Source organism: Vanellus vanellus, assembly GCF_965231255.1.
Source record: "Vanellus vanellus genome assembly, chromosome: 1".
NCBI classification, from domain to species: domain Eukaryota; kingdom Metazoa; phylum Chordata; class Aves; order Charadriiformes; family Charadriidae; genus Vanellus; species Vanellus vanellus.
Window position 1 is genome coordinate 8,573,410 of NC_138905.1, and position 144,179 is coordinate 8,717,588.

Here is a 144,179-nt window from a genome sequence, read left to right on the forward strand (position 1 = left end):
TCCTACCTCACAAAAGCAGTAGGTACTGCATAATATAGATATAAATCTTACTGCATTCCAATCAAATGTCTGCATTGTTCTGTTGGGGCAGTGGAGCCTCACAGACCTTATAAATATGAGTAAAGAAATGTTTAAACACTAACAAGTAGCCAAACACCTCTAAGGGATGTTTTGTGTAATAGAATCGTAGAATGGTTTAGGTTGGAAGGGACCTTGAAGATCATCTAGTTCCAACCCCCTGCCATGGGCAGGGACACCTCCCACCAGACCAGGTTGCTCCAAGCCCCATCCAGCCTGGCCTTGAACACCTCCAGGGATGGGGCAGCCAAAGCTTCTCTGGGCAACCTGTGCCAGTGCCTCACCACCCTCAGAGTAAAGAATTTCTTCCTAATATCTAATCTAAATCTCCCCTCTTTCCGTTTAAAACCATTATCCCTCATCTTATCACTACACTCCCTGATAAAGAGTCCCTCCCTGTCTTTCCTGTAGCCCCTTAGGTACTGGAAGGGGCTCTAAGGTCTCCCCGGAGCCCCATCTTTCTCAGCCTGTCCTCATAGCAGAGGTGCTGCAGACCCCACCTGCAGTACTGGGCAGGATCCCCTCCCTCGCCCTGCTGGCCACGCTGCTGGGGACGCAGCCCAGGATGCGGTTGGCTTTCTGGGCTGTGAGCGCACATCGCCGGTTCCCGATGAGATTCTCCTCAACCACCACCCCCAGGTCCCTCTCAGGGCTGCTCTCAGTCCACCTCGGGGGGGTTTTATGGGGCGTGGGGATAACTTGATAGCTATATTCATAGGAAACACCTCTTCTGAGAAGCGTGCTGTGATGAGAGTATAACATTTTTTTTTTTTTTTAAAAAAAAAAAAGCCCTTTCATTGTAATTGTTCCTTTCAGCAGCGTGCACTGAAGGGCCGGGGTGGACGTCTGACGGGTGCCTTGCGCCTCCCCCGCCCCCGGCACTGCCACCTTCCCGGCAACAGAACAAGGAGAAACGCCTGTCAGCTCTCCCTCCCTCACGGCCCCGCTCCCCTCACCGACCCTCCGCCCGCCAAAACTCGCCGCCGGCGCGCGCACGCCGCCGCCGCTCGCCCCGCCTCTCCGCTCCCCGCCCCCTTCCGGAGGGGGGCGGAGCCACGCGCGGGCCTCGACCCGACACCGGCGCCTCCGGCCCCGCGAGCGGCCGCCCCCACCCTCCTCCCGCCTACCCCCCCCCCCCTCTTCAAGATGGAGGGCTGGCGAGGAGGTGAGGGAGCGGCGGTGACCGGGGACGGGGCGGCCGGAGGGACCTCGCTCGGGCTTTCTCTCCCTTCTCTCTTGCGCTGGGTGGGCCGAAAAGGAAGGGAGGGGGGGCGGGAGGGCGCGGGGGCACGGGGAGGCCTCCCCTCCGCTCCCGGGGCTGCGGGAGCCGCTGCCGCTCGCTCAACTCCGCTCGGACCGGTCATCACCCCCCCCCGCCTTGTCTCTCAGCCGCCCGGCGGCAGGCGCGGAGGGCTGGGGACCCTGCCCGCTTCCTTGGGGGTGCTCCGCCGGCGGCCCGGGGGGAGGGTGGGCGCCTGAGGTAAATATGGAGGTGGGGGGTCGGTAGAGGCGCCGGGGGGGGGGGGAGCGGGTAAGGCGTCCGCCGCCCCCTCCCCGAACTTCCTGGAGGAGGTGGACTCCTCCGGGGGCGGCCCTTTCCCGCCGGGGCCCGGGAACCGGAGGGTACGCGCGGTGGGTGCTGAGGCGGGAGAGCCTAAGGGGTCCCCCGGACGGGCGGAGGGGAGGGGGACGCGGCCCTCGGCGCATCCCGACGGGCGGCTCCTCCTCCAAACTTCACCCCCCGACACACGCACTCACACACCCCCGTACCCCCCCGGCGGTGCGTCCCGGGCTCGCGGGGAGCCGGGGCTCCTGCCATGCCGCTCTGCGTCCCTTTAAACCCGCCTGGCTGACGAGGCACCCGCGATCCTTCTGGAAGAGCGCAGTGGAGCTTCCCTTTCCCCGTCCAGTCACCATGGTTGCATTGCAAGTGCTTGATTCCACTTGACTAACTGCAGATATTTGGCGGTCTTCTTAAAGAAGGGAGGTTTTCTCGTTGCCAGAGTTTGGTCATGGGATGCTGTAATCACAGGGAAGCCATTCAGTTCTTAGCGCAGCTTTCACCCGTGGAAGTTTCTGCCCTGCAAAATGTTTGTTGTTCTCTGTAAACGTACGTACTGTACAGAACAGAGGTGCAGGAAGGGGTCGTTGATGTGTTTTGCTTTACCTGTTAGAGAAGGGTTAAGTTTGACTTTGTGAGCTGTACAAGAGATTCGTGGACCGCTATCACCAATGTTAATGTGGGGACTCTGGGATAAGGCGTAATGTTTTCATTAGCTGAGACATTAAATAGGATTCTTTACCAATTTTCTTATTGTAGCTTGGTATGTGCCATGTCTAGCTTCACTTGAGACCCTCCAAGAATTATGTAGGAAGGAAAATCTCAGATGTAAATCCATTGGAATCACCAACAGGAATCTAAAGAGTTATGAGGTGGAGTATTTGTGTGACTACAAGGTAGAAGAGGTAAGAGAAACACAGACCAATTTGATCGCTCTTTCAGCTGAAATTTGGAAGCGAGCCAAAGGTAGTTTTGCTTATAATATAAAGTAGCAGGCTGGGAGGACGAAGCTCTTGCTGACGTAGAATGAAATATCTTTTAAACTTTGAACAGTAAACAGAAAGCGGTATAACTACTGCTTTCGGTATGTTGAAGGAAGGTCTTTTTCTGAAATTATGGAGATGCTAGAATATGAAATGTTCTCACCTGTGTGTATCTAGAAGCAAAGCAAAATGCTGATGCTTTTAGGTTGTAGCTTGGTATGCATTATGATGCTTCTCCTTTATTTGCAGGTAACAGTCTATATTTCTCTCGACTGTTGCAGTCCCTTTGATGAAGAGTTAGGGCCATGTACTGCAACTGGATTCCTACGGCTTAATCGGGCCAGTGAAATTCAGTCTCAGGATTTGGCCTTGTTACAGTTATTTGACCTTTTTAAAATTAAGTAAAAAATGTATGCTTCTTGATTATAAATAAAATTTTATGTGTTTTGAATGGATTACTCTTTTATGAGGGTGGTTGATATGACAAATAGTGGGTTTTGGAGATTTTTTTTGGTAAGTTTAGAATTATTTATTTGTTCTGTATGTGATACAACTAGTTAGTATAACTTACTTTAACAGCCTTAACAAACTAGCCTCATCCAGGTATAACGTTAGTGATCAGAGTTCATCCCAGCTATTTATTTCTTTGCCCCTAGAGATGATATGTAAAGTATATGAAGTTGTGCTATACGTTAATTTGCAAGCAGAAAACTAATTTTTCTCTTTCTCCCCAATTCTAATTGTTGTGGGGACATCAAGACCTTCTGCTCTATATGCCGTTGCTTAACTCCAGAGCTCTTTTATGTTTGTCTGTGTACTCTGCAATGCTGGATTTCTGCAAAATGAAATGTGGCTAAATCTGTATCTGTTTCTGTATTTCAAGGGCACAGAATACTATCTGGTGAAATGGAAAGGATGGCCAGAATCTTCAAATACCTGGGAACCTCAGAAAAATCTGAATTGCCCATTGATTCTTCAAAACTTTATTACTGACAAGAATGAGTACTTGTCTCGGGTGAGAGAAGGCAAAGCACTGAAAGTGAGAAACCATGTTAAAGCTTTGCAACCTGCAGTTGCAGATTACATTGTGAAGAAAGCTAAGCAAAGAATAGCTCTACAGAGATGGAAAGAAGAACTCAACAGGAAAAAGAATCATAAAGCAATGATTCTGGTAGAAAACACTGTGGATCTGGAAGGCCCTCCTTTAGACTTCTACTACATTAATGAGTATAAACCTGCTCCGGGAATAAATGTAATAAATGGAATAACGACAGGCTGTGAATGCGCTGACTGCCCTGCTGAGAAGTGCTGTCCAAAGGAGGCTGGATTTATTTTGGCTTACAATAAACGAAAGAAGTTGAAAATCCAGCCCGGCTTGCCCATCTATGAATGCAATTCGTTTTGTAGGTGTGGGCCTGACTGCCTTAACAGGATAGTGCAGAAAGGGACACCATATACTCTTTGCATCTTCCGAACTAACAACGGCCGTGGTTGGGGAGTAAAAACCCTCCAGAAAATTAAAACCAACAGTTTCGTGATGGAGTACGTTGGAGAGGTATGTATTTATCTCATCTATATGAATTCTTTACAAAAAAGGAAATGTTGGAGATAAATCTTGATGAGCTTTCTCTTAGTTTTAACACTTCTTGACTTTTACTATATAATAGATAAATCTACTTTTGAGTGGAAAAGTATGCTAAATAGACATTCAATATGACAGCAAATTTATATTGTCTAGAATGTTCCTCCATTCCAATGCAGTTGTAAAAGGTTGAATGTATAGAGAAAATTTATCCCATATGTTGCATCAAATTATTTTAGATATGTGCCCTAGTAGTATTTCTAAAGGCAAGTCTTTCTTTTCTTTCATGGCAGTCCTATTCTTCACTCTTCCCTGATCATCTTTATTACTTGTTATTACTGTAGTTTTTGCTGTTCCCCAAGCACAGTTGTTACCAAACTCCCTACCCAGTCTGTCAGTCTCTCTTCTGTTTTATCTGAACTTCTAAGGTAGGATTTCTAAATGTATTGATTATTTTTGATTAACGTCAAGAATAAGACTTGGAGTATGGATGTTATCTGTTTACTCAATCTCATACTATTTCAGACAGAACTTTCATGTTACAAAATAGAGAACTTTAGTTACTCTTGAGATTTTGTCCTGCCTTGTGTTTATGTGGTTCAGCCTCTGCTCTGCTTCAGGGCCCGTTACATCAGTAGCTCCTGGCAGCCTCTCTGATCAAGTATTTCTGCCACAAATCTGCCTTGCTATGAAGTTGACTCAAAAGAATTCCTTCTGTCCTTTCATACAGATATTTATGTTTTGTTGTGTTCCCTCCATCCTTCTTTCCCCAAATCTTCTAACTTCTCAGGTTCATACCTTTTTTGTCGGTCATTCAGAATCCCTCTATTGAGCGGTTAATGCGGAGCGATGATGATGCAATTTTGTTGCTTGAAGGAAAGAGTGTGTATTTACCCTTTCACCTGAATCTACTTATTCCCTATTGCTGAATAAGTTCTCAATCTGATGTGTCAGAAAAAATTTAGAGGTTTTCTTTTTGTCCAATTCCACCACATTTCATCTCCTTCTTGCTGCCGAATTGTGATTTCTTTGCTGAGTCTGCACAGCAGAATACACTTAACGTAACAGGCTGCAGATGAAGTTAAGCTGTTGCTTCTGTTAAAAGTGACTAGTTATTCTACCTTGGGCTAACCTAATTGCATAGATTCACCTTTGTGAAGTGATGTGTCTAAGTTGTCATGAATAGGATCTTTCATTGCAGTCAAAAATAGCAGGAAGAGATGCTTCTAGGGAGGGAGGAGATGAATACTGGACTGTAAATACGACTGGGTTGTAAAGATTGGTACCTGTTGATCTTCATCTGTGCAAAGGGAAAAAGTTGAAACTTTATGTGAAATAAACAAAGCTTTCCTGGTCTAATGAAAAAATTGTGTGTATAGAAACTTCAACCAGAAGCAGTTGATTGTATCTGTCATTATCAAAACTCTTAATAGAAGGTGCTGATTTTTTTTATTTTTTTTTTTTTTTTTACCTGAGATAAGGTAGGGCTATGCATCAGCTATAGAAAAATTATATCCAGAGAAGCCTCAGTCACTAACAAATTAGTTTAGCTGTATGTATGTATTCTTTATTTGCTTTGCTAGATGGAATGCTATTTCAACATCAAAAAGTGAATGTGGTATTTTTTACTAAGTAAAGTTTTTTCTCTAAATGGATTGTGATTTTTGTTTTAATTTAGTAATAGTGAATAACATGATGCAGGTTGCTTTTTTTTTTTTTTTTTCTCTTTTTTTTAGGTGATTACAAGTGAGGAAGCAGAGAGACGAGGCCAGCTCTATGACAACCAGGGAAATACATACTTGTTTGATTTGGACTATGACTCAGATGAATTTACAGTAGATGCAGCTCGATATGGAAATGTGTCCCACTTTGTGAATCACAGTGTAAGACCTTGTTTTGTATACTAAGAATTTGGACAATTATCTTAATTGTGACAGAAGCATCTTCTCCTGCTGTAAATATTTTACCATATTTACATTTTTTTTTTGGAGTATGTTTCATGTCAGCACAGTCCAGTCAGTTAGATGACATAATACATAGAACAGAATACTTAGCCTTACTCGGAGCAGGACTTATTACAAAAATCTGGGAATGAGGTGCTGCCTGAAGTGGGCATCTGGTAGGACTGGGGTTGTCGCTGAATCTGCTGGTTCTAGACAACCAAAATAGGGTTGGTTTGGGTGTGTTTTTTTCCAAGTAACTAAAAGACCTAACACGTGAGAAGTACTTAATATAATTAGTGAAGAGTCAAAGATTATAGGAATTGATGCATTATTTTGTAGCAGGGCAGGATGGGGGGTTATGCCAAATTTCATTCTTCAAACATTGGTAGAGGAAAAAATGAAAATTCCTATGCTTTCTTTTGGTATTTCCCCCTGCAGATACCTTTTCATACCAAATCTCAACTTGCCAGACAACTCAAAAGTAAATTCTAAACAAGAAATTTTTGTAGTGTTTTCTTTCCTGTTTGACTGAAGTACCTAAAGCGAGAAGGCTGAACTGCATCTGTAAAGAAATTGTGTATCGTTCCTGAACTAAAAATGATTATTTCTTACTGATGTAGTGTTTGTGAGATATGCAGTCAGTGTTCTACAAATATAGTAAATTCATGTCTTTGGATTTGTGAGCTGATGAGTTTTCTATTTTGTGCAGGCTTGCTAGGGAGAAGGGTGAAGCAGAGTTTTAGATACAACCAATTGCTCTTCACTTTCAGAAACGGGGGTGAAGTATTCTCACTCTTCAGCGTAGAGTTAAATGTCTGACTTAACTTCTCATTCTTTAACGTGGGATATATGTTACTGTTAAAGAGCAAAAAAGCATGCAGAGTTTAACAGACTGCCTCAGTGACAGCTGATTTCTGACAATCCAGAAAAAACAAAGTGATTTCTAGTTCCTACTTAGTGTCCTTGACCCTCCCCCTGCCACCCAGCCCATAGCAGATAATTCAGAAGCCAAGCAGGTTAGCAACTGAAAATAGAAATTTATTCATAAAACAAAAACACTGTTTCTGGCCTGGAAGCAACGCTTAAACCTAATTACAGAATAGTGAGTGTGTGTGGCTTGAAATGCCAGGTTGTTTTTTCTTTTCTTTCAACTTCAATTCTTATTGTGGGTTTTGTAGGTAAATAACTAACCTTAAAATGTAACTTTAATTGCTTTGTTTGCCATCTTTTTTGTTGTCATCTTTTGAAGGTACCATTATTTTTTTTTAATAAGCTGCTGCATAGACGTGTAGTCTACGTACTTTGTAAAGGTTGCCTTCTTGAAAGGACTCTAAGCTATGAGGGTTCTCCTTTAACACTATTTCAAGAACGTAATTTGTTGATTTCAGAAGATAACTTGATTTCAGACTTCTGTCACTGAGAGAAGAACCAGTTCTTTTCCTGTGACCTTGCTTTACTTAAACACTTCAGTGAAACTTACTGTGTGTTTTTCTTAACAGAAACTACATTAATTTTTGCCTTACAGTGTGATCCAAATCTTCAAGTCTTCAATGTGTTTATTGATAACCTCGACTTGCGTCTTCCTCGAATAGCGCTGTTTTCTACACGAACCATCAAGGCTGGAGAAGAGCTGACCTTTGACTATCAGATGAAAGGTCTGCAGATTTTAACGCTGTTCTTGCAGGAGGCTTGGGGCACTGGCAGGTTTTGTTGCAACTTGACTGATAATAGCATTTCAGGTCAGGCACTGCATCCCCCTAGCACAGCTCTCGAACACCCCCTAGTTCTAGAACAGACATAACTTTTTGACGTGTAGTGCAAATAGAGTGCACCCAGAAGCTTTTGTGTGCACCTCTGGTTCATTACCTCCTTCAGCGCTCCTAATTTGCAGCAAGGGCTTGTAGTTGGAATGTCTGACAAAGCAAATTATTCTGAATATTTGTTACAAGAATTCTCAAAGGAATGGTCAGGCTACCATTAAAAAAAAGCTTTCCTGTATTCAAATTTGTATTTCAGGTAAACTACCTTCTAAGTAATCTACCAGTGATAAAGACAGCTGTAACAGCTGAGTGGTCTAAGGCAGCATAGGTTTGTCTTTGGATTCCGCTGTCTGTAGGTTTCAGTTGTGGATGTGGGTCCTATGGTACAGGTGTTTAGGATGGAAGGACAGTCTGAAGTTTTTTACTTGGAGAACCATCACTCACTGTAACAACCTCTCCAGGAACATGGTGGAGTCCCCACCACTGGAGATTTTCGAGATGCGATTGGACAAGGTGCTAGATAATCTCATCTAAACTCCCTTTCTCACGAAACATTTTACCAGATGATCCTTTGATAATTTATCTTCCATTGAGTGTTCAAGTTCAGGTTGGACAGGACTTTGAGCAACCTAATCTAGTGCGAAATATCCCTGCTCACTGAAGGGGGTTGGATGAGAAGGTCTTTAAATGTCCCTTCCAACCTGAACCATGACTTAATTTTTTTTCCAATACAACAAAAAATTATTGAGGCTTGCTGGCAGGGCTGTTGTGTTTGTCAGACTTTGCGTGCAAACTGTTTATGCACAACAGCAAGGTATTGTTGGCCCTGCTATTTAATTTTCAAAGAAGTGTCTTTATACTCCAGCTGCTCTCTCAGCTGACCAGTATGGATACAGATCTGAGGATACAAGGCTCGAGATTGTTGAGCTTTGGATTCTGATACATATGCTAGGTGTTGTGTAAGTAGCTGTAATGCATGTCAGTAGACTTTGATTGTAGCTTCACACACAATTCTCCTAAGAAGTGGGGTGGTAGAAGGCTTTTGAAGCCATTTAAATACCTACCACAGTTTCAGTCTGTCTCTTAAAACTTCCGTATTTGTGTTTGTCTGTGTCACAGGTTCAATAGATCTGACTTCAGACTCTGCTGATGGTCTTAGCCCATCCAGAAAGAGGATCAGAACTGTCTGTAAATGTGGAGCTGTGTGTTGCAGAGGTTATCTCAACTGAGTTTGGGTATCCAAAGTCATATACTTTGTTCTCTTTTAAATGTGTTTTAAGAAGACTCTTTTTTCACACGTACATTCAAGTATGCGTCTAACGTAAATAAGTACAAGGAAAACAAGGCATTACATTTGTAATTGAAATGGCATTGGCCAAAGAAAGAGATGTAGTGTTTCAGGCAAATAACAGGGATTAAAAATTGATTTTTCTAGAACTGTTATTTAGGAAGCAGTAAAATGTATGATAAGAGAAATCCTTAAAATGTACGTTGATTTGAACATTTGATTGTGACCTTACACCGTAGGCCTCATAGGAGCTGATGTCAGTGGGATGAAGTGATGTTACATATTTTCTATACCATGAAAAGTGAAGGCATTTCATTTGAATCCTGAATCATAGCTGACAGTTCTTTTGCCTTTTCTGTTGTATAAGTAAAAGCTTCAAGAGATTAGCAATAACGTTTATGGCACAAGGGTGAAGTGTTAAGGCCAGCCATCAGACTGTCTAAATAAAGGTTCACAGGAACACAAGTTGTTACATGTGCATTGAAGCCCATGCAAGTAAAGCAATTGGCTTTAGCAGATTCTAGGTGTAAGATCAAGGTCTTTAACGTTTTTAGCTGATGTTATTTAGAAGTTTTACAAACTTTTTTTTTTTTTTTTCAGTTGTTACATTCTGCTTTTAGTTAGGATCCTGTAGGCGGTCTGCAGTTCTACAGAGAATTTGTAAATATCAGATTATCTGTAGTAAGGTACGCTGTTTGTTTTCATTGCAGAAATTTGGCAGTCATTGCTGAAACAAATGACTGTCTGCGGTTTGGAAATAGATAACAAACAGAGTCTAACAGAGCTGATGCATTACGGAGATACACTCAGTTATCTGTTAGGTGCAAAGATACCCCGGGAATTGATTTGTAGTCACAACTGGTTTTGATTTAATTTTTTACATACTGTGACTTCTTTTATCTAGTGACAGACTTGTAAGATACTAGGGCCGTTTTTTCTTGTTGCGAAAATGTTTTTAGAGAAGTTAGATTAGGGGGGAGAATTTACCCATTTGCTGTAAACATTTGTAAGATGTTCTTGAATGTAAAGGCTGAGAAATGTACTGTTCTTCAGCTGCTTGAGTTGTTTTTTTTTTTCCTGATCATCTTAAAGTTGTCTTGATCTATTCGTAATCTATGCTAAGTTTTGCTTGGCTTCAAAAACACTGAAGAGCAGTTAAGGTAGGTTATGAGTGGAGTGCTCCAGGGATTATTCAAGTGCTTTATTCTCATGGATTAAAAGCCTGTAAAACTTGCATATTGCTTACAAATCATGTAAATGTTGATAGGGTCAGGCAGAATAATGTTGCTCCATAAATGGATGCCAGCTATGTATCATAGGTCAGCTAGTTACCTTTATAAGGTGCACCGCTCTTGGCTCAGGTGAATGAAGTTGCATACCCAGCATATAACCGTTTACTTAATTTGTTAGAAAATGCCTTAAATTTCATGTTAATTACAGGCACTCCAAGAAGAGTGCTTCAAAGGATGATACAGGTTGGTTGTTCATTAAGAAGCACAGTTGTGTTTGCACTGAAGATCCAGTTCTTTGGCAGAAAGTGAAATTTTATACGCTACTAGCCAAAATCAGTTTCACGGTTGGGGTGATGAGTGTGGGCCACTGAAACTGCTGTGTAAGTTTTGTAATCTACAATACAGAGAGATACACATTGAAATAGATATTTTATATTGTTTAATGAATAGGAGAAAGTTTGCTTGGATTTAAAAGTATTTGACATTACCAGGCTCACCTGTATCCACACACTTGGATAAATGCTGAATCTAGTTCATTTTTATCCTGCCATCTCTCTGATGATTTTATTTTTTTTATATAAAGTTGAAGTGAAATGGGGAGCTTTAATGTTATCAAACTCTGGGTGATCTTGCATCATTTGGAGTCATTAGTACTTTCTCTTGCATGTAGCCCGATTCGGCGATGCATTCCACGTGGATGGAATCTGCAATCTCCAGCTCCTTAATCCGCTGCAGCCACAGCCTTCCCTGTGGGTACAGGATGGCAAGAATGGCTGCCGCAAGAAGTGGATTCCTTACCAAATAAGTTTTTCTGGCCTCTCCTGTTCAAGATGACACAGGGCTGGTTTTACATGCTTTTTGTCTATGTCCATGCCCAGTTTGGTTTAAAAATTGCAAGTAAATGCATTTTAAAACATAAAAGTCTTTGAAGTTTTACTTGAGTTCAGTGTCTGCCTTTTTCCCAAGGCAGTATATGTTACCACCAGCATTGGAATAACACTGCTGTTCTTTAAGGATATGTGTGTTACCTCTTGTGCGATAAATAAAGGGCCGTTAATTTATGTTCTGGGAGGTAACAGTATTTTGTATTTATTGGAAGTAAACCCATGTATCTAGTTTCCAATTTAGAGCCTTGAACAGTATTTTATATTTACATATTCACAGTCCATTTGGATTGCAGTCAGTGAATTAATTTAATGGGACACTGTGTCACTTTTAAAACTACTTTTGCTGTTTTTATGACTTTGGGGGGAAAACTGCCTAATTGGAAAAGGAGAAAAAGCTATTTTCACTTTCTTAAGGACCCTAAACCAGCCTAGCTTCTGCCTTTGTTTTGCTTTGTGGTCTGTTACCACCATTGTGGCCACCAGGTCAGTTGTGTGTATGCACTTCTTAGAGACTGGTAACCTGTGATCTGTCCTCTAGCTGTTCTTTTCCGTGGGGGTTAATTTTTTTTTTTTTTTGGTAGCAAAACTAAAGCTGCAAGATCACCTGTAAGAAAAGCTATTGTCTATTTACTTATCTCAAAGTTAAGTCAACCTTTTGGTTATTTCTACTGCATGTTTTAGGACTGTGTACATTAAGATATGCATTTTGTAAGCTCAGGAACACTTTCTTTTCATAATGTGTGATCTCTAGTATTGCTACCTTCCTATAGTTTTTGATAAAATAAATTAAATTTAGTTTTTTTCTTCTTGTTGTCATTCTTAACAAAAAAAAAATCTTAGCCTGTCAAAATTAATTGTAGCAGTAGAATTTGCTTTAAGACTGCAACCTCTGAATTCCTGTTCCCAAATTTTCCCTGTTCTGTACCCAAACTTTCAAGCACTATATGGACTGTAGCAGCATGATCGTGAGGAAGTCATGTGTTTCCTATTCAGTTTATGGCTGGTAAGAAATGGTATAAATTTACACTGTTGACTTGTCTGAAGTAGACTGGGTTCCTGTATATTTAAGCACACTGTAAACTCAGCCCTGAATTTAAATGTATTTTACAGTTAAGGAAATAAGCCAACAGAAGAAATTTTGCTCTGTATGACTTTATTCACAGAGGTAGTTACAGTGGGAGTTGCATTCACTGAAGATTGTTTAAAGATGTCGATAGACCACGTTTGGAAAGTATGTTAACAAATCCCAGGAAAGAAGTGGGCAAGGTAACAATGGAGAAATAAATGGACTTGAATATCCCTAAAACCATATACAGATTACAGCAATTTTATTTTTTTTCTTCCCTTCCTGCCCCTGTTCCCAATAGCAGAACGCTGGCTGGTTTGTCACTCACACAGTGCTAAAGGTAGCAGGAAAACTGAAGAGGTACATGGAGGGGAGAGCTGTCATACTAAAAGTCTAGGACTAAAAGTTTAGGACTTAAGACCACATGGATTTTTAGATGACTTCTGCTGTTTAGGCATTTTGTAGGGACTGCAATTTAACAAAAACCTGAATCACATTTCCATTTTAGAAGCTAAGAATTTTGGCAACACTGACGTGAAAACTGAGGATTAAAGTCAAAGTGAAACTATTGTGTTGTCAGTGCATCATTTCAATGCCTTTTATTGCATTGAAGAGATGTGTTCCTCTCCACAGTTAAAAATGTGGTAATTTTATTAAAACCTGAGATCACATACATATTGAAGGCAAACTCTTAGAGCTCATAATAAAGAGAATCACTAAATTTAATTTAGTGTTCTACCCTTAGTTTTGTCTGGTCCATTTTTTTTGTCTACTTAAAGACAACTGAACCTGGGGAGGCAGAAGGCTTTTAGAGACCCTCCTAGGAATACTTCCTTTTGGTATCTCATGGAAGGAACAATAAAGTTACACAGGCTGCAAACGTCTGTTTATGACAGATACTTCTGAAAACGTGTGTCGACTAGCATAGGTGCAGCTAGTAATCAGCACTAAAGAGAAAAGTCATTTGGGGTTTGATAAAAAAAATCTTGGTATTTATTATGAGGTATTCAGTTACACCTATCTTCAGGAGACTTTTTTCTCATTGAGTATGTTTTCACCTGCTGCTAGCTTCTTATATAAATAGTGCAGTTTATCTGGCTGAGGCACTTCAGCATCAGGAGTCAAGGGAATTTCAAAGTCAGAGGAGCTCTGGGAGTCCCTCCTCAGGTCTAGATCAGGAGTCCTGGAGTCGTCACTGGTTTCCACCAGCACATCTTGAACATGAGCAGCGCCAGCTTCTTCAGCTTTCTCAGTGTCTCTGCTTTCCAAGTCACAGGCAACATCATAGGCACAAGAACTATTTTGACCCAGCAGCTTCCACCTACTGCTGTCAGGTTGACTGTCTTTGGCAGTCTCCTGCGATGCAGAAACAACTGCTCTGCTCCCACCTCTGCCGAAGCAGCTGAAGTCCAACGCATTTCTCTCCTGGGAGGTAATGAGTACTGTGTCTGTTTGGCTATCCCAGCCCTGGCTCCCCTGCTCTGATATGTGTGTCGACTGAGAAGAATTTTGGGAGGAGATGTGTGTTGAGTCACTTACTCCATCTGAATCACTGAAGAGTGACTGGGACCCCCCAGCATCTGCTGAAGATGGGAAGTTGTCCTCATTTTCAGAGCTTTCTTCTAGTTTGTGGCACTTAAAAAATGCATCCCAGTGAGGGACATCAGCATTAGACTCCTGTTGGTCACAAGTTACTCGATTGAAATTTGATGTGGAAGTGCCATCTGGCTCACGGGAAAGAACTTGAACTATATTTTTTTCAGATTCTTCTTCTTCATCATCTTCATCATCATCATTTGATTCCTCACAGTCCATGAAGTCTACCCTGAGGGAGGTGTAAGTTGTGGTCGCTTTGTAACTTTCTGTGCCCTCATTAATGTTCCCTTCACCATTTTCAGATTGTCCTGTGCTGGAGGGCCTGCTCTCTTCTCTCTGATGTTTTGGAATCTTAGGCCTTGCAGGAGTTAATTCTTTATCAAAGAGATCATCTTCATCTGTCAAGAAAAGAACAGGAAAAAAAAAAATGAGAAGAGTTCAGTTCTCTGATAAAATTCTGTTGAGAACACGGTTTTAATAAAAATTCCTTTAGTATGAAGAGAGGAAAAAGTTCTTTAACCGAGATGGAGACATAGCAGGACTTTAGTGACAGAGTTTGCCTTGTCTAGCACAGTGAAAGGAACAAGGATGCTGGTTGCCATCCTCCGTATAAGCTACAGCAGATCAGATGTAGCCCTGGCAGACAAGTTTATTCAGACCTCTGACATGTTTTGCCAGGACTACATCACCCTCATGTGCTTGGCACTTCAGAAACAGCCAAAGAGAATGCAGCAGGCCCAAAGCTGTCTTCTAGTTCCCAAGTGGCTTTCCAGAGGCTATGTACAGAGAAAATGAAGAGGCAATTCCACTGATACAGTGCTCTGTCCCCCACAACACAAGAGGTGATACAAGCAAAGTTCCATTAGAAACAGCTTTAGGTGGGATAGTCTAGCACCGTAGAATGGATTTTTTCCAGAAACTTAAAGGGCTTTTAAGCAATAAGTGCGATTTTACACAGTTAGTGTGCTCTTGCCCTCCTAAAACATGTTGATTTTATTTATATTTCTTCTTTCTAATGCTGCTTTGAACACAGACAGACGGTGGTGAACACCATGGCTTTGGTACCTCTGCTTAGTACCAGACCTTCATTAAGGCACAGTAGCACCAGCACAACCTTTACCTGTATCAGATAAGTCTCTCTTGTGGACTCTCTTCAGTGTTCCTAAGGGCTTGTACCTGGGTTCCATGTTTCTCCTGTATGACCTGCATAATGGCTTTAATCTGAGGTGAATGAGGAAAGCGATTAATATTTACAACTCAGCAGATGATACTTACAGGAGCAAAAGCCAATCTTTTAACTTGATCTAAGTATACTGCTTCATGCCTTTCAGAGGCACTGCAGCAAAAGTGTTAAAGCAAAGGACAGCAAAAGCTACGGAAAAGTTCTTAATTCACTGGTGATCTTAGGCAGCTTAAAGGTAGAAATCTGTAATTTCTTTTTATTTACCTTAAAACATGTACACCATTTGGAAACTTTTAGAGAGGATGAGATGACAGGTTCAAAATCTGACTGCAGTTGTATTCAATAATTGTAAAGTATCTCCTTTCTTACTAAGGAGGAAAAGAAAAAGGAACAAAGAAACAAGTGCTCATCTTGTTCAGACTGTGTGACACCACGACCCTCCTGGTCCGTAAGAGCGCTTTCTAAGCTGCCAGCATCTGAGCAGTGCAGGAGCACAGGCCTCTGCGATGCTCCACACAGGTTAGGAGTCCAAGTCCCCAGAGAAACCCTCTTTAAAAGGTACTTCCAAGAAGTAGCAATGACAAATAGAAATGGGTCACAGAATAAAGTGAGATGAATATGTATTCAAATTCCACCCAGACAGAGTTTAACAGTAGAAAAGCCTCTATAGATGTAAGTAGTCTGTATAATATAAACTCTCAGGGTTAGCACAACATAAAAGTGTTCTTCAGAAAGCTCAAGTTTGCAGGACTGAATATAGAAAAAGAAAGTATCTGAATTATCAGACAAGTAAAGCAAAAGGCAGTGGCCTGCTCGAGAGGCTGGGATTCAGGAGAGGACTTGTCTTTACAAGAACAGAGATAAGATCACCTCCACTTGGCAGCCACTTGACACTTACATTTCCATAACTTTGTCTTCTGTCCCACCCACTGGCAGTACATTGGGATACACATTCACAGGACTGATATAGCTCAGGAAATCCTTAATCTGAATTGAAGAAAAGAAGAAGCAGTTTAACAAGTTACATCAACAGTCAATAATTTCACTTAATGGCAGCACACCCACAACAAATACTTCCAGTTGTCTCATGTAAAGACCAATATGACCCATGAGCCAAGACTATCAAAGCGGATAGCTCCCCAACAAGAAACAGGTCTGAAAGGATGCTGAGAACGGAGCCTCACGTAACCACCTCACAGCAATCATCAACTACTGTGCAGGCCATCAGTGTCTCTGAAGGAAAAGGCTACACAGATCTGTTCCTGTCCTTGCTGCTTTTCAGACCTGCATTTTTCTTACTGGAGTTCAAGTCCCTAGTTGTGCAGATCGGGTATTCCCTTCCTCAAAGACTTCTCCTAAAGTCTCCCTTTAGTCCGCTACAAAAACCCATTATGACAACACGCATCACTTTTTCCAAGCATTACTCTGTTGTCTTCCAGACAGTAAATTTCTTGAAGAACTGTGTTCAGTTTGGGGCACTCCATTCCAGCTGAGGCTTTGTCAGTGCCGAGCACTGAAAACGCTTGCAAGTTTGCAGATCACACTTGTATCTATACAAACCAGTAGGGCGCATCTATTTCTGCATGTGGAGGTATGAGTCTGTTACAACACGCTACACCCCATATTCTGCCAGCAAAGCTGCCATGCTGTATGTGCTACGCCAGTACCGCCATTTAAAATTCTGCATGGCAGAGCAGGATCTTAAAACCCGGACTGTCTTCCTAGGGCTCTGAATAATCTCCATTTTGTATGCGCAAGGCTTTGTGACAGGTTAATTGTTAGCACCGATCCAGTTTCAGTTCAGTTTCTTAGTGAAGTATTTTAAGAACTGGATTGAGTCACATTAAGTGACAGTCTGTGATTCCAGAGAGGACAGTGCCATAACCAATTTCCTTTTAGTCTTTAACACTGAAAGAGGAGTAACAGTGGCAGCTACAATGTGAGAAAATTCTATTTAAATGTGTGGGCAGGGAAAAGGAGGCAAACCCACCCAAAACAGTCACAGCTGATAAACAACATATTGAAAACAAAAATTCCAAGCTTAAAGCATTGCATAGTTACACAATAATCTAAAATAGAAAGGCCGTAAAAACAATTGTAGCAGTGACCTATACTTCGATGAGAATAAAAAAGCAGGCTTGTAATCCTGCCCTACCTTAACATGCTCTTCTGCAGCTACACTAAATGAAACTCGTCTTCAGCATCCAGAATTTCCCACCCCCTTATGTCTTATTACTGACAAGACTTATTTTATTGAGACAAGTCATGTCATCCTCTCCAGGATAATCAAAAATTCCTTTAGTTAATTTTTTAATCAATGTGTACTCAGTACTACAAGTATACAAACCTCACTGTATGAAGAGTGGAAAGAGAAACAAGCTCTGTATGTACTCTCCCCAGTCCTAAAAAAAAAAGACGAGGCACAAAAATTAGGTAACTGCTCTTCATCCTCAGTCAACAGGCACACATAACCTACTCTTAAAAAGTCCCTTTTGAGATTCAGTTATATCAGTGTCAGGCAAGATACGCACCTGAAACAACAGGTTTCTGTATGGCCCAAATGCTCACCTCACTATTACATTGGTTTTCTTGATCCTTTCTCCAAACCACATAGTGGAGGGCTTGATGCTGATTATACGCAAGGGAATTCCATTTTGGCAAGTCATCCCACAGGGCAGTCTGTTCCCTCGAAAGCAGTCATCATCCTGTCAAATGCAATATAAAATTAAGTGTAATCCTGACCTTTTCCCCCCAGAAATTGAGCAACATCGTATCTAGCCAGACCAAGTTTTCCTCTCCCTTCCAACTTCTTTGAAACACTCTTTGCTGTCGCATCGTACTTCCACAGTGCAGCTGACAAAGTATATCTATCACAGAGACCAATGCCCCAATGTGCGATCTCCAGTTCTACCTGTGCCGCCTCCAAGTTGGAGCCTTCAGCATGATAGACATCCTGGAAAGGGAAGGCCATACACTGCACATACACAGCGCATGGCTGCAGGAGACACCAGACAAACTGCTTTTGATATATTTAAATGGATAATACTTGACTGATCTAATCCACAGTTTGTCTTACTTCATTTAACAACACAATTTTCAAGTTTCAAATACAATTAAACTATTTCCAGGATCAGCTATTACTTTTTTTTTTCAGTTTTAAAAAACAAACGTGAATCCACTAACCGAAGTTCTCGCTCTCCTTTGCATTAAGCCACCATTTGGCCCCAGTCTTCATTAGCACAACAGGACCAAAAAAACATCAACAGCTATAACCAGCCTTTCACAGTGAACTTAGCAGAAGCTTTTCAAAATGCTACGCACCCGAGGATGTCGACAGGCATGAATCTGAGTGTGCCGATCTGTAGTAACATGGTAGAGGATTTCTGGCATGTTTCTGAACATATCAAGTTTGTTCACGTGCACCTAGAGAAAGGCAGAGTTTACTCTTCATTAGCTCAAGGTGTTTGCAGCTGAAGCAACTATACAGATGTGGTTCTGCTCACAATAAATGCTGTAGGCATTTAAACAATTACTACCCACTAATAATGGCCAAGCAGAGAAGTGTTAGCCAAAAGTAACTTGGACATCTAGAACAAGCAGAACATACCTCCTGTGCTGAAGAGGGATGAATATTCACTAAAGAAAGTCAGAATATATCCGCTAACTATTAATGTCATAAATGAGAAGGCTTTTATCATTCACGAGATAAAAGGGAGAAAGGCAAACACAACTTGAAAACTGGGGATTAACTTCTCCCTGGAGAGCCCAGATTTTCCAGACTGAAATCAACTAGTTAACTCATTTTGAGCACAACTGTAGCTTTTTACTTGAGGCTAATGCACATCATTCACACACAGCAGTCCTCTGAACAACCATTTCCAGCTCGTTGACTGCCCACAGTGATTCCCGAAGACCTATTCTAAAGCGACAATTACAGAAACATTACCTTGATTCCAAGTTCCTCACTGAGGTTTATGAATAAATATTCATATCCGTAAGCAGCTTTGCAATTCAGCCACACAACATGATAGCGAGTCAGTGAGGTCCAGCTTCGCACTAACTCTAAGATCCCATTTAAACATTCCTCCTGAAAAGTTTAGAAAATGTTGTGAATCATCTTTGAAGATACTTCCAAAGTGCTGTAATTTGGTAATGCAAACTGGCATTGCCTTGCAAGAGTTACCTAGCAAAGGGGTGGTTAATTAATTAATGGCTTTAGGACTTTTCCTCTCATGGCTTATTTAGACTTACCCGGCTTGGTATATGATAAAATTTGGGATCACAAAAAGTAGTGTCCAAATACACACTCTGGATGTCTTTTACTCTGAAAGAGAAATGTGATACCAGAGTGAGCAGTGCGTCACAGTACTGAGACACACCACTTCCTCTCTCTCCAAAAGAAAGTAATTCTTCCTCTTTATTACAAAAAGCAAGTCAAAAGGGGCTTGTAATTGCAGCATTGGCTTACTGCAAATATATTTAATCCACAATAAAAAAAGAAGAAGAAAAGCTTACATTATTCCTGAATTGTCCATGCCTACATGATCTTTTATCCCTTCTAAATCCCATGAATAGCTGAAGCCTTACCTGGTCCCTGAATGCAAAAGCTCCATTCTGGCTGCTTCTCCTTTTGCAAGCCTGAAATCCCCTGTGTACAGCACAGTGCCATTTGCACCTTCAAACAAAAACCTACAAACGGAAACACTTCGGTCAAACTCAACAACACAAAGCATTAGATACCAGGGGTCAATTTGTTACCTTGATTAGAGCAGTTTACATGACTAATGTATGATTTAATAAAAATACTGGGCTCCATTTGGTCCTAGAATAATTTCAGATAAACCAAATAATTCAGACTCAGTATGTCTGGAAAATAACCTGTGCCCGGGCTGGTCAGAGTTGAAGACAGAAATCTTGACAGATTCTGTGAGGGTAGCCCAGCTGTCTGTTGCAGCCAAAGGAATCTATTAGGCATCTGTACCAGGAAGCTGGGCACCCTCTTTTTAATGTCATATTTAAGAAACGGAGGATTTCTTTTTAATCATAGCTTTCTATGTCATTTTTAGGTACAGTTGAAATCAAGAAAGTTGTTATTCAATATTCATATTAAAGGCTGAAAGAGCTGGGACTCTTTAGCCTGGAGAAGAGAAGGCTGAGGGGAGACCTTATTAATACTTACAAGTACCTAAAGGGTGGGTTGAAGGAGGATGGAGCCAGGCTCTTTTCAATGGTTCCCAGTGACAGGATGAGGGGCAATGGGCACAAGTTGGAACATAGGAAGTTCCATTCAAATACATGGAAAAACTTCTTTACAGTGAGGGTGACAGAGCACTGGCACAGGCTGCCCAGGGAGGTGGTGGAGTCCCCTTCTCTGGAGATTTTCAAGACCCGCCTGGATGCAGTCCTGAGTAATGTGCTCTGGGCAATCCTGCTTTGGCAGGGGAGTTGGACTAGATGATCTCTAGAGGTCCCTTCCAACTCTGAAACTCCGTGATTCCGTGATAGGCATGAGGAAAAGTAATCTGCCCCACCAATGTAACAACTTCTGTCTGGACAGATCCCAGATAGCACAGTGGTTTTCCAACCTTCACCAAAGCTCATGGGCCTCAACAGTGTTATCTCTAAGTAAGAATTTTAATTTTACTAGCTATTTCTAGTTAAAAAAAAGCCCAGTACTTAGTGAGAACTCTATAGGATAAATTTCTCAGCAGAGACATTTGGAGTATTGAAAGGACGTACATGACTGATCCTGGACAGTGACCAGCTGGTAGAAGTGTCACCTCTATATCTTCTTTCTGGAAGAGAAAATTAGCATTATTTTCACACCGTAGTAAGTACTACCAGTACTTTCACCGACACAGTGAAAGCAATACATTACTCCCCACAGCCTCTTGCAGCATTTAGTATTTCTTTTGAATGAAGAGAGAGTCTCTTCACATTCCAAAAAGCCCAGAAGAGCAACAAACACCCTGTCGCACCAGAAGAGAGGACTGAATATTGTGTGGTGCTCATGAAAGCCACTCAGCCACAAGACAGTCCTACATGGAGATGCTCTACCAGACCTTTAAGTCCTGCACTTAAAGCTTGTTAAAATAAGCCAGGCAGGAGATCACCAATATTGTGGAAGACATTACCAAAGAAATGCTATGATAATAACAACAAAGCAGGGACGAGGAAATCATGTGGCTGCATATCTTGGAGACAAAGGAATATACATTTTAAAAATAGCTTGTCCACTTGGAATGTTACAGGTAAGAAAGAGTATTACTGCCCGTTACAATCATATGATTTTTTTTTTTGGTGACTTACCTCACCAGATGTTTCATCTACTAAAGAAATCTGAGTTGGAGTTTCAACTTCCAATGCAACCTGCAACAAAATTAATAAATGCGTTACAGGATTTACTGAACATTTTGTAAATACTTATTTATAAGTAAATACTTAGCTTACACCTAAGCATTCTTTGTAGACATCTTTAGCACCTACTGCAGCTAATGCCAAGCCTGTAAAATTAAGCTCATTTTTTGTCTGAAAATGAAATGGAGATACCTCAATCAAGGTGTGCATGTCTAAAAAAGTTAGGACTTCGAACAGCAACAGCTCTGGTGTCTCTGGCTGGAATTATATGCCTTATTTCTGGATGAGTGCAAAGCTCAAGACATCCCAGTCCCAGAACACGTGAGTGGATCTTGCTAGGACAGATCTCTGTGCTGCAGCACTTCTTCTCGCTGTTCCCTATTACCAGAAGCAGAGCCCACAAATCACATGCAACATGTATTTCTGTTTGTGTAGAGGCAATTAATCTATAGACTGCAATTAGTCACCTGTTTTGCCATATCTACTAAAAGAGTCCTGCAACATGGTCCTGTGGCCACCTGCAAGGTTAGCACTGCTATGCAGGCTCCTCTCCCTCCCATCCTCCTGGGCTTTTTCCTTTGTTTTAGACAATATTTGTTTATAATTCTCCTGCCTAAAAAAGCAAAAGTAAAAGGAAAGTCTCCTGTCATTACCCTCCTCAGGTATAACCACCAGCTTCTCAGCTGAGAGGTCTCCTCAGCGCCTTGGGTTTCACTGCACCAGATGGATTCAAGAAACACCGCATCACAAATATCTGGGCAGCTCCACAAGATCCACTCCGCTGGTACTCACACAAAGGTGGTAACATCTGGCTTCTCTGCCAGAAATCAGAACACCAATCAAACTCAGAGCTTGCTCCAAAACACAGATACGTGTGTCAAAAAGTATTTTATACTAAGAATTCAAGCCACTAGCAAGAGCTGATTTTCTAAACATCAATACTAATTTTATCATCTACAATTTCCGAAGCTGAATAAACTCAAGAGTCTGAGCTAAATTCTGCATGCTCAATATTTCTCAGTAATTCTCAAATTTCCTACTGCAGTGAAACAATTGTCAAGTTTTAGATATAAACTGCCTGAAGAATTCTGCACTGACAGCCACAGTTTAGCTTCATAACCATAAATGATATCTCCAGCAGAGTTCTCCCCTCTTTGATAGTTTACATGTTAAAGCCAACAGCAGATTCAGAGTCTCTCCTGCCGTACATACAAATAAAGGTCAGACTGGAAATCATAAAAACATTTGTCTGGAAGCTGACATCACAATTGCTTCTTACAGTCTGGTGAACATCAAATCAGCTGTTAATTCATTTCCCAGTCACACTACAAGTAGAAAGCTTATTTATTGTAAGACAAAGCTTTTGAGTGTCCAACAGCTACTGTCTGATTTAGGGCCTGTGCAGTTCACACCGCTACCAGCGGTCACTCCTGGGAGCAGCAGCTATGTACTTTTTTTAATTCTGTTGATTTGTGTTAATTGTGCTTCATCTTAGACTGTACCATGGGTATCTCTGGCATCTCTTCCCAGACTAAGGTTTTCTCAAACAGGGATGTCGAGACCAGCACTGCCTACTTTCCTTTTACTGCTCATACAAACTCCTAATAGCTTACAGGTATCTCTCCTCAAGGGACCTTTTCTTATAGGTTAAACTCAAGGGATACTAGAAGCAAACAGACACAACCTTAAAAATAAAAATAAAAAAACCCGAACCAACACCAATAAAAAACCCACCACAAACCCACTCCATTTTATTTTCACTAGTCCAAGAAGATTATAGGCTTAAAAAAATTGTCACCTATGCACACTGTGCTCCTTCACACATCAAACAGGCCTAAGGGATGTTCAGAGTCCTTTCCACAGAGCCCTGAATCATATTCACACTCCAAATCATTAAATCTTTCTGTTTCTCGTGGCTTCATATAAAGCTAGTTAACTTCTCCCTTAGCTTCACAATTAAACTAGGACCTTGACCAGAAAAGTCCCACTCTTCTCTTTTTCCTCTTACCCAGAATTACCTCCTAGGTGCCACTCATGGGTTTCTCTGAATATGGAGCTGAAGACTCACACTTACAACCTATTTAAGGAAACTCTGAGCCGTAACTCCCCCAAGGAAAGAAATTTCAGCTTGCCTGAAGTCCTTCTTGACCTTTCACTTGACTAGAAAGCTCTCCTGTCCTTTCTTGGAGGATACAGCAAAATCCTTACACTATGTGATGACGTATGTACATACAATAAGATGTGAAAAGAAACATGTTCAATTTCAAAGCCCGCATCTGCAAAGGGAAGGAAATAAGTAACAAGAAGTCATACCCATACATGACCACTGATCACTTGAGTTTTGGCTCAAAATAGTGGAAATCAAGTGAACTAATTAAGTTATTTGGTGATTTTACATCACTAAAACATATTCTTGTTAAAGATAGTCCATTTGCCAAAAAGCAAAAGGGAAATAACATAACTACATTATACATACTCCAAGCAGTACAAGACTTTATTGAAAGCAAAAGGGAAATGAAATAAGGACAGGAGCAAAGAGACATGAGTAAGGTAAGGAAATGAAGAAGGGATACAAATGATCAATGTACAGATGGAGGACATTTAAAGCTGAAGTTGAGAGAGAAGGATAAATTTTGCGGAGGGAAAAATAAGATTAAACAGTAAACAACAATAAACCAATCCCCCACAGCAAGCAGTGAGGACAGGCATACTGATGTAGGCACTTGAGCCCCGAAACACTGTATCAACACCAACATTTAGACATTTCTGAGGAGACAAAGCTGCTTCTTCCCTGGAATCACTGTTTGGAAAGTGATAATTTAAAAATAAGCAAAAACTTACAATGTGATTCTCCCAAAACTTGTATTTCCAGCTAGTCAGCAGCAGTTCCTTAGTTACCGGTGAGCAGTACAATTTAACTTTCAAACTGTGAGGAGACAAAAACACAGATGAGTGTTTTTTTAAAGTAGAGGCAGGGAACAATCTAACAACGCATCAGCACCTGGCACATAGTACATCAAAATGTGTGCTCAAACCTCTCTCATCTGAGGAGACCTGCAGAGCAGTAAGCCTGCAGGAGCAGTTTTGCCCCAACGAGAAGTGAGATCAAGGTGAGTTACTCCACCTTGTCGAGTAAGATTTTGTTCAACACAGCAAACCCAAAGACTTACCTATGTGCGCCCGTGCATGCGTATTTTTGTGCAGAAATAAATAGTGTGGCACACGGTCACATGTACACATATCCACAGACGTACACATACCCAAGAAGGTCTGTTTCAGACATGCATGCTTTCCTTGGAACAGGCATTTGGGACAGTTAGGATTCAGCAGAACACAGAATACTTCCTATCAAGCTCTAGCATGTGCACAGAAAGCTGACAGGCAAAGAGAGACTCTCTGCTCACATCTGAGAAGATGCCACATCGACTCCAATAAATTGAACAGTGCCGAGGAACTGCCCCACAACCCCTCTGGGCCCATTTCCATGTTTGACCATCCTCCTGGTGAAAAAGAAAAGGTGTCCCTTGCCCTTTTGTTATGCACCTCTGAGAAGAGTGTGGTTTCATCTTCTCTACCCCTACCTGCAAACAGCAATACACAGTTGTCGCCTACTCTTAAGACTGAAGACACCCAGTTCACAGCCTCTCCTCACGCATCACATGCTCCAGCCCCAGACCAGTTTGGTGGTCCTGCTCCAAAACACTGATGTTTTTTGTCCTGGGGAGCCCAGAACTGAACTCAGTACTCCAGACAAAATCTCACAAGTGCTGAACAGAGGTGAATAACTGTCTCCCTCAACCTGCTGGCTACTTGCTTGCTCATACACCTCTGAGCACAGCAGGCCTTCTTCACACCACAGGCACAGCGCTGCCTTCACACACCAACAAACTTCCAGGGAGTAACAGCAGCAAAAATCCTCATGAAGTTCATAAACCTCATGAAGGTCAACAAGGCCAAGCGCACCTCAGCTGGGGCAAGCCCCAGTATCAATACAGGCTGGGAGATGAAGGGACTGAGAGCAGCCCTGAGGAAGAGGACTTGGAGTGTTGGTTGATGAGAAGCTCAACACAAGTCAGCAACGTGCGATCGCAGCCCAGAAAGCCAACCATATCCTGGGCTGCATCAGAAGCAGCGTGGCCAGCAGAGCGAAGGAGGGGATTCTGCTCCTCTACTCTGCTCTGGTGAGACCTCACCTGGATTACACATCCAGCTCTGGGGTCCCCAACATAAGAAGGACATGGACCTGTTGGAGCGGGTTCAGAGGAGAGCCAAGAAGATGATCAGAGGGCTGGAACACCTCTCCTATGAAGGCAGGCTGAGAGAGTTGGGGTTGTCCAGCCTGGAGAAGAGAAGGCTCTGGGTAGACCTTATTGTGCCTTTCTGTACTCAAAGGGGGCTTAAAGAAAGATGGAGAGAAACTTTTTACCAGGGCCTGGAGTGACAGGACAAAAGGCAATGGTTTTAAACTGAAAGAGGGTAGGTTCATATAGGACATAAGGAAGAAATTATTTCCTGTGAGGGTGGTGAGGCACTGGCCCAGGTTGCCCAGAGAAGCTGTGGCTGCCCCATCCCTGGAGGTGTTCAAGACCAGGTTGGACAGGGCTTTGAGCAACCTGGTCTGGTGGGAGGTGTCCCTGCCCATGGCAGGGGGACTGGAATTAGATGATCTTTAAGGTCCTTTCCAACCCAAACTACTCTGATTCTGCGACTCCGTGGCCCACTGCAGTTTCTTCACGCTTTGCCCTGAACCAGCCGCCGCCTCCCCAGGGCTTCCGGGCCGGCAGCCGCTGAGGCCGGGCCGCCGTAGGGCGGTGCAGCCCCTTCCGCCCCCTCAGGCAGCCCCGCCGCCAGCCCCTACCTGCCCTCCAGCCTCCGCTTCAGGGCGGGCGCCCGCAGCCCCTTCATGTGATCTGTGGAGAGAGGCACGGCCGTCATGGGGGGGGAGGTACGCACGGGGACACTGGAGGGGTCGGACGGACGGACGGACGGACGGGAGGGGGGTGGCGGTTGCCATGGGTGGACGGGCGGGGCTCACCCTTGTGGCAGTGCGAGAGGAAGTAGGCGCGCGCGCGCAGATTGTCGTGGTCGAAGCGGTCGATGGACACGGCAGGGTACTCGCGCACGCGACCCCCGAACCGGCTCATGGCGGCGAACGCCGCGCCGCTTCCGCCGCGCTCGCCCCACCCCCCTGAGGCCCCGCCTCGCCAGTCCATCAGCCAATCGTAAGGCGCCCCCGCCTCCTGCCGGCCTATCAGACGCTCGGCGGGAGAGGCGAGAACGGCTGCTTAAAGGGGCAGTGGGAGGGGCGGTTGCTTAGCAACGGTGGTCGGCGGCGACCGTTAGTGCTGCGAGGAGCGCTAAGAGGAGCGTCGCTATCGCGTTTCGGCGGCTGCTCCCCGCCTTGGAAGAGACCCTGTTTTTTGGCCCTCGCACCGAGGTGGGTCATCTGAGGGCTGAGCAACTCTTTTGTGGCTATGGCAGTGGGAGCAGGGTGGGTGTATAGTCACAGTAGTGACTTTGGGCCGGCGCCTAGACCTCTGCCTGAACACCTTGGCAAATATGAGAAGCTCTTACGTAAAATCTGTGGAAGTTATTGGAAGTCTCTTACTGCCTCTTCCAGGCTCCCAAATAGGTCTTGTGAATGCTGACTTGTGTTAAGTGATCTAAGAAGCGCACCCATCTCTTCCAGTTGCTCTGGCCCAGGACCTCTCCTGCTTGGCCACTGGAGCCCAGCCTGGGGGTCTCTGCCTGGGCTGAGGGACGCAGCTGCTGCTTTCCCGTTTGTAGGCTCAATGAGTAACAAAGGTGAGCATGTGTCACAGACATGCCTGGTCGCACAGACTGCCACAGATGAGGCGTTGCCTTCAACAGCACCTACATGCAGGACTTGAGTAAAACAAACACAGACAAGTCCCTTTCCTCCTTTTCATCTGGTAGCAATAAAAGTTCACTAGTGCAGGCACGTACATACCACTCTCCAGGCTCACAAGCACATGAACATTTGTGGCTCTCTTGAGCACCAGCACAACTCCTCTGTCTGCCCAGCACACCTGCACAGATCCCAGCCCCCCTTACCTGCTTAATGGATCCCCTATTTGCCCACCAGTCCAGCTTCATGCTTGCTATCAAATATGTATTCACACACTCATCTCTTGATGCACTTCATGTTCACAAGTCCCCTTGGGACTCGTACAGCCAAGCACCCCTATCTGCTTGATACCCTGGCCTGGACCCAAATTCCCCTCCTTGCTCACCAGCTAGTCCACATTAAAGTTTGCTAATGAATATGGATATGCACTGCATGTATACCTGGATTGGGGAAGATACACTCACCCCTCCTCCCCAGCAGCTGGCACCAGGTAAGCAGACTGTGACCCACAATCCTGTTCCAACTGCTGGCATGGAGCCCCTCACACCAGCCCTTCCCCAGTAGCTGATTTTTCAGGACACACCCCATTCCTGCTCCAGTAGCTGGAAGTCAAAGACCCCACTCGCTTCAGTAGCTGACCCCATGGGCCAGGGGCATTCATACCCCCTGTCTGACTCCAGAAGCTGGCACCAGTTTTCACTCACACACACACACAGATCTCACCAGCAGCTGGCACTTAGTCCTTGCAGCACACACATGCATGGGATAGAGAGTGAGATTACGCAGATAGTTAAGAAAAGATTTAATAAGATATAAGAAGGTAGGACAGACTGTGATGATCACGCACAGAGCTCAGCCAGGCAAGCGTACCAACTGGCACTGTTTTACACACGACCAGCCTCTTCTATATTCCTTTCTGTCTATTCCCACCTTTGTTTCTGCCTGCTCCCCCTGCTCTGCACATCCCTCGCGGGTTTGTACAGCTCTAACAATTCCTGTACCTCGCTGGGATCTCCCTGGTTTACAGTCTTATCAGTTGCAAAGTCATGGTTGATCTTCCTGGAAGTGGTGCCTGTAGTTTCTTGATAGCCCATCAATTAGTGTGAGTGGTGAGGTTTGTTTCTTGTCATGGCCTCTATGTTTGTTTTGTCAGGTATGTGTCTGTATATTTTGTTTCTGGTTTCCGCTTTTTCCCTTAGTTTCCCAACTGACAAGGTCCTGGATCAGATAACCTTGCTGGAATAAACATTTTCAAATTCCCACATGCCCCCATCAATTAGTGTGACTGAACAGGCTTGGTTCTCATTGCTGCCTCTCTCATAATTCACTGGTCAGGTTTGTGTGCCCATATGTTCTTGTTTTATGGCTTCCTCCCTTTCTCATTACCCCTTGTTGCATTGAAGAAGGTCCTTGACCAGATGCTCTTAAAGGAGCAGACACTCTCCTCCCACATACCCTTACAACTTGTATAAGCATTAAGGAAACTACCATATGCAAACCCAGGCTAGTTAGGATTCCACAGAAATTGTGCTATGTTTGACATTAAAAAAATGTTTTCCCAAAGCCAAAACAGAGGTATATGAAATCTCACTATTTGCCCTAAATTAAGAGTAGCTAAACATTGTCATCTTAGCAAAATCCACTTCACTGCTCAAAAATTCCCTTTAAATAAAAAATGTTAATATTATGCTGGATATTTTATTACCATTCTTTTGCATTCTCTCATTTGCCTATATCCATCTGCTGTCTTTTGTCTGTTCCCTGAATTGCAGGCTGTCTGGAGTACAGCTCGTCTCCTGTTCTTATGCAGTGAAACCAGCTCTAAGCCTGGAACTCGGAGGCACTACAATAGACAAAGAGTACAATTTTTAAAGGGCTTAAATATAGCAGCCTAAAAATATTAGGATGGGGCTTTTGTTATTTGAAGTCATCAAGTTGGCACTTCAAATGTGTGACCTTTATGCATATTTTTTTTCGCAGGAACACCTGTGGACAGGCCATCTAAATTAATGGTGCCTCAGGAACTGTCAGGCATATCTAGATGTCTTGAAGAAGCACATTCATTAGATGAATTCAATACATCCTGTAAAGAAGTACTTAACACTAGTAACATGTAAATTATCATAAGACACTTAAATTCATTATAGTTTAGCAATTGTTAAGATCTAACGTTATTGCTAATAATATTGACTGCCTGAAGTTCCAGGTTGACAGCAGTTCTCATCAAACATCAGTGAGCTTTTACAGGGCATGAAAAATTCCATAATTGCTAGAAAAGAGCCCTTTGCAGCATGGGAGAAAAAAAAAAAAAAGTTGTTGAGATAAATATCTCAAAGACTACACTAAAGATTTAGAATTAGGATATATGCTTATCATGTTAATTTGTATGTGACACCTCATAACTGGGTGGGAAAATTACTTTTTTTTCTTCTTTTTTTTAGTAAATGTTTGCCTTCAATTAGAAAATGCTGTGGAGCCTGGTAAAAGAATGTTTGGAGGGCTGACCTGCAAGAAATAGTTTAGCGTTGCCAGAAAAGAGCCCTTGTGCATATTTTTATTGATCTTTAATAACGTGTGTGCAGTAAGAGGTGAGAGGCCCCTCCTTTGTGTGCTAATGGCTCTCATACAGTCAGACAACAGAGATGCAGATTTTGCTGTTTCTGCGTTATGATAGCAATAACTCTTGATATCATTTTCCCAAAGATTTGTATACTGTGGTGCGATATTTTTTTCCTCCTTCTCTGCCTTTCTAACAGACTAAGGGCATTTGTGCATTTGACAAGACATCAGCATTCAGCTTTTCAACTCTCAGTTGATACAGGAACTTGCTCAGTAAGGAAATTTTACTTTGTGCACAGGATTTGGAGACAGCATACTACCCACAGGGGGTGAGACTGTTCATGCTCTCGCTACAAAATCCAGAAACTTTTACTCCTTCCTTGAAGATACCTCCCTAATTATGAACCTGAAGCTTGGTGACATTACAAAACTAGGAAAGGACTCATTTCTGATCATATCTGCTAGGCACGATAGTTCTGCGTGTTTTGCTTGCAGAGGCAACATAAAGTTCTATTTTAGTAGCAGAATAAGATACACTCAAGAAAGTAAATGCAATGAAATTAAGATAAAAGGTAGAAGTCAAATGATTCTTTTTTTTTTTAAATATAGTTTGAATGCATTACTAGTGAGTTTCTACTGACTCAGCATTTTTTATTGCTTATTTTATTCTTTTTTTTTTTTTTTTTTTTACAGTTTGAGTTTCATCTTTTCCCAGTTCTGCTCTGTTTAGGTTTAGCAGTTAATTAACCTGTTTACTATTTCTCATCAGATTGAACAAATGGGTTTTGTGTGAGCTGGAATTTGGTGGCCGTCAGTGCAGATTTCGATTGGGCAAGGGTAGAATAGGATGAATTTTGGTAGGTTCTGTGCCTTTCCTCCTTATCCCATCCAATTTATTTCTTAAGACCTCTTCTTCGTCATCTCCACTGTGACCATGTGACTGGCAGTGCATTTCTCCTTTCTCTTCCTCTCCCATCCTGAGGCTTTGCTGTTCTTCAGTAACAGCCCAGTTCTTCATTTTGTCGTTCCCAGTTTGGTGTCCCTTCAGTAGGAAGAAAGAAAAACCTGAAAAACTGCCTGCCCACAAGGGACAGCAACTGCAAAGATGTGAAATTTTAAAACAATACTATATTTTATATATTTTTGTAATGCATCAATATGCACAAATAAATTTTAGGTAGGTTAAGTCAAGGCGTAGGAGGTGTATATATAGGTGAGTTGGGTTTGTTTGAGATCAAGTTGTGCATTTAATTTGATTCCAGCTGCTTATAACTTTTTTTTAACCTCAGACTTGGAAGAGAAGATAATATTGTACTGTCTGTAATTCCGTTATTTTAAATTTTGTTCTACCCATTTCAGTGTGTCCCTAACAAAATCACTTGCTTCTCTCTTCTCTGTTTCATTTTAAAAAATTTAATTTCAGGAAAAAGTCCGAAGTTTCTGGAGTCATGGCTAAAGCTGACATCAAACCAAAATTTATACATGATGCTAAAAAATGGTCAGCTGATGTAGAGAATTTATACCGATTTCAGCAAGCTGGATACAGAGATGAGGTTGAATATAAACAAGTAAAACAAGTTGATATGGTAAGATTCAGAACTCTGCAACGGTTATTACTTTAAACTTCTGTCTCTCATTAAATGATTAAATAAAAGGGGAGGTGCTGCTTGTTCCCTTTCATTTATGCCAGTTTGTGGTACAGCTTTTTTCTGTCAGGTCTGACTTGAAACAGAAACACTAACCAGCCTGTGTTTTTGTTCCCTGTCTCTTATGCATTTAGAAACATTATAGATTTCTTTGAATAGATGCAACTGGTATCCAAAGGAATAATTTGGGTTTGAGGACAGGAATTTATCGAAGTTAGTTCTCTGAAGTTTCCCCATTACTCTGATAATAACCCTGATAGGAATCTTATTAATTGTCCAGGGAGCCAGTCCTGTGCCATTGCTACCGTCTTCAGTTTTACAGTTGAATTGTGGGGGAGCATAATCAGCCTTTGTGCACACTCAAAACTTGGCTTCTATTGAAACCGTCCACAATAGAAATAATCGATGCCAACTGTGGTAAAGGGAGTTGTGATACACACGTTAATCAACTGAGAATATCACGGACTTGATCCTCTGCTCACTGCAGCTGGTGGCAATGCTCCCTAGCACATCAAATGAGCTAGTGAATAATGGCCAGATATTCAGTGCCTACTTGAGATTCAAAATAGCAATCAAGAGGTTAATACAGCAAACAACATACTATCTTCGAGCTCTGTAATTTATCTTCCAAAGCAGCATACATAGTATGAAAAAAAATCCACTTTTAAAAGTTCTTAACCTCCTGTGCACATAAGAAAGAGCAGAATGTTCCTAAGAAAGTCACTCATTCAGTTAACTCCAAACATAGAAAAACATTGATGTGCATAATAAGATGCAGTTATTCTTTTGACGTGGGCTCGGATATCGCTGTAAAGGCTGTAGAGTAAATTCCTTTAACTGTGCAAAAGGAAATCCTGTGATTAGTGTGGTAGGATCAGTCAGGATTTATGGCAGGGCATAACCATAGACAATTAAACACTGATAAAAGTTAAAGAACACCACTTACTCAATGTAAAATGAGTGTGCATTCTGTTCAAACTTGGCAGGATCTGGCAGTGATTCTCTTTCAACTTACACATTTTGTAATGTCGTTTATTCCATAGTATGTTTCCATAATGCAGTTGTTATTAATGATGCAATTATAGTGTAGGTAGAATGAATATTAAGGCTGTTATCTGTCTGTTATCTATCAGAGAATGCAAATAACTCAGCTGTATGCCTAAAGTAATAAGGTAAGTGATGAAGCTACCACTTCTGGGACTCTCCAATTAAAGAATGCTCTAGTTTGACATCCTGTTGTCAACCTTCCCTGGAAGAGAAATAAGATTCTTATTACTTGATTTTTAAGGTTCAATTTAACCAGAAGTAGTCACAGGTGCTCAAGCTGCAGATAGCTACTAAAGCCATAAAACTGTTGAACACACACACGAGTGCTCAACCCTTTATTTATAGCTTCACATTGTGGAACAATGAACAGCAGCAGGATAGTGCTGGTTTTCTGCAGGATTGATCCTGCCGTCTTTGAGACTATGATACATATAGCTCACTTTATATTTATGAAATTGCTAAGGAAAAGCACATTTTTCATGGTCAGAAGGATTCTGAAGAAATCGTTAAGCGTGTGTCAGTCTCACAGAAATGGAATCTCTCAGATTACTGAATAACTGAATAGCATCAATGTTTTATTCCTAAGAAAGGTGTTTTAAAAGCTTTGGCTAGTCTGCTTTTTAAATTTATCTAGTCTATCCTTATTTCTGGACTTTTCTGATCACATAATTCTTTATACTAGACCAAAAAACTGGTTTCTGACGTACTGTTCTTAATCTTTTTTTAAAAGTTAAGCAAATTAATAGCAATGTCGTGTTCAGATGGAAATGAGATTTTCCCATGGAAGTATACCTGATATTCTTTGCAATATAAGGCGTAAACGTCATTCAGTATGAGCACGTTCAGGTGAATATATATCCTTTTCATTCTGTTCGCAGGTAGAGCGTTGGCCAGAAACCGGATTTGTTAAGAAACTTCAGAGAAGGGACAATACGTTCAATTATTACGATAAGCAAAGAGAATGCGAAGACAAGGAAGTCCATAAAGTGAAAGTTTATGTGTATTAGTTTTGTTATTGATTTAATTAGTTGGTATTTTATGATAAATCTGTTTGTTAGAATCTCTAAGTAGATGAGATTTGTGTAATCTGATTTACCTTAAGTATCAATGTCATTCTTGGATAGAAGGGGGAATACAGGAAATGTACAGCAGCTTAGAATTATAGGCATAGGAATTTCCTTTTTTTTTTTTTTCCTGCTATAACCAGAAGTCTTATTATCTGTCACTTTCCTAGTTACAAATGTTTTGATATAAAGATAAAATTCTGGTCAATGGCCATCATATGTTTGGTTAAGTCTGTGTAAAGTCCATTGTAAGTACAGGCACCAATGTCAGCCACAGTCTCTCGGTATGACGAAGGGTTATGAGACTACAAAGGGCCAAAGTAAGGCCAAAAGGCTAAAGTTCCCTTGGAGAACAGCAAGAACAGCAAGCAGAGAATGTTGTGAAGGACACCAAACTACCGACTAGCAAGGACCAGTGCTAAGCTGCAGATTTAAAAACTAGGTATCGTAACAGAAACAGTCACATCAACAATGTCTTTCTGAGCAATAGTTAAGGTATCCCCGAAGCGGTTTTGTCAGGTGCAAATATTAATTACCTGAAAAGGAAGTATTAATTGAGTTGGCAGCATATATCTTTTTATGTAGGGGAAAAAAAGATGGTGGATTTACATACAGTGGGTTCAGGTAGTGTAAAACTGTACGCAGAATGTGAAACCCATACCAAGTAATAGTTATGGTTAGGTGACTTACGCAGGTGACATGTGGGATTTCTGGGCAGAATTAATCTCATCTAACTTCAAATATTGTCAACATCTACACCTGATCTTGTCATTTGGACACCCTTTGTTCTGAATGGAGAGAAGTTGGCTCTTCTGGGCACAATTAATTTATTCTAAATGTAGATATGTGACATTTGCTTTGAACATGTTGCTGTGCCGTCAGCTCTGCAGAAGCCATCCATAGGTGTGCTCCAACTTTGCGACACCTGGTAAACACGAGGTGTCTTCACTCATTGGGGAATTTAAGTGAAATACTTTAAGATGCCAAAACTCTTTAGAGAATTGACTTGTAGAACAGATTATTATCTAAACCAGTAGGTGTGTTTCAGGTAGTTACACAAAAATGTTATTAACATCTCCTGCCTGTAGAATGTAAAGTAAAGGGATGTCTAATTTAAGTTTTAGGCGTGGATTAGAAGTGTGCACTTCACCATCTATCTTATGGGTATTCATTGGAACCTAAGATGGTGGCCAACCCAAGATGAAAATAGAGGACTTACAGCTCCAAGTCAAAAGAAGTAGTGAGGTGCAATATTTAAAAGAGCTCATTGGCAATAGGTGACCGTGATCTCGTCACCTTATTTAGACTACCTGGAAATTTTTAGTTTAAATTTGTATGAGCTTTGTTAGAGACATGACTGAAAGGTACTGTGAAATCAACTGTGAAACTTTTCTATTCCACGAAGGTTTTAATGACATATAAATAGAGAGTTATTGCAAAGATAGAAATAAAGCATTGCTAGAGTAAATTTCACTTCAGATTTTCATTATGATTTATTTTTCTTTTTTTTTTTTTGATTGCTCTGAATGCACGTTTTAAGAGAGGACTTTTTGCATACTTTGCTGTCAGATAGTGGGAACAGAACAACTATCAGGATAATCCATCTGTTTTGTCAGTTTAAGGTAGTGGACCTCACTTTGTTACCTTCATAGATTCCTAAGAAAGAAATCTTCCAGTGGATATGGAAATAGCCTTTAAAAAAATTCAAAAAACCAGATGTGTTCCATAGCCAACTCAAATTTATGGGCAGAAATTACTTCACACACAGAATAAGTAAGAATGTTTGGTACAGCCATTTTCTCAGTCTATAAAAAAGATACAGTTAGGTATTCAAGAACAGGAATTAAAACTGCAGGTAACGTTTTAGAGCTTAACTATTTTTAAAGAAAGACTTTTAAAAATTGAAACAAATGTAAAAGATTATTCTGGGCTTCCCTCATATTACCTGACTACACCTCAATGTTTTTGCAGTACTGCGGCATCCTTTCTCTCCTGTATTATGTTTCAAAACAGTGAGTGTGCATTTCACACAGCCCACTGGGGCTTTTCATTTCAAACAAGTAGCACAGGAATTCGTGTTCCACTTCTCAAATGCTGGTTTTGTATAAGTTGGCAGATTCTTCTTGCTTTGAGAGAGTGAATTACCTTGATTGTATTACTAACATTTTGCAGCATTGCCAGTGTGCTAAAAGGTTGAATCTCACTGTAATATTTAAAATACTTAAGGGGTGAAAAGGAAAGAAAAGCCTTGTAATTAGCGCTGGAGACCAGTTCACAGACATAGCCTGTGTCAGCCACGATGCTGTATTTGGGAATTTGCTCACTTCATTAGCAAAAAGCAGTGACAGTGTCAGTTAGAATTGTCCTTTGATATCCGGTTCATATCTGTATTTCACTCCAGTTCATGCAAAACTTAAGGTTACTTAAGACCAGTCTCTTTTTTTAAAGACCGTAGCTGTGTAATGGCCTTAGCTATGAAGCCAAAAGCTTTCCTCTCTTTAAAAAGAAACATGTACGGGGGTCCTTGTCTGAGTTCAAGTTTGTCTGTGATCACAAAATAACACTAATCTATTATAAGGATGTTTGCTTGAGTTAATTCTTAGAATCATAAAATGGTTTAGGTTGGAAGGGACCTTTGAAGATCATCTAGTCCACCTCCCTGCCACGGGCAGGGACATCTTTCACTAGGTCAGGTTGCTCAGAGCCCCATCCAACCTGGCCTTGAATGTTTCCAGGGATGGGGCATCTACCATGTCTCTGAGCAACCAGTGTTTCACCACCCACAGAGTGAAGAATTTCTTCCTCATGTCCAATCTAAACCTACCTTCTTTCAGTTCAAAACCATTGTCTCTTGTCCTGTCACTAGAAGCCCTGGTAAAAAGTCTCTCTCCATCTTTCTTACAAGCCCTTTTAGGTACTGAAAGGCCACAATAAGGTCTCCCCGGAGCCTTCTCTTCTCCAGGCTGAACAACCCCAACTCTCAGCCTGTCCTCACAGCAGAGGTGTTCCAGCTCTCTGATCATTTTTGTGGCCTCCTCTGGACTCACTCCAACAGGTCCATGTCCTTTGTATGCTGAGGGCCCCCGAGCTGGAGGCAGCACTGCAGGTGGGGTCTCACCAGAGCAGAGTAGAGGGGCAGAATCCCCTCCCTTGACCTGCTTGGCCACGCTGCTGGGGGTGCAGCCCAGGAGACGGCTGGCTTTCTGGGCTGTGAGCGCACATTGCCAGCTCGTTTCCAGCTTTTTATCCACCAGCATTTCTAAGTCTTTCTCCTCAGGGCTACTCTCAATCCCTTCATCCCCCAGCCTGTATTGGCACTGGGGGTTGTCCCAACCCTGGTGCAGAACATGCATGACGTTCACACGGGGCCACTCCTCGAGCCTGTCAAAGTTCTTCGTGAAGCAGCTCTGGTATTCAGCTGTGCTCGTTGAGCATGAAGCTGATCCTTGAGTACTGACAAGTTTTCCTCTGCTACTGTTATGCTGGATGTATCTCTTCCACTTAATAAACACTGTCAAGAGAATTTAATGTGTCAGTATTTTCTCTTATTTGATAAATCTGTAACTGAAATGTCTGTCACATCAGTTTTAAGCATGTTGAGAACAGTTAGCTTACTTGTGTCTTAACTTAAAGTCACTAAGTTGTGAAAAAGTATGGGAAGTAAGCAATCTGGGGAAGCGATGCTTCATTTTCAGGGTGACACAACAGTTCATATCAAGATAAATAACTTATTTCTGAACACTATTACATAAACCTTTTTTACCAAACTTATGTAACTTTAAAGAGAGATAAAATCACATCTCCGTTTTATTGCCTAGAGACGAAAATACGTGCTATTTTGTCGATTTGAGTCTTAACAAAAAGCAGTTCTGTGAAAATACTTTCCAAGGTACTTTTCTTATCTGTTGGAATTCCTCTTATCAGGGAATACTGTACTGCTTTCAATGACCATTAGCAGAAGCTCAAGCCAGCTGCCCGAGCCCGGCATACTTCGTCTAATTCTAATTCACTTCATGGCTTTGCACAAGAGGAGAATAAACACTTTCTGTGCACGTTGAAGCTCATAAAAGGAGGTAAAACAAACTTTTCCAAGACCTACTTTTCAGGCTTTGTGTTTGACAGCTACAAGTGAAATGGCAACGAGGCAACCTCTCTGAATTCATACAGTTGCTTTGGGGAAATAAAAGCTGCATTTGCGTGTTCTAGGCTAGTTTTCTATGTTTTCAGCCTTTACTGGAATTCATTATGGAACAGTATTGTCTGAAAATGATACTACTGTTGTTTCACTGCTTTACAGTCACAGCAGCTCAAAGCACTGCACAGAAAGATGGTATAAGTGTTTTAATTTTCCCTTGGGTACCTGAGTGGACAGTTGTCTTTCCAGCTCTGAAGACACTTGAACCTCAACCTTTTGGTTTTCAAACATGGTTCCTTTGTTTCAAGGTTGAAAATGTTTGACTGGCTTCAAACTCATTCAAGACAGCTTTGTAACTAAACAGCTGTTGATGCTGCTGTTCCTCACATTCATGGAATCATAGAATCACAGAATGGTTTAGGATGGAAGGGACCTTGAAGATCATTAAGTTCCACCCCCCCTGCCATGGGCAGGGACACCTCCCACCAGACCAGGTTGCTCCAAGCCCCATCCAGCCTGGCCTTGAACACCTCCAGGGATGGGGCAGCCACAACTTCTCTGGGCAACCTGGGCCAGTGCCTCACCACCCTCATAGTGAAAAATTTCTTCCTAATATCTAATCTAAATCTCCCCTCTTCCAGTTTGAAGACATTGCCCCTTGTCCTATCACTACATGCCCTTGTAAAAAGCCCCTCACCATCTTTCTTGTAGGCTCCCTTCAGATACTGGAAAGGTGCTATAAGGTCTCCCTGGAGCCTTCTCTTCTCCAGGCTGAACAACCCCAGCGCTCTCAGTCTGTCCTCACAGCGAAGGTGCTCCAGCCCTCTGATCATCTTCGTGGGCCTTCTCTGGACCCGCTCCAACAGGTCCATGTCCTTCTTATGTTGGTTGAGGGCTCCAGAGCTGGATGCAGTACTCCAGGTGAGGTCTCACCAGAGCAGAGTAGAGGAGCAGAATCCCTTCCCTTGACCTGCTAGCCACACTTCTGATGCAGCCCAGGAGACGGTTGGCCTTCTGGGCTGTGAACGCACATTGCTGCCTCATGTTGAGCTCACCAACCAACATCCCCCCAAGTCCTTCTTGGCAGGGCTGCTCTCAATCCATTCATCCACCCAGCCTGTATTTCTGCATGGAATTGCTGTGACCCACGTACAGGACCTTGCACTTGTTGAACTTCATGAGGTTTGCACAGGCTCACCTCTCCAGCCTGCCCGGATCCCTCTGGGTGGCATCCTTCCCCTCCAGCATGTCAACAACACCACACAGCTTGGTGTCACTGGCAAACTTGCTGAGAGTGACACAAGTGAAGTCTGTCTGAAAGCAGCTTGAATGGAGCCGCCTTATGGTCTTTGCAGGTTCCCTCCCATTAGCCCAGTTCCACTGGTCTGCCGCTTACTGGTAACAGCTGCTTTCTTAGTAGCCCACCTGTGCTGAGCACCTCTTGCCGAGTTGTAATTACTTAATAAAACACATCTTCTTTTTCATTGCATTTGAGACTGCATTTACTTTGAGTCTGAAGCCCAGCACACTCGCAAGCGGTGTTTGGGAGGGTGACTGGTGAACGCCTGTGGTCAGAAGAACGCCAGGTTAGCACCAAAAAAGGTACCCCATGCTCATGGACCCCGTGAAAACCCTCTCCGATGCCTATGCCTGTGCCCTGGCTCCCTTACCCAGCCCTGGCTCAGACCTTGAGCCTTTTCTTCTACTTGCCAGCTAGGGTAGCTTGATGCTTGCTAGCAAATTACATGCACGTGGGACTACATTCACTAAGGAAATGTAAACACAGCCAAGGTGCTGCAGGTGTGGGCACTTACACCCCTCAGGTAAACACATACATCCCCATCCCACTGGTGCTAACACCCAGACCTGTGGTCCCTGTCACCCGTGGCCCCTTCTCCAGGGACCAACACACAAGATAGACAGTGAGATGACACAGAAAAGGTAATTAAGAGTGGGTTTTAACAAGAAGACAGGCCAGACTGCAGGGAGCAGGGGCAGGGCCCAGTTGGGGGAACGTCCTGCCTGACCACCTGCTCACGTGGGTCTGACCCCTCCAACCTGCCTCCTTGCCATCTTCCCACACTAGTTCCACCCTGGTCCTTCCCTTCCTGTGTCTTCGGTCCTTCCCCTAAACATCCTGACATACGAAACATAGTCAGTTTTATGCAGTCCCCCAAACTCCCTCAAATATCCTTTAATGTTCATCCTAACCACCGTTTCCTCCTTCTTATCACTTACAAAGTCAAGGCTGACCCTCCCTAAGGCTGGAGTAGTTCTTTTAATGGCCCATCAGCCAGTGCCCCATCAGTTCTGCCCTCTGTCATTATCCCTCATCGCCTGCTCGTTAACGTTTTTGTGTCTGTGTGCTTAATTTAGTGTTTTCCTTGTTATTTGTTATCTCTGTGATATGGAATAGTCCTTCACCAAATCACTTACCGAACCAGATACTCCCACATCTCACGTGTCCTCACGCCAGCCACCCCAAGGCGGGTGGCTGGGCTGCGCTGTGAAGGATGATGCTGCGCAGAGGCACCTACGCAGCAGGACCTCTGTGGTGCTGCTGCTGCTGCAGACATCCAGGCAGGTGGCAGCTCTAAGGACGTGGAGATAAAGGGCAGGGAATGCCTAAAAACAGGAGGAGGAGGATGGGGGAGGGAGAGAAAAAGGGCATACGAGTTCAGGGAAGGACGAGCGCGTGTAGGCAATCAAACGCACAGATGCATCAGCGTTTTGCCAGCGATCTTGTACCCACAGAAACCTCCTCCCTTGCTGGCAGCAGCTCAGTTCTTGTTGGATGGGGAAGCAGGACGCGGTCCCAGCATCTCGCTGCAGATGTGTGTCCTGCCTTGGCAGGAGCGCCCCAATGCCTCAGCCAAGGGGAAGATGTCCTGCTTGGGTGGATATCTGCTGGAAGCTGCTTGGTTTTGCAAGGGGGATGGAGCAAAAAAAGAGGTGGACTGGATGCACGGCAGGTTCTTCATTTTTGCTCGGAGTGTCTAGAGGACATCAGCTGTGCTGTGCTGCCCTGGGGGACATGTTTGTGCCAAACACATGATGTTTTGAGGAACAGCCGGTGTTGGGTTGCAAGCAGGGAAGAGCCAGCAGGTGGGCTGTGGGCATGAGGAGATAGGTGCGAGGATGCTCTGCATGGAGAGATGGGCGGGAGCCAGGCACACTCAATACAGGGACGTGTTGGGCGGTGTTTCTGGAGGAAAGAGCACAGTGGTCCTGCAGATCTGCCTCTCTCCATGGCTTTGGTCTCCTGAAGCTACAGACAACAGAGCTCTTGCTTTGTAGCCCTGTTCTGCAGCTGTGGTGGGTAGAGCCTGTTGACTCCTATCCTAACCTCCTCATCCATCTTCATCTTGCTGAGAAGGAACTTGAGTCACAGCGCAGAGGACCCTGCTTCTCTCCATCAACACTTTGAAAAGGAGGTCTATGTACAAAGGGCTGAAAGATCACTGTTTTGAGGAGACACTCATTAAAAACATGAAATACCTCTTTGATAGCCTATCACTTACAACTTTGGTCTCAGTAAGTGAGAAAGATCACCACCCTTGCAACTACAAACACTGAGACCGATTTAAAATGTTGTTGGATTAATTAATTAATATTTTGTCAGACCAGAGGAGTATTTCGACAGAGAAGAAAGATTTATGTATCCGAAGGACGAGTTCAGAAGAGGCGTTTAGAAGAGATATTCACTGGTAGTATGTATATTGCAAGCCGATTATTGAGAATGCAAGGCAAAAGAAACAGAAGAAATATAAAAGCTTAAGTACGCTACAGACAGTAAGAAGACATTAAAATGTCATTGGGAATCAGCTCAGAGATAGCTTCTCTGTTATTTACAGTTTTACCATTTTCATCCATCAGAGACAAAAAAAACCCTCACCAAATATTCATAATTTCTGCTTTACTATACCAGAGCAAAGTAGGAGGGTGCATCCACACCAGATGAAATAACTTACAACCTGTAACTGAGGAGGATGTGAAGCATCACCTGCTAAATACAAACGCTTTCAGTTCAGAAGTCTGGGCTCATGTGCATTCCCAGTCTTAAGACCAGTAGCTCAGGACTATCTAATTCACTTTCACTAATTTGAGATCTTAACAAACTTTGGAAAACTGGAGAGGTGCCAAAGGACTGATGGAGGGTCAACATGATTCGGTACTTAAAAGGGAATGATACTAGACTGGATAAACGCGCTGTAATCAGGGATAAAATAATGAAGTGGTTATGTTGGGACTCTGTCAATAAAGAAAAAGGAGTTAGAAAGTATTTTTCTCTGTGCTCAGCTGACCAGATGCGTCTTGGCTGATTTGAAGTACCAGCAATGAGCCACAGGAAAGATGAAGAAATAGGTGCTTTGGAGGTTTTGTTTCTGGAACATCTTATTTTACTGCCTGAGGACTAACACGGTTTCTAACTGCTATCATCAGTCTTAGCCCAGAGTTACCTAAATAAAAGCAGTGACTGGTGCTGGGCGAGACCTCCACGTGAGAGGTTCACACCTCTCCCACGGGATGGAGCCCTCCGCCCTCAGACTCCATGAAACCCATAAACTTTTAGTAAGATCACAGCTTCCCGGTACAAATGGGATTTAAATTACTCGGTTTTCAATTCAGAGGCTGTAGCTGCCGCAGGTTTTGAATTGCACAGCCCACGGAGAGGAAAAAGCCTGTGGCTGCTGGCAGTGCCAGCTGGAAACATTTCAGCACAGGAGGCAGCAGTCCGGATTTCAGGCGGGTGTTTTGGTCACCCCTCTGGCGAACCACCATTTAATGGCGCGGGTGTCTCGGGGACACAGATTTTGGAGGAGGAAACCTCCTCCTCCTGGATGCGCTTGGCTGCCAGGTGGCCTTGAGGTGACTTGAGAAGATGCAGGAGTCATGCAGACCCTCGCTGCTGGTGGGATGACATCTCCTGGCACTGCAAAGCATGCTTGCTGTGGGCAAGGAAGGCCTTTCATCTCACCTCTCTGCAAGAGAGAATCACAAAATTCCACACCTCAAGGATGTGGCAGTGCCAAGGGGACCATATGCATAACCCCATGCAGCAGTACAGGTTGGGGGCTGACCTCCTGGAGAGCAGCTCTGTGGAAAGGGACCTGAGAGTCTGGTGGACAACAGGATGACCATAAGCCAGCAATATGCCCTGGTGGCCAAGAAAGCCAATGGCATCCTGGGGTGCATCAAGAAGAGTGTGGCCGGCAGGTTGAGGGAGGTCATCCTCCCCCTCTACTCTGCACCGGTGAGGCCGCATCTGGAGTACTGTGTCCAGCTCTGGGCCCCCGGTTCAAGAAGGACAGGGAACTGCTGGAGAGGGTCCAGCAAAGGGCTACAAAGATGATCAGGGGACTAGACCATCGTTCTTATGAGGAAAGGGAGGGTGCCAGGGGGATGGGACCAGTCTTTTTTCAGTGGTGCCCAGCAACAGGACAAGAGGTAACGGGCACAAACTTGAGCATAGGAAGTTCCATCTTGACATGAGGAGGAACTTCTTTCCTTTGAGGGTGGCAGAGCACTGGCACAGGCTGCCCAGAGAGGTGGTGGAGTCTCCCACTCTGGAGACATTCCAAACCTGCCTGGACACCGTCCTGTGCAACTGCTGTAGGTGACCCTGCTCTGGCAGGGGGGTTGGACTAGATGATCTCCAGAGGTCCCTTCCAACCCTGACCATTCTGTGATTCATTCTGTGATATGCACATAATCAATAAGGACAAGGAGTGGGAGATTTTTCTTTTCAGTTCATCCTGCTGTGGAAAGCTTGACTGACAAGATAGAAAACCTGCAAAATCAGGAGGTGGTACCGTTGCTCCATGTCCTTTTGTGATTTATTAAAAGCAGCATTTATTTTTTCCCTCTTGAAAATACAGTAACAATCCAGATTTCCCTGTGATGTTACTGCCCCTCTCCCCGGGCTGACAAGTGACGTTGTCTAATTTGCAAACGCAGCAGATAGAGGGCTGGTTTCGCCGTTCGGTGGGTGCAGGGGCTCCAACCACAGCAACAACCGCTGTCAGCTCGAGCGCCTTTCCCCTGCTCTTCAAAGGGGTGGTTTGAAGCAGCCCCACAGGTGCTGCCCCACTTAAAGTTTACCACCAACCTGAAAGAAGAGCTGGATGTGGCTAAATCGCTTGTACACATATCAGAGGTTCGGAAGGGAAATTTGCGTACATATATATGTTAAAGAAACATTTATCTTTTTGAAGATATTTTTTCTCAAAAAAAAAAAATATTGAAGATATTTTTTCTCTAAATCATCTGTCAGAAGCTGTGACTTTCCATTGAGATTTTGGGGCATGAAGGAGCAGATGGGAAAGTTTGTGTGACAGATTAAATAATGTAACAGTCCTTGTGAAACTCAAACTGCTGGAAACTTACCTGGTCTGGTGGGAGGTGTCTCTGCCCATGGCAGGGGGGGTGGAACGAGATGATCTTCAAGGTCCCTTCCAACCCAAACCCTTCTATGATTCTAGGAAAACCCAAAGGAGAGTGAAGGTTATAATGAATAATTTGGACAACATATCCCCGACTCTGAATGTTTCAGCTTCTTCATTTGTTCAACCTCTCATCTGATCTCCAGGAGCTAAACGTAAACGTGAAAAAAAGTGAAATGAAGCAGTTTTGCGGTACCATTTAAAGCCTGCTGCTGCCTGCCTCTCCCAGCTCGGAGGGATGCCACGGGCTGAGGCTCGCACTGAATCTGCGAGCTCATGCCTCCCTCTGCTGACTGCCTCCCCCAAACCTCTCCCTGATTGCCAACGAGAAAAGGCTGTGATTGCTTTTCCCCCTCCTGTTGGGCCAAAGTTCCTCCCCATGTCCCAGGCAATGACCTTAAAGTCCAGGGAGCTGTTGGGTAGGGGCTGCTGGCGGCAGCCCCGCCGTGCCGGAGCTGGTCACTCCAGCAGTGCCGCGTTCCCCTACGTGGCATCTGCCCCTGGGCTCCCACTGCCACTGGAGTTCTCCATTAATGCTAAAATAATGAGTGAATCCTTGTTTAAGGGAAAATCTCCGAAAGCTGTGAGGCAGAGACTCAGAAAAGTTGCTAGAAGCCGAGAGCAGCAAGCAACGACTTTTGGCTAGGTCACTGGATTACAGCTGGAACTTGCTTGAAATATTTTTGCTGAATTTTGATTTTGGTTTTGTTTGGTTTTGTTTTGTTTTGTTTGGTTTGTTTGTTTTTTTTTTTTTTTTTGGTTTGAATATGCCTGTAACACCGCTTGGTATCAATTTAAAAATCTCTCAGTCCTTACAGGACTAAGTAAAACCGACCATGGGGACTGCAAAATAGAATGGTTTTGGTTTCTCTTCTCTTTTCGCATGCGACCCTCAGAAACCCGTGTCCTCGCAGCACGGCGTGTCCCCCTGGCGCACGCAAAGGCAAGAAATGTACCATCTCAGCATCGCAGGATTCATTGGAAAAAATCATGCCCCTCGCTCTGGAGTGGAGGAGCAATGCTGGAAGACCTCAGGGTGTTTTTCCCATTGATGATCTGTCAGGGTCGGGTGACTCTTTCCATAGAGGGAGACAAACACAACTCTTTGGGGACAACAGAGAGGGATCTCAGTGTCATAAACACCTTGTCAATTTTTTCCTCTTCCGGAGTGTTTCCTCAGGTTGGGACCTGTTTGATGATTTGTTAGGATAGAGATGAGTTTAAAGTCTGTTGTAACGAAGCAGGTTTGTTAATCAGGTTCCCTTTGGACTTAAAAGCGCAGGTGAAAACAGCTCCTGGGTCCTCCAGGAATTTGAGGTTGTGGAAGCTTTGTTAGAAAGCTCCAAAGAAAATCATACCCTTTCAAACTAAAACATGCCAAATAGAATAGCCAAAGGGCCATCGCGCTGGGAGCTGAAGGCTGATTTAGTGGTGCAAAAACCAATTACCAGGCTGTAATCACTAACGGCTGCGTTGGGAAGCTGGAATCGCTACGGGGAAGGAGACGGGAGAGCAGTGGCTGCTGCTGCTGGAGCTGCGACTAAGACAAATTGCCGCAGAAAGCCGGTGCGAACAAAGAGTTACAGAATAAATTGATGGGTTAGAAAACCCGACGCATTACATCACTTGAAAGGACACGCAGAGCATCAGAGAGCCGGGGCGGTGAAGAGCTAAAGACAGCATTGCCTGCACAGATGAGTTACTGACCTCCACCTTGGGACTCCAACAGCCAGCTGATGAGTTATAGAGGCAGCAGCATCAATGACAATGATATATAATTAGCCTTGGGATATATTAAAATTTTCATATATGTGCTGAATTAAATCTTCGCCCAGAGTACAGGAAAAACCACATGATGGCCTTTAAAATAAATAAAATATTAGACAGGAGAGAGCATATATTTTTTTTACGAGTCTACGGTGCTGATGTTCTGAAGAGACTCCAAAGCTCTCTGCAATTTATGGGCCAAATCTATTTCTTGGAAGCAATGCCAGGACTATTTTTGAGAAGGGAGAACTCAAGCTCAGCCTGTAAACCTTGGGACTGCTCTAACACTTCGACGCAGCCAGCTATGATAAATGTAGAGCACATGAAACAAGAACGAGGGAAGGCAAATGGTGTCCCACCTGAGCAGAATAAACCTTTGCAATGTTAAACCATCTGAGATTTCTTTTTATATTGTTTCCTCCATTAAAAAATAGATTGCTTTTCATTTCAGACCTGAAACGTGTACGTACTTTTCACTGAAGATTGATATGCTTACTTTAGATTGTAGAAAGAAGTGAGTCAGTGTTATGGGGCATCAAAATTGTGGCAGTCATGGATGCACTTGTTTTGAACTTGATGTCAGCAGCTTGTCTTTATTCTCAGACAATACAGCTTGATTCAGGTTTTGGGAAAAAAAAGCGGAAAAAAAGAAAAAAAAAGGAAAAAAAAAGCCTGTATGGGAAAAGAGAACAAGTCACCAAGCAAACGGGGAGAGGCATTTTATCATTTGTTCAATTCCACCGGGTACTAAGGAGGGGATGGAGGATTCCCTGAGCTTTGAACGGTGGCAGAAAACCAAGGGCTCGGTCATGCGATCTGCGCTGTGAGTGAGCACCAGCAGTGTGGGCACCTTGCACACCCGCGCTGCTTCTCTGCCCAACCAGGTGAGGTACGGAATAGCCATGAAGACGACTGATAGCATTTTCACTGGGGATGAGACACGTATTTCGAGTACTAACATAAACGTTGAGGTAGAAAGGTCTTTAGCCACATGTGCCAGGACCACAGGCTTGGTCCCATTTCCCAAGGGAGATGTTTCAGAAGTTTGATGAGCTCTCAGTGGATTCTGCATCCTGAATCACTTGTATCAGCCTCGATGTCAGCAGGCTTTGCTCCTGGAGCTCTGGCTGCAGGAGAGGGACCACACCAAATGCAGTAGGATCTGCTGTCAAATTGCAAAAGAAATGGGGGAAAAAGATGAAAAAGGACTTTGGGTTGAAAAGGATGTCTGATTTCCAATGCCAATCCCCTTCCCCTACCTTATACTATTTTTCACAAGTCAATCCAACTCCATCTTTAAAGCAATGTGGTTTTCTGCTCCACACAACTCTGCCTGAAAGGTCGACCTAGAGCTGCTCTCCTTCGATTGACTGAAATGCCCCAGTCTGAACACGACACTACAGATGCCTCCTTCGTAGCCGTTCGCTCTTGTGCCAACATAACCCATTAGCTTCAACATTTTATCTCGCTCCTTAGCATGTACTCCTTCCCATGCTGTGTACAAAGCCCGCAGTATCCCTTCTTGGCCTCCCTTTCGCAGGGCTAACCAAGCCAAGCTTTTCAGTTTTCTCGTGGAGGACGGGCCCTTGTGCTGATCATCCCACCGCTGAGCTCCTCCCAACACCCGTTTCGGAACAAAACAGTCTCTCCTGAGCTCAGGTGGCCGAAACGATGAGCAGACTCCAGATGGGATCTCACTGGTACCTGGTACCGTGGAAGAAATTACTCCTTTTTCCTGTAGAAGTTCCTCGTCCGGGATCACATCAGCCTGTACTGCTGTTATAGAACATTGGTTCATGGATATCATATGACTGACACCAAAAGCTTTCTCCTCCTCTTCCATTTCCGACATAGGCTATCCGTGCTTAGGGCAGAAATTGCTGTTTGTCCCTAAGTGACCTGTGAGTCCTGGTACCACCGCACCCCCCTCGCTGCTGTTAGTCCTGTATAGCCTCCAATAAATGACCTCTCAGAGAAACTTTTCAGCCTTAGCTTGTTTCTTCCCTCCCCTGAGGACTACTGCTACAAAGAGTTATTCATTCCCAGCCTCCGAAGGAATTCAGCTGCATCGGGCACCGACAGAGAGAATCAAACTCGTGGACAGGACCACGTGCAGAAGCAGCGGTCTCGCTGAGCTACGGGCTGCCGGGGAGCATCATCTCTCGGAGGAAGCAGACTGGCTCCCACGGGACATTTCTCACCTAATGATCCATGCGTGTCTCCTATGGAGAAAGAGGAGCCAGCTCCAGGAGACACCCCGTGTGCCGAATGGACAAGTGTTGCCATCCACTGGAGGAGACACAATCTATGAAACCTTTTGTAATCTGAAAGCAGACACTTTGCCAAGTCAGCTGCTGAATCCGCTGCGTTATCTCTTGGGTCTGATAAGGTTAATGGCTCAATCAGATTCTCACTCATCAAATTAGAGTTGCTGCCTACTCGCTGAGCGTGTCACCCAGAGCAGCATTTGGATGCACAAGCAAGTGGTCCAGGTGGGAGATGCAGATCGGTTAAGTGGAGAAGACACGTCGCATTTCAAAAATGAGACACTACAGCAAAGCACGGGCTGAGCAACTCTTCTGTTCTGATCTCAGCAGTGACACCTGAGCACTTCTTCCCCTTCAAGGTGGGTTTGGCTGGACCCAGGGCCATGAGACAGCCCTCAGAGGCCAGGGTTGTCCCACACCACCACCGAGGCCCAGCTGTGATTTCAGTGCTGCCGTGGCACCAGCTCACTGGGGCTGTGACCCATCTCTGAAGACCACAGGCTGCCACATCCTGGGGGTCAAACTAATGGCTTTTGTCTATTGACTTTCAATAACAGAAAATATTGTTCTAGAGATCTAAGGATGAAGTCTGATCTTCTTACTCCTGACCAGCCTAAGAGAGACCTTTCATACCAGAAACTGAGAGCTTCGAGTGTTAGAGGCGCTGCTGATGGGGAAGGAAGGAACCAACAGAAAGAGAGGTTTTGTCCGTTTATGTCCTATAGAGGCAGAGAGAAGCACAACTTGCCCTCCTTGGCCAGAAGTGTGAGAAGTCTTGAAATGAGCTGCACAAGTGAAACCTCTGGTGAAACAACAGATAAATGGCTTTATTGGTCTTATGAAACCCAACTACTGTAGAGTGTATTTCTGAGCCCCATTGGTTGGCATCTTCACCTCATCTGTTAACTGTTTATCGAAGCTATGTATGTTCAAGTAACTGTTTTCATCAGGTTTTGCCTGTGTTTGGCATCTGTTCTTAATTATTGGTAATTAGCCAACAGCTGTTGAAGAAGGTTGTGTCCATTTGTCCCATTCGAGACATAACTCCAAGCACAGATGCAGTGTGCAACACAGGGGACTCCCACGGTCGCTCCCCTCCAGCAACCCAGTGCTGCCCTGGGACCAACCAGACCCTGCACAACGCTCAGCGTTTAATGTGGGCAGAGCCAGAGGAATATAATACATACGTGCTGAAAAACGAGCATGAAACCAACCGTAGGTCAAGAGCACTTGTGTGTCAGGAAGCCACATCCTTCACCCCTTGGGATTTTTTCTCCCGAGTGGCTCAAGATGACATGAAGAGTCTCTCCACTGAGTCCTGGAGACCCTTCTTCACCAACCGGCAAGCGTGGGAACAAATGCTTGAGGGTTCCAGGAGGTGTTTCTGCCTTTCCACCCAGCACTTCAGCTCCGGATGAAGTCAAACTCGTCGAAAGCTTGATAATTTTATGGCCTTCCTTGAATTTATTAACCTTTCATCTCTGAAGTTGCCGTGCTTTGGTCTTCAAGCGCGTTGACCGCAGGAGGCTGAGTGGAGATCAAGTGTGCCTGGAGCCCTGCGTACACAGCACGTGCCCCGAGGCCAAGCAGCTCTGGCATCGCTTTTCACCTAAAACGACTGAAAGGTTTCGCAAGAAAAGTGACTGGTTTCCCCGGACTCTTCTTCAAGAGTTGGGGGGCTCCTACACGCCATGACTGGTGGTCTACAGGGGGCTTTGGGATGGCTGAGGGTGAGCAGGAACCGACCCCTGACCAAACAACTGCACAGACAATTAATATTTACAGATGTTTTTCTTCTTTCTGGTCTTTTTACCTACAGATCCAGCCTCTAAATCTCTTCTGTCCAGCTAGAAGGATATGCCCACGTTATTTCTGCTAAATTTCACGGATGTGATAGGATACCCCTTCTATAAGGGTAGATGAGGTGCTTAGGGACATGGTTTAGAAGTGGTGGTGTTTTTATCAGGGTAGGTCAATGGTTGGACTTGATGATCTTAAAGGTCCCTTCCAACCTCACTGATTCTATGATTCTATGATTCTATGATTCTATGATTCTATGAAATTTGTCTTTCAGGGCAAGAAACCACCTGGGAGGTTGTGGAGAGGGGTGTGGCGGGGGAGAACAGATTGGGAGGAAACACCAGAGCCAGTTTGAACAAAAACCCTAAAATCTGTCCCGGGAGATGTGACATTTAGCGCGTCTTGGTTGGTATATTTTCATCCTAAAATGCACTTGGGGAAACGCTGTAGCCAGGATGGTCTGGGGACATCTATGGGGAAAGAAAGCATTTTGTGAGACCAAGTGATGAGGTTAGAAAAAACAAAGTTAATAAAAAGTGAAATAGAAAATAAAATTGATAAAATTTAAAATTAATAAAATTTAAATGGAATTAAAATTAATAAAAAAAGAAATTAAAAAATCCCCAGGCTTTCACGCACGCAAACCCACCCTCAGCTCTGACAAAGCAGCAGCAAGATTTAGGTGAAGCAGAGGCCGCACACGGGACTTCACCGGGTGAATCTGAGCGAGAACTTTGGTGAACGTATAGAGCAAAAATATTTCACCGCCGTCACTCCCAGCTCCGGGCGTTATCACTCCCTTTCATCTAATTTATGTAGATTAGAGACGCAGGTGACTGGGGAGACCGTGTAAGTTCATTTTTCAGCTCTGCCAGTGTCAGAGGTATAAAATAACATAAAATAAACTAAACTAATAGAATATAAAATAAATTTTTAAAAAAGGAAATAAGATAAAATAATTAATAAAATAAAATAATGTTTTACTATAATAAAATAAAAAAATATAAAATAATTAATTAAATAAAGTATAATAATTTAATAAAATAAAATAAAAATAAATTAAAAGAAAATAAAATGATAAAAGAAAATAATATAATTTAATATATTAAAATAAAAATAATAAATTAAAATAAAATAATAAATAAAATAAGATAAAAAAGAAAAGAAAATAAAAAATAAAATTGAAAAAAAGAGCTTAATTTCTCCAAATCACAATATCATCACCAACGATGAGATTTGCTGAAATAACGCGACTCTGTTGAACAACAAACAAATATGATAAATAATGGACTCGGTGACCTGAACTCCTCTCCGCCTCGGGGCCGGGTCCCGCGTAACCATACGCCCGTGCGCCTATAGACCCGCGTACAGGCGCCCCTCCCCCCATCCATCCATCCGTCCGTCCATCCCTCCATCCCTCCGCAGCACACACACCCCCCCCTTCCCCCGGGGCGGGGCGTGCCCGGGGCGTGTCCGCGCGCGCGGGGGGGGGGTGGGTGGGGGCGTGTCCACGCGCGGAGCGGCGCGTCGGGGCGCTGAGCGGCGCGGAGCGGAGCGGGGGCGCAGCATGAGGGCGCGCCCCCCCTTCCCCGCCGTCCGGCCCAGCGCCCCCGCGCCATGGAGGGGTTCGCCGCCCGCGGCTACGGCACCGGCGGGCCCGACAACCGGCCGCTCTTCGGGGAGACCTCGGCCAGGGTAAGGGCTGCGGGGGGGCCGGGGGGGTGTGTGTGTGTGGGGAAAACTGCCCGGAACACGAATGGGGACCCCCAACCTCCCCCAGAATAAACCCCCGCGGGGGAAAATGCAGCAGCAACGCCCACCCCCTCAATACGAAAATACCCCCCAGTAATGAAGAATTCCCCCCCCCCGCCCCCCCCCCGGGATAACGACAGCCCTCCCCCGGGCTCCAGAGAAGCACCGAGTACCGCAGGCAGGCGGCCGGCGGAAAGGAGCCTGCCCTAATCCTGCCAAGGAATAAATAAACAAATAAATAAATAAAATAAAAAAAAAAACCCTCAACATAAAATAACAAAGAATATCCCCAGTTGTCCTCCCCTTCCAAAAAAAAAAAAAAAGAAAAAAAAACCAAAAAACCCCCTAACAAATCAAAACAGCATGAAAAATTGGTAAAGCGACAACAAAGCTGAACCCCAATGGGAAAATATAAAAGGAGACCCCCCCAAAAAAAAAATTCCAAAAGAATGAAACCCTTCAACTTGGCAGAATTATATAAAAAACAAGCAAACAAACAAACCAAACCAAAACACCCCAAACAAACCTCTCCCGATCAGGGCCTCAAAACCAAAATAATCTTATCAAAAACACCCCAAACAAACACCCCCCCCAGCCCCCCCCCAATGTAAAAAAAACCCGAACGCAAACCAACACATCCTGAGGAGCAAGAGCCCCTCCCCAAATAAAAAAAGAAACTCCCAAAACAGCTTCCCCCCCCCAAGAAATAAACTTCCAAATAATCCCCCCCCCCCCCAAGTCCCCCCCCCAGCCCCACTGGAGCAGGGGCTCGGGGTGCAGAGCCCCAGGGTGGGGGGGGGACCCTCTGAAGGGGTTTGGGCACGGGCAAGGGGGGGTCACCCCAACCAGGGTGCCCCAACCAGGCACGCATGGCCCTGCAGCCCCCCCAAAATGGGGCTTAGGGCTGCACAGCCCCCCAAGCTGCAGCTCCCACAGTTTTGGGGGTGTTTGATGGGGATATGGGGGGGGGGGCTGGTTTTGGTGCCCTCCTGGCAATTAATTATTTTCCCCCGCAGCAGTCGCTGACGTGCAGCGGTGGTGACTCTTCAGGTGTCAATCCCCCCATAAGCCGCTCGGCTTTTGGGCGCTGCTTTTGGGGGGGGGAGGAGGGGGCTCCCTGGTGTCGGGATCCCTCGGGAATCGCCGTACCCGTTTCCAGCGGGGTGACGACGGCACGTGGCTTGGGGTTTGCCCCCCCCGGTTGGAGAGGTTATGTGTCACCCTGCGTGTGGGTTTGGGGGGGCGTGGGCTGAAATTGCACCAAATTACTCACAAAAGTGGATAAAATGCATCTCCCCCCCCCCCCCCAGTACTTGGAAATGCTGCCAAAATTATAATGTTTAATGAAAATATAAATAAAGTGATGCCAGCCAAATTTTTTTTTGGGGAAAAAAAAAAAAAAAGAATGGTATGGGATAGGAGGAGGACAGGCGGGACCTCCACGAGGATGAATTGGGGGACGGAGGGACAGGTCTCCCCCAGCAGTGGGTGCTGGCCCTGATGGGGAGCGTTGGTGGCGTGGGGACCTTCGCTGCAGTGCCCTGCTTGGGGTCACAGTGGGGCAGGGGATTTTGGGAAGCCCCCAGAGGTAGGGACTTTTGGGGACTGGGATGTGCTGTTGGAGCCGGGCAGCGATCCTGGCAGGCAAACCCCAAATTTTCCAGTCCGGGTCAAGCTTTCCATCCCTCAACCCCCATCTCTTTCTGGTGGAGGCTCCGCTGGCAAAGGAGAGCGGTAAATGATAAACACGGGGTGCTAATTCCAGTTCCTGGGCTCGGACGGGGTCTGGTGTCCTGCATGTCACCCCCTGGTATCTGCTGGGGCTGTTTTTGGAACCCGTCGTATGGGACTGGCGGTGGCTGATGGTCTCTCGCTGCCGTACCGGTGTCTGACGGAGGAGGGATGGCTGTGCTGGCCGGGGGGGTTCCCCCACCATTCACTGGGGTTGCTGAGAGCCAGACGCTGGGGAAGTCTGGAGCTGGAAATGTTCCATCTCGGAAACGGTGAAGTTAAACGTTTTTCACCTTAAAATGGGAGGAGGTCTACCTGGAGGAGCACATCTGCCCACAGTCTGGCTTCGCTTTTGGGTCTCTGGAAGCGACATCTGGTACCAGCAAACCGGGACCCTCTGCTCGGGCTGGGCATGAGTCCACGGGGAGGGACAGGGTCAGCGCTGGTCCCTCGGGAAGACCTGTGCCCACATCGGGGGGGTCTCGCGCCTTTGCCGGTGGTTGGAGATGGATGTAGAGATGGGGATGCCCTCTTCTTGCCGCCTTATGCTCTCCTGGTCTCCAGCCTGGTGGCTTTGGGGCTAAAGCCACCCTTTGGGGATGAGAGAGCTGGGCAGCAGTGTCGGTCTTCTCCTGCCATGGTCCAGTGGCTCTTGCCAAGCTTGTCCTCCCGTGCTGGCTGCTGAGCAGAGGCTGGGGGCAAGCTGGTCCCAAAGAGGTCTCTGGTGGGAAGGGGGAGCGGAGTGAGACAATGCTGTGGATTCAGCTGTGGTTATGGGCATGCAGCACTGGCAGTGAGCGGGTGTGAGACGATGCCGAGCAAAGGCACGAGCAGTAAGGTGGCAAAGAGGAGACAGAGCATCACAGACGCGAGACTTTGTGGGGAAGAAAGTTGAAAGTATGAGCTGCTTGGGTTCCTCCGCGATGGGAGTGATTTAAATACAAGTGAGTGGGCGTTAATTGCTGTGGGTTGGAAGCAGAAGGCAGTAGAAGGAGACTGAGCGCCCCAAGATGGGAAATGAGGAGCCACTGAGGGCACAACAGCCTTTCTCTTGTGTCTGGCAGTGGGAGGGTGGCCGGCACGGGGCTGAGCGCAGCTCTTCTCCTGTATAGCAGTAGACTGTCTGCTGCTCCACATAGTTCAATCTGGCACGAGGTTGAGGTGTCCCCTCTGGCCGCCATGGGCTGCGATTGCTGCTGACCATCTGGGCTTGCTGATGTAAGGCATAAAAATGGCTTTTCCGTCATGCCTGCGGAGGTGCCACCAGGTACCCACCCTCCAGGGGACCAGTCCGTTCCCCCGTCCTGGCCAAAGCCTCTGCTGGGAGCTGCTTCCCCATGGGCTCAGCCCGCAAGCTGCTAACTTGGAGGATGCAATGAGCCGAGCTGGAAGCGGGTGAAGAGCAGAGCTCTGTCAAAGCCCGCGCTGCGAGTGCAGTGGTGCGGATGCGCTGTCAGTCCTGCCTCGGTTTCCCTCTTCCTCAAAGTAACACTGACCCAAATCCGGAAGGCTCTTGGATTGTGCCCTCCGGCTTTGCGAGGACTCGGTGCTTCCCGACCTGGTCGCCCTTGCCCGACCTGGTCGCCCTTGCCCAGAGGCGGCTGGAGGGAGCCCTCTGTGCCACCGCAGCCCCCCGGGGCCAGCCGGTGCCCTCCAGGCCCTGCAACACCCTCCCCGGAGCAGGAGGAGAGGGCAGAAACCCTCCTGTTTCAAAAGGCTGCTTGTGCAACGCTGAAACGGGGCGATTCATCGCCTTTCTGGTGAAGCAGCTGCTGTATGGCCGCACGGGGATCCCCGTCGGCGCGGCGCGGCGCGTGGTGCCGAGCTGTCGCAGGAGTCGGCGTCCGTGTCCAAGTGCTCCGGTGCAGGTGACCTCCCGGCAGCGCCGGCTGCAGCACACGTGCTCATCCTCTTTTTCTTTAATTTTTTCGCTCTAGCAGCTATCGTGGCAGGGGAACGCATAGTGATGCTGGAGAAAAATGCTGCCTGAATCAGCTGTGCCGGGTTCTGGCTGTGCCGTCTGGGTGCCGCGGCGTGTAGGATGCATGGCTCATCACTGCGTGCCCCGTATCCACGAGTGGCTGCGCGCTCGGACACGGCGCGGAGGTGAAAGGCTCCGTCATCCCCAATCCCTTTAGCCGTCTCGGCCTCTGCTTGTGTATTTTTAACCTTTTTGCTGCGCTAAGCTGCCTGGGGCTGAGGTGTCAGCGGGCACCGGGGAATACAGCCTCTGCCGCTTTGCCAAGCCTGGGATTTCAGGATCAGTGGCTCTAATCCCCGGATCCTGAAATACCACCTTCTGCCGGAGGTGCATTTGGAAAATTTTAGTGACCGTGGGTTTAACTGCAGGGAAGGGGATGCCCTGACCCGCCGGGACCGGCCGCCACGTGGCAGAGCCACTCCGCTGCCGGCATCCGTACCCGATCCAGCTGTCACCACCGTGTCCATCACTTGGTGGTGGGAGATGAGAGGTCCCTGTGCCGGGGGGACACTCTCTTCCGCACCTCATAAAACAGGCAGAGAGGAACACTCCGTGGTCACCGCCAAGTCCGACCCCCTCGTTTTCTCCTGGCGGACCGGTCTCTGTCCTGGCGAAACAGGTGATTTCTCCCCATCTTGAAACTGCCACCCTCCAAGCCTCTAGTTAATTAGGAGAAACCTAATCATGGCTGAGTTTCTGGATGGTGTATCCTGTCCGTAGGTATGTGACCATGTGTCTGTCCCTCAGAGCCTCTCTGCGCTCAGCGGGTTCGCCGTACGGGATGGTGACTCAATGCAGGCGGCTCCTTGGCTTTCCCTTCCCTTCCTCTGCCATTTGAAGCCCATCTCCCCACGGCACAAAGGGAGGGAGGGATCCAGCTGCTCACCTCTGGCCACCCCTTCCGGCCCTGGGGAGCTGAGCCCAAATGCAAACTCCAGTCCCCCTCCGTAAAACCGCCTTGGTGGGCTCAGATGGGTCTGTAGGGCCAGGCGGAGCAAAACCACCCTCTTCTCCTGGCAGGGCCTGATGCCAGAGTTGGTTTCGGGGTAGGGACCCCTCCACGTGCCGTCTAGCTTGAATTAATTCCAGAACTCAAAACTAACTTTACTTTAGCGTCAGCGGAGGAGCCCCGCCGAGATGCGGCAGTAAGCTCTCGTGGCGGTAGCGCACATGCATTTCGCCCCGTTACTTCTGTAATTTGCCTGGAGTTACTTCTCTTCGCCTGTTTTTGGGGGTCGGCGGTGGGTACCTCGTAGATGGCTCCCTGAGGCTGCTGTCGCCATCGCCGCTTGGGGAAATGCCAGTGAGGAGAAGGGGTTTGTGCCTGGCTGGAGGAGGATCTTGCACAGGGGGTGGTGGTGATGATTCCCTGTGGAGGTGGGTCACGTCCCACTCCTGTGGCCACCACCGCGCACCCAGGGCTGGGCGCCTCTGAGATGTAGGAGCACGAATGGTCTGGTTTTACTTTGAGGAGCCAGGGACTAATTAGAAGTTGTTTTTAAAGCTCAGCTTGCTGTGCCCTTTCCCTCGGGACCACTTGGAGGGACCCAACAGCCACCGACCAGGACATGGCATCTGCGTGTGACTGAACAGGCACCTGAGCTCCACTGCGCCTCGGCTTGGGGCTGGTGGTCCCCTGCAAGAGCCCGCTGGGCTCTCTGCTTCTCTCTCCGCTTTCTCCTCCTGCCCTGCTGCTGTGTGCATTGCTTCTTCCCAACCTAGGGCTTCTCCCAGTATGTATCAGCTCCCAAAATGTAACGCTGGGGGAAGAGAAGGGTGGAAGACCAGGTGGGGGGAAACCTGTGCCGCCTGCTGGCTGGGCTCGCTTTGGACAAGGGGCTTTTCGCTGCCTCAATTCTCGCAAATCGCTTTCTTTTAACCGTACCGATGTAATGACTCTCAGTACTGATTTAATTACTCTCAGTATAATTAATTAAAGTTCTGGGTTTTTCCTCTCTGCACATCTTTTCTGCTGTAGCTGTTCTAGCATTTATTTGGGGAACGAGCCGTCCGGGGTGTTACACCCCACTGCGTGCAACCCAGCCTGACTTCGGCGATAGATGTTTATACTCAGAGCAGCACCATGAAGAAAGGGGAGAGACGGGCATCCCGGCAGGGACGGGAATGTTCTCCTTTTGCATCAAATTGTTTCTTGCTCCAGCGAGTGCGTCAGTACTGGGGTCCTGCCCTGGGCGCTCCTCTGAGCCCGCTGTCACGCAGCCCAGTGTCACTGCCGGTCCTTGCCCTGGTGCCACCTGGGGTGGGATTGTGATGCTGATACTGAGGGATACCTCTTCCCGAGTGCAACAAGGTTGTCTCCTCCCAGCCAAGTGTTTTATATTGATGGGGAGCAGCAGAAAGAAGGGGGGGATATCTGTCTGTCCAAGCAGAGCCACCCCTGGGTGTGTTCAGGTCTGTTGGTGTTAGAGGGGAACAGCGGTGGGGGGGACACTTCATCTCCTCGCCAGCAGCCCACAAATTCCCACCTAAGATGCCACCAAGCCGTTCACTCTCAGGCACTGAGGCCAAACCAGGCTTTTTCCGACCACCTCCGTCTGCGCGCTTCCACTTTTTAAAATGGTTTTTAAAAGGATTTGCATGACTGTAATCGCTTTGGATGTAGCAGACGCCAGTTGCAAATGAGCGGACCTGCTGTGCGAGGACTTGGCCGGTACAACCTCCCTGAGGTCCGTGGAGTCAAGGGATCCTCTCTGGGTGGCAGAGCTCACCAGGGAGCCTCAGTGCTGCTGGGTGTACTGGGGATGACATGGGTGCTGGCTGATGCGGTGCTCTTGGCGTTCTCCATTACTGTTCTGTGTGGTTTTGGTTTTTTTTTTCTTTGGCGAGGCGTGCGTGTAACTGTCCTCTCTCTTCTTCAGGACAGAGTCATCAATCTAGTTGTTGGCGGCTTAACGTCCTTGCTGCTTGGAGTAAGTATCCTCTGTTCCATCCCACATTTTGTGCCTCCCTTAGGTGACAGGGTTAAAAACAGAGTTCCTCCCCAAAATGGGTGGTAAAACTTCACTGACTGAACAGGCTGTAGTTTGGGGCCCAGGTAGTCTATTTGGGGTGCATCCGTCTTTGGAAACTCCTTGACAATAGGGGAAGGAGAGTATCTTTCTTCAAGCCATGTTTTAAGATCTGACTGTGCCATAAAAAGCCCCAAGTCCGTGGGCAGATTGTCCATCCCGGCTGAACGTGAGGCTGGGTGAGATGACAGTATGGTAACGACCCAGGAGAACGTGTTTGCTTCTCTTTATTTCCTTCTATTTATGATTTATTTCCCTCTATTTATGGTTTATAGGAGTTTTAGCAAAGTTTTCCACTTTGTCTTGAGCTATGCTTACCCCAACCTTTAAGACAAACCCAACGCCATCGCGACTGCAGAGCATCAGTTCTGCGGTCCGCAGCGGCAGCACCGTTTGCGAGCTGCGGTGCAGGGGATGTTAGGGAGAGCCAAGGTGGCAGCTGCTGCAAAGCTTGGCTGCAGGGTTGCTCCTACACGGGCAGCACGCGCCACCGTGCCTGCTGCCTCTCCGGGTATTTGGAGGACAGTTTCCAGCAACAAGCCAGAGTAGCAAAGCTTTTATCTTTTTTTTTTTTTCCTCCACCCCCTAAGCCTGCAGTTGTGTCAAAGCAATTTTCCTCCAGAATTTTACATTTCCCTCCACCACCTCTTCACATGGTGGGAGTTAAAGAGCAGGGAGGGGCGTGCAGAGCTGGACGCGAGCGCTGCGGTATGCCAGCTGTCAGGGAGAGCCTCTTCCCGCAGCAGCTCTGAAGAGAGCGGAGCCTTCATCTTTTTTTTCCTCCATACAGGTCACTCTAATCAGTGCTTTTGTCTTCCCGCAACTACCTCCAAAACCTGTGAATATATTTTTTGCTTTCTGCATCTCCTTGTGTTGCATTTCTGCTGGCATACTTGTAAGTACCGCTACGTTTGCTGTGCAAGCTTTTGAGTGTATGACTGAGGATGAAATCCAAATAAAATCTGCTTTACGTGGTGCCGCCTTCTTTTTTACACTCTCCTAGAAAAGCTTTCCTGCCTCCATAAAACAAGTTGACAATGAAAGAGTGGTGAGCAGTTTTGTATTTACTGCAGAGTAAGCTGTGATGCCAGACTTGTCACCTCTGTGACAATGCCATCTGCAGCTGCCAGCTGAGACAGAAAGTAGGAAACTGGAGAGCAGAGCAGTGAGATGGGAATGCAGAGGTGGATTGTACTGCAGAAGACCAGGGGTGGAGCAAAACACTCCCCAGTAGTGGGGACAGTAGTGGGGACAGCTGGGCGCTCGTAGAAGTCAGTGGCCTTTCAGGCACAGGGGTGAGTTAAGGTGGCATTTCATCTGGGTAGTAGCAGAGGTTTCTCTACTCAACAGTTGCAGCATCCCGAGAGTTGGTCCCAAGTGTTGGCAAAGGGAAGTGGCAGGTCAGAGTTCTCAGTGGCTCCTTCCTCTGCTGTAGCTTTTCATACTCAAGAGTGTTCTCCTTCCTCCAGCTGTGACCTGGAACGGTCGCAGCCCCTCACTGCTGGGTAAGCTGGGAAGTTGTTCTGTGTTGCCTGGTCAGTACCAGTTTCTGGTTCTACAGCTCGTATTTCTATGGCTCATAGACATGACTCCGCCCAAGATCGATTGTGTAGTGCAAAACCTGGCGTGTGTCCTCATCAACTAGTGTGTAGCCAGTTTTAAATGTTTAAAAGCCAAACCAACCAACCCACCTGCCTTCTTCAACAAAGCTGACAAGATAACCCATGTTCTCATAGCCCATCTGGCACCCTCGTTTCACAAACAGCCTTGTTCGGTTGGACTGAATGACCTTTAAAGGTTCTATGGTTTTGGGGAGAAACACCTTGCCAAATTCTCATTCGTGTATTCCACAAGCATGCTAAGAAAACATAGGTGGTATTTCTTAATTGTTAAGAAAATTAGGTGGACACCGCACTCAGTCTTCTCTAGTCAGATGAAGCTGGGCTGTTTTACAGGAAAAAAAAACAAACTCAAAAACCCAAATCAACAAACCAACTTCCAGAGCTAGCTAGTTCAGTTACTACAGAAAGTTTCCTCAGAAGAGGTACCTGGCCTTTTAATACAAACTCCTTCTCTCTTCTAGATCTACTGGTATCGACAAGGAGACCTGGAACCTAAATTTAGGAACCTAATTTACTATATATTATTTTCTATCGTCATGTTATGTATATGTGCCAACCTGTACTTCCATGAAGTGGGTAAATGATGGACACTGGGAATACCCAGCAACAATGCTACTGTGTCAGACTGCTTTCAGCTCAGCTCTCGGCTCTACCCAAGACATTCCAGTGAGGACAATCAGCCCGAGAGGAAAGAAGTGGGTTGTGCAAGGATAAATCAGTACATGATTTTCATGTAAATGTATATGTAATGTCCCTCTTGTTGGGGAGAATAATTGCCATAAGACGTGACATTCTGCTTTTTTTTGAAGAGCTACTGTTGCACTTAATGAACATTCCAGTTGTACTGATGTTTCAGAATGGCACAAGCTTTTTCATTTTGGAAAAAACTGCATTTTTTTTTATTACTGTACAAATAAACTGCAGCATTGCAAGGATCTGTAGCAGTATAAATAAATGGCATCTTACAGTTATGTAAGACAAATACTCTTTATTTCGTTTAAACTGAATATACAATTATTTCTGTTCCCTAGGCAACCATTTGAAACTACAACTTATTTTTCACATTAACAAAACCACAGACTGAAAAAGACCAACTCTTGATTATGAAGAGCTAATTACAGAAATAAATAAAATAATTTATACATGAGTCTTTAGTTTCTACAGCTTTTTCTCTCAATCCCTAGCTAACAGGCTGCTGCTCAGCCTAGTGTCTGTTTCAACCCTTGAATGTAGGAATTAATGGGCTTCCTTTGCCCCGGGGCCCTATGCCCAAATTCTCACAGAGCCTTTTTATTTTTCCCCCCCAAGACTTTGCCACCTCCACACCACCCCCCATCTACTAAGTTGCTGCATAAATCACCTCCAGAGAGGTGGCTGGTAGTGTCATGTAAACAGTGAGTGAGACAAATGTTCCAGCTTACTCACAACAATCTTCAAAGTAGTTACAAGCTTGTGGGGGGAGGCTGGTGGGTCCCAGTAGCTTCCCTTTCTCATAGCCCTTCCCTTTTTATTCAGCTTGCTGTAGTGATGAAAGAAAATAAAAGAAAAAATAAAAAAAAAAATTCCACAAGTGATCTTTCTGAGCTCTGTCCGTTGCCAGCAACGGACTCCTCAGGAACAAGCAGACCAGGCAAGTCCCATAAGCATCTGTGTCTTCTTCCTATGCCATAGACGTACTGACAAGCCAGATGAGATGGGAATACAGACCATTTCTTCATGATGCTGCCCATGCTCCCTGAAGTCTTTGATGGAAAACATTTCTTCCTGAAATGTAACAGTCTCTCACTCCATGTATTACAAGAGTCAGTAAGTGCAGAAATCCTCACCCATTCTTCATGAAACGTGTGCAAACTGGTTCTTGCTGCGGCACTAAGAGGCTACGGTCCACAATCCTTGACTTCTGTCCAGTTTTCCAGGTGTGCAGTTCAGCACACCAGTAGCGCATCAGATCAGAACCGAGCACGTGGATCCTAGCAGTGAGCGCTGCAACAGATTCTTTAAAACACTGGAACACCCTGGCTGAGACGCAGTACGTCAGGCTTCAGTTGGCTGCTCTGGAACCCTTTACAAATGAGGTAAATAGCCTGAGCAGAGAAAGTGCACTGTAGTCATTTCAAACTGGAAGTTTCTGTTCAAAGACACAGACTGACTGCTTTCTTTGGAAATGTGGCACAGGGTTGTAACTAATTTCACAATGCAGACGTGGTCAATAGAAAATGGGCACAATTACCGCTTCTCAGTGACAGCTCACTAAATCTTCAACATCCTTTGAATCTTCTGAGTCAGGACTGCCCAACGATGAGCCAATAATGTGTGACCCGTCTCCGTGATGCTGCAGGATAGGATCTATCAAGAGACACGGTACATCAGAACTGTTACTTACGGTGCCACTATAACAAGATATAAAATACACATCTAGGAGACCAAAAATGCTGTCTGGAATTTTAACCAGTTTTAAGCGATGTTACTCAAATGAAGCTAGTCAGTTCGCAGTTTCTAGTTTCAAGGTGAGCTATGCCTAATATGGATGCAACTGGTGTAACTCACATTTGGTTTTGTCAGGTATTACTGTATAAGGCCCAGTGCTGACCCTCAGATGGCTCTGCAAGGAGGTCCCTTCCTCTAGAAAGGAGTATTTGTTAGGTGCAGCAGTGGGAGAAGATATCTGTGCTGCTTTCACGTCTGAGATGACTCTTGGCATTGGGAAGTGTGGCACAAGCTAGCAAGCCCTTTCAGGTGAGTGCTGTGCAAACACACCCCCAAATAGCTCAGCCCCTCACCATGAGAGGCATCAAGTGCATTTCTGATGCCTCTGGTCTTCTCTCAAATAAGAAACAAATTTCATTCAAGCACCAGTCATGAAGAAATGCACACTAAAGAAAAAGTTACTCATTAGCTTATGTGTACTAATTCACAGAATCACAGAATCATCAGAGTTGGAAGGGACCTCTAGAGATCATCTAGTCCAACTCCTCAAGGGTGATGGAAACAGCTCAGCAAGTGATGAAGCAAGTGCTGTTCTAATTAATGCTCTTCCCACACAGTTAAGTGGGACTTTCTTCCATGTCTATTGATCTAAGTGGGGAAACCAACTTGCTAAAAGTTTCATAGCAATGACATGGAAAATTATTTAAGAGAAAGCAAGGATCTATGAAGTGTTGTTTACAGTAACTCAAAAGTGCCATACTGCTTTAATGAATCCTAGCTGCAGCATCAACCATATGAAGGGGACAGATGTACCTGTTAGAGTTGTCAGGGGCAAGACTGATTCGCTGTCTATATCATCCGTTGTCTGGATAAAACCATGAGAAGAAGGAACAATAAGCACAGTCTCATCATCTATTGTAGGCTGATCAACTTGTTCTTCTATTGTTGGAGAACCCAGGTCCTGCGCAACACAGAAGAACAGGACATGAGAGTGTGTTCTTGGTAGAATAAACTGAAAAACCTGCTTTGGTCAGCCATACTCCATAATGTGCAATAGACTCCGTGGGTGCATTTTATCTCATTAAACTGAAATGTCAGCATCTGAGCTAGTTTACTTCAGCATTTATAGGGCATGTTTCATCCTAGTGCAGGCATCTAAAAACAAGATGAGAAGAATTCTACTCTGTGAGCAGTATGAGGGCAGGAGAAGAAGAAAGGAGAGACTGCAAGGTAGAGATAAAATGTTCTCTTGTACATCAAACATTTTGTTTCTAACGAGGAATAATTAAGCTTTTCCAGTACTTGCTGTCTAGATGCTCTGAGATACCAAAGCAGTATCTTTATAGTACTTACCAGCTCCACAAACACAATGGTTCTACCTGAACTTAATACTTGGCTTCACTAGTGCTGCTGCTATGTCAAATTTTAACTACTGGACACAGAGCTCAAAAGACCCGTGTTAATTGCTGTGTCTTGCTTGCCCTGTAACTGAATCTCAATATATCAAAAAACTGGCAACACACTGATTCCTTGCAGGTACTACTTGTCAATACCCCCACCCTCTTTCAGTTCCATAATAGCTGCTGCTGCTGTCTCATTGCTGGCTCTTGCAGTTCTCGCACTGAAATGGCAGTAACACATCTGGCTTACTCAGTGTCATAGCACACTCCGTCAGAGTGGAAAGACACCCTAGATAGTACTGCCAGAATAAGCAGAGATATTCGGATTCCAGCTTGTGTGTGTAACATGCGTAAGGTTTGTTCAAGCTTCGGGAATTGCTGATGCAAAACGCTAGGCAAACATTGCTGGCAGAGTAGAAGGTACCTGGATTTAACCCTGTTTTCCGAGGGAGCAGGAAATGTTTGGCAACAGTTACAGCTCTCTCTGTTCAAGAAAATCCTGAAGTTCCTCCACCTATTTTTTTTTTTTAGGAAAACTTATTTCCCTATATAGTTTCAAAATGTTTTTGCAAAGGCAACTGCCTGCAAACCCCTTCCCTGGTGCTGCTGAAGGGGAGTTGACTACCTGTGCTGCAGCTCAGTGCGTAAGACTTGGTCCAAACGTGTACCCATTCACGCAAGGCACAGTATGCCTGACCTGCAAAAGCAGCTTTCTGCAGAGAGCACAGCTGAACATGCCCACTATAAGCAGTATGTCGCAAGGCTTGAAACTGGGAAAAGGAGGCGTGAAAAACTAAAGAAGCCATTGTGGCAAATGGGCACCTTTCCCAGCCAGAAATAATAAAACCCTGCAGCATGACTGCCTGCTTCCCACTACCCACACCCACAGTGACAATACAGTACTGGCAAGTGCATAAAAATAACACTGGCTTAAAGAAAGCAGAATTTAGGCATGTGTTTCTAGCGTAACTTTTCACTTAGAATCACTCACAGTCAGTTCACTATTTCCTAGAATTTAAATACACATGTCAAACTTGAATCTGACTAGGAGCGTAAGGCAGATTAGAATTACAAACTCAGTTTGTTTTTATGTATAGAAAAAAAGTTTAGTACCTCTTTATATCCTGCTAGCCATAAGCAACTTCTACAATGTTTAATTAGGAACTAGGTTTGTAGCAAAGCTTCACTAATTCTACCTTGAGAAGCTGAAATTCTAAACTGAGAGTAGAAAGCTGATGGGCTGCCTAAGCCATTGAGAATCTTATCACAACTATAGCAACCACGAGACAAAGAGGAAGAAAATGGAAGAATAATCCCCAGCTTCGGATGTGTTCAAGATCCAAATACTTCTGCAGTAGCAGAACGTCGAGATGTACAAAGATCATTCTCTTCCTACGAGAATAATGGATACACAGTGTCTATTAACTTTTTCAAAAGCAAAGCCTAACGAAGTCTAAGCATATCAACAATGGATTTTCAAGACTGACAAAGCAGAATTACAGCAACTGTAGAGCACGGTGCTTAAGAGAACAGGATGGAGTATTTGAATCCAACTCTTATCTTTCCACAGTCTAACCTAATCAAGCTTCTAAGAAAAGAGTTATTTTCTACCCACTGAAGAGAATTATCTTCTTTTCAACATCTCTGTTTTCTTTGACTTACTCATTATGATAGTTCCAGCAACTGAAAGATGGAAGAATTTAGTATAAACAACCCAAATCCCTGAAATAATTTGTATAAACTCATTTCTGCATCTCAGGTGTTGGAGCTGAATAAAACCGAGGCCAGAGAGAGAGATGGCTTAAATGCTTCAAATTCCAATTTAACAGATACTTAACTGGAGTACTATGTTTAATAGAAGTCCTCAAAAATGGAAACTGTGGTGCACCTAGAAATTATTAGATTCACAGAGCACAAGCTAAATACTCTACCTCACCCCCCTTGCTCAGCAGTCTATCTACCTGTAAAGTACATGTGTTGGACAATTAACAGCCTAGTTTAAAGCAACAGCATATAACAGTAATCAGATGAAGGCAACTGTTTGGTGCCACTAATACTCCTGCTTTCCACAGTCATCACACAAAAAACTCTGAGTATTAAAGCAACTCCACAGCTAGTGAGGTATTCAATACTCCAGATGACAACAAATATAAGCCTTAGCTCCAAATTAAATCCTATCGCTTTCACACCCATAACATATTGACAAAGTTCAAGAATAGAGGATCTGAACAAAATGGTCTTAGAACTATGATACAGATGAAATCACTGACATATGAACAGCTTAACATAAAGGTCAAAGATGCAGTGAAATCATTCTTGCAGCAATGGGGAAAATAACGAGTATCATACACTCCCTTACCTCAGTAACGTAAGTGCTGGGTAAATCAGAGTGAGAATCCTCTTCCTGTTTCAGGCTGGCATCCGAAATCTCCTCCTCGGTTCTTACCATAACTCCATCCATCAGTTCACTGCTATTCCTGCTGCTGAATTTGGAGGCATCATCTTCATTATAGGCTGACTGCTCTTCGTCACTCAGCTTGGACTGATGGATATCATCTGGGAAAGTATTTGTTTCTAGGGTATCAGGAGGATCCGTCAGGTCAGCCGACTGAATGTCTGAATCAACACTAAGTTCCGCCTGAGTGACAGAGGAGGAGATATCTTCAGCAGCAACGGTGCGAATTATGACACTTGGCGTGTGGCACTGCACTGTAACATTGTCACTTGTATTTAACAAGTGCTCTGGCTGCAAGCAGGATTTGCAAAAAGAGATGCAAACAAAAAATGTCAGAGACTTTCCTCCAAGTATCTTCAAATCTTTCAGCAAATAAAAGCAAAAGGATTCAAAGAACTCATTACTAAGTGTAATTTAGTTTTACGCATATGGTATGTCAGCCCAGATCATCTGTTGACCTTTCCTGGCCTTAAATGAGGAATTACGAGGCTGAATTTAGTATCAACTGTTCTATAATTAACAAATAAAGTAAATACGTAATGAAATAAAAGCAACTGTTCAGGTGATGATCGCCATAGGTTCAAAAGATCAGAGCTTTTCTTCCTGAGTTTTGCATCACTTTTGCTACTCAATCTCCAGTTTGCTTCCCCTTCCCTCCCTATAATAAAAGGTTATACTTTCACTACTACACAAGTTTTGTGAATGCCAATATTCGTTTGTGAGAGTAAAATCAGGAAAATACCGTGTTTTGTTTTGGTGAGATAAGCCACTAGATGGAGACATGTTCAGCCACAGTAAGAACCAAATTGCTTACTAAGCTGTTTTCAACCAACTTGAAGTTCCTTTTTAAAAACAGTACAGAAAACCAAGTTCTCACTCTCAGTAATTTAAGCAAAGTAACGTGGTTATGACTTAAGAACTGCTTTACAAATTTAACATGCATATATAGGGGCCTGCATTATTATGCTCCCTTCCCCCCACTGCCCAAACTCCAATCCCTTCATTGCTCAACATACATACCGATAAGGCATGAACTATGATCTGCTCTGGGGAGGCTGGAGCAGCAGCAGCCGTTAGGGTCATGGTAGGACTAGTCGTCAGTGTTAAAGGAAGGCCTTGGCTTGAGCTTGTCTGTAGTAAGTATGTACCCGGTGTTCCAGTCGGCTGGAGATGGAAAGACTACAAAAGACAACACAAGTTTAATACCCAAACACACTGCCTTCTGGGGCCACAGCAGGCACTCAGAGCATGCTTATTTACATGAACTAGCCTAACTGTAACTCCCCTGGAAAACAGACAAACAAATCCAATCTCTGCAGCATTGGTTGCTGTACTGCACTCAGGAAGTAGAAACTCATCTACAGCCTCTGGCTACCAAGACACAAGTATTAAGGCTAAGAGTGAAGCAGTACTGTATTATGCTGTACAGCAGCAGGTAAGAAAGGAACAAATTCAACTTACTCTTAGCATTGAGATGAAAGAGAAACTGTTCTATAAGTTTAAGTACAATGGAACTGAGAGAATCTTTGCTTGCTGCGAGCTTCCCCTGGCTCCGTTATGTCAGATTTCAACAGAAAAAAAAACACAAACCAAGCACAAAAGAAAACTTGATAGCACTAAGACATTAAGACAGATTCGAAACATTTAACTGTAATTCACATTTTACTCCACAGCCCTAATGAATTACACCTTGAGAAATACAGTTTACTTTGAACTTTTAAGTTTTAGATCTCTTAACTTCCTCTTCCCACTTGAGAACTGTTTTTTTTTGGGAAATGCACAGTTCCATAGTGTAAGAGGCGGTTAAAAGAAAAGCACGGTAACAAATTACAGTTCTCTGTTACTTACTGGAAGAATCTCAAAGGTCTGTAGTGTTCCACTGTTTAGCGTTATTGTCTCAGAGTCAACAGTAGCAGTAGGGGAATCGGTTGAGGCTGCAAAAGGACAAAAGAAAAGAAAAAAGTAAGTATATAAACCAAAATGTTTCAGCGCTGCAGAAAGCATAACATGCTATAATTACTACATAGAAGGGTACTGTTGATTCCAGTAATAAGAAAAAGAAAACTGGCTGCAATCCTAATGACGAGGTTCTCTAATTGTACCCAAGATAGGATACTATTTAAAGCGGGCATTCTACAATCCAAAAGAGTAAAAGAAAGAAAGTATGGTTTTAGTGCACAGGGATAAAAGCAGACAAATAAAGTTATCTGATGTGATCTAATTACTTTTTGTAATGAGATTTATAAGATGGTCTGGTGTAACAATATTGTTTGGATCACGTACTACTTGCTTTAAAGTGGTGTCAGGTTTAATACTGCTGTATCCCACGGACCTCTTTTTTTAGGTGTTTTCAATCTTTTCTGCCCTCCACAGTATGTCCACCACTGATGAAACATCAGATGCTCCCCAAGATATTTGCCTACCCTGTGTGTTATGACTGCAGTGTATAAAAGCTGTAAGTATTGTTAATACAAGTGTGTGATTATTTATGCAATAATCTCCATTAATTCTAAAAGTAATGAAGAGAAGCACTGAAAACAGTTTACGTATTACAACATTTCAAGATCACTGGGTCCAAATAGCTTGTACCCAAAACTTTATACAATATCAAAAAACCTATTCAGAACCTTAATTATGACTTTTACTTTATCTTACAAAACTCACAAGTTCCAGGAAGCTGGAGACAAATACATACTTTGCCTGGGATTATCCAGTAATTCCATAAATACTGAAAGGGCAAAAGACCTACATGATGGCAGCAGCGCTCGAAGCACTGGAAACTTGGCCATCTCAGACTCTGTGGCTTCAAAGTAGAATAATTTTTATTTCCAAAGAAGATACAAGTTTTGAAGCTTTTATTGTTGTAGTGGCATGTTCAAGGTTTCCTCTGCAGGTTTCCTGGCACCTAGTAGCAGAGAGCTGTTAGGTGTGGCCTGTCTGTTACCTAGCCAGTTATGTTCATAAAGCTTACAGGAATTACCCACTTGAAACCTCGAGCCTTCTATCAAATGGGGCTGTAAGTGGCTAATAGGTTCAGCTCTCATGGGATTGGGGAACAGACAGAAAAGACACAGTACAAAACTCATTTGGATTACACAAACAGAAACTCTTCAGCAAGGCAGACTAAAATGGGGAAAAAGGCTTGTTATGCAGACAGAGGCAAGTGACATCACAAATTAACCTTTACAGGATTCAACTCAGAAAGAACTAAAGGTTACAGAATACCAGCACATCTTGCCTGCTCATCAAAACCCAATAGCTTGGACCAAGCTTGGTTCAAAGTATAAGACCACTGATGTATTAGTACAGGTAAAAAGTTACTGACTTTGTGTTGTGTGACATTTAATTAAGAAGTAAACCAGATAAAATGAAGGTGGCACTTAACTACATTAAGATAGGCTAATATAATGAAATTATAAACAAAAAACTGTCTACCAAATGCCTACCTAGTCAGTCTGAATAAACAGTTCTTAGCCTGATCAACTAATTTTGTAACGACCAAAACTGAAGCACTAAATTTTCCTAATAAAATTCACAAATGACAAACAGTGCAAAACAGTAGGCAATGGAGATGACAGACTGCATATGGGGTGGCTGGATTGGAGTGACTGGAGTTACTTAATAAGATAAATTACAAAAACAAACAATAAGAACTACAAACAATAAGAACTACAATAAAGTAGATGTGGTAATAAATGTTTGATAATGAGCATATTTCATCCTTAAAAGGACAGGAATCACCAACTTAAAAGAAATATAGTGGTTATAGCAGATCACCAGCTGAACATCAGTGTGACTCAGCAACTAATACTTTCAAGCGTTTGTGCCTAGAAATAACTGCATAATACAGAGCAGGACCAGAAAAAACATTATATACCTTCCTGCTTGAGCGTCCTTCATCACAACTTAGGAACAGCAGTGTATATATTATACAAAACGAGATCTTGTAGATGGTCTAGATAAGAGCTACCAGAAGAAATTTAAGGGATAAACTTATATTCTGTATCTCCATTAAGAAGCCTGTATACTGAAGCCTTTTCAAAGAACACATTATATGGCAAGCTCTTGTGTGCATGCACACAGACACCTACAACCCCTATGTCCAGGCACTCCAGTTGCAGCTTCTTGGTACTATCATCATAGTAATATCTACATTTGCCTAACAAAATTAGAAACGGGCAAATGGAATGCAGAAATTCTTAATCTGAAATTATGGCAAGACCAAAGCAGAATGAATGCCCACTCCTCCTTCACCATCTTAACGTAAGAAAGCTTTAGGTTTCATTAGAGGACAGAGAGTCATTCGTTTCAGCTACTTACAGACATGCGTAATCTGGACTGGAATCTGCAAAGCTGCCATAGGGCTTGGTGTGTTGCTTGCGTTCTCCTCTAAGCGAGCCACTCGAATCTGCACATGCTGAACTCCCGAACTGGAATTAGCGTTTGGTAATCCACTTCCAGATTTGTTCTCCGAAAGCTGGTGCCCTGGATTGTTTTTTTGGTTCTCATGGAGTTGTTTAAGACCCTTTATCAGCACTGAGAGAAAGAATACTCATGCTAAAGCATGCTGAGGAAGCCCATTTGAAATGCTGCATGTGACATCTATCCAAGATGAAAAAAGTAACCAAAATCCTTCTGAATTTGGAACCTGAACAATTTATAGAGATATAGCAACTAGAAATTTTGCACATACATAAACCCCATTTATCATCAACTACTGGAGAGAACTTGATTTTCTTAAGGAACCCAGACATTTTAGGATGCTTGGGAAGAAAAAAAAAAACTCATAAAATTTTGGACCTCTCTAAAAACATGTACAGTATTTCCCCAAGCTACAATCAAGTGCCAGTATCACTAGTTGTGTAATGCTGCTATCAGAAGTAAAGCCTCCAATCTTACAAAACACAGAAGCTGATTTGCTCAAGAGGTTGACAGAAGTGTCACTGGAAATAGGAAGGAAGAGAGAATTAATCTCGCAGTGGCTATACTACAATTCTTCATCTGTGCATGAAGTGGCCCATTGCCCCAATAAAACTGAGGGAGTGGTTGACATATACGAGGTAACAAGAAGTTGAGTCCTCTGCTTTTCTAGCTTTCGATACAGCAAACTGCTTAAACACCTCCCACTCTTCACAGCATGACATTTTGATTGGGAAAAGAGAGTGGATCCTGTTTATTCAGTGGTGTATTCACATTACGAATTAATTGATGCAATAACTGTCTATTAACATATGGTTTATACCTTATTAAGCCTAAAAGGGCTACCCTCTCAATTGCAGCCTCCAGGCATGACTAATATATAACTACAGTGATGACCACAGCAAAAGTGTCCATTAAATTACACCTTTCATTATAACATGACTAATATCTCTGATTTTTTTTTTGTCCTGTGCCTGAGACAGAGAAAAGGAGGACTGCATGAAAGGTCACAGAGACTGAAATACCCTTTGGCAGTGGTACTAGTTTCTCCAACCAAGAACAAGAGCTATAAGAGACATATTTGGGGAGTTTTATCCTCCCGATTCCTCCCCTCCGCCTCACTGTGCAGCTACTAGATGACCTCTGTTCTGTCTACAGCTAAGGTTCAGCACCTCACACAGATTACATTTTAACATTTTAAAGGTAACGGATCTAACCTGAGGTGATACTGTTAGGCTGCAGATACATATCCTCTTCCACCTCAAGGGGTCACTGCCCTCCATACCAAAGATCATCATCATCTGAGATCTGCCAGCTGAGCTGCTTATATACATGCTCTCACTTGAGCCAGAGCGAGGGGAGTTGGCAAAATCTACTGTTTAGTTGTATACATCAGCTTGGCTTGTTTCGACTGAAACACTTAAGGATCGCTTGTAGGAGCAACTCAGCCAGCAGATCCAAGGGGCCAGTAACTTCCAGCAAAGGAGCACTATGCTCTTTGGCCAGCAATGCTGTAAGTAGACAACAAAATGCAGCCTTATTCCTTTGACATTTGTGAAAGGAGCTTTCAGAGAGAAGTATGCAAGTAGTACATTACCAGGGAATGAAACATCTTTGTGGTTTGCAATCTGTCTTTTAATAGTCCACCATTTACTCCTAAGCCACTGTGGTGAGCGGACACTACTCCATCCTTCAGCTAGTAAATCCCAGTTGATGTCATTTTCATCAGAAACTTCAAGTTCCGCTATCCTGGCAGGACACAGAAAATATGTACCTGTTAGAAACTACCCTCCAGACTGGAAGGGGTGTTGCACATCTCTGGTCTTGTCACACGTAACAGCGGCAAAATGGCATGCTAGTGAATAATCCACCAGAGCTCACGAATAGACACAGGCTTCCAAGGCTCCACGCTGCCAGAGGTCAAGCAGAATCATAAACAACAGAAGATGGACTAGACCTGTTAAATGATCCAGTCCATCTCCTTGCCATGCAGAATTATCCTCCTTATTTACATATACATTAGGAGTTTGATCAGATTATGGTGAGCATTCCAAATACTTGCATCTTTTCTCTTCGGAAAACCATTCCCCAAAAACATCTCCAAGGCAGGAAATACTTCCTGAGATTCACTCTGAGCTTCCACTTAATTAATTTCATGGTATGAAGTTTACTTCTGCTTTTTCCTAAATAACACTCATCCGTCCTTAACATAGATTTTTGCCTCCTCTCAGATGCTTCTTAGCCAAAGTAGATGAAGTTAACTACAGTATTAAACAATTCCTCATAAATCAATCCCATCAGGCTCTCCAGGTAAGAGACAGTCTTCACATAATTTTGGCAGATGTTATGCACACACTGGATTCTACCAAGAATCTGTTTGAATACTATAAGTCTCTCTGAATTGCCTCCAGCTCATCTGTATCTGGAGCATATGAAAAAGAGGTGAACAGTGAGAGGAAAAGTTTTGTGAAAGTTAAGAAAAGTTCTCTTCACAAAGCAAGAAATAGCACTGAATACTCTTGCTAGCTAAAAAAAACCCCAACCAAACCAAACACCAAAAAAAAACAACCAAAAACCAAGAAGGGGAAAAAGAAATAAGCTACCAAACCCAACCAAACAACACTGTAGGATGAGTTAAGGATATCTGGACAGACCAAAACAGATACCATTTGTAGAGAAATATTAAGAATTATAACCAGATAACCAGCACATTCTGAAATGTGGAATCAGTTTCCTCATTTTGAGTTCAAGTCAAACAGCCTCAGCAAATTAGTGAATATTGCTCTGTAAATAATGTTTAGATTCCCTGCATGTCTTGGCTTTTTATTCCCACCCAAAACTAACAACCCATAAAAATCCACTGGCTAAAAAGCCTGAGTTAAAGGCATTCAAAATGGGAGAAGGACTGGAAGAGCAAAAGATTTCCAAAATTACTACCAGGTTGCCAGTTCAAATGTAGTCAAAGATGTTGATATCCAATCAGTGTTTGGTGGCCTACATGAAATTAATTTGCAGTCTCGGTTTAGTCCTTCGTAGACAAGACGTCCACATCACAGAAACCACCACCACACTTGACCCTTGTTGGTCATCTCAGCAGAGAGGCCAAGGACTGAATGGGCAGGGAGACTGAACTACCCTCCAGTTAAGGGTTAAAGTGCATTGGTGGGGCAACGTGTGGGAAGCTTGCACGGTCGCTGCCTGTGCTGTACCTTTTCTGTGGAATAAAGAAGACTTCAGTCTCCAGGGTTTTCAATCTGACACCTTTCACGAACACTAACATTCACTAAAAAAACAAAAAACAAAAAATATGTTCAATAATAAGTCTCTGGGAACTGTAAACACAGCAGTGATTTCTGGAGGGTTCTAGAGTTTTTAGTGTCTAAGAAACCAGCAAAAGGGACCCCAATGGAATCCTGCTAGCATCATATATTAAAACTTTTAAAGTAACTAAAATAACAAACCTCAAGATCAGATTTATTTCATCTTCCTTGGTCCACTCAGTGCCCCCACTTTGTTTCCAGTTGAGATAGTTGAGCCATTTAGAGCGGCACTGCTTTTCAGAGCGTGTCCCGACCCGTTCTGCTACGGCAGCCCATGATACACCTTGTGTGACAATGTCACCTGGTTCTGTGCTAGTTAGCTCATGCACTACTTCCGCTAGTCTTTTTTCTTCTTTCTCTGTCCACTTTCCTGAAAGAGAGAAAAGCCCTCCAACTTAACTAACAGCAGATGCCTTCTGTTCTGATCTGTAACAGACATTTATCTTCAGTGCCTAACATCTTATTCCAGATGCAAATATTGAAGATATAACTGTTCTTACTTACTAACAATTTATTTTATACCCATTCTTGATTAACAAATGCATAATCCTGATATAGTTAAAGATGTCTCTGCTCATTGCAGGAGGGTTGGCCTAAATGACCTTTAAAGGTCCCTTCCAACCCAAACTATTCTATGATGCTCTAATTCCATTGTTTTGCTGCCAAGTTTCTTTCTTTTCCCCTCACAGATAAATGAAGCCACACAGAACTTAATCAAAATACTGACCCAAATCAAACTGGTCCAAGCTAGCTGAATTGTATTAGTTGAAGTAAATTAACCACGTAACAATTTAGTATACAGTAATTACATACGCTCTGACTAAATTTTCCTTCCATTTGAATATATACACTACAAAATAAACATACTTTACTCCTAAAGTGCACCTGTCTCTTAACTGACACCAAATATACAGTGTATGTTTACAAACATTAAACACAAAGGAAAGTACTTTTGAATCCACTTGAATAAAATAAGCTCCAGTGGCATAAATGTATGATGGATAACAGACTGCAAAAGTAAACTGTGTTCTGATCTTTATGAAGTGAAACTGGAGAAACCTATACCAAATACGTTCTAAAAATGTTCCTGGATTTCACATTCCTCAGTTCAGAGTTACACATCTCTGAAAACACCGCTGACAAAGGCAAAGGTGACAGTTTTAACTAGAATATCCATTACTCACACCAGCATTTACCTCACCTGTGTTGCAGGTATCCTTCATCAATCTACATCGATCTTTTACAGATGAAGCACTTCTCCCCAGCGCAGCTCCTATTGTGGCCCAGTCATTACCATGCTTTATTCTCAGCCTAAATAGAAACATGCTCATCAGCACTACATCCAGTTAAGAGATTACCAAAATATCAAACATGCTCTAATAAAAACAGGATAAGCGTGCAGTCTACAGGCTTAAAGACAGAATGGGGAATCACTTTGACACTACCACATTAACATATTTTCTGTCATCACCGCTAATTTTTCTATGGGTTTCTAGAAGCTTTTTGGGGCAGCTAAGCCACAGGATACTCACTTATAAAATGTTTAATATCTAACTGTGTTGCAGAAATGCTGTGAGGCTTAATTACTGTGTTAAATACAACATGCATGTTTAGATAAACAGCCAACATCCATTCAACACAAGTTCCTCAAGGATTTTCAGGTGGTACAGAGATCCCTTGAGAAATGTGAATGCCTGACAAAACCCCAGGCATCCTACAATTTAAATGAGGCAAAACACTGTACAATCATGTTCATAATTTTGACTATTTTCCTCCCACACATGACAACAGGTTGCTTAACATGTTGAGCCACGACTACATTTGACGTATCCATCAACACAATGCAATATAATCCCTTCATTCAGCCCAACGTGGTTTCTTCAAACTGCTCAACCCTGGAAAGCTGCAAGAGGAGATAAGGTCTGCAGCCTCTCTTCCTTGATCTACCAGGTTCATAGTCCGAATCAAAGAGCCTTACTGACAATTTAAGTATCTCTCCAATATTTCATAGGGGAGATCGTGCCCCTGACCTGCCACTTTCTTTAGAAATAACTTTTGCTCAAGTTTCCCAAAGAAAGGGAATTTCTATTTTTCACAAACATAACTGCAAATGTTGACTGTGCTTGTAAAAATCTGAAACACTACTAGTTTCAACAGAAGGCTTGCTTTAGAACTTTGTTGCATATTGCTTATGTCCTGAATACACATTAGAAAACATTAAAAAATAATCCAAATGTAGTTTCATTTTTCTTCAGATTATTTTAGTAACCACTACTTTCTGGTAGAGCTGGAGCAGTCAAATATACTTCTAACTTTTCAGTGATTTTGTTAGACCTGTAAAAAGTACACAAGCTAATAAATATAAACAAGGTAGCATGATCTTGTCAATAAAAAGACTTACTCTTTAAGCTTTTCAATTTCCTCAGGTGTATACCTAAGCAACAGGTAAATAAAAATACATCATTTTAACCAGAAAGCATACAACATAAATATTTTTGTTTTACTAACCACACAACACACATTTAGTTACAAAAAGAGATTAAGGAATTTCAGCTGTAAGGACAATCTGACTGAATGCTTCAAAAGAACGTGAAGAACAAATGCCGTTTACCACATTAATGCATTTCTAAGGTTATCTGGTTTAACATTCCTCTCATTTGCCAGCAAAATTCCTCAATCTCGGTGCTCTTACTACTAAGAACAGAATTAGAATTTTGTGTATTAGTCTCTCAAATATACAGCTATTTTTAACTTCCTGTCTCAGTTCACAATCACCATAAGACTGACTTTCCATTAAAAAAAAAAATCAGCACTGACATAGCATTTTTTATTTTCAACTACCTTTAAAAACTAAAATCTAACATCCTTTTCAGCACTTCTGGATGGTGCCATACCCACTGCTTTACAGATAGGCAAACTAAGGGCACAGGGTTGAAGATCAATTAGCTCAAGGTCACAGTTCTAGAAAGAAACTAGGTCTCAACAGATCCATGCTTGTGTCAGTCATCTGTTCATATCAGAATCCTCTCTGCACCTTTCTTTTTTGTGGGTTTTCTTTTTGTTTGTTTGTTTTTTAAAAGAAGGTTCTGATACCATCAATTTAACACAACTATTGTCAAGGTTGATCTACCAGAATTCAGCAGAGGTGACTTATGATGAGGAAGAGGGAGGTGCATTTGGCTAGAATCTCCTGTCTCATGTATAACATTAAATACATGACCCTACTCATACCAATAAAACCATGCAGCATTAGTTTTTCATACTTTCCAACATGGTTTCTGTCATCATACATGCGAAGAACTCTTCTATAGACAGCAAAGAGAGGCCGATTCAGACCCCAAGCTATTGTCCTGTAGAAATCTTTTCTTTCATCTTTTGACATTTCAAATATGATTTCAGTGGCATCTTTTATTCCACGGGCCTACAAGAAAGCATTTTAAAAAGAATGAAACAAAAAGAAAATCACAAACAATACACTTCAGATGAAGTCTCCTAGAAATGAAGAACACTTAAGAACTGAAGCCTAGCATACTATTATCTACAGTCCAAAAGTTACACTGAATATTTATGAATTAGCTACCTCAAATACAAACTCTTGAAGACTAGTTGTTGTTTTGGGTGTTTTCTTTTTTTTTTTTTTGTTTGTTTTGTTTTGTTTTTTTAAACACAGGAGTCCAAGTAGACATGGAAGATTTAACTTCCATCTACATTCAAAAAAATCTGTCCAATGTATATTTTAAGATCAAAAATTGAAGCATCATTTAGAACATCACGGAAAATGCACTCTGGTGGAATTACCCTGGGGTTATACAGCGGAAGGTTGTCAAAAAGTGTTAGATCAATTTATTACATAATTTTAGATATTTTTTATCTGAAAGCAATTTTTTTCAATTAAACTACTCATTCTGATGGAAACTAAAAGCAAATCCGATACAAAAAAAATGGAGTTTAGTATAAAAGGAAAGCTTTAGTTTAACTTCAGCTTAAACTAAAAATCACTATATTTCAATTATTTGAAGCAGTACAAGAAAGCAAAGGGGAAAACAATGAATCAGATGAGTTATCAGTAACAAAAAGTTATTTAGCTAGCTTCAAAAAGCTTCTCTGGATTTAAAAAATAGTATTACCTATGAATGATTTCTTGACAGAAATTCTAATAAACATGTGGGCAGGAACACTTTCTACAAATAATACTGAGGATTTTTATACCAACAAAGACTAAATTCAGGGGTTTTTTTGATTCACAAATGAAGACTGGTGAACCTGTAATATCCAGGCTATACTCAGCTGTAAGCGCTCAGTTCAAATATTCTCAGCTGTAAGCCTACCACCAATATGACTTACGGGTCAGCGTGTTAACTGTATGCCTATTTTTACACTGAACTCTGACAACAATACATTAAGGGGAAGAAAGCTGATACCGGCATCCTGTTAGTGTAGTAAACAAATACAGATATGGCATCAAAGAAGTCTGGAAGTTGTATTCAATGCTTTGTAAGGAAAATTAACTCCATTCCTAGTGCAATTTTTTTACTCTGTCTTCACCAAAGATTTCATGAATGATGTATATTCAGAGAAGGAGATTAAGCCACTTGAGCACCATGACGTGAAATTTTAAAATGGGTTATATTAAGTACACAAATTAAAAGCGTTATATTCAGTAGTCTTAAATCTCGTGTATGGATATAATTATCTAATGTATTTCAAAGAGGTGATCACCCTTTCTACTACAAACTGATCAGAATCACTTACTGCACATTCTGGGAAGTACTACAGAAAGCTGGTTTCTAGCAGGAGCTGCATCGCCATGTCAAGAAGCAGATAACATACTCTGACACATACCTTTAAATAACGCTCAATGTTACTCATCAAAATGTCAATTTCTTCCTTCGACCACATCCCTTGCTTCCACTTATGGCCTGAAAATAGAAATGACAAACTAATCACTGAAGGGAAAGTCAGCAAAACAACAACAATAAAAATATCAGAAAAACACCACCCTCATTATTGCAATTAACAAAGAAAAGAGAGTAGTAATTTTAGCAACTTTAACTAACCAGAATGAATTTTAAGCAGATGTTATTTCAGAACTGATAAACAATCCTTAGTAATTGTCAACTAATGCTTAAATAATGAGTCAGACCCCTCTCCAAAAACATCCATTTTTAAAAAACAGAACATGTATTCCTCTATATGCTGTCAAGTCACATTTTCAGGCTTTCTCTACAGCCCCGACTAGAAAATTTCTGTCTTTAAACTGACAGCTGAAATTTCCATGCACTCAAATGATTCCAGAAGCTGGGATTTAAAGTGTGACTCAGAGTAATACTTGAGGAATCGTCAACAACGTGAGGTTCTCTTATACGCCTTATCGCTTCCCAACATGTGAGTAATGCTACCTAGCGCGAGTACTTTTCACAGCCATAAATGCTCTACCTAGTTGATTTTGACAAGCTGGTCCCTATCACTATTTTTTTTTTTTTGTATTGGGAATAATGCCCAGTGGTCACAGTGAAGATAAAGACTTATGCTGAGTGTTTTATTTCCCAAATAAAAGAGGCAAACCAATAGAAACAAACATTATGTTTCCTCTCTGTCTATGCCCTTAGTAACTACAACACCAGCTAAGCTTTAAAAGCAAAACCAATCAACTTTATTCAGAGATAAAATTTCAAACCTGAGGTCCATCAATAAAATATTAAAACATTCCCACCCTGAACTTATATAGAGATACCTCTTTTCCCCCCCTTACTCTCCTACCATACTTAATATTAACAATCACTTATAATTAAGATTATGCTGGTGACCCAGTTTACATACTGGTGCGTGCTGGCTATCTGCCCATCTCTGCTCAGAAAAATCAGGGTACTTCCTTCTCAGCCTGCTAATTACTGGAGCTGAGAGGCAGAACACACCAAAGAGACTGTTTACTCAAATCCAATTATAATGAAAAGTACAGGCATTATTACTAATTCTGTTGAAACCGAGGAGAGAAAACTCTTCCCTTGGGCCTGATGGCTTCAACCTCTTCTTCCAAAGCTACAGAGACAGAAAAATAACCTACCACTGTAGCTGTGATTCACACCCCTATCCAAGCACCTGAACTGTCTTAAAGGGACACTGCTACTCTTTACATGGACTAATCTTTAACACCCAACTATTTTAGGAAAGGAGGTGTATTTTGCACTTCACGTGTCTGCATATTCAGTGCCAAGATTATTATAACCTGCCCACAGGTCTTCAAAGAAAGCATAATCCGGTGGAGACTGCTATAAAATGATGAGCTCAGGCAACACACATCAAACTCCCAGCTACTGTAAAAGGAGACGCATAGTGGGATTCTTTCACAGCTGATCTCTCTGATGGAGCATGGAGATCCCAAGAAAGGTTCAGCTAGTACTGATTCTCAAATATATTTCTAGATATATTTTATTGGAAATGTCTTCCCCAAATTATATATCTCTTAATAAGAATCACCAGATTTAGTGCCCTTGTTCATTCACAACTGTAAATGCCACTTGTGATGTATAGTCACTTGATATGCCTGTGAGACAGCTACAAAAGGAATAAATGCAGTAAGTTTCTAATATGTTTAATAAGACACACATCAAACATGAGGCCACCAAGTCACATGAAAACAGTCATTTCTCTGCCAAATCCTCCAGTCACAGCTGAGAATACGCTGCTCCCAAAGTCCTTCACTGCTGGCTACTGGAAAGATAATCATCTCTGTGCTTCCTCTCACCCTAGAGCACAGCAACTGCAGCAACACGATTTTTCACTACTTCTACCCAGCTGCCTCAGTGCCCTGATGCAAAGGGATCTCTTGGCTATCCCATCTCTGCCCCAGTCCTTGGAGTGAACACTCAATAGCTTTGAAGCCCTATAAACCTAATAAAGAAGGACAAAGAAAACGGGGAGAAATTATTTATTGGCTGTTAGAAGCAACTGTTAGCGCACACTTGGGATCAGTGAATGAAATGGTCATTGACTGAGTTGGTCAGCTCCTTTTCTCTGAATTTTCCATACCCAACACCCAGGTTCTGTGTGCCTCACCCATGTTTTTTCCACTGACTCAGCAGGACACTCAGCTCTCTGGGATAGAACTCATTGGGTAAGAGATCGTTGGCTTCTGTGAGAGAAAACAATTACTTTTTTTCCTGAAGTTTTCTAATAAAAAAGGGAGTTGCTTTGGAATGACTGAAAAAGATTTTAATTTTTTTTCCCCTAGAAAGAGGTAAAGTCAGGGTAAGAAAAATAGTAGAGAGACTGAGGAAACTGGAGAGACAACATGTCTTCATCTGACACTAAGTTGTTTCTCTAGGTTTAGAAACGCACTACCCCTGGGGGGAAAAAACAAAAAAAGCTCTAATGTTCACCAACTATTACGTGATTGCGCAGATACATTTTGAAAGGGAGGAATGCCAATGGGGTGGCAGTTTTTGGAGTAGCAGTGACTATTTCAGTAGGTCCTGATCTGCATAATCCCTCTTCTTCTGAAGCAACTCCGTTCCAGAAACTGTTTAATATGAATCACAAGACAGTAGCCAGACCAATAAGCCCTATTTGGAAGAAGATCTATTAACCTGAGCACAGACTAATTAATTTCCTGGCGTGCCCCTCTCTGACTGCAGCTTCCCATCTCCTCACCAGGCAGAAGTGCAAACTGAGCAATCACTACTGTCTGCCCCATCTGTGCCAACACACAGCAGTTCTCTACCACGGCCACTAGAATCACTGTCACCACTGCAAGCATGGCCCCTCTTCCTCTCCAAGCGTACCTGCAGTTCCAACTTTCTTCGTGCACACAAAGAGGAAGAGGGATAGTGAAGGCTTAACGCATTACATCTCTCAGCATTTTTAGAATCAGTTTTCTCAAACATCTTCACTAAAAAAGCCAGACCAGAGATTACTTTATGCAACCTGCAAAATGTTCTAAGAGATTTGGAATAGCTTACCTTTTTTACAGAGTGGGAGAAATACATTTGAAATATCCTACCTTTATTTGTTAGAGAATCCTTATCCTCTTTGGTTGTGAACCAGGCCTGACTAACAGCTGACACTTCTTCATTGCCCATTGGGGAGATTTCATCGAGTTGTTCATTCTGAAGAATCTTGAAAAGACCAACATGAAACCATCCAGTAAGATCTTCAGTTCTTTCTATCACCTTATATTTAACATGGAGGCATAACTTGAAGGAAAATGAAACCGGCACACCTAGTTACCTTGCTGACTGCTCAGAAAGTGCCACTTTTTAGATACGGCATTAAAAGTACATTCACCTTTCTTAAAACGCATGAATAAGACTTAACATATAGATGTGCTGATAATTAATTAGATAACATTCTTCATCCTGTTTAATGTCCACTCAATAGTAAAAGTCTCACTGGCTTTGGTGGAAAGAGGACTATGTCCAGCAACTCCAATCCAGAACTTTTAAACATGGCACACCCACAATGAGAACTCTAACTCTTAGGACTGGTAACAAGACAAAGCTTATTCAGGCCTGTTATAAAGCTCAATTTATAATCAAAAAAATCACAGAAATAACAGGTAAATTTGTCTTCTATGCAGATCACCAGAAAGCAAATAATTATCAGTAGAGGGTTACGTCTATTACTGTTTACTGTACGGCTCTTTGGGGACAAAGTTAAACTACAAATAACCTCTTTCATATATAAAATGTTTCAATTGCACTTTTATAGAACAACATTTTACAAACAAGATCCATGCTCAAATATATTAGTTTCATACTAAAAATAACCTTATTAATTTAAAAAGCCCTTTTTGCTACTTTTTTCCCCTTTCATTTAAATTTAAATAAAAATGTACATCAAATAGGTCAATTTTGAAGTTTTACTGTACCTGAATCTGAGTAACAGTCCCTTCATTAATCTCATCTTCAGCTACCTCAGTGGTAGCAGTCATGGTCACCTCAAAGCTCTGATCATTTTCTGAAACTTCAGAATAGGTTAGTTGTATACCTTACTCTTGTAACATTTTTTATGCATGCTACAGGTTTTATAGATTGCTACCTTCACACTGAAAATTTTAAAGAGGCCTTATTTGGAATTTATTTGTTGACAAAGTAAAATCCTCAAGATGATTACTAACTGTTCCTCTTCATAAAATTTAAATATGGGTTTTGAAATTTTCAGTTTTATACTTGACTATAACTAAGACCTAATGTGAAACATATAAATAAAAAGTGTTTGATTTGGTGCAAATACTTGGTACTGTATAAATGTATCCTTTCCAGCCCTATCTTCAGTATTTTCCACTTACTGAAGGACAACATTCAAATCTTTCAGCTGCACTTTTTCCCCAGTTTTCCTGCAGCTTCCACATGATAATGCTTTTACTTTTAAGTAGCTTCTACTGAGTTCCACCAAATAAACAGCCACTCCAGGTATTGTAAATTGGTATTTTAACTTGCTAGATCTAGTTTTGCCTCCCTTTGGGAGACTATGTCGAACTCTCTAATATTCAATCAACTTCCTTGAGACTAATTCAGTACTCAGCCTACCTCTTCTGCAACAATCTCTACCTTAAAAAGACTGTACATCTCAATATTACAAAACATGGAAATACTAACTATAGTGCTTCATCATTAAAAAAAACCTAATCACTCTTTACAGGAGGACAGCATCTAGGTTGTTGTTCATCCACTTGGCCTTCGATGCACCTGTGCTTGCAGTCCTCTATCTGTAAGGCAGGTTTATTTTGCCAGTACTAAGTAGATAACAATTGCTGCAAAACTATCCAAGATGATACCTAAGTATATTAATAAAATTTGAAAATAAAAAATGCAAAATATTCTAATGTGATCCAAAGAGTCCACTTTTAACCTTTACCAACAGAAACATTTGCTACAAGAGTACATAAACTTAGAACTTACTTGGAACTGCAACAACAGAAATGCACGGAGTGGAATCATCAAGGCTTTGATCATCCTCTGATAAGCAAAGCCTCTTGTGTGGAGGTTCAGTGCTGTCTTCAGAGTCTACTTCATCAGTTTCTGACAACAAAAACATACACAGGTTACTTTCTGTTAACAAAGTGGAGCTTTGGACCAAGTTCTGTTAACAAGGCAGACCAAACCAAAAGGTAGAAGCAAATGCGATAGGTTGATTCAGTGTTTTACTACTGCCCAGGAACTTGGTCTGACTTATGGGCAGTAACAGTTGACATACTTTCTTCAACATACATTTTCTGTAAGATTTTCTTTGTAAATTCCACCCACAGTCCATTACACATAAACAAACCCCTTAAGTCTACAGAAATTTGGGTACGTGCTTGGTTCTAAGAACCCATTTCCACTGAAATAAACCAGAACGGCTATATCCCTGTTGCGCACATACATACAGAATTTTGTGATTTACACCAAATTTGACATTTTATCCTTTTTAAACTGGAACAGAATAAATTGAACAAATTGCAGCACAGTAAGTTGAATCCAAGTAGCTCACAGAATTTTGAGGGCAGGGAAGTATGGTAGTTGGATCAATGAAAAAAGAATTAAAAATACTATGCAATAGAATTCTATACCATTTTGAGGGCAATGAAGTATAAGGTTTCCTTCAGTGTCCTGAGTCAAAGTCACAGAGTTCACGGTTTCTACTGTCACTGTGTCAGACTCTTCTTCAACTGTGCTCATACTCAAACCTGAAAGAGCAACACACAGATTACTTTTCTTCAGTCAGGCTGCCACTTTCACCACAATGTTGCATCCTTTATCTCAACCAACCAGCATAAACTCCCACAGAGAACGACAAATGTCTGTCTGTTCTTTCACATGAACAATTCCACTGTTTAAGACATTCACCTGCCTTTACTTTTCCTGCATACTTATACCTCACATAGGGTAACATTAGGCAATTTCAAAGCTACTTTTCCAGTTAAAAATAGTACCTAACCTCCCCATTCAGGAGCATTTGCAATCTACTACTGTGGGTTTTTTTTTAGAAACACAAACCTAGGCTATTACTTTTCCACATCTGATATTTTTTGCCTCACTAATATTTGTTCCACTGCTCATTTAATTTTACTATTATATAACCTAATGTTAGTCAGGACTGAGAAATATTTTTGTAGTGTCACACTACTCATAGCTGCACTATTTATAGATTGCTAAGCTGCAAAGTTTTATCCTCCTTCCATGCATATAACTAACCTGTGAAGCTAGCATTTTTTCTTTACCATTGAAACAACATGAGCAACAGAAAAACTGGGTGCAAGCCATCACTAGTATAAAAAATTACTTGGAAAATAGGTTATCCAGGATAAGCAGTATACACTGAAGTCAGTGAACTAGGGCAATACAAAGTGCTTCTGATAATCTCATTTCCAATATAAAGTACTACAAAGAAACCTAAAGCTTGTGAGAATGTCAATGTAAACTAGCACTATTACTAATTTTGAAATAAAACAAAACACCCCCCCCCCCCCAAAAAAAAAAGTTCTAAACCATCAAATACAAAGAAAGGTAACTTTTTCTGCTGCAGAACCTATATGAAATTACATCTAAAATATCCAAAAGCTTTGCAATGATTTCAGCACCTGGGTTTGGTGACTGTCTTTGGCAGATTTGTAAAAAGAAAATATCATCCATTTCTCCTTGAAGTGCTCAGTCCATTTTATGTGTTTTCTCATATGTCAACAACAGAAAAAAATTACTTGGAACTTTTATTTTGAAGCCAAAATAGTGTTACCACCAATTTTAACTTAGTTGTTAAAGAATCACTGACTATAGCTTTAAAAAAAAAAAAAAAAAAATCACAACTACATTACAAAGCTTCCATGTACCAGTCAGGGATACCCATATAGCTGTACATAAGTGAAATTTAAAACCTGGATTTTAAATCCTCTGTATAATGTTAACATTATTGCTTCAGCAGGAAATTATTAATTTTTAATCAGAAAACATGTTCTTTGGTATTGAAGATTCCCAAGAGCAGTGTTTTCTTGGAAGGATAAAACTACTGCTAGTCTTTCTATAAAATTACTTATCAACTCTCAAGCTTGATGAAGATTTGGCACATCTTTAAGCACATATAGTGACTGATTCCTAGAATGAACACATCAAATATTTCAGATACCACTGACATTTTAAATCAGAAGGTTCTCAAATTTACTTTCATATCTACCATCAGCAACTGCTCCTTGCCACATGCAAGTGTAGGAGGCAGTAACTTCCTTGGGATTCATCTGCTTCTGAGTTTTACAGCCTATCCTTTACTAGAAGTGATGTTTGCTGCACAGCTATAGCACTGATTTTAAGAACCAAAAGTGGCATCCTTAACTCCAAAACATGAACCATGAAATCCAAAGTGTTACAGCTAAATTAGCAGACTGTAACTTCTCCAACTCAGTTATGAGTTACTCATTTAATTTTTGGGGAGTGAACAAATTGAATAATTCTGGAGGACCCAAAGAAATAGATAGGTTCTCTTTTTTGTGTCTATATGCACTTTCTGAATAACTTTTACTAGGGGGAATGCTCTAGCAAATAGCAAAAATCCCCAAAGTTACTTGAAATGCTGTGGAGAATTGTTCTTTAAATATACATTAACAGACAGTGAAAACATTTATTTTTCTATAATCAGCTGAAAGCACTTATTTTTTATTCTCACCACTATAAAGGCTTGAAAGACAGATTTATTTTTGTAAAACTTGTTATGTCAATCATATACTTCATCTAAAGCTGATCTAGGAGCAGCAGAAACGATGGCACCATCCACAGCAGAAGACCATTCCTGCTTTTTATTGAAAGAATGCTGAAAAGTGAATACAGAGATAGCAGAGCTGGGCCATTCTTTCATCAGTTACTCAGGATTTGCTGAGAATCAAAGAATGTGTTTATAAGGTTAGGCTCCCAAGTCAAAACCACAAAGTAATTAGGCTTGTCCATTTGCATTCTCTCTCTTGCTGGTTTGCCATGTTAGAAGAGAAAAGCGTAAGTCCATATGTCCAAACCTGGCATTTCTGTCAAAGGTGGGGGGACGATACACCACCACCAATAGTTGCTACCCTAACACTTCCATACAAAGAGCTGTCACAGGACTAAATAGCCAACAGCTGAGGCACCACAACTAACAGCAGCTCCGATTCTTCTGATCAAGTTAGACATCTACACTTGTTTGCCTGACCTCCCAGGTACTCCTTACAAAGCACCAAAAACTGTGCACAGCACACTCTTCAAGGAAGTAAGTGCAGGCTCTCCAGAAAAAAAAAACAAACAACAATAATGTCCTGCATCAGATACCCATATCTCAGCATATCCCAAGTTCTCTGAGTAAAGGTAATAATCATAACCAAGCCTTGATAAAATTTAGGAAGAGCCAAATCCTTGATACGACTGGAAAAATTCACATCAACTGTAATGGATGTGGCCTTGGACTTCAACTGAGAAGTGACTGCAAAAACCACGAGGAGTCAAGTCAAAGTCAAATACTTATTTTGGACATTATTTTTTATTCATTAGACTACACAAATACAAGAAAACTGAAGGAAACAAACAAACTTACTCTTTCAAGACGGAACACTAACCCATGAAGACATGAATTAGTGACCAAAAGAGGAGAAAAAAAAAATCCCAAGTAACTACAGTGGTTCTTCTATGCGAATAGGAAACAATCTTCAGATGTTATAAAAATCACTGCTTTACACTTTAATAATAATGGAACTACCACGTATGCTGAAGATACACCGAATATGACATATGATGGGACCACTTGGACTTTATAGTGAGCTCAGTGGAGAAAGCACAGTGCTGCTGCAGAAGACAACACCCTCTCATGTAGGCTTCTTTGATACTGGCTGCAGGGACACTGTACTCGCCGGATGTCCTTGATTTATCACGGGATGACAGCTGAAGCCATGCTAAACAATGCCGTACCACCGCAGAGGTATTTTAGGATGTGCCATGCAAATTATGTTTAATACAGACACCTGCAAATACACTGTATGTCCACTCTTGAAAAAGTTAAATACAAAGTTAAATACAAAGCTAATGACAGTCAAGGTTTAATTAGTGAGAATTACGACACAAATAGCCATGTCACCTCCAAAATATCACCTTCTTTTCATAACTTCACTAAGTATGCTTTTGAAAATGCATTGCTTCCTGTTTAAAACAAAAAGCTTGCTTTAATTTTAAATGCCTGACTTGAGACTTTTCTTTAATCCTTGATTCAAACATATTTTTTATAGAGATACCAATCTACAACTAATATTTTATGTTCCGAAGGAGTGTGTTAGCTTGTGGGGGAAGGGAACACTGTTGGATGCACATACACTTCCAGTGTGGATGCGTATTAGAGAATGCAGTGAAGACTGCATAATCTTAAATTTCTAAGGTAGCAGCTTAGTGTAAATTTAATAAGCACTTTTTGACTTGTTAGATTTTTGGGTGCATTTACCAAATTCAACATTTTTAAGAGCTGCCTTACAATTTTAAACAGGTTTCAATACGCAAACAAACAGATAGGAAAATACTTAGCCTACAAGAATTATTTAATACAGAATTCCAATATAAATTTTCCACTAAAGACACATAATACAGCAGTTCTTATTTATTCGGGAAACACGCAGCAGATTTAGGCAGGGAAAAACCCATAAAGCTGATTTCATACCAAGTTACAAAAAAATTGAACATTTTAATACAAAATTCCTGTAATTCTAAATCATCTTCATCAGGCAGATGGGCTCAATTATTCTGTGGGCTGTAAAAATTAAGCACTTCTATGAAATAGTGTTTTTGTTCTTGCAGACAGAATCCTGTCATTAAGCCTAGTTATTAACTGAATGTTATGTCTGGCCTTCTGTGGACTGTTGTAAATTTTTTTAAATTTTTCTACATGAAATTGTATTAAAGGCTGTGTTCTCTGCACTGGGCAAAAAGTAAAAGGATATCTAACTAAATCCCGTAAGAAGGAAAAATTGAAGTTTTTTAAGAGAGGCTTCCGGCTATCGAGGCATTTAACTGGAATAATCACATGGGATGCACTGGGATTTCAAGGCATTCATTCAAGAGTAACACAAAGGAAACAAAGTCATTACAGGACCCCATGTACCTCATATTTAAGGGAGCCTGAATGCTTAGTGTATTCCAGACCATGGCTCTTATGTAGTTAATACTTTTAACACATAATCAGGAGTTTTCGCTATTCAACTAGCACCAATTCTCTTATGCTATTATTCAACAAGAAACCTTCTCCCCACAACAAATGGGTTCCACTCCAATCTAAAAATCCAACACGCAGAAATTGTCTTTAACAGCTGCAACAATGGATGTAAGAGGGGACAAAACTGGACAGGTATCAAACAGAAGGACCCAAAGACCTGAGTTCGAGATGTAGGAAAATTTATTAAAGTGTATCAGCATGAGATTACAGTCCTTTAGGAACAGTTACATTTTACTCATCAGTGGCATTTAGAGAAATGGGCCACCACAGAAACTGAATATATGGGAGACACCATGGGACAAACTGTGCTCGTTCGCATTGATCCAAATTTGGCAGAACTCCATGAGTTCTAGCCTATCCATTGATATTTTAATAAAAAGCACTGAGCATGCTTTAGGTGTCACACGAGGCTGGGGGGTAGGGGGGGGAGGAGGCCAAGTCCCAGCTCTTTCAAAAGAAAAAACACAGAAAGTTTTAAGTTTTCTTTTCCAGTAACAGAAAATGGCTCTCAGGCACAAGGTTATGACTATCGATAAAAATCTTCATTAGTATGATATGTACTAAAATAAATATTATTTTCCTTTCATGTAAATCCAGTTTCATTTAAGCATTGCTTAACTTCTTCACCTTTATAAACAGTCAGAAATTCAGCATGCAATAAAATATGAAAAGTTGATTGTTATCCTAACTTATTACGCCTACAACATGTCAGATTGATGAGCAAAGCCACCGCTCTGTTGCTTTCTGATGGACAGAATTAATGCTCATAAATAAGGGACTATTAGAATACGTAAAATACAGTATGGACACATGGATGTCTTTCTCTCTTATATACCCATATTTTATAATTTTGAGTAGTTAAGACAAAAATCAGTCTTTTTAGGCATTCTGTGTAAAAAGTTTTAATTAAATGTTCAATCTTTTTGGTAAGTCATAAAACATCACCCAGAAAGTTTCAGTAACTGTCTGGAAAACAAGCATGAAGTTGTTGCCGTTATTATATTCCTGCGGATTGATGGAAATGAGAATGTGAATGAGATGCATCCATCTCATCGCAAAGCATACATACATCTCCTGGTTTTGCAAAGGATTTTAACTATACTGTCAAGAAGCCAGTTTACATCTATGGCCAGAGCAGCGCTGGCAAACAAAAAGCATTTTCTAGATTACTTCGACACATAACTTAAAACAGCCAGGTGGGGCTGAGCAATTCACTCTTTGTGAATGAGGAGACACAAATACTATCTGTCAGCTAAAAAGGTAGCTAGTAGAAGTGTAATATGCTTCGCTGTGCCCAAGTGCACAACCAAGAATAGAGAGACCTCAAAAAGAATGAAAAAAGAAAAAAAGGCTTGTCCGACTGGAATCCTTTATTTTGGCAAAACAGAGAGCGTAACTCCAGTGCAGAAAAGCCTGGTACCGCTTTTAGATGAAACGCCTGATCTTGGCAGAGTTACACATTTCAGACTCAACTTAAAAATAAAGCCCCAAGCAACCCCAAATCACAACTCTCGCTGGGAAAAAAAAAAAAAAAAAACACACATACGATTATGAAACAAAACAGATAAAAGCCACAAGCTTAGGATACCCCAACCGCAGACCCAGCGAGGGCAAATGAGGAGATTTAAAGGCGTTCGTGCAGGTGGCGTTTTATTACGGACATCAAGGTAAAGGGAAGGGAGTTTAAAGCAGAAATAGCAAACAAAAGAACCCCCGCACGCCACCCTCCCCTTCCCCTGCTCTCCCAAGGAAGCCGAGATTTGGTCATTTCCAAGTTTTTCCCTATTTTGCCGCGCTCCCCCCCCCCCCCCCCCCCCCGCCTTTCCAAATTTCCTTCTGCGCGGCGCTCCCGACGCCCGGCAGCACCCCGGGCACAGCGGGCGAACAGCGGCCCGGGGCAGAGAGCCGGCGGCAGGCAGCGGCCCTGCCCCGGCCTCGGGCACTGCCCCAGGGGCGGGGGCGGCTCCGCGCCTCAGGGCCCGCCTCAGCCCCCCGCTGCCCCCCGGCCGCCAGCGCCGCCATTTGGTCCCGGGCCGCCGCCGCCATTTTCCCGTCCTCTCAGCGGGCGACGGCACTGACCGAAACCGCTGCCAGCTCCGCTACAAGCCCAACCCTGCCCTGCCCAGCCCGGTCCGGCTGCTATTGAGGCGTGGGGCCGGACACGGCCGCCTCCCCCTTCCCCATCCCCTCAGCCCGCCGCGCTCCGCCGCCGCTGCCCGGCTGCTGCCGGCCCTGTCAGCCCGCAGGCCCCCGCGCACTTACTTCCTGTTTTGGGTCCGGGCACTTGAGAAACCAGGATGGAGACTCCCAAGTACCAGGATGGAGGCGCCGAGCGGCAGCGAGCGGCGAAGGGAGGGGAGGGGGGGTAGGGGGGAAGGCGGAGGCAGCGGCGGGGCGAGGCGCGGCAGCCCGCGAGCCCGCCGGAAGGACCCGCCGCCCGCCTCCAGCGTCGCTTCCGCCCCCCGGGCCGCGGCGCCACAAAGCGCACAGGCCGCGGGGTCTGCCGCGGTAGCGGCGCCGTTGTTGAGTGCTCGGTGCCTTCTCCTGCCTCGCCGCCGGGGAGGCGGGAAGGGACCCCCCCCCCCCGTGCCCGGCCCAGGGGAAAAGCTGCTCTCTCCGACCGCGCTGCCTTTACGGTTCGCTCTTCGTTTCCCTTCTGCCTGACAACCTGAAAAAAAAAAAAAAAAAAAAAAAAAAAAAAGGCGTATTATCAAAAATGAACCTGAAAAACGAGAATAAACAAGCGCCTGGCGGTGTGCGGCCTGTGGTGGTTGCTGCCTCATGGAGCGGGCGCCTGCAGCCACCCCGACCCTTGAGGGAAAAAAAGCGACCTGCTGAGCCCCCTCACAGACAGGCTGGGTAGATCGAGGCGAGAGGGTGTGTGGAATGCCCTGCTCGCGATTCTAAGTCTAAAAACCTCGTTGCACTTAGAATCACAGAATGATTTGGGTTGGAAGAGACCTTAAAGATCATCTAGTTCCAATCCCCCTGCCATGGGCAGGGACACCTCCCACCAGGTTGCTCAAAGCCCCATCCAGCCTGGCCTTGAACACCTCCAGGGATGGGGCAGCCACAGCTTCTCTGGGCACCCTGTGCCAGTGCCTCACCACCCTCAGAGTAAAGAATTTCTTCCTAATATCTAATCTAAATCTCCCCTCTTTCAGTTCAAAAGTGTTACCCTTTGTCCTATAGCTACACTCCCTGATAAAGAGTCCCTCCCTGTCTTTCCTGTAGGCCCTTTAGGTACTGGAAGGGGCTATAAGGTCTCCCTGGAGCCTTCTCCAGACTGAACAACCCCGACTTTCTCAGCCTGTCCTCATAGGGGGTTCTGCAACAAAGCCCCTTTTTGGCTATATCTCCCTTAATGTGGTGGTCCTCCAGCCACATCCTCCCCCAAACCTTAGGAGCTTTAAAATGTGCCCACATCCCCTGTAAACAGCTTTTCTGCAAACCCTCCTCACAGGCTGTAGGCATCCCAAAGCCTCGGGAGAGGCTGGCAGAATCTGTTCGCCAGGCAGGATTTGCTTATCCTAAACATCTGGTGCCTTTTAATACCTTAAAACCCCAAAAGTGTTGGAGATACCTGCAGGGGACTGGTCAGTGTGACCAGGGGAGACCTGTGCGCTCCTGAAGCAGCAACTGGATGAAGGAAAGGCAGGGCAGATGCCGCACCTATTCCGGGATATCTTAAATGGGGCTAAATAGCTATGTTTAGGCAACTGGATCTTGGGCTTTGGGTCACTGTTTGCCCTGAGCATGCTACAGCTTGGAGATACTGGGGCGAACAGGGTCCTCCCTGCATGGCTGTTCCCAGGGAGTTTCTACGGAAGGCAGCGTAGCAAAGCTCGGTTTTGCTGTCTCTCATTCTAGATTAAAACCTAGTCATGAGGAGAAACTCAGCATTTGCACCTGTAAAATAAAGGCTTGTAGCTGGGACATGGGAGCAGAGGGGCTAAGACTCAGAATTGTAACGTGGAGACAGGGCCAGGTAGGGAGGAGACATTGCACGTAAAATTAGGGTGGTGAAAGACTGGAGATGAAATGCATGGCTGGGACAAGGAGAAGGTAGTGGGGATAAGGAGCTGAAAGTAGGGTCTATAGCATTCGTTTTGTTTGAAGCACACTTAAATGAACTCTGGTGTCTGTGTACTTGGTCTTTCTGGACATCACATCTCAGGGATCTCAAATTCCACGTCCAGTAGTTGCCTTCCAGGGAGAAGTTTCTTTTAAGTGTCCAGTGCCCTTAGGCCAAAGTAGAGGTACAATTCGCTTTTCTAGGGTTGCATACAGCTGTTTGATTCACTAGCGCATGATCTCTTGCAGCTCCCTGATTTTTTTTTTTTCCCCCAATTTTTGCAGCAAATGAAGTGGGGACTCTACATTTGCCTTTTGTGAAGTACATCTCTGTTTTGCTTTTTTTTTTTTTTCCCAAGGCGGCTGTGGTCTTGCTTTAAAAATAACAGGATATCACTTAGTTGAACTGTACTAAAATGCATAATCAGGAGGCTGAGTTCAGACTGTACAAGAATCAAAAGTTTTGATATTTCACATATATCTTCATCACATGACAGTTTCTAGAACGGCCTCGTGTAGTAAGCAGCAAATGCGAAGAGGACTCTTTCCATAGCATGCTTATTTTCTCCGTGTGTTATCCCCTCAGTTAGGAGCTTTTTTCATGCTGGGTATAAGGTCTTTCTCCTTATTGTCTTTTTGTCTTATGTTTTTGGATGCACCTTGTAGAAAACAAGATTTTAACTGTAAAATCTGTACCTTCTTTTACATAGTGGTGGTGTCCTGGGATGTGTTATAACGAGATACGAAGATGATAAGCTGCTGCTGCCTGATCCTGCGGCAGCACTTTGTGGACTGGGGCACTGGGAACTCTGTGCCACTGTCCTGTGCTTTAGTCACAGATCTGCAAGATGTTTTGTACAGTTTTGGGATTATGACCTCCATTTATGCCCCATTCCCCATTTGTACAATGGAAATAATATCATTTTCCTGAAAGATACATCATACAACCACACTCAGGAACTTTATATCAGATTCAAGATATATGTAGAAAAAGTGATGACTGGAGTTCTCTGGTGTTTTATGAAGAGGATGAAATCTTATTCTGTTAACGGACTCTTGTTCTGTGAAGCAAATGATATTCATGCATCCTGAGTTATCTCATGTTAAGGGAACAATTACATACGTATATACCTATTTATGTTGATGAAAGAATCAAACACAGAGTTTGCTCTAGACCTAACAATCCCTTTTTAAAAGTAGTAGTTAGTTTTTACCCGTCCATGCAGTTTTCTTCTAGAAGACCTCTGTTCCTGGTAGCCACCAGGTGTCTCTACTGCAATGTGTTTTGGACCCACCAGTCTCAGAGATGGAACTTGTCTCCCTTTGCTGCGATGAAGTTAAAGCTAAATTAGCATTGCTCTCTATAGGTACAGTATGTTCAGTCCTCAACAGGCATTAGGGGAAAAGTGAGACTGTGGCACTGCTGGATAAGAAGATGTGAGACGGAGGATCATAAACATGCTGATGACTCACAGTAAATCCTGAAGGCAAAGTGTAAACTTAATAATCCTAAATCTGATTACATGGACAGTGACAGGAAGTACAGAAGACTGAAAGCTTGGTATAGATCCTTTTTCTTAATAGAAGGAAAAAAAGTTTTATCCTGTAAGATTCAAGAGAAGAAAAGCAAAAAATGGAAGTTAGAGAAGGCCTTAAGTTATATGTATTAAATACTGGGAGGTGGGCAGGGTGGATGATGTACAAGATGACAAACAGTATGGCTGGTCTTAGTAGCTTGCTTTTGAACTGACCCCCAAGAGTGTGTATGGTGTGAATATGAAATAGGTGACAGAGAGGAGTAGTAATCAATACAGGAAGCCCTGGAGCAGGTTTTGATGTAGCTGGAAGAGAAAATCATAGATCTTGGTTGTATTATCAAATCCATGGGCTGGGGTACGAACACATCGCTTACTGCCATGGGCTTAGGAAGACTGGTGTCCTGGTGACGTGCAGCCGAGGGCCCGGGGGCAGTAAAGGCTGGTGGAGCAGTTGCAGGGCTGGGCAGGTAGCACTGGTGACTGACAGGGATACCCCTGATGTTAAGTCAGAGCACTTACCAGAAGTGCAGGAGATATTTTGCACAACACCTTTATTTCTGTCTTTCTCTCTCATGTTAATTGGCTGGGATCAGCGTGCCTGAAACCTATGTAAATTGCTTTAAACATTGCAGCTCCCAGCGGGCAGTCCAAACTACTAACACTTCAGATCAACCTAAGCAATTTGGGCATCCCTGTCTGGGAAGTCCTTTAGGCTCCGAACTTTAGTTTCCCAGGGATACATGAAATATTTTTGTTCTGAGATGAACAGCCACCTCCCATCCTCAGCTCCACTGACATGCACTTTCAGACAAACATTTGGGGCGAAGCTGCTCCTTTCCTCTGATGCAGAGAGCACCAGCATCCCGATAGGTGAGCATTCTCCTGCAGTGGACAGGTACAGGACCATTCCCTGGAGCTTCAGAGGACCTGGTTGTTGTGGGAAAAAGTATTGAATTTGGAGGAGTTTTTACTTATATTTAATTTATTACCAGTTAGCACCAACTTCTGATCACTGATTCGGGTATCAAAATAGAACATAAACAATCAAACACTTAATTAAACACATTTTTTCTCCCCCTTCTGCAGACCCAGCTTCCCTTAGATGCCTGGTGGGTTTACGCTTAGGCCATCCCAGTGCATTTGGTAAGGTGACAAGCAACACGTTCTTATCGGGTGTGTAATAGTTTCTTTCTGCTGCTTTTTTGCTTCTTAATGACGTTCCTCTGCTCTAGCCTGGGTCACTGATGGGCTGCAGTCCCCCAGGGATGTCCCTGCCCTGGTGCAGGGTGTCCCTTGGGAGTGCACCCCCTTGGCATGGAGCATGTCCTTCCAAGAGCACATCTCCAGCCACACTTCTCCTCAGCTGTCTCTCTCTTTGCCTGTCTCTTTCCATGTATCTCCTCCTTTTGGAACTTTCCACTTCCTGTGCTCCAGAAAGGATGGGGATCTCAAGGGTTTTGACTTCCGGAAGATCATGTTATACGTGAAATGATTAAATGCAGAAGAAACTACTAATTTCAGTGGACTGGATCTCACCAGGGATATCTTTGGTTGTATGTCTCTGCACTGGCAGCAGAAGGAGCTTTGGTGCTCACAGGGGAATGGTCCTTCTGCGCTGCCTTGGTATGTAAGATGTGCCTTGCTTAATGCAAACTGGTGCACTGGTCCCAGTTCAGACCCTGGACTGGCTTACTGTTCTTGTTTGTGGTTTCATGGAAAGATGCTGTCAGAAATTGTGCCCTTTTTCCCAGCTTGTTGCAATCCACAGCACTGGAGTTTCTCTTCATTTGGCTGCATGGATTTAGCTGTTGTGCCCACTTAGTGCAAGATGTTCCCTCTGTCACTTTGGGCTGGTAGAGCTGAACCACTGATTTGACCCACCAAATGTCCGCTGCTGTAACTCCATCCATACCCAGTCGCACTGACAGGCGTTGGGTAGCTGAGCAGCAGCAGTTCAGGATTCATATTCCAAAAATACATCTTCATGTCAGTCATAAAAATTTTGCTCCAAGCAAAAGGCAAGTCCACAGAGAAGAGCTGGACTCTCCTACAGATTATGCCCTGACTAAGCCTTTGTACGAGCGTTTTTCCATCCTTTCCCAAGGAACTGTATCTTGCTGTCACAGGCACGGAGGTGTTATTCTCTAGAACAGGGAATTTCTGAGTGGAGGTAGCAGTTGGCACAAGCTGGAGGGAACAAACCCAGAGGGAACGACACCTCTCCTCACTGCACTATCCTGCAAACAGTCTTATTTCTGTTTGTTTATGAGATTATTCATATTTACATAGATTTCTGTCTGCATAGATATGTATCTAATTACATATGGGTATAGCAAATATATGAATTACTTATTTATAGAACAAAATATATTTTTATATATAAAAAAATCTAGTATTTATCTAACACTTGTTCATTTATATGCTCACAGTTTGGTAGGTGCTGGCTCTGGAGATTTGCTCAGGCTCTGAAGAGCTGCCATGAAAGAGAGATGCCAGAGAAAGAGTAACAGAGCATGGTGTGAGCTTTTGTGGCTTCTCCACTGCAGAGTGAGTCTCCTGTAAGAGGAGTTATTACCTTGGGGCCTGACCTAGGAAAAATCCCGTGGAGAGCAGTCACCCATTTTGAGACCTTGTCTCTGGTGACAGTCTCATATATTTCCTCGCTTGCACCTGAGTGAGGCTGTAATGGACTGACCCACCTTGAAAGCCTTTGGTGAGACATTTGGAATGCCAGCTGTGTCGCTTACCCTCTGTCAGAGTCCTGGAAAATATTAGAGAATGTTAACGTATTCAGGAGCCTCATACACGGTCTGTGGAGGTGGGAAGGAGGGCATTTTCCTTTCTTTTTTTTCCTGAAAACTCTACTGAGACACTTAAATTACGATCACAGTCAGCCTAGGCTGCGTGGGCAAGCACTCTTACCACCTATGTTGCCATCTAGAGGTGCCCAGCTCTCCCCGCAGACTGGGCCATAGCAGTAGTGATCCCACGAAACCTAACCTGAGACTAGCAAAGTTTGTGTTGATATAGCTAAATATGAAGAGGAAAAAGGAGCAGAATCCCAGAGACAGTGAGAGGAGGGCAAGTTGCTATCAAGGTCTACCTGGGTTCTGAGCTGCCGTTGGCTTTGGGATGATGCATTCTTCCTGCTAGTGGGTATACCAGGAAGGGAGCGGTGCAAATTCATAGTATCCATAAAGGATTTGGTGGCTGGAGGGGATATCCAGGGAACAGGAAGGAGGAACCAGTTTCTGTAGGATGGGGTTATGGACAGTAGAAGAGAAGGAAAGAGTCTTTACAGAATCGCTGGCGGAAGAGAAGGGAGAGAAAAGGACAGAGCAGATGGGAGGAGCAGATGGATCCCGGTTGGGAAGCGACTTACTGTGTGCCACTGAAATGGAAGGCGCTGATGGCAGGGGGAGGCATGAGGAGAGGGTGGCAAAATTTAGTTCTTGCTGTAGGAGGGACAGATAAAAGTGGGCAGGTGCTTTCTGCGTGGCATCGTGCACAGACTGTGTGGGCAGGGGCTGTGGGTGGGCAGGGGAGCAGCAGCTGTGCAAGGGAGGGAGGGACAACACAGGGGACAAAAGCTGGTTCCTTGGCCTATGTTACCCATAAAATTCCAGGAATTGGAGCTGTATGGTCATGGTCCTGAACTCTCCAAGGAGCTGTGGGAAGGAGGGTGATGTATTCCACATTGGAAAAATGCATCTTGTTTTGGAGCTGCAGGTCGATTCAGCTTTCATGTAGGTTCAGCATTTTGGCAGTGTTTGCCAAATGCTGGTTACCATGAAAGCAATGACAAAGCTCCCGTGCATTTGAAGGGAAAAAAGTGTTTTCTTCAGGCAAAACGTACCATTTATCATGTAATTCTGCTCTCTGCTGGCAGATGGTGCTGTGATATAGCCAGGAACTGGGAACCAGCTTCTTAACTCAGAGGGGATGTCAGCAAACAGCTACTTTTTATTTTCATAGAATCATAGAATGGTTTAGGGTTGGAAAGGACCTTGAAGATCATCGAGTTCCAACCCCTCTGCCATAGGCAGGGACACCTCCCACTAGACCAGGTTGCCCAAGGCCACGTCCAGCCTGGCCTTGAACACCTCCAGGGATGGGGCCTCAACAACCTCTCTGGGCAACCTGTGCCAGAGCCTTACCACCCTCAAAGTAAAAAAATTCATCCTAAAGTTTAATCTAAATCTTCCCTCTTTCAGTTTAAAGCCATTCCCCCTCGTTTTCATTCTGGTTTGTTCCTAAATTTGTTTTACTACTTTTCCTCTTTGTTGTTCTGTTTCCAACTATCTGAGCAGGTCAGCCAGTTTTATTTTTGTCTCTTAGGATTAGCGCAGAGCTGGCAGGCAGAACTCAACTCCAAACCCAAATCTTTCAACTGGAAGAAAAGCTATTAATGGCATTATTCCCCTCAATGTAGGATTTTCTTGTGTTTACAGAACCTGCCTTTTGGGCCCAAGCTGGTCTTGCAGCCTCCCTTTAATAGTAATTTCTGTCAGTAGATACACTAGAAACACAACCTAAACAACCTCTGAGGGTCACTTCTGCCCCAGTTTTTAATGTTTCTTTTTATTTTATCTCACTTGCTTGATATTGTGGCTCAGTGTTGATTGTTTTACTTGCAATATACAATGTGATCAAAGGTTTCTCTCAGTGGTTTCTTTGTGAGAAACAACGAAAGACAACCCTGAACTCTTTTTCTATTGAAAAAAAAAAGAATATTTGAAGGAATTAGGAAGGGTGGGATCAGCCTATTTAATCTATAAATGTAAAGGTTTAAAAAGCTGCCAAAAAATCAGCTATAGACCTCATCTGCTTTCTAGAACTGCTGTCCAAGAGGTGCTTAAACTCTTCATATGTTTTCTTGCTTTGCTTGAGAGGTCCCTGGAGCCTTGCACCCATATTCTTGGAGAGCGGCTGAAAATGCTAGAGCTGAAGGCCAGAAGCACCAAGAAGAAGAAAGACCCTATTCTGGCAGCCAGCACCCTTGGAGCCAAACAAGGATTTCTGTCACTAGCCTTAGATTTTTCCAGCGAGGGTGTGTCCTGGTTTGAGAGACACAGGACTAATTTCTCTTCTAATACTTGGGAAAACTGCACTTTTAGAAGATTCCAGTGTCTGAATTTGTGAAAATATTTACTTTACAGCCAGCTATGGTGTGTGGGTCTCAAGGTCTCAGTGTTTTCGAGCTAGCCAGGTGCAGGGATGAGGAGGAGCGAGACCCGGGCACTTGACCCAAGCTGGCCAATAGGATTATTTCATACCATCAACGTCACACTCATTATAAATTAGAAAGTTTGCTGCGAAGTTCTCTCTCTCCCTTGGTGGCTGCCATCCTGAGAACTTCGTGCCCTGGTGCCAGAGACCTGAGGCCTTCCCTTCCTCCTGAAGCTGTAGCGCTCGCAGTGTCCGACATTAGCTGTCCACTGCTGGGAGTGCACAGCTTCCTACTGATATAATTGGCTGAGTATAGTCTTTGCATATTCTGTATTGGTGTCGGGATCAATATCAGTTCTTTAGTGCTGTTAATGTTAATTATCTAATCTTATTCTATCAAATCTGTTTATACTTCAGCTCTTGGGTTTCCTTGTTTCCCTTTCCCAAGTGGGGAGGGGTCATCGGGTGATAGAATGATTGTCTAAATGACAACAAATTGTTATGGGTCTCTCAAACCATAACAGGGTGCAATGTAAAAGTCTCGCACACTCCCGGGTGTGAGACCCCTGTTTTGTCCTGCCCAACTAAGCATCAGGCTTCCTACCCTGGGCTCATCATCAGGCTCTGTGTAAGAAGAGAGGGAGCAGCCTCCCAGCCTTCACTATCTGCCAGAATGCAACCCATGACTGGGTTAAGAAAAATATCCAAATGGTCCAATTTTTTGACTATTGTCCAGTTTTTTGTTGTTTTTCTGCTTTGTCCTGGATCTTTTCAGTGACCCATTTTTCATCACAAACCTGTTACAAAGGTACAGGAGAGGGCTGCAGGACATGTGAGCAGAAGTGGTTGCAGGAGGAGTACTTTAGGAAGCTCTTTAGATGGCTTCACTGTTGAGGAGAGCATGCCCGTGGACACATGCCCCATGTTGAGGAGGAGCTTAGATACAAGCCTGCCAACTCCTGGGACGGGGATTGTGCCAGCAGCTGTCATGCAAAATGAAGTAAGCACCAGTGCTCCTCTCGTCTCCTTCCCTTTTAATGAGAAACCAGTCCCTTAGGGACCTGTTCTGAGGTGACGGCCAGGTGGATGGGTCCTCTTAGGACGCGGGTGCCTAACACTTCCTGTGGATGCCTCACACTCAAGAAGAAGAGATGGAGGCTAATTTAGACACACAAGATCATCCTCCAGAAGTGTCCAGAGGCACTTTTCTCTCTCCTCTGACATCTTGAGAAACATATGCATTTACATCAGAAGGACCAAGGAGATGCCTCTGAAGTATAAGCATACCTGGGCCTCAGGTAGCAGTCTTCAAAGTCAACAATTCATAAATGACATCAATAATGACAGTCCAATGTGGCACAACTGAGTTATTCAGATGCGTTTATCTTGCTGATTGCAATACCACCTGAAGTCAGAAAGAATGAAGGATTCTGAGTGCAAGATTGTACCCAGTGCCCGGTTTCAGCGGTGATTCGAAGTGCGCGTGTCCCTCATCTTGGGTTCTCTCTTATATTCAGAGCAAGGCTCGGATGTGCCAAGTGCTCTAAAAAGTGAACTTCTGTGCCCGTGTGCCGATGCACTTGTGTCAGGGGGGTTGAGTATGAGTGCAAGAAGTTTGTCTCTTGGAATATTCATTGCAGGGTAGGGTTTGAAACCCGAGCCACAATCGATCTATATTTTCCTGTCAGAGATGCGCAAAACCTGGTGAGAACAATCTTCGGAAGCAATCAAAGCAGTAAATCAAATTTGGCAATTTACAGGGCAGTGGCCAGGATAACACTTTCCATTTCCGAAAGTGACAAAATGATATGTTTCTGGACCTTAAAGAGGCCTGTATTTCCATGCAATTTAGCAGAAATGTATTTCACATTCTAATCTGATTTCCTAGGCTAGAGAAAAAGTGACTAAATGAGCTGATAATACCACCTGGCAGCTGTCAAATGACTTTTTGCTGTCTAGAGAGAAAACGGAAGAACATAAGTTCTGAACTCCTGCTACTTAAGTTTAAGGATGAAAGAAATAGAAGGGGTTTAAGTTGGAAATGAGATCATGCATTATGCCCTTTGGACAGCATGTAATCTGGCTAATGGCATCAAGGAGCTATATAAATAACTTCATTAAAATGAACTTGTTTCAAATGAGCTAAATAAATCAGACTCATTTGTCAAAGAGCTGGGATGAAATAATCAGGTTAATTTAAAGCTGCTTGCTGGGGGCACGATTCCTGAATTTGTTCCACCGGTGAAACTGCCATCAGTAGCTTCAGTTGCCAATGGGAGCGCTGAGCCCAACATGAAAATGCAGACGGGGCTTCCACATCTGCATATTCAGCAGCCCCTCTCTTGACTCCAGAATCCCACAGCTGAAAGTGTGTGTGCCAGGGTGTTTAAAGGATGGTTCAAGACCCACCGGATCTAAATCCTTCACTGGAGGTTGTGAGCGGTTCAGCCCCTGAGCTGCACTCTGCTGTCTGCTCTCTGCCTCGGAATTAAGGGTGAAATTAATTTTCTGGAAAACTAACTGCTTTCGGTACCTATCCCTGCCCTGGTGGGAGGGAGTACGTGATGCAACAGGTCTTTTCCCCGCACTTACTTCAGTGCTTTGTGTTTATATTTTCCCTATTTTCATTATGCCCTTTACTTTAGCTGTTTCTGCAGAGGTCAGAAGGATAAATTTGGTTCTTCAGGCTACAGATGAACATGCTCCTCTGTGGTCCCAACAGCTCTTACCTTTCTAGGGATGAATAATTACCTGCAGTAAACACTCCACTGCAGTCAGTCAAGCTGTGCAGATTTAGACCAACTAAGGATGTGACTCTAGAGAGTGAATGAGTAGGAGGATTGTCCTGTCCAGATGCAGGCTGTCTGTCTGTCTTTCCTGGTTTACTGCAAACCTCAGTTCCGAGTTGCCTGGATTGTGCTCCGGTGGAGCAGGAGCTGCCCATATACCACCATCATGCATTGTACAACCTTTACCATATAACCAGTTTTCCTCTCTGTTGGCATTTTGGATACTTTTCTTCTACACAGTGAAGGAAAAGGATGAAGACATGGATTTCATGGAAAATGAGTTTACAGCCAGCATTTACAGACAGCCACATTTCAAACAAAGGGGCGAGAAATTGATTCTTCACGTTTATATCTGCCAAGATCAGAGTTGGGGGTACAGCACGTTGTGCTCTTACACAAGGAATCTGCCCTGACGTGTCTGTAGCTGGCAGCTATGGATTTACCAAATGAGAAACTGGACCGTGAATTCAACTTTGAGCAATAAAAAGCCTTTCGGCTCTTTAACACACCTTGGTCCTGCCCTTTGGTTGTGCTCCAGCAATGATCCCCCAGCTCAGTTAAAGGATAGTGCAAATGACTTCAGGCTGCAAGAGGAATTCCTCGTTCTGGGGGAGCTGATTTATCCAGCTTGGTTGCTGATAGCAACCTCTGGGCTGCTTTAGCATTGTGAGATGAAAACAACTTTAGGGATCTGTTCACCAAAGACGTGGTGGATACTCCAACTTCACTCTGTCCTTCTGGCTCAATCAGCTAGGTGACATACTGCCCGAGGACTGTCCTAATCACGGGTCATCCTCTAGTTCCCAGCCTGGTCGGTACCTGTAGATGGGTACATAGCTGTGCTTCCCTGTGGGGCACACTGACCCCACAGGGTTTGGGTTGTTGTTTTTTAAGGTCAGTGACGTATGTTTTTAGCAATTTGGGGCCTCATGTGGTTACGGTGAAAGGCGTGCAGTCACCACCCACCTCTCAGTGGGGTCAGCTCAGAAGCAAGTGCTGGGCAGAAGCCAAAACGCCTTCCCAGAGTCTGGGGTATGGGGGAGCGTGGCAAAGAGATCACTAGCAATGAGCTGCAGGATTCAGCTCACAACCAGCTCAGAAAAGGATCAAACTAACACAACCTAGACTTTATTATCCGGATTTTTCCATTGGGCAAGATTCCCTTTCCCCTCCCAAGTCCGAGTTACAGGGCAGCTTTCTCCTCTGGTAGGCGTTAATAAATGCAGCACCTCACCTAGGGCTGACACAGCTGCAGTGTTCATGCAAGTCACAGTGATATCAAATAGCAGCCGTATGTGTGGGGCCAGAGGTTGTACTGCTGCGGTATATTTGATGTGATGCAGAATGATGTGCTAATCCATTAGTAAATGTCAGCGTGCTGTCCACAGTGGAAATCGAATCACATCCAAGCAGAGAACTTTGCTTCAAGTATGAAGATTATTTTTGTTATTACAGGTTTCTTCATTACGATAATTTTGATAGTGGCAGTTTCTCTCCATAGGACTGAAACACATTATTCTCTCACTTTTATGAGCAGAAAGGAGTGATCCTCTTAGGGATTTGAATGCATCTGGAAGATCTTTTCATTATGTGCTTTTTTTTTCATGCCAGGTGGGTCATATCCTCCTGACTTATACTGCTGTAAAGAGGGATTTATCCCACCTGGCTGACTCTTGTCAGAATCTGTCCAATATTTTTCAATATTTTTTTAGTTTAAACTGATGGAGTTAGCCGGTAGGACCACTCTTACTAGTGAAGTGAGCAGGATTTACGTTTCAGATATTGGACTTTGTAAAAGCCCATCTGTAAAGACTCATGTAAAAGCTTTCTAACCATCTTGAGCCAACCAGAATTAAAATAAAGCACAAAATATTACACTCGTGAACATATGGCTGCTTTCCTGTATCGTAGCAGTGACTGCTATACCGCAACCTGCATCCCAGTCCCTGTTACAGTTTCTCTTTTCATCTGCTTACTCGTTTTCGAGACGAATTTGTTCTCAAATTAAATCAGCACAAATCTCTACCTGTGGTGTGTGGTTGTTGGCAGGGCACCTTTCAGTGCCACTCATTATCTAGAAGGAGCAGGACACAGGAGAAGGAGATGCTGGTGATGGCAGAGGTCACTTGGGGACAATAAGAAATTTGGAAGGGACATTTCAGCTAGAGGCAGAATCTGTGTTTCTATCTCCTTCTCTCACTAAATCAAAAATGTTTCTGAAACTCAGAAACACGACCTTTTCAAACATTGATAACAAGGCAAAGCTACCAGCAGAAAATGAATGAGGCATTATATCATTAAAAAAACAGTTCCAGCCATCAGTCTAACGAACAGTGAAAGGACACCTGGCCTGCCTCCAACAGGTGATTCTGAGTTATCTGTGTAGGAAATTCTTTTTTATCTCTGCAGCTGATGAGGCATGTCAGTGGTGATCAGAAAAATCTATGTTCAGGGGAAAAAAGACATGTCCGCTTACAGGACTCACAAGGAGAAAAAAGAATTAGAAAATCACTTTTTTTTTCCCCTCAAGTGAACAAGATGCCAATTAAAATATTCTGTCATCAATCAGCTGGTTTGGAAAGAAAGTCTAAAGTCATCAATGTTAAGATCGTAGTCTTAAGATCCACTTCTTGCATGTTCTTCCTTTTAAGACAATGTGAGCGTCCACACGAGCAGGAGGAAACATACATTCAACATCTGCAGAATCTTCACCTTTTTCAGCACTGTCCTGCTGAGGAATTAAAAGTATCATCCTTCAGGATTCCCAGCGTGTAAATACTTCAGTATATTCTTATCTTCAATCGTGATGGGTTCTATGAATTTACATCAGGAACATACGTGTTGGGAGCCAATGCTATACCATTTTTGTAATCAATATTTGGGTATGTAGAGCCCTTTTCAGAATGGCTGAAATCCAGGAGCTCATAGAATTTAAAGAGCCTGAATTTGAGGTCCTTGCACAAGTATTGCAAATCCCTTTTAGGCTTTTCTTTGCAAATCCCCTGCTGAGAAATATTGTCAAATAGCAATATTTGCCATATATAAAATCAGAAATATTGACAGCTATGGCAAACAGCCCTATGATTAGGAAGCGTAGCAACTCCTAATTCTGTTGGAAAAAAAAATCAGTTCTGGTTACATAAAAAAAATCTTGATAAATACCCAAACCCAATGCATGGTTGAAAGAATGTGTAACACCAGCCCTTTCAGGTATTTCATAGAACCTCAGCCCTCTTGAAAAGATAGCTTTTAATAATTCACATATTCCTGTAGCATGTATTAGATGTCACACACAGTTGTGAAGAGTAAATGGGAAAATATAGAAACAAAGCCAAGAGAAATACATTTCAATTGACAGTAAATATTGAAGTTTTTCATTCAGTACAAGAACAAGTAAATACTGTTGATATATATGCAGCGATGTGGCTGAAATCAGTGATTTAATTGTTGTTTGAGTTTTGTTGTTCTTTTTTTTTTTTCTTTTTTTTTGCTCTTCTGCACTGTGCCTTTAATGTGGGAGCTGCTTCTTGCCTGCTGCGGCAGCAGCTGTGAGGCAGGCCAGTTAGTCTTTCAGGTCTGATGCAGGATGCTGCACGCTGAGTCCTGGCTTTTTCCTCCGTCTTTCCCTTTCTAATGATGATTTGACCATAGAAGCCCTTCTAATTGACGTTAGAGAGGATCTAACCTTTTATATCCTGCTCCTTCAGGCTGATGGAATTGCCTTAGCTCTAAGACAGTGTTCCACCAGCCCGAAGGAGCAGGATATAAAGGTGCAGATTTCCAATGTGCTTCAAACTGGGCTCTGAATATTTCCTAAATTTGAAGTTGCTCATGTCTGAAGTTAAGGCTGAGAGGCAGCAAAGGCCACTTGTAGAGATTATATCTACATCCAGCCTTCTCCCGGTTTTGGTAGCATTCAGACGCAGGGATTTGGATGTGGACCCCTGTCAAAATTCAGTAGGATAAGATGTTTGCCCTGAGTGCCACGTGAAATTGTGTGAAAACCCTCTTTCTCTGTGGCCTTCAAGAAGTGTGCCAGTCAAGTTCAGTTTTTTCTACGCAGCTATTTTTTAACCTCAGAGCGTGTAATAGCTCCATTATTTGCACGAAGAGCTGAGAGAGGTTTGAATACAGCACCCAAGAAGTGACAAAAGCATGATTTATTTTCCCAGAAATTATTTCTATGCAACTTCATGACATTGGTTAGTTTCAAAAATTGCAAAGAGAATTAACTTCTTAGTAAATTAACAAAAATATGTATTTTGTGCTTTGGCAATAGGAAAAAGGTGAGTCAAGTTTATCACGAGGAGAAAAAAAACCCCGAAAAAGCATTTCACCAGCAGCATATATAAGAGACAGATTTCTTTGAAAATGTCTCTGTTTTCTGTTTTCTCATTGCAGGCAATCATTACCTTTTGATTTGAACAGTTCTGTGCAAATTCATTTTGTCCTGTATGTATATAGGAAATCCCTGACTGCTGTAGTTACGTGGAAGGAACCGTGGTATAGTGGTGGGGTGACACACACCGCAGGGAGCCAGGAGTTCTCTCTCTTCACTTAGCTTCTGCGTTGCTGCTTGCATGAAGTACCTATGCCTTTTCCTGGTCGAAAATTAAAACTGCTCAATTTTCAATTCACCCCTTTTCCAAAAATGAGGCTTTTCTCTAAAAAAGTTGTGGATAAAAACCATTATTGGTAATAATATTTGGATTTGATCACAAAAAACCCCAACTGGTTTTAAGCTCTATTATCAGTAAGAAAACCCTAAACAAAAATATCCTTTTTAAAAAAAAAATGTATTATTTTCTTTTCTCTATGAAGGAAAAGTCTGAGTTGTCCTTTAAAAATACATTAGCCCCAGGGGCATCATCTGTAACGCAGCTGTTCTCGTGGTGTGACGTATCCCAGTTTCGGCTCCTATACAGGTTTTCACAGTTTCATAGCATGGTTATAGCAGAGTTTAGTTCCACTCGGAGGTGCGAGACCAGTTTTAAATGCTGGGCCAGGCATTACCATATTCTAGTGTGTTTTAGCACCTCATTCCCCCTCTCTCTCATCATTGTGAGCCTGGCAGGTTTTCCATTTCTGAGTTAAGGAGAACATTATTTACAGTCTCAAAATGCCATGACGCTTGATTAACATTGATGAAATATCCCAAAACTATGTAATTGGCAAACATTTGTATTCATTTGTTTCTTGAATTTGAAATTGCCTCTTTAATTTTGCCTTCTAACGTGGGCGCTTAGATAGCCATTGCCGGTTTGAGGTCCTTGGCGGGGCTCAGTGACACGTGGGTTGCTGTGCGGGGTTGTGTGCCTGTTCAACCGTTTGCCCATCACAATTTGGGAGCCATAGTCCTCATTAGAGCCCGGGAAGCTGGGGAGAAGAGCTTCTTTACCTCCGTCTGTCTTTGCCTCTGAGTTTCAAAAGTGAAACTCCCCTGTGGCAGAGACAGGATGAAAACAAGAGATGAAGGAGTAGGTGTGTGACAGCACCAGGCTTGAATCCTGACCCAGGGGGGTGACTCGGACCTCAGCCTGCGTACCCCAGGCACCACGGCTCTTGGCTCCTTGGTGTGATTCTTCGTTTTTCCTGTGAGATTTTTTACACTTTGTCTGATCAATTAAATAATCCTTGGGTCAGTCAGAGATTGTGTGGAAGTAGCCGGTTTCGAGATGGTTTGGACTCAGAGGTACGTTCCCCCAGCCCAAGTGAATACATTTAATAAAAGGTTCTTGGCTATTCCGATGTTTTTTTTTCCTCTACCTTTTTCCAAATGAGCTTGCTCCATGGCGCAGAAAGCAAGCTGACAATAGAACCCAAATGTCACATGATGGAAAAAATATTTCCTGGCCATCTGTGTTCAGGTTACTGCACTGGCAAACAAAGAAATAAATAATGGAATAAATTGTTTATAGAGCTATTAGGACAATTATGGCTTTTTTTTTTTTTTCTTGTGATAAACATGGAATCTGATTATTATTACTTAAAGCTGTCTGAGGGCTAACGCTTCTCATAGGAGCTGAGAGTCTGGATGAGTATGGACATGCATGTGGCTCAGCATCCTGCCCCCAGCGTGGCTGCAGTGCTGCATCCGAAATCTCGCACAACCAGATGGGGAAGAATCCACCTCCAGCAATGACCTCACCGAGACTGACCTTCCCTGGGTTTTGACCTGCTGTGAATGAATATCCTCAATATCTGTGTAACTGCTGAATCTCTTCCCCAAACATCAATGCTTGGAAACCAGTGTGAGTTCTGTTTATTTCCAGGGGCTCTGCACACGTTAATGATTAAGGATGAAATATTATCTTTTACTCTGACAACTACTTCCATAGATCCAAAATGTCAAAGCCAAGACCAGAACCCCCTGGTGTGACCCACCACAAAAAGGAAGAATAAAAAGATGTTTTTACTCCGACCAGTTTACAGTCTGTTTATCAGCGAAGAGGTAGTGGGCGGATGTGAATCAACAGATTGAGGAACGCTACAAAACAGGGAGTTTGGTCAGGAGGATCGGCAGCAATTTCAGTCTCCCAGGAGCGTTTTTGTTGCTGGTTGGCTTGGAGACACCAGTCCTGTATATGCTAAGATCTGCAGGGCTGCTGGCATGGGGAAGAGTTGTCTGCGTTACTCACAGAATCAAATGTTTTTTTGTGTGGACCAAGCTTCTTTCTTTTTTTTTTTTTTTTTCGTTTTGAACCAAACCATGTTGTTAAAAAGCCAGATTTGACCTTTGCTTTCACTTTATTAGCATCCACAGTTCCAGCCTGTTGTTTATGACCATTACCTGAAATTCATACTTGTTGAGTCAGCTGCTGTTTGCTTTGGCTCTTGTTTGCTCTTTTTCTGTTATAGTTGCAATGGAGGTTTTATCGACTTCCCCTTTCCACAGTGCTCGGAGGGAGGATCAGAGAGAAAGAATTTCTCAACTTATAAAGTGGATGTAGACAAACAGTCACCATAACATACAGTATCTGGCGTGCTGAAAACAGCCTTTGCTGGCAGGTTTCTTCTTCTCCCCGTCAAGCCTTTTGCTCCTGGAGGGGTGAATGCTGTGCTGAGTGTCACCTTCTGCTCAATGACAGTTTATGAATTAGATTGTGAGGCTTTGTGTGCCTGTTGTTAGTGGTATCATTTTGTATTCACACCTACTTTCAGCAGTGTCACAAAATCAGGTTTTAGCTACAAGGGTCCATTGTAGCCTCTAAATAACTCACCTCTTGCATAGCACAAACCTTTGAATCCCACAGTAATTTCTGCATGGAGTGGGAAATTCCGTTACAGCTGTAGCAGAACTTTGAGAATTGTATCTGCCCATGATTTAAAGATTTCTGGTAATATATGACCCACACAACCCTACACATGTTGTTCCGTGACTCACCTTTCCTGTCACCTTTCTATGCCTTATCTTATTTTTAATGTGAAATCATTTAGCAGCAGCTTCCAGCTGGAGCTGATTCTCATTATGTCTTTTCGGGCGGAAGAAGCCACCCAGAATCCAAATTTCTCGTACGGGCTGTGAACAAGGCACCTGTGAACAAAACACCTTTTAACCTTCTTTGAAAAAATAGAGGAAAAGGGTTATCTTTTTTCCTCTTGCTGCGAGCCATGCTTTCCAGATTTATTTAGATTAATTACGTGTCTATTTTTTTTTCTATTACAGATAGGATTGGGGTCTTAGGTGCCTGCATTTTGGTTCCACCATTTCACAACCTCAGAAAATACCTGTCTATGGCTGAGCTGACAGTCTCACCCTATAAATATTCTGTGGAAAGGTGCAAACCATTACACATACATCTTTTATAGCCATGAAGAATCCGGGACACCCAGCACTGCAGCTCCCATGCGTTGAACGAAATGGTTATCATCTTGATCAAGGAACTAATCTCTGTGCTGAATCAGGATTCACTTGAAGAGCTGTGATTTCAGGACCGGCAGAAAGGCACTCCTTTTTTATTAGGGATCTCTTAATTGTATATGGAGAATTCAGCCTCATTGGGAATATCCTTGCTAGAGTGTAATTGCACATTTCCATTTTCTTCAATGGATTTGAACAGATCTGCAGCATCTTTTTGCACCAAGCAGTCCATGGGTTGACTCAGGACTATAAAAGAGCTTCCTCCAAAATGCGGATTTTCTAGAACTTGTTAATACATTTGTCAAGTGAATAAATAGGTAATAGCTAAACAGTTCAATGTGCTGTCAATGTAGGCTTTCAGAAAAGCATTAAATAGCAAGAAAAAGAAATGGGAAACAAGCAGTCGCAAAGCCTCTTTAGTGCATTCTCTATACCCTTCTAATTTCTGCCCTGACAGTCTTTTCATGCACAGTTGCCTCTGTTTCCTTTACCAGTCACAGGCAATGCTGACCTGACCCAGTCGTACCTCCTGGCTGAAGGACAGTGATTTGGGTTCCATTTCCAGGGCATGTATCCAGCAATGGGATTTCTATTGAAAATACTAAGTCTTTTCTCATGAATCTGGGGCAAAGATCGTCATGATCACCTGCAAGCTGCCTTTGTGGTAATGCATCATCTTACTTAAACTTTTAAACTTTTGGGCATTAAAAATGCTTTCTTAGCCAACAATACCTCTGCCTGCTGATGAGAGTTAATGACGTGATGCTGCTCTCTTCTCTTCTCTTCTCTTCTCTTCTCTTCTCTTCTCTTCTCTTCTCTTCTCTTCTCTTCTCTTCTCTTCTCTTCTCTTCTCTTCTCTTCTCTTCTCTTCTCTTCTCTTCTCTTCTCTTCTCTTCTCTCCTCTCCTCTCCTCTCCTCTCCTCTCCTCTCCTCTCCTCTCCTCTCCTCTCCTCTCCTCTCCTCTCCTTTCTCATCAATACCTATTTTGGTAGCTCCTATTCTGCCTGACACCACAGACCATCCAGGTACACTATTACAGAAACAGCTAATTTCTCTTTTAGGGAGGTAATTAGATATTTACTCCATCTTCAGCCTCAGGGACAGATACTTACACAAACCAGCTCCGCAAAGACAATAAGAGGCATCGTAACAGCGTGGAGTTTGGGGAAGGTCTCCTGCCGAATCAGAACGACGTAGCTGGGGCTGGATTTGGGTGCGTGGCGCTGTGGGTGCGCGAGCGGCAGGGCTGGGTGTAGGGGGAGGGACATGGGCTCAGTCCACAGCTGCGGTGCCCCTTTTTGCAGAGATGGCTGGATCGTCGCTCTATTGCCAGGAGACAAAATAGCTTAATTCCCTGGCAAACCCTCAAGTGAACGCTCACTTGTCGTCCAGGCTTTTATATCCTATTTAGAGTATTAGCAATTTAGAAGGAAATAAAGGGAGGAAGGAGGGGGAAGGAAGGAAGGGGAAAGAAAAAGGCAGGTTTGTGTTTGAACCTGCTCTTTGAGTACGAGCCATCTGGATCCTGCAAGAGCCCTGGCATGCCCGAAGGGGCAATGCTGGATAAATGGAAGAAAACTCACTCACTACTTGTGTTTAAGTTTCATGGATGTTTTAATGCCATTGGGATGTTTTAAGGGGTCAAAATATTAATAAAATCTCAGTATCGAGCATTCAGAAAATTGTGGAGAACCTGAGCTGATGTGAAAAGCCCTGTGATACTTCAGCTCTGTAAAGAGATCTGAGATTTAAATATAAGCCCCAAATAAAAGTGCGTGTGCTTGTTTTACCGTTGCTTTATTTTAATATTTAATGACGAAGTTTCTGATATAATAAATGTAATTACACTTAAATAAGACTACATAAGAACAAGATGGGAACAGGTCGGGTTCTTCAGGACGGTTGCACCAGAGGGTCATTTTCAGTGTTGTGCATCTCCACCACCTTCAGGATTGCAGCAGAGCTGCCCTCAAGGAAGCTGTGGGTTATCCATAGAGCTGTGGGTTATCCATAGAGCTGTGGGTTATCTGTAGAGCCAGCACCCCGTGGCAGACCTCATCTCCAAAGGATGGCATTGCCCAACTCACACCGTCAGTACTCCCATGAGTAGAGATGGGCAAAACGGCTTTTTGAACAGATGCTCCCCCCACACGGGTTAGCTTTCATACCAAAGAGCAATGTCATGCCTGGTGTGCGGCTATTTGAAGCCTGGTGTTCAGCTTCGTGCTTTATTCCCAGAGGAGAAAATGGCTCAGGCTTTATTTTGCCAAACGGGGGAGAGCTTACACAGCCGGGAGCGCCAGAAGGACATGCGAAAAGGCCAGAGGTGGCGATTGAGCTCTGCCTATTCCCAAGCTCTGCTTACATAGATTTCTGTGGACATCCAAAAGGAAAGATAAAAAGAAATGAGGAGCTGAAGAGGGAGTTCCCCTCTAACCTTTTCTCTCTCTTCTATCAAAGCTTTCACCTGCGTCTTTCTTAGCAACGTGCTCTGCATACTTTGAGCTTCACTACTTGATGGTGCTCTTCTGAATTCCTGTAGGCAGCTTCAACAAGTGCCTTAAAGATGTGTGATCGTTAAAATGAAAAGGGAATTGGTTATTTCTGTGCAAACTTTGCCAGAAATTTAGCATCCTACAAATTGTAATTGCAAACCATCACCATGAATATTCATCTATTGGGGAGGGGGGGAAATGGTGACGTGAATGATTTATTAGATTCCGGGCAGATTTGGAAGCAATTCTGCAGCCGGCGCAAATGAAAAGAGTGAGTTTGTCTTCATGAGGCGACAGTCATTTACAGACTGAAATAACCTCCGCAATTTCTATGTGTTCCCTGAGGCTTTTATAGGGAGGCGCTCACTGTATCGGGAAACCCAAAGGTATATTTCACAGGAATTAAAGATGACATTCCTAAAAATTTCCTCATGATTACATCTGATCAGCTTATTTGTCTTGGCAAGGGTACAGGCTTCTCCAATCCAGGCGCCTGGGTTCACCGATACGCACGCCTCCTGTAATTCTTCCTGTACAAACTGGCTGCAAAGTGGGCAATCCTGAGAGGGCGCCCAGCGTACAAATTAAATGGGGAAGACAGAAAGAATTGGAATAAAACTAGTCTGGCCTGATCCGTGTTATTTTGCTACCCGAGTATTACATGCAGTAGCAGCTGGATGGTTCATAGAGTGGGTTTTTACGGCTTTCGCTAGCTTACGAGCACCTCGTTAATGACTATGAGTGTATTTGGGGTGGGAATGGCACTGGAGATGAGATTTGAAGGTGGGAGCTGGACATTGCATTTCCATTGTCATCTAAAGGAATGGCCGTTTCTTCCTCGTCACGCACATCACGCGCAGGCGAAAGGGCGGGATTGCTAATATCTTTGAAGATTTAAAGAGTGCTCGTATCCATATGTTTTTAAAATAACTTAGCCTGAATAACCTAAAAGTCATCTGATTTCAATTATCACTTAATATAGGTTAACAAATCCTAGGGAAAACCATATGGCATTTGCTTTTCACTGTAACTCATCTAGAAAACGAATTTAATTTGGCTTTTCCTTAACCAAGTAAAAGGAATAAATTGTATTAACTTCTCTTTTCCTTTAAAAGGTTTATTTGTCCCAGAGTTGGATAGGGCACAAATGTTTGATTTTAACTCCTTGTTTTCCAAACAAAACCAGAAAAATACAAGAAATCTGAATATTAATGTTTTGGGAACCTGGGATTTTAGTAATTTAGAATATGTTTTCTGAAGCCCTTTTGAATTTCAGATAATAAAGACTGCTATAACCAGATTTTACATAATTTACTGAAGAAAAAATGCTATTTTCAACAATAATAGAAAGGAATTAATTGTTTTTACAGAAAGGGACAGGGACTTTGCCAGCTTCTACATTACACTCGTTTTTTATATGTTTTGCTGTATACCGGGAGACATGTGAACACAGGTTTCAGTGAGTATTTTTAAATGCGTCTTGCCAGTAGATTTGAGATAAACAAAATTACAAGGAATGTGTGCCATGACTTGCTCTGTAATACTTTTTCGGGTTTAACAATTTTTTTAGCTTTTTGGTCCCCTGGTCTTTCCTTTTTGGGGTACAAGTAATGGATTTTATGACTGTTTTGTCTCCCATTTCCTTAGGAATCCTAGGGAACAGCAAACGTTTCTGCCATAATGCAGATCCTAAGTCAAATCCATCCGTACTACCAGGAAGAGGCTGGAGAAACCAACAGCCCCAAATGCAGCGGCCCCTCCAGTAATCCCCCACGTTCTCAGAATTTCTGATGCTCTCTCCTGGATCCTTCACCATCCCCGCCCAGGTAAGAACACCCATTGACCACTCTTACCCACCCAACCTAGCCCATGTTTCAGAGTCTTTGGAAAGCTTGCTGTGTCCACCAGAGATGACCATGAAGAACTGACCATGGAATATTTAAATACAAGAAAATCTGTGGTTTGCCTATGAAAGGGCTATTCCTCCCTGCCAGACAGGTCAAGGAAATCTCCTTGTTTCTGCTGCTCTCTCGTGAGACCCCGCCTGGAGTACTGTGCTCAGCTCTGGGGCCCCCAGCGTAAGAAGGACATGGACCTGCTCACAGTGTCCAGAGCAGGGCCACAACCAGGGGGCTGGAACACCTGTCCTATGAAGAAAGGATGAGAGAGTTGAGGTTGTTTAGTCTGGAGAAGAGAAGATTCCGAGGAGACCTCAGAGCAGCCTTCTGGTAATTAAAGGGGGGCCTACAAGAAAGAAGGGGAGGGATTTTTTATCAGGAAGTGTAGTGATAGGACGAGGGGTAACGGTTTTGAACTGAAAGAAAATAGATTTAGATTAGATATTAAGAAGGAAATCTTTACTCTGAGGGTGGTGAGGCACTGTCCCAGGGTGCTCAGAGAAGCTGTGGCTGCCCCATCCTTGGAGGTGTTCAAGGCCAGGCTGGATGGGGCTCTGAGCAACCTGGTCTGGTGGGAGTTGTCCCTGCCCATGGAAGGAGTTGGAACGAGATGATCTCTAAGGTCCTTTCCAACCCAGACTATTCCGATTCTATGATTCTATATGCCTGCCCACACTATATAGAGACTTCCCATCTTGAAGTTCTGTAGGCGCTTTGACACCTCCAGTAAGAGAACAGTCCTTTAACAGAAGGGCAAGGGTGGGCCACAACACCAGTCCAAGGGCAACAACATGTGCTGATGATGCTCAGGAAGGAGAGCTTCACCCAAACAAGGTCCTGCTCAATCCTTACCTGAGGACCACATCTTCTTAAAGTGGCTCCTCTTCCCTGCCTTTGCCTTTGCTGGTGTCAGCCCTGCCAGCGTGACCCTGCCTTGGCTCCTTGTTGCAGCTGTCTCAGCCAGTTGGTCTCTGAAGTTGCTTCACTTCTAATTCAGATCCTTCATGGTGGACTGCTTCACCCTCCTGCATCTGATTGAGTCTTGTTTCAGCTTTCTGAGTTTTTCCTGAGCGTGTCTGGTGTCCTGACCCATCCTAAAGCAACACCAGATTTTGTGCTCCATTCCCCTGGCCATGTCCTACCACAGCTGAAGAAATCCCTGGAAGGTCACAGCAGTGCCTCTGCAGTCGAGCATAGCCATTTTTTTTGAAATGCACAAAATCGTATCTGAGGTTCCTAATCTTTTTTGGGGTTAGAGAGGTATCTTTCTGCCATTTTAACTTTCTACTCAATCTTCATTTTGTGGGATATTAATTTTGCAGTCTTGCTATGTTGGGATATTAAATTCCCATTTACAGTCTATAGGAAGAGACTCTTAAATGCTCCTTAAATAGGTGATTCAGAGTAAGAGCCATTTCATTTGGTCTGACCCAAATTTGATGTTTATAACTGCGTACGCTCTGAGTACACGTCAGGGTTTCTTCTGTGCTTGTAACAAACTTATCAAATTTGTGGGGAAGTCTTTTTTATTGTTCTCAGAGGGTGAAATATTGTTTTTTCTTTCTCGGTCACCATGGGAAGGAGCTGAGAAGCAATTTTGGAGCTGACAACTTCTTGCGAGGCTGATCTGGAATACTAATTCAAAACTCTTAAAGTCGCATTAAACATCTGATCAAAGTGTTTTGGGTTCCATTATCGTGGGTTTCTTAAATAGAAGCAGATGGTATTTTACTGTGTGAAAGCACTGAGATTTCTTTCCTTTCAGTTTTATCTAGGGGGAATACTATTCATATGAATTCTTATATAATTCCTAAAAAAAAAAACCCCAAAACCAAAGAAAGGAAAACCTAGCTTGATTCACATGGCTCTTCCTAATGAGGTAACTTGCCCCTCTCTGTATCACTCTTTATTGCAGCTTCCAAGACAGAACCTGGAAGCCCCTGACTCCCTGGGATCAAAACACTAGCATGTAGACGGGTTTCATGTGATTGATGTCTTTCGGTTCATCAATATTCCCCTTACAATAAAATTGGAGCAGGAAATCATGACTGTCCTTAAGCATGACTATAGACAGGGCTTAGCTAGGAAGCAAATCCCAGTTAGCAGGGTCACACTGAAGTCCTTTCTCTTATAATTTTAATAATAACCAGAAATTTATGTATAAACTGAATTCTCCCTTGAAAAAAAACAGTGGGACTCCACCCAAATTTAAAGCTCTGCCCATGCAATCAGGTGGCTGGGGAGGGGCCTAAGATCAATGTTTCTGTGTTTTTCTCCTGAAAAACACTGTCTTTTATCAAACAAACACAAGTGTGACATTGCTTCCTCCCCATCAGCTTTGCTTCTGCTTTATTTGTTCTGTGCTTTGGAATTACAACTCAATAACTGTGTAAATCTGTGGGTTTGCCTCTATTTTATTTTATGAAGGAATGTCATTATTATGTTCCAGCGTTACATTGAAGAGTAAGAGACTAGTTTACGCCGTTTTCTGTCCAAAGCTGCTCTCTGAGGCAATCCAGGGCAGTTCTGCGTTACAGCAGATCGGAGAGGCGATTCTCCTAACGATATGATTAAAGGCAGAACTTCTCCAGGTGACAAACGTGGATTCTCAGGGGGTGATTTTATGACTTAAGCAGGCAGGACTTGTTCCGTAAGCCAGGATTTGGCCTGTCTGGTCTAAATCACAATGAAAACTGAATATATATATATTTTTCTTTGCTGTACGGAATAATAAGGACTTCAGGAGTGTCAGACTATTACCGTGACTGATGTAAAGTGAATCCTGGCTCTCAGCACTCTCCATTTCTATGAATTTTGCATAGAGGTTAAGAAAGATAATGATCTTCATAAAAGCAGCTCCCAGAGTCGCTGCACGAGGCCGGGAGTTTCAGTGCCTGGAATGTGGATGAGGTATCCACTGCCCTGGAGATTGCTTCCAGACCTGTCTTTCTAAGATTAGCAAGGGCTCTGCTTTCAGTTATTCTGCATAATGGTATCACGTCAATGGGGCATGTTAGTTTAATATAAATTGTACATGATAGCTTTGCATTTCTGTTCGAAAAAATGGGCCCTTCTTCCTGGCCCGAAATCAAAGCACTGTTAAAACTTGTAAAGCATTTAAAATTCGGTTTTGTTGTGGGGAAAGATGCAGGTTTTTGCAGTTTTGGAGAGTGAGGAATTCCACCCAGAGCTGGATCTGGGGCAGTTCAGCTTCTCGAACGTTACCCTGCTGTGACTTGTGGACCCTCGTTTGGGGAAATAACCTCATGTTTGGACACAGCCTTGGTGAAAAAAACAGTCTTGATATGGGCTCAGTCATTTAAATACTTTGTAGGAGCTTTGTAGGGTCACATTTAATCCTTATTGTAACAAGTCCTCATTGTAACACACCAATGGCATCCTGGGGTGCATCAAGAAGAGTGTGGCCATCAGGTTGAGGGAGGTCATCCTCCCCCTCTACTCTGCCCTGGTGAGGCCGCATCTGGAGTATTGTGTCCAGTTCTGGGCTCCCCAGTTCAAGAAGGACAGGGAACTGCTGGAGAGGGTCCAGCAAAGGGCTACAAAGATGATCAGGAGACTGGAGCATCTTTCTTATGAGGAAAGGCTGAGGGACTTGGGTCTTTTTAGTCTAGGAAAAACATGACTGAGGGGGGATCTTATCAATGCTTATAAATACTTAAAGGGAGGGTGCCAGGGGGATGGGAACAGTCTTTTGTCAGTGGTGCCCAGTGACAGAACAAGAGGTAATGGGCACAAACTTGAACATAGGAAGTTCCATCTTGACATGAGGAGGAATTTCTTTCCTTTGAGGGTGGCAGAGCACTGGCACAGGCTGCCCAGAGAGGTGGTGGAGTCTCCCACTCTGGAGACATTCCAAACCTGCGTGGATGCCATCCTGTGCAACTGCTGTATGTGACCCTGCTTGGGCAGGGGGGTTGGACTAGATGATCTCCAGAGGTCCCTTCCAACCCTGACCATTCTGTGATTCTGTGAAGTGGAAATATTCTGAGCAATGTCATTGATTTTTAATTATCCTCTGAAACTAGCACTAGACTGGGATGCCCCTCAGCAAGTGTATATCTGCAGCACGGACACCTGCATTTCAATGAGCTGCCTAGACCATTCCAGCCAGTGGAGAGACATAGGTATCTATTGGACATCATTCATCCTCTTTTGGTGCAGATGTCTGAAATAAGCCATGTGAATCTAAATGTGCAGCAGATGGCTCTGAAACGTTTGATATTCTGGCTTCTCCACCTTAAAAATCAGAGAGCACTTTAGTCTATTTTTAGCAAACCAGTGTAACAGGACAAAATCCTTCGATAACTCAATACCTAACAATCATCCCGCAATCTGTTTCAATCAAAACTGTGGTTGGTACAAAACATTCATATTCTTAGCTCACTTACTGAATATGCGTTATGAACTCAAAGCTGCAATTGCATGAAGACCCCGCAATCTCTCCCCTCGCAGCCTTGTTGAATATTACAGCAGCTTTGGTTAACACTCGCTGGTGAGAGTCCCTTCTCCGTAAACTCGGCTGCCAGCCTCGCAGCAGCTCCGCAGTTGCCAGCTTTGGGGACTGCTGACACCGCTTCGGGATGTTTGGCACGGCAAGCTGGCTTTGTTTTAATAGTGCTCTTCCTCGGGCGACACTCTGCCAAGAATTTTTAAAATCTCTGAAGCGATTAAGGAAGCTTTAAGGTGAGAGTAAAATGAGCATCGCTTACTCAAATGCAAAATAAGAAATCAGTTGTTAGAGTGATGTACCAAAAGATAAGTGATAATGTGCCTTATAGTTACCTCTGCATGGGCAATGGGATGTCTGAAAACTAGGTGGTGAATCTATTCCAGATGGAGAAGGTCCTGGTCAGCTGGCCTGATTCAAGCTTGCAGTCCATCAGCACAAAAACCCAAGTGAGTTGAGTGGCAAAAAGCGGAATCAGACTTCACAGCAGCTGTGAACTCTCTTTATACTACGTTAAACCTTCAGGATTTGGGTATTTTCGACCTCATTATACCTCCGCTCCTTCCAGGTGACTAGCTTTTGGTTGATACTTTATTTGTGAAGTCCCAGTCATCTGTGTTTGCTGGAGACACACTATGGGGTGCCCACGGAGAGCAGCCTTTTGGGAAGCTTCATGTAGGCACCCATGTAGAAAGGACAGCTTAAAATAGCCCAGCTGCAACTGGAGCAGGGTGAAGCACCCAATTCATCTTACACAAGTGCCAACAAAACGCCTATATTTTGCATTGCCGTCAGGGACACAAGCAAGTGCTCGGTTTTCCTTGTTTTCTTCCAAATGGGGGTTGAAGGTTTTCCTGTGATTTCCTGGGGGGAAGAAAAGGAAAGTATTTGGCAGGATAAGCCAGCTGCATTGGCTAGACAGGGAAGCGTTGTTTTGGGAAAGAAATTAATAGTTTGCTCATTCGATGTTTTTGACACAGGACTGCTTTGCGGTTTGGCTCCGCGCGTTTTTGTCTTCTCGATTTGTATTGTGCTCAGCAAATTAAAGACCTGTCGTCACCGGCCTCAGGCGTTAATGGATTACCGGTAGGAGAGCAGCCTGCAGGTTCAGCGGCCAGCGCATCGCCTCTGCCCCTGCGCGCGCAGGTGACGTCTGTCTCTGTTCAGCTGCTGGTGACACAGCGGGAAGAGGGCTGAGTCACCTCTCCTGTCCCTGCTGCTTAAAGCGTCTTTGCCTGCCGGGTTGTCTGGAGCGTTTGGGGGGTCAGCTGGGTTACCTCTGTTTGGCCACTTCGGTCACCAGAACTATGTATAGGTATATGTTATATATTACATATATACACTTTAATTAACTATAAGTATAAAGTAAATATATGTATATTTCATTAGCACTGAGGTTTAGCAGAAATATGCTGGGAAATAAGGATAATCACTCTGCAGGATTTGTCCCCGCACGTGGGAAAGTGATAGAGAAGTGAGTTGTCCAGCTGTGACAAGAACAGCAAATTATTACGGTGGGTGAGCTGAGTACAACCTCTCATCAGCTTTTGAAAAGGCCCGTAGTATTTTCATTACCTTGATAAATATCAAGGGTCACTTTCCTTCTTAAAACAGAGATTGCTTCGACAAAGCTTTTAACTTCAGGCTGACATTTTACCTTACCTTCACGGTAAGGCACGTTTTTAGAGATTAATTCCAACACACTATTCTCTTTGCAAGGTTAATTTCAAATTCACTCAGGCTGATCTCTTGTGTGTCTGTGGGTCTCTCATGACGTTAATGTTTGTATTTTTTAAAGCCAGAGGTCCTAAAGATTCACCTTGCCCTCACCTTCACTATTTCTCAGAAATACCCAGGGATGAGTTAATACGTCGCCTCACAAGGGGTTTAAAAAAAATCTTCCTAGCCCTCAGCAGCTAATGAAATACAGGTAAAGCAGAGGCACAGCTCTGCCATCTTTTCAGTATGGAATGGCGATGTGATGGCTGTTTTGGTCCCATCCTGAGATGCCTGGTCCTCCTTTGGAGCCCGGCGGAGCTTATGCCAGGAGCAGGCTCCTCGTGGGTCATCCTGTATCTCTCCTTGGGCAGGTCTAGGCTGGAATGAGAATCCATGTACCAAGAACAAGCAGACGAGTGGTCCAGCATGAGCATCTGTGCTCCTATAGAAGGTTGGATCAAGGATACTTGCACTCCAACTTCGCTTGCCAGATACTGCGCTTTTTGGCCATAATCAGCTGGCAGATAAACCCCCTGTGTCCTGCTGTAAGTCCTTCTCATCCAAGCGTCTCAAAGGCTGAGTAAATACTAATTTACACAGAGATAAATAGAAATAAAGAAGTGTAAAGTGGCTTCCCTGAGAGAGCAGAAGCCGCAGTTCAGTCTGGGGAGGAAGACCCCGTAAAAGTATCATTCATCTCTCGAGTCTATCGATATCCCACCTCGAGCCTTTAACTGGAGCCTAAATAAGGTGTAAGTTTTGGGTTGATGTTCTGCAAAAGAATAAATTTTACCTGGAGTGAGTCAGTGGCAGTGATGGGAGTGGAAAATACGTCCCTGGAGTGCTCGTTTTACCCACCAGACCCAGCTCTCTTGCGGGGACTCATCCTCGCCGTGCTGCTCTATGTCTTGTAACCAGAGGAGCTGGCACATGAGCTGAATCTCCATGCAGAAAGTGGGGTTTAAATGAACCAGAGTGCCTCACAGACTTCTAATTCAAAATACTTTCTTTCAAGTGAGTTTGTAGGGAAAGTGGGCATTGGGATAGACGTTGGGGAAAACGCATCTTTGGGTAAGGTAATAAGTTAAGCAGCGGTTTAAAGAGTGGGAAAAATCCGACACCAAGAAAAGTGGTAAAGAGGAAAGCGAATCCATCAGGGAACAATTAATAAAGCATCAAAATTACATTTACAAGTATTCTACTTAGCTTAGTGCCACTTGAGCACTAGTATGTTAATGCGGTAGGCTATTTATAGTGCAAACAATCACTTCACCCCTTAAACTGCAAATTTACATTTGTGTATTTTGGAGGCTGTGGTGTGTTACCAAATTTAAAGGTGCTGACAGAGCAATCGGTATTTTGTGGAGCAAATCAAACTGAGACTTTATGTCAAAACAACATCATCCTGAGGGAGCTGGAGAAGTAAACGTGCAGCCAAAGGTATATTCCCCGTTCAAGTACTGCCATATTCCCTGTAAGCAAAACAGCTTATACTCCTAAAGATGCCATAATACTCTTTAATCTGTAGGACTCAGAGCATCTGCTTAAGAGACAATGCACCCCAAAATGATGTGTGGAGCACCCAGGGCTGACTCTGAGACATCTCCTGAAGGTGGAAACAGGGCTGCTGTGGTACATACACCTTCTTGCTGTGGAAAACCATGCAAAGCCCAGCCATCCTCAGATCTGTGCATCCTTTCCCCCAGACGAGTGGTCCTCCCTCTTGGAAAGGGGTGAAAGCCCCCCAGCTGGGGGGCTGCCTCTCTGCTGGGTTTGGCCCCAAACCTCCCCCTTGAAGATCAATAGAGAGACCTGGGTTTAACGAATGAAGAAGCGTGGGCATTTCAGAAGAGGAAGGCTGGAAACTCAGCAAGACAGACAAAGAGTTTATGCAATCTTTATTTTTGAGCATGCAGGCATCTGCCTGCAGCACCTGAATGGCTGCAGAAATTGTTTTCAGAAATTAAACATAACCGAGCCCAACGTGCTGGGTAAATACTCTGTGACTCATACAGAGCTGAACTACAGAAAACCCGAACAACGACTGTCACAGTGTTAGGACAAAATAACGTCTCAAATACACGATGCATGTGACAGTTAGATGTGCTCATCTAATTGCAATAACCAACAGAGAGAAGTCGTTATGAAGGTTTTGCATTAGCGCACACGTTTGACGGTATTTATTGCTTCCAGGACTGGAGATGATGGAGGCGAAAGCCTCCCAGATGTTGAGAGAGCTGCTAACAGCACTGTGCATTTTAAGCTTTCCCTGTCATAGTTGCAAAACCATCTGACACCACATGCTCTGCTGTAACTTAGGTAGAGCCTTACCCACAGGAGCACTCTTCTGCAGCATTAGGAGTCAGGCGCAACAGGAATGGCTATAGACTCCTTCCAGCCTCCTTCCCACAAATATAGTTGGGACTTTAGGTTGATTTGTAGGTCAGCCTGGCAGGATAGATCAGGCTGCTTGGTCATGGCATCACTTTGGAGTCACCTTGAAAAGACCTATTTCAGCCACGTGCTAGTGTAGGGTCATCGCAGTCTCACACCCACATATGTGAGATCAGAGTCAGTCTTCTCACATGACAAATTACATCTCTGCCTTCTACTAAAATGACTTCGGTACAATCTCTGACATTTAGTTGGGTGCTTTTTATTTGGAAAAAAATGGGTTTTGAAAGTTTACAAAGGCTCTCCCGGGAGCAGAAAATCAATACTGTTGTTAAAACTGAGTTACAGTCGTTTGCTGCCATTGCGTGTGTCAACACTATCACCAGTGTCAGCTCAATTAATTTTGCTGCCAACCATAGCAACAATATGGTAATAAAATACATCATATCTACAAAAGTTCCTGTTTATCCAACAGGTGGGACTTACAAAGCATTTTAATATTGGTTCAATATGGCTCCCACCAATTTCCCTGGGAAATCCCAGCACTGCTTTCTTTGAAGCCTTTGAAGAGTGAGGAGATGTCATCATTGATACAGGGGAAGCACGAAGACCCTTGAAAATGCAGCCTTTTAATCACAAAAGCCTTCATCAGGATCAAGCTGGTCAATAGAAAATATGAGCCCTTTTTCCTTCTAGGGGGACACGATCATAGAACCATAGAATGGTTTGGGTTGGAAGGGACCTTTAAAGGGCATGTAGTCCAACTATGTGGAAGCCTTGTGACATTTTTATTTTTATTTTTATGGAGAAGCAAGATGCTTCTGGTGGAGTGGATGGGAGAGGGCACTCTCTCCACCACACATGGGATGGCAGCCCCTGGCATTTTGGTGATGGTGAGAGGGGCAAATGGTGGTTGGAGAAGTTGGGTAACGTGGGGACCCTTTGAGCAGGGATGAAGCACTGCCTGGAAGCCTCTCTGCCTTCTGGTCTTTCCCAGAGCCAAGGATGTGCATCTGCAGAGCCCTTGCAAACATACAGTGAAGATGATCAGCCTCAATACGCCCGGCATCACTACAGAAATGAATACAGGATAACCCAAATAACCTTTCTTTACTGCAAAAAGCTATTTATTCAGTGTCATTCATCCTAACTTAGTTCACACACCAAATCAGCACAGACAGAGCGTATAGATTTTGGCTCTCTAATAGTTTACACTTAGTGCTTGATAGAGCTAAGTTACTTTATAGATTGCTCACCCAACCCCCGCCTCCAAACAGTGTGTCCTCTTTGGACATAACCATGTCACGATGGGTCCCTGAGAGTCACCTAACGAGGTTGGGGTTTGCACGCAAAGTCAAGAGAATCATCATTACTCAACACACTCGTGCTACCTGATAGCAGATAAATAGGTCTGCTGGGAAAAGGCGTCTGTGGATGAATGGCTAAGAAACTCTAATAGCAGCAGGAAAAGCCTTCGGATGCTGATCCTGCTGTCTGTCATCGGTTATCTTGGAAATATTTACCACGGCTGTTCCTCCTTACTCAAAACAAACACGGTGATCTTGGTGCAGTGATCGCTGCTTTTTATTCTATATGCACTGGGGAAAAAAATCAGCTGGCCTGTGCATTTTAAAACTGAAAATGAGTATTTTCCCCTTAGTCTAGTCTGAAAAGCAAAGAAGGAGCTATCAAAGCACAGGGCTATCTCAAAAGCAGAGAAATTCTTCTTTTATGGCTGAATGTCTTGTGATTCAGATCCAAGCAATGCAGCTTAGCTCTCCAACCTCTCTTCTCCAGGTCCATAGATTAAAACGGCACAGGAGTGCTTTAGGTCTTTTATGTCTAACCTTTGCGCAGCCAGTATTAAACAGTATGTATTCAAGGAGCTCCTCTAGTGCCAAACCGTGAGCAAGATTTACAGGAAAATTCAGCTAAAGTCACAATGAGAGAAAGGATGAACAAAGAGATCACAACTGGAAGGCTCCCAGAGTCTTAAAGGGGATCCAAAATATGAAGTTTGCCAGAAAAGTAAAATACAGGCGCTCTAAACACCTCCAGGGAGAAGAAGCGAAAATACAGCATTCAGAAACAAGGATATTAAGAAAGGCGGGAAAGGGATAAATGCTGAGTGTTACATATAGGAGTGAGAATTATGAAAAGGCAGTACCAGCTGATCCTGGCTTTTCTCTAGCCAGAAAGCCTTTTCCCAGGGTTTTGCAGGTGTGGGTTTACATGAGGAGTCTACGGCTACGTGACGAAGCCTGCACAACCCAGATCACGTAGCCCAGCATCCACTGGCCCCGGTCCATTTCACCGTGCCGTATGCTGGTTTGGATGCAAATGGGGCTGTAGAGTGGTGCCTACAGACCAGTCAGATGTGTGCCGATTAATACACCCCTCAAGTGGGAGGACGGGAACCTTGTCTAAAGAGGATGCTAGGGAGCAGAATGTTATCTAGAGTGGCCTTCATTTGACCACGTGTAGGTGTCCATATCTGAGCTACCTATGCAGTTAATGGAGACAAAAGACATCCAGCTCCTCCAAAAATAGGTGATTAAAACATGTCTGAGGAGTGCTACTGTCACTTTCAGCTCTGGACACTTTGGGGTACCCTTTAAAATATGTATCCGTCATGTTTGTAAATTCTTTTTTAGGAGAGGGTGAATGGTACTCCCAAAGTACCCCAAGTTGTGGCTGACAAAGTTAAATGAGATGACTCCCAGCATCTGGCTCTTCCGTGGGCCATAGGAGAACCTTAGAGAGGGAGCCCACTGTAAATGTTACCCATTTTTTGTAGCGATTGTGGCTGCTTAGCCTCTGTCCTGACAGGTCAGTTTTCTCGGCATGGCTCTCCAGGCTGGCCTAGGACGGGCTCACGATGGTCCTTGAATGACTTGAAAGTAAAAGTGGTGTCAAAGTAGGTCAGAATGGAACCAGAAGCGCAGGTATAAAACATTAGTTTGCTATTGCTATGTATCTTGAATTTCCAAAGAGCTTGAAGAGTTTGGGAATCCAAAAGTAAGAACATGCGCACAAGCAAGAGCATATTAAGGCTGTCTGGAACTGCGCTTAGCAAAGCACCAGGATGACACGACATATTGAAAGAATGTTATTTTTTATCTCAAATAAAGTATTCCAGGGTGGAGAGTGCACAGATGACCGGGTTATATGGGAAAATATATGGTCCATAAGAAAACGGAGGTGTCTGAGCAAAACGCGCTGTGGTACATCCCGCAGATGGATGTGTTAGCAGATTAAAAGAACATGTTGCCTTCTGTGGGAAAACCAGTTATCCTTGTAGATATGTCATGTCATTTAACCACGTGGAGAGTCACCAACGTTGGAAAATGAGTTCCAATGAAGAAACTCCATGAAATTGCTTTATATTGATTACCTTTTCCAAAAGCAGCAGTGAAACCCGAGTACAGGCAAGGTCTTTAAGGAGTTTCCATCAGAAGCAGACAGCGCGAAAAAGGGTTAACAGTTTCATTTACCCTGTGATGTATTCCCACGCAAGCCAATGTCAGCCTACAGGCCTGACTAATCCCAAGTGTAGTTACTAATTGCTGTCATCCAAACAGTAGCTGGCAGCCATTTAATTTTCCCTTTCACTTGGTGTCATTAACATTAGCAACATATGGCTGCTTCCCTGCCACGGCTAAATGGCTACTGGAGAAACCTCTGGCTCGAGCTCTGCAGACATGAAAGTCCACGGTTAACTTTAAACATCTCACTGATGTCGGGAAGAACGCTTTACAGACCTGGGTCCTAAACGCTTGAAAGCTGTTGGGTTTTTCTGGGCACAGCTTGCAACAACAGTACAAATGTACACTTTTAAGGGCATCTTTAACTTACACCGGATTAATGGAGAGGCACAATAAAACACAGGGAATTCTGGAGGTGGGGCTTGAAACACATCTCACAGTTGTTGCAGTATAAATTATTACTTACTACTTAGCTCTCTTCCTTTCCTTTTCTTTTGTACTTTGATGTAGTAGAGCAGCGCAATTGTTTTTAGCTCCGATTGCATGATTCTTATGCATTACTTTTGTATCCTCTCACTTGAATTAAAATATTAGGTCAAGATTTCAGATACAGGTCTCAAACCTCCCAGGTTAACTGCCTTCTATCTACTTTTACTAGATTTAAAAATCCTTTAACGCTGCTGTCTTAAATATAGGTGTTGCCCTTTTTTTGGTGTTAGTTACATGATGCTTCTCAAATCCAACACTGCTTTCCTCTACCTCATTTGTTCATGTCTGTCTAAGCTGATTAATTTTTTTAATAGTACACTTTTTTTTTTTTTTCCTGCTGGCCTCATGCTTACTATGAACTGCAGAATTTTTGCCATGCTGCCTTCAGGTAAGATTTGCAGGATTTAATATCACAGGCATTTCAGATCCCGTTCAAATAGCACAGCAACCGAAGTGACAACATTGCTATTAAAGCTCAAGAAATTTCTGGACCTTCTGTCATTTGGAAACAGAAAGCAAGACAAAAAAAGACAAAAAGTCTCAGATCTTAGTGATTTTTCTTGCTAGGAAGACAGCAAGTCCCACAGAGGACAGTAAATAATTTTTGGTAACGTACAGCAAGCACTGAAGGTGAGTATTTAGCCTTTTATTTGGAAAATTACTTCTTCCCATTCTGAGTTTTAAAATTAAATAATTTAGTGAGACAAAAGGGTGACAGAGCAGCTGACAAAGCACACTCTGGTACCCCCTTTCCTGGTGCATCCCTGTGCCCTGCGGGAGGTCTGCTCACTCGAACTGTCTCCTGCTGATGCTGCGTTAGTGGCTCTGCTGCCTTCTGGAGAGTCCCTGGGAAACCCTCCTCTTTCCGAAAGCAATTCTGCAAGCAGATCCCACCAGGTCTGCTTCCACCCTGAGTTTGTATTCAGTGCCAACAACAGCAGCAAGAAGCGCACTTTTCTGGAAACTGACCTTATACCCATTTTCCTTGTATGGAAGTCGTGCTGAATCCAACCAATACAATTTTTTCCCATGTATTTTCAGGGTGAATCCCTTGCTGCATGGCTAAGAGTGCCTGCAGCTTTGTGTGTTTTCTTTTAGCAAATATAAAGAGAACCGCTGCTCCAGATGAAATCGGTGTTCCTCAAATGTTGGATTTTATCCCACAGGTAAGGCGAGCAATGAATCCTTGGGACTGACTGTGTGATCTACCTGGTCCAGGAGCACAAAACATAAAGCACCATCACAGTTTCTATCCCGTTCTCCAGTTTTGCTGGAAGGATGATTTGACTTTTCCATGTAACGGTTTACACAAGCTGCTTCATTTGGCACCCTGGTGAGGGATGGGCACCGTCGGCGGAAGAACTAATAACCCATTTTCCTTCCTCCAGCTGGAGCTGAGAGCAGAGCAAGGCTTGGTATGAGAACAAAGCGAAATTTCAAACTTGCCTCCATTAGCAGGGCGTCACAGAGCTCCCTCCAGACTCTTCCAGCAAAGCCCTCAAATGACATAAAATGAGCAAATTAAACCATTTCTGTGTTAGCATACAGTCGCAGCGATGACGCCAGCTGGGGATAGCGAGACGCAGGCAAAGATCTGACTCTGCCCTCAGATTCCTCGTCTCTTTTCAAGAGGTGAATAAAGGCTGAGTCAAACCTTTATCACAGTGAGCAGGAATTGCAGTAAAATTGACAAAAAAAAAAAAATCTCACTCAACAAATTATAAGTAAAAAAAAAAAGGGCTATGTATTGGAGTTTGAAAATGTAGATCAATAGGGACAGGAACATACTGTGCTAGCGACGAGGAGCGCTGTGTCTGTGGTCTGTGCTGGGTTTTGCTGGTTCAATAACATGAGGCAGAAAGGAGGCAAGAGACAGGAGGGAGCAGGAAAGTGAGCAGCTGTGGCAGAGGTGCCAGGGGGGCAGAGATGGGGGGGGGCAGAGGTGCCAGCGGGGCAGAGATGATGCCAGGGGGGGCAAAGATGCCAGGGGGGTCAGAGATGGTGCCAGGAGGGCAGAGATGATGCCGGGAGGGGGCAGAGATGGTGCCGGGGAGGGGGGTAGAGGACCGTCGGTGCCTGAGGCAGTAAACCACTTCATTAGGAATGAGTTATCCGGGCACTGCTGGGGAAGGGGAGACAAAATCCGGACGGAAAGGCTGAGGGAGAAGTCCGCACGATTCTGGGGATGTATTTGGGTCAGGCCAGGGATAAACGGCTCTCCCATCCCCCGGAGGAGAGTCGCTGTCGCTCTCTGGCGAGGAGGGGAGGGTTCCACCGCGCATCCCCCCCCCCCGGCGGCATCCCACCTGGAGCGGGGCCACGGGCATCCCTAGCACCGGAGGCGCAAAGCAGAGGGGTGCGAGCACCGCGCATCGCCTGGCGCTGCCGTGCACGGGGATGGGGAGAGGAGGGGCCGGCAGCCAGCGGGGGGGTGATGGGGACCGCAGACCGGCAGGGCCGGTGGTGGTGGTGGATTTCACACACACCCCCCCCACTGTGCTGCTGCCACCCCAGAGCCTTTGGGGACCGGGTCGGGGGTACAACCGGGATGGTGCCGCCGTTGCTCCCGCTTGCCACGTCGGGGCTGGACGAGCCTCGGCAGCGTGCGCCTGCGCTGCCTGTGCTGCCTGCCTGCCTGCCTGCCTGCCTGCCTTCCTCCTCCTCCTCCTCCTCCTCCCCCTCCCGGCCCCTCCTCCCGGCTTTGGCGGTGCCGGCTGCCGGGAGCGGGCGGCCGGCGGGGCCGCTGCCGTCCGTGCCAGCCCTCGGGGTTATGCCCGGCTGCAGGCGGGGTGCAGGGCCAGGGGCAGCCCGACCCGGGGAGATCTCCGGTGAGGGCAGGGGACGGTGATATCTTCCCTCCCCGCCGCCCCCGGGTGCTCCGCGGCGGGGGCGGAGGATGATGATGATGAGGATGATGAGGATGAGGATGCGGCGGGCCGGAGCGGAGCGGGGGTACCCGGGCAGCGCCTGGGTGTGCTGCTGGCTGCTGGGCTGGCAGGCGGCCGCCCTGCAGCTGCCGCCCTGCGAAGAGGTGAGATTTATTTTTTTTTTCCTCTTCCTCTGGGCTTTTCCCCATCCATAGAGGCGGCGGGGAGGGGGGGAATGCACCGGCTCGGTGGAGGGATGGCAGCCCGGGCAGAGGGGGTGTTGCTGGTTGTTGCTGCTCCCCCAGAGCTGTTCGTGGGACCATAAAGGGGTCGGACCTGCGGAGAAGGACCCTCCGCCGCGGTGCTGCCTCCCCCTCCCCCCGCCCCTCCGCATCACGCGCGGAGCTGTCGGTGGCGAAGCCCCCCCGCCCCCCCTCCCTCTCCCCCGGGTTGTTGCTGCTCCCTCCAGTGCGTGGAAATACCGCAGCCCCTCTCCAAACGAGGGGGACTCGGCTGCTTTTCTAAATACGGTGTTAAATCAGTGCAAAATGGGGAGAGTAAGGGGCGGGGGAGGGCGTGTGGAGCTGTCCCGACCCCCCTGTGTCAGCCCGGGGTGTTCTAGGCTGAGCCGAGCGTGTGACATAGGGAAAGAAACTTTCTGCCTCTCTCCTACTGTAAAAACAGAAACAAGAGGGACTCGGTGTCTTCGGAGCAGGGACCGGAGCAGGGCTGCACAGGATGCGGGAGCTGAGGCTGCCGGACAGGGATGCCCAGCCCGAGGTGGCCCAGAAGGAGCCCCCCATAGAGGGAACCAAGGCTGAACCTCTGCTCCAGGGTTTCCATCCTCAGTCCTACATGCAGGGAGATCCTCTGCTATTTCTAAAGTGCAAGTGGGTCTTTCCTGTGTTTTAAATCCAGGTGTAGGGGTGAGGAGGCTGGGTACCACCTTCCCGAACAGCTCGCGGTGTCTGGGACACTGCTTCAGCAAGCAGAAACCTGCAGGTGGGTTGACAGCGGTCAGTCCCCTTTCTCCTGCCCCTCCGAGGATGCTCCGGGAACAGAGCTTCCTCATCTCCTACTGCAGTTGCACCGTTTAGCAAGAAATAATTTGTATATCCTCAGACTGGATTGGGGGTGAGTGGCTGCAGCTGGGTCGGAGCTCTCAGCTGGCAAAGGGTCCTGGTCCGTGCTTGGGGGCTATCGAAGTGTGGGACCTCCTCTACTGGGGGTGCAGAAGCCCATGTCTCCTCCCGGTGGTGAAAGAGGGCAACCCTGACCTGGGGAATATTCCCTCTTTACCTGTTGAATCTACTTTTTGTCTTCCAGGTAGCAGAGCCTCAGTGGGAGAGCTCAGTGTTAGTCTAGCGTGGGAAATCTTGTGGTAGGGGGACATGTGGGATACCCAAATTGGTGGCTGTTTTGGGTATGTTTCTCATTAATGTTGGGCATCCTCAGAGAGAAGGATTTATGTAGCTACATGCTTTGAATTACCTGTCTCCCTTTTCAGCTAGTAAAGGGAAACAGGATCTTCTAGAGCTGGTCTCATCCTAAAGTCTTTGCTTAAAAAAATGAACCTCTGCAGATGGTTAAAGGTGACAGCTGAATCTCAGCAGAGGCGTAGAGCTGGTGTTTTGGGCATTGCATACTGGGCTTTAAGCATGCAAATTCTCTCCTGTGCCTCACTTTGTGACCCTTTGGATCCAGATCTGAGTGCTTTGGCTTTCTTTTCAGGAGGGTGGATAGTGTTGTTTTTCTTTAGTTTCACTTGAGTATTCTTTGAGACAGAGACATCCCTCACTCACAAGCTTAAAAAGCTGCACATAACTTGTGCTGGTGTGTGTGTGCATCCATGTAACCGTATGTCCCAGGGAATATAATTGCAAACATGTCTGGATGGAGAGAGGAGAAAAAAAAAACTTGCAAAGAAACAGGGTAGCCAATCAGCTGGTTTACAAAAAGGAAGAATAAAAGTTAATAGTTCATGTAAAACGTGGCTAATACCTGGCTATTACGTGTTGATCTCAAAACTTTGCCATTTGCCCTAATTCAGCCTAGTTCAAGTGGTCTGGGTGTACTGCCATGAAAATCACAACCGCTGCCGTTGTGATTGACTCTGGTTTGGGCAGACTCAGACAAGGACGAAGTTGCGCAATGAGAAAACACGGCCCGTTAAAGCGTATTGCAGTCCTTTGAAGACTTGGTAAAGGTCTTATTGTTTTATGCCCGAAAGGCTTGAGAAGCACGAGGCTTAATGCACTGACAGGTAGTTCATTTTGCATCTATAGAGGATCTTTTGTTTAGCTGCACTTTCTTTTTTTCCTCCTTCCTTGACAGCTTGTTTTTCTGTTTCCTCGCTGTTATGAGAAATACGGATATCTGCCAGTTTGTGAGATTTCTGCGCTGGTACAGCATTTGGAGCAGTGGGATCTCTGGCTACTCCTGAGGCTCCATAGCGCTCTGATTACATAGAAAGTAAAAATAATGATGTATAGCAATGTCACTTTCCAGAAGCCTTTTTGTCATTGGCTTCTTTCATCAGGGACTGTAGTAGTTCAGCGCGCTGGGTTTAGGAAAAGTGGGTTTGTGCTCCAAACCAAATGTACAAGGAGCTTGAATGAATGTTCCTGTGAGTTTTTGGAGTAAATTGATACGTCCATAAGCTTCTGCTGTAATAGTGTTCAGTCCGGGCTGTGGTGTCCATTCACATCGTGAGCTGTTGCTGAGCTCTGCGATGGCAGCAGCTGGTTTGAAGGTGAGTGAAGCGCATCTCCAAGCGACGGAGGCAGGCCCGGCTTGGATGGCCAGGGTACCGCTGGGGCGCAGAAGCTGGGGAGACCCACTCCTGCATCCTGTGTTTCTGGTGACTTGGAAACTCAGATTAGGACAGTAGTAGAAAAATACAACTGCTTGGTGAACTCCTTATGTCAGTGATGAATGGCATACTAATGCGAATGTTTCATGTGTTGCACGAATTATGACTTTGAGTGGAGTTGACGACACCCATGTTTTTCACTGGCATCAAATACACATTCAGCTATTAAGTTGGAAACGACGAGATATTCATGCCCATCCCCCTGCCACTGCAGGGAGCATCGTTGTTACATTTTATTTTCCAGTGTTTGGTGCTTTTTCTAAACTTTCCGACTGAATGAGTCTTCTTCGGCTTCCCCTTAGGGATTCACCCAAATCTGAACAGATTTTGCATTTAGGACATTTTAACTGATACTCAACCTAAATGGATCTTTTCTTCATTTCATCATTCCTTTCCCTCTGTTGTTTTTGCAACCATTAAAAAAAAGAAAATCACTGAGTGGCTCTTCTCTTACTTCTCATTCAGCCAAATTGTTTACGAAGACAGATATGGAGTATCCGAGCTGCTGACAAAAATGTTTTCTTTCATATACCCTGTTTGACTCTCAGTAACTATGCAGATTGAGAGCAAACACATATATTTTTGATGCAGATAATAAACATGATTCTCCTACATCGGGTGGTTTACCTGCCATTTCAGGTAAATATAGACTTATAAAGTGACTAAGTGAATGGAAAGGGTAATGCTAAATGCCTTTTATAAGGGAAAGTATTTTTGTGCTTGTATGCTGGAATACTTCTGGAGAAGGTAAAAATGATAGAATAAATTTATTTGGACAACGAAAAAATCATTTATAAAATAACTTGCAAGACAAAGCCAAGGAAGTCTTAAGGAGGGAGGGGAAGCATGGACTCGAAACTGGGTCAAGTACAGTGTAACGTGTTAGGTTTGTTGAAATAACGTCAATTTTCATGATGAGAAAAGGTTAAAAAAATGGGAGGTGAAGTATTTTAAGTATATTAGTACATTAAATGGAGGTACTGGGTACTAAGCTAAGCAGCCTGGGAAGCAAGGGGAAGTTCTGTCTTTCCATGTAAAGGATGGAGAGGAGATACGTGTCAGTCTGGGGTGGACGTTATGTAACAAAGCTAGATGAAAGTCAGCATGGCCGTCACCTAATGTATGCCCATCACCTAACGTATGTGGCAGGAATCACAGGGATGTCTGCCGGAAGGAATCTGAGCATCTGAAACGCTCCTGTGTTGTCAGTGAACTGTACCTGCTGGGGAAAAGGGTTGGGGTCATTGGGGGGGGGCTCTGTAGAGACAGCCCATGTGCTCATGGTGAAATAGGTTGGGCGGATGATTTAAAAAAAAAAAAAAAAAGAGAAGGATAAAAGACATAAGAGTGTTTCTGTGTCTTATCATTAGTACTCAGGAACCGTGAATGTTGTGTTTATTCTAGAACTGGTTAATAAGCACACAGCGGTCACAGCAGAGGATGGTGCTGGCTAAGAAAGAAGGGAATAACTTGCGGGAGGAAGAGAAAGAAGAACATGCATTAATGCACGGAGTAAAGAAAATGAGATGTGATTCTTTAGGATAAAATAGAAATAAAAAGGCTTTCTGTCCACTTGAAAGACTAAATGTTATTACTGTTAAAAGGTAATACTTTTTTATTTTCACGTAGCTGTAGAAAAGCTCTGGGACTTCTTGACACCTGGGATTCATTTAGTCTCTGTTGGCCTTAAAATCTCTGAAAGGGTTAGCTCATTGCTACACGTTTAGGAAGGAATTCTCCTTCTAAGTCGGTTCCCTCACTGTCCCTTATTGCTACCCTTGTCCCTTTCTCTGAAACATCTGCACTGGCTGTTTTGGCAACAAAGCAGGAGCCATCTGTGTCAGCTGCTGGGGTGATCCCTGATTTCTAAACACCCTGAAAGTTCGTAGTCAGCAGAAGAGGCTGTGGAAAGATTCCTAGACAGATCATATTATTTTTATCACCTCTTGCTACACAGACTTGTGTCTTTGAGGTGAAAAGAGAAACGCACAGCTTCCCTTTGCCACGGTGATGGAGGGTCGTAAAGATGAGGAAAGAGGAGGAAAAGCCATGCTATAAAACTGCTGACAGTAAAGTCGATGGAGTGGAAACAGGTGCACAAAAGGTGAGAAGACAGATGCCGAGACACAGGGACCACAGCAGAAAGCATCGCCACCGCAGCACGTAGGCAGACCAAGGAGGGGGGAAGCACAGGAGAAATCGGTAAGGTGTCAGAATTTGGAACCTGCGAAGGAGGACGGATGCTGGTATAAAAAATGGAAAGCGAGCCACGGTCATAATGATTCAGGAACAAGAAAATTAGGCACAGTAGAAAGTACTGTAACAGACCGTAAATTTGAAAGAGTAGTAGACATTAAGCCAACACGATATTGCATTTCTTCCACCATCAAACACCACTTGATCATTCAGGATGAGTATTTACCATCTATTAAAAAGCCCATGATTTTATTTTCTTCTTATTTCCCCCCTTTGTTCCTCATAGCTTATGTACATTTAGAGAGGGCGAGGGAGGACAGGAGCACTGCTGGGATTCCTGACACATCCGTGCACGGCACGGGTGGGGACCATCAGCGATGGGATGGGTGTAGGCAGTGAATTGGGTTGTCAGCTGCCTCTTTCGGGCCATGTTTTCCACTGGGTGCTGGTTGGGAAAGCTTTAGCAGGACTCTGCATTGCTTTATGCTGGCTGATGACCTGGGTCAGAAACGCTGGAACCGCTTGAAGGGAAAGCCTTGCCTGCAAGTCTGAGCCCGTGCCCAGCGAAGGTGTCAGCCAGGATCCCACCGACTGCAGCGACCGCGGGGCAGAGCCAGGGCTTATCCAAACTCGCAGGATTCACTCCGTGGGCAACGGGGAGATGCCGTCAGAGCTGGCTCCCCCCAAGTCACGTGCATAAGTCGCTATCGACACTTGCTGAAGAAAGCGGTAAGCACCGGTTAAGTAGAAAAACCTAAAAACAAAGTGGAGATTAGGTGAGGGGTGGTAACAAGAAAGGCAGCCTCGAACCCCTCGCGCTTGAGATAGGAAAGAAACGGTGTTGGGGAACAGGTCAGGGTCCCGTGTGTCTCCCAGACATTGCCAAGGTCTTTCTAGGGGCTGCTACTGCAAAGGTCCTGGGCTGGTATCCGGCATGGCTGTGTTGTTCCCAGCTCTTACACCTCCTTGGAAAAGAGCATCCCTCCCACTCTCCCCTGGTAATATTTTTGCTGTTATCCCAGACCTGAAAGTCTGTTTAGGTTTTGACTGCTGGTAGTGGAAACTTTTTGGTTTTCAGTCTTTTGAAAGACAAAAATCTCTGTTTTTGAAGAAGAGAAATAGTTAAACCCCCCTTTCTTGACAACCTCCTTTAAAAACAAACAAACAAACAAACTTTCAATTACAAAACATTAGCCAAATCTAATAATGACCTTATTTCACAAGCGTTGTGATACTTTTATAGATAGTGCCAGACAGTAATGGCTGTGCACTTGGGTCGTGGGCTCACAGCTGATTTAAGGTGATCTCGGATGATATGTGCAGCTGTGCTGGCTCCCCACCGTTGGTCCTGATGATACTGTCACTGTGTGCTGAGTCAGAGCAAACCCTGATTTGGCCGAAAACTAACCTGCCAAAATGCCAAAAAAAAAAAAAAAAAAAAAAAGAAAAGGGTGAGTGTTTAGCTGGGTGAATGGCAGAGGTGACTCAGTGTTTAGTGGAGGGCTGGAAGTAGTGCCGGAGGCTTTGGGACCCACCAGCACAAGGCTGGTCCCCTCTTATTTTCGTTCTGGAACATAAAGTTTTGGTCGGATAGAGCTAGCCCGGGTTTACACTGAGGTAATTGCAAGGGGATTGTATTTGCTGATGCAGGAAGAAGAAAATGAGAGTGGTGTGTGTTAAAGCTGTGAAAGAACCGGATTGTCGCTCTCCGTTGTGGACATCAGAGATGCAAGTGCCCTTTCTGCAAGGAAAGGTGTATTTGCTGGCTGTAAGATATGTTTTCAATGAAAAAAAAGAATAAAATTCAAGTGATTGGCTATTCTCAACTTGAAAATTTCTTTGACAGAGAATTTTTACTGCTACAAAGAGAGGGCAAATCGCTCATCCCATTTTTCCTTGCTGATATGGCATTAACCTCTCTTATCTGTTAGTGATTTATGGTCAAGAAATACAACACATAACAGAGGTGATTTATGGTGATATTTGAAGATTATTGGAAAGTGCCTACAAAAAAAAATGATAGGAACTGTATTATTTGGTGGTGAAAATCCTGGGAAGATCAATCTGCATTTGTTTAGATTTCATTCCACCTTAGAGGTACAAATATTTTACGGGGATAATCCACAAGAAAGTGGCTCAGGGTGTTTGGAGTTGGTTAAAAGGATATTCCCATCCTGCCGAGTACAGGAGCATCAGGAGAAGAGGTTCATGTCAGGAGGGAAAGCCGGTCCATGACACTGGCCAGATCCCTGGCCCTCTTGTAGTTACCAGAGTATACATAGCCAAAAAAGCTATTTTCTATGTAATTTTTACCGATGCTAATAATAATTACTAATGCTAATCTTATAATCCAATTTGATGAAAAAAAGCCTGCTTTGGGGAGGGGGTGAACTTTCCCTCTAAGTCTGGAAGTGACCTGGACAGAGGTATTTTTGATGTAATGAATGTGGTCAGAAAATTGAAATGCATCAGATAACCAAGCTGGAGGGAGAAGCGATAGGGAGTGCAAAAACTGAAGATGCCATTAACATAATTGCTGTTGGCTTGATAAAGTATAGAGTATACATTTCATAGCAGAGAAATCAGTGTCTAAATTGATCGTACTGTCCCAGAAAACTAAAATGCACTGAGGTGGCAACTCTTCGCAGCAAACTCAAGGGTAAAGGTGATTTAGACCTCAGCTGTTGGCTCTTAAAGTGTTAATTTCCCGTAGCATTCCTTGTGGCACGTGAAATCCTTCTGGTTTTGTACTTACTCTCTGAAGTTTCTCAAAGGAAGGTCTTCACACGGGCCGGCCGCGTTTTACACACACGTAGGGGCGGTGCCGCGTCTTTTGAGAGACGTACGTCAGAAATGGATGACTTCTGATTTTTCCTAGGCTTTTATATCCATGGCTCCCTCCTGCTGGCAGGTCAACAGAGCTGATCAAATGCTGCTTGTTTCTGGTTAGCTGCTTTTTATCTCCGGCTCTGTGGTTCCTTAAAGCAAATGATGAAAAAGGAAGATTTCCCCAGACGGTTCTTTTCTTCTCTCTTTTGTTTGGTCTTATTTGATCCAATTATTAAAAAATTCAGACTTGTCTTAAAAGGAAAGAAACAGGAGCTCTAATCGGACTCCTTTACTGCAGGATTTATGGTTGTATGGAGGGAATATAAGCTGGTGTGCATCTCGGGGATGCTGGGGGGAGGCTGTCCAGTAGAATTGGAGTGAAGAAACGATTCAGCTCTTCACGCCGTGCCTTTCTTGGCAATCACCTGCCCTGCAGACCTGCTGATGAGCAGCTTGTCTCGCCTTGTGATGAATGTCAGGTGTTCTGGTCAGTAAGGTAATGGCTCTCTCCCCTAAAGCTGCTCAAGTAACAGCTGAACCCAGGCCAACTGCCTCCTCTTCCAGAAGACCGGACAGGGTGATTCCGTTGATTAATGCCAGTTTCTCATGCTGAACATAGGATTCGCCAGGACTCTAAATTCTCCTTTTTTTTTTTTTTTTTTTTGTCTAGAAGCCCACTGTGCTCTGTGTTAGCCCCTGCACGGCGAGAGGCAGGGGATGCAGGGGTGTTGCTCAATCCTGCACTGAAGCAACACATCCTATTAGTGTCGAGGCATCCTTTTAGGGATGCGCAGACCAGGTATCGCAAATAGTTCAGCACTGAGCCCTGCACTGCTACTGAAATAGCTGTGATCGATGATCAGATTCCCATTCACCCCAGCTAAGGAGAGCCACAATGTAAAAAAGAATCAATTCCCTTGTCTTTTTGTTTTGCAGTATTTTTAACTGCACTTAAAGCCAAGCCTACATAAATATTTGCTGGCTTCTCTGAAGAGTCATCGCTTTTTAGTTCCAGCTTTTACATTAAAAAAAAAAAAAAAAAGAGAAAGCTGATTTGCAGCATTGCCCATTGCGATACTGACCTGCTAATCTCTTGAACTGCTTTGCTAAACAAAGGAAAAGATTTCCTTAAAGCCTGATCATGTGGTTGTGCAGGAATCGCAGCTTTCATTGAAAAAGGGGGGGAAAGAGAAGGTAAGTCAAACCCTCAGTGTTGCAGAGAAGAGTTGGAAAATGTGAACCTTGAAAAGCCAAAATCTGGAAAGTGAAATGAACTGGAGCTAAGTTGCACGGTATTTTAAGGTCCTGTAGCACTGAAATAAGTCGTATGAATTTGATGGGGTGGAAGCAATGATGCCTGACTTGAGGTTTTGGGAGGCTTTATGTGACTGTTACTGAAAGTACAATTTGATTAACAAACTTTGCCATTTTTCAACTTAAGCATTTACACTGTAGACAGTCTGATGGGGAAACTCAGTGGCACCTCATTGGGCGCCATACATGTTGAAAATAAAAGTAAATTATTGGGGTGATATCCTTCTTTCACAGGCAGTCTCTAGCCTGCTAAACCTGACAGGCCCAAGGAGCTCTGGTCCTCGAACTGTCCAGATCACCCCAAGGTCTTTTAGTGTTCTCCCCGGCATGGATTTGCCCATGAAAGCTGGCACAGGATGGGACATTGCAGTAGAAGCTGTGGATGAACTCCCCCAGTAGTCCTCCAGTTAGACAATAAAGATGAGTGAAGGCAGTTTTGTCATGGGATGACTGTAACTGGGTACCATTACTTGAATACCTGCCATGTCAGGAGGGCACATAGCACCCTTGCAGTTCTTCAGGACAGCAGAACATCAGTGTGAACAGTAAACTCGCCCCCGTGATCCATGCATAGTCCAAGCGTGAGATCCCGGTGTTGTGGAAGTAGCTGAGTGCTGGGCAGAAATAGCATTTCATATCATGAAATGGACTTATCTTGCTTTTAACTGTACGACTTAACTGTACAAGGCATCTAGTCTGACCTAAATGACTAGTTGTCAAGACAGAGACAATCACCCTTTGAAACTAATTTTTCCCATCCTGAAAGGATGGTGTGATTTGTCTGCTGAATGTGCCCATCTTTTTCCAATGCCTACAGAGGGAGTCTGGCTTATGTCGGGTAGATGTTCAACTTTAAGTTATCTAAAGCAAAATGAAATGAATCTGGACCCATTGGTGGAATTAATCTCCACTGTAACTGAATTCCGTTCGCTGTTACACAAGCTCGGCGGTTCCTCTGCAGTGCTGTGCAAGCCGCAGGGGTGAAGGTGTTTTGATAAGGCTGGGACGTGGCGGTGGTGGAGCTAGGGCTCTGCAGTGACCTAATTACACCGGAGAAGGGACCTAAATCTTTGCCTCTGAACTGCTGAATTAAAGTGGAAATGCAGCAGGAGCACAGCCTTGGTCCTTAGTTCTGGAGAGCTATTTGTGAGTGAAAAGTTTTGTTGTTTTGCCTTGTAGCAGCGTCCCAGGTGCGTTATCACACAGCAGAGTCCCTTCCTGTCCAGGGAATAATTAAGACCAAACTCATGCCAATGTGACTTTCTGTCTATGATATACGCAGGATTCAACCAAACATATAAGCTTGCATGTAACGATCACCTTGTAATTTATTGCAGCTGTTTGTCGAGTGGGCTAGACCCTGTATTTGGATTTAATTTCCCAGTGCAAAAAGGCGGGGGTTCAGTTTATGATCTCTTACAGTGTGCATGATCACAGGCTGACTGCATTACCCGGGCAGGAACACCAGCTGTGGATGCATTCCTTCTCTTCATGCTGTAGACTGGATCATATCTGGCGGGCGCAATGAATAGCGAGGGACAGCTCGGGAACCGTGCCTGAGCAAAACTCTCAGCTCTTCCTTGTGCTGCCTTTCCCCCTCTCCGTGGGCTGATGAGTCGGGGCTGATTGATTTGACAGATACAGCCCATGCGATAACGCGTTACCCTGCCCCTTGAAGAGGGTTTAATGGTGCTGCAGCCAAAGCTCTGCCTACCGCTGTCAGCCCCCAGCTCATACCTCAAGCCAGCCTTGGTCCTACCTGAGAGGGAAGCTTGTAGCTCCAGGCACCATCTGGCTGCTAGAAATGCTAACAAATTTGGATTTGTAGCTGCCTAAAAAGCTGCATTAGTCCTATGAGTAAATCTGGACTTCAGAAGAAGTGTGCACCGAGCAGGGCTTGGCCAGACCCTGCTACTGGAGATCATTTTGATTGGGGTTAGCAGCGTGAATACAGAGAAGAGTCTAGGAGCTGAACGCAGCTGATGGCCGAGTTAAAGCTAAGATGCATTTTCTCCATGATTTGCTTAGCTCGGGCCGCCTTGGGCTGCTGGCTTGTCCTTGGTTTTATTTATTAGCTATTCTTGCAGTGGGAATGGACTCTGTGGGCTTGGAGGCAACCCAAGAGGGCAATACTGGATGAGGGTTCCTCATAAGAATATACGGTTACATATTTTTCTTGTCAGACTGTGATTTAAGATCTTGCTTTGCTCGATGAACAGGGATATTTTGGACACGTAATACAGTTAAGCGCTCACAGAGGGCATGGTCCCATCCTGAGACAAGTGGTTGCAAGTCAGGCAGAAGTTCCTGAGCTGAACCTCCAAAACATGACCTCCCTCTGATGTTACAGTCTCTTTTTTGACTTTTTTTTTTTTTTTTGTTAACAGAATATTCATAAAAAAATTCAGCATTCCCAAAGTTAAGTATTGATGAAGATTCAGCTACAAGTTGTAAAAAATGTCTTGTTTGCTATGGGTTGATTTTTTTTTCCTGTTTGAAAATATTCAGCCATCTGGTAAGCAAACAAATAAAATGCTGCCTGACGTTGGCAGCAAAGCGTACACTGAAAAACAACTAATGGGAGAAGGAAATGTTCACAGCCTCTCTGTAGTCTGGTGGGTTTTGGTTTTGTACTTTTTTTCACCTCTCAGGAAGACTCCTGAGTTGAATTTGTATTTGCAAAAAGCAGAATCTGGTCATGACCTTTATACGAGTAAATGCAGCTTTGGCAAAGCCTAAAAATTAAAATATTTCTATTTTTACTTCCCCCCAAGGATTAACTAGGCTCAGGGAAAGCAGCACACCTTTTCTTCATTATCAGACTCCTTACTTTGCAATATGATATGTAAGTGTAACAATTAAAGTCCTGGTTGTAAACATGTTGTCTGTCAATACGACCGCTTTGGTTAAAATCCTGTATTGAAGAAATTACGCGAGTTCGAGTTCTAGTGCGAATCATTTGTGTTGACAGAGAAGTGACTAATACCTGTGGATCTTATGCCTCTTCTTTCGGGGACTATATATATTGGTAGAGGAGTCTTTGCATTGGGGTAATTTTGGGGTAATCCCTTCCACATTGAAGGTTCATTACATTATATCATGCCCCGGCTGTACCTAAAACTCACCCCTTGAGGGTGTCAGGGTCTGAAAGGGAACAGCTGATCTCAGAAGTGAGCCAGACGCGTCCATCCCCATGGCTTGGGTGAGGAAGACACCAAGAGCATGCGGACCTGGGTCTGTAGTGATGAGGAAAGGAGGGTTGGGCTTCTCAGCGCTGTACCCTGCTCCTGCCCTGTCCAAGCCAAATAGCTAGCGGATATTTTTTCATATAGTAACATCTCTCAAGAGAGAAAAGGAAACGTGGAGCAAATGCATTTTGTAGGAAATTGTAGAGGAGGTGACAGGGCAGAAAAATGATACAAGATCAGATGAGCGAGCATCACCCAGACTTCCCTCTAATAACAGCGTTGTTCCTTTTCTAATATTTTTCTGCTGCTTAGTGCCGTCTGAGGAACTCGCACACCTAATGGAAACTGATAACCGACAGCAGAGGGGCCGGAGCGGAAGCTTTGCAAAACGTTCGTGCATGTGCCTGGTTTTAAGCGCATGAATAATTCCACTGAAGTTTGAAAATCAATGCCATATTTAAGATGGAGTTCATGCTTAAATACCGTGATGGATTAAGGTCAGGGAAAATCTGCAAATTGCAGAGAGTCAATACTCTGAGATAACTGAGATTTATTATTGAATTTAAACCTTTTACTTCAAGTAAACCAAAGATTTTCCTTTAGGTGCAGTGTTGGAAAAAAATGCATGGACTGGTGTTCTTTAAAACTATTTAAACGTTAAGTCAGTTTGGTGCTCATTTCATGCTGTCTTTTGTGGGTTTTCACAAAAATACCTCTTTTGTTCTGTGTACATTCAGTGGACTTTTTAATACTAACTTATGATGTCCTTTTGTATGCTTTTGAAATTTAATTGGTGTAGCAGATTGGACAGGATGCTGCTGTGGGACTCTGCTGCTGGAGAGGAAATGCAATGAAATGGGCCACGCTGATTCCTCAGATGATGAAATCTGGCCATAGTTCAGGTCCTCACTGGATTAAAGCAGACAACTTGTAAAATTGTATTACCTTTATACTGCTCCACGTGAACGTGCCGGGAGCCCTCACTGCTGAGATGGGCGGTTTGGTGATAGTTTGTGAACCGCATCCTTGAAGATGTATTTTCCCGATGGATACAGTAACTGCAGAAGTTAAATTTGGTGCAGAGCAGTGGCTCAGTGAG

General features: G+C 43.9%; 5 protein-coding genes across 5 annotated transcripts; 3 read left to right on the forward strand and 2 right to left on the reverse strand.

The window, feature by feature from the left end:
- Positions 1-1,224: 1,224 nt before the first annotated feature.
- On the forward strand, positions 1,225-12,067 carry SUV39H2 (SUV39H2 histone lysine methyltransferase; the record flags this gene model as incomplete). Its single annotated transcript, XM_082495368.1, has 7 exons — positions 1,225-1,243; positions 2,399-2,544; positions 3,506-4,177; positions 5,941-6,087; positions 7,673-7,802; positions 9,027-9,142; positions 11,098-12,067. The coding sequence occupies 6 exons, from the start codon at positions 1,225-1,227 to the stop codon at positions 9,134-9,136; spliced, it is 1,224 nt and encodes a 407-aa protein (XP_082351494.1). The 3' UTR covers positions 9,137-9,142; positions 11,098-12,067.
- Positions 12,068-13,319: 1,252 nt separating this feature from the next.
- On the reverse strand, positions 13,320-26,660 carry DCLRE1C (DNA cross-link repair 1C; the record flags this gene model as incomplete). Its single annotated transcript, XM_082490522.1, has 14 exons — positions 13,320-14,374; positions 15,097-15,197; positions 16,058-16,146; positions 17,507-17,561; positions 17,728-17,864; positions 18,481-18,582; positions 19,106-19,246; positions 19,411-19,483; positions 19,747-19,848; positions 20,899-20,954; positions 21,469-21,528; positions 24,358-24,442; positions 26,375-26,426; positions 26,552-26,660. 14 exons carry the CDS (start codon positions 26,658-26,660, stop codon positions 13,404-13,406), a joined length of 2,133 nt encoding a protein of 710 aa, XP_082346648.1. The 3' UTR covers positions 13,320-13,403.
- A 2,716-nt stretch (positions 26,661-29,376) lies between these two features.
- Positions 29,377-33,644, forward strand: MEIG1 (meiosis/spermiogenesis associated 1; the record flags this gene model as incomplete). Its single annotated transcript, XM_082498793.1, has 3 exons — positions 29,377-29,498; positions 31,368-31,530; positions 33,516-33,644. The coding sequence occupies exons 1-3, from the start codon at positions 29,395-29,397 to the stop codon at positions 33,642-33,644; spliced, it is 396 nt and encodes a 131-aa protein (XP_082354919.1). The 5' UTR covers positions 29,377-29,394.
- An 18,050-nt stretch (positions 33,645-51,694) lies between these two features.
- TMEM243 (transmembrane protein 243) lies at positions 51,695-60,812 on the forward strand (the record flags this gene model as incomplete). The annotated part of the gene is made up of 4 exons (XM_082491131.1): positions 51,695-51,808; positions 58,457-58,507; positions 59,397-59,501; positions 60,690-60,812. The coding sequence occupies exons 1-4, from the start codon at positions 51,731-51,733 to the stop codon at positions 60,810-60,812; spliced, it is 357 nt and encodes a 118-aa protein (XP_082347257.1). The 5' UTR covers positions 51,695-51,730.
- A 396-nt stretch (positions 60,813-61,208) lies between these two features.
- On the reverse strand, positions 61,209-91,792 carry DMTF1 (cyclin D binding myb like transcription factor 1). The gene is made up of 17 exons (XM_082498495.1): positions 91,698-91,792; positions 84,799-84,915; positions 84,149-84,268; positions 83,116-83,210; positions 82,249-82,363; positions 79,092-79,168; positions 77,513-77,670; positions 76,651-76,683; positions 75,451-75,560; positions 74,391-74,619; positions 72,527-72,678; positions 70,831-71,046; positions 68,359-68,444; positions 67,531-67,689; positions 66,415-66,801; positions 63,469-63,616; positions 61,209-62,574 (listed from the first exon to the last, which is right to left on the reverse strand). Exons 2-17 carry the CDS (start codon positions 84,905-84,907, stop codon positions 62,465-62,467), a joined length of 2,304 nt encoding a protein of 767 aa, XP_082354621.1. The 5' UTR covers positions 84,908-84,915; positions 91,698-91,792; the 3' UTR covers positions 61,209-62,464.
- Positions 91,793-144,179: the final 52,387 nt, after the last annotated feature.

What these genes read in the sequence shown, in the direction of transcription:
- DMTF1 (XM_082498495.1), bottom strand. Translation starts at nt 84,907, where the DNA reads ATGAGCACAGTTGAAGAAGAGTCTGACACAGTGACAGTAGAAACCGTG. An exon ending in GGATTCTCTAACAAATAAAG is followed by an intron (nt 79,169 to 82,248) that starts GTAGGATATTTC and finishes TTCTATTTTCAG; the next exon opens with GCCATAAGTGGAAGCAAGGG. An exon ending in AGACCTTTGAGATTCTTCCA is followed by an intron (nt 67,690 to 68,358) that starts GTAAGTAACAGA and finishes TGTCTTTTGTAG; the next exon opens with TCTTTCCATCTCCAGCCGAC.